Here is a 144179-nt window from a genome sequence, read left to right as displayed (position 1 = left end):
GTATTGTGCCCCGCACAAATGATAGGTCCAATGAAGTCAATGCCCCATTTTTCGAAGGGCTGTCACGCCATTACGGGGATCAACTCCATCTTATCTTTGCACATGGACACCTTAGTCCTCTGGCACTCATTGCAGTGTTTGACGGACTTAGCGGTGTCACGGAATAGGGTGGGCCAGCATAGTTGGGATTGTAGTACCTTACAGGCAGTCGTATCCCCACTAAAGTGCTTGCCAGCTATCCCGCCATGCGCCTCTCTCAATACATCGTGCATCTTGTGCTTACACACACATTTACACAACAACCCATCCTATCCCAACCTATAGAGTTGGCCAGCGATATGTTGGTTTGGCCGGATTTTTAAGATAAGTCTCTTTAGCTTGGCTTTCTCAATAGGCCTCTCAGGTAGACCGTTTTGTAGCACTTGGACAACATCATCGGCCCAATATGGTGTCAAATCAGCCCTAAAGAAGTCCCCTTCGCTAGATAGGCCAAAGAGATGCGCAATCGGTAAGTCGTCAGGTATGCCTTGTCCAACATCTTCCCCTGTGGGTATGCGAGATATGTGATCCGCCATGTAGTGCTGCTTTCCCTTACATACAACCACCGAGAAATCAAACTCCAACAAGAGAAGTAACCATCTCACTATGTGACCTGTAGCGTACGGCTTGTTCACAATATACAACAAGGCTTGATGGTCAATGAAAAAGATGAAGGGTATGGCCAACAGGTAATGCCTAAATTTCTTTACGGCAAACGCCATGGCTAGCCCTTCCCTTTCTGTAGTGGAATAGTTCATCTCCGTTTCACCCAGAACTGGCACTTCAAGGGGTTCAGCGAGAGTTTGTATAACTGACATCGTTCGAAGACAGCTCTCAACCTCTCTAAGTGTTCGGTCCAATTAGAGTGTATGCACAAGTCATCTACGAACACCTCTAGCTTGCGTCGTAGCATATCGTTGAAGATCGTGCACATTAATTATTGGAAGGTTGCAGGTGCATTCATTAGCCCAAAGGGCATAACAATGTAGGGGAATACACCCCACTCTGTGGCGAAGGCAGTATTGTGCCTGTCGTCAGAGTGCACTTACACTTGATTATAGCTAGAGAAACCATCCAGGAAGCTGTAAGCTTCTTTTCTTGCCACCCTCTCCAGCATGTGCTCGGTATATGGCAAGGGGTAGTTATCCCTCTTCGTAGCAGCATTCACCTTCTTGTAATTCACACACACCCGAATTTTACTGTTCTTTTTCATAACGATCACTATGGGCAATACCCAATCCGTGTGCTCGATCTCATATATAAATCATGCCTTCATGAGCTTATCGATTTCTTCCTTCACTACATGGGCATGTTTGGGATTCATAGGGTAAGGTCGCTGCTTCATTGGCACCGCTTTTGGAACCATTGGAATGTTATGGTTCCCAACCCTAGGATCGATTCCTCTCAGTTCCCCCAAGGACCAGGCAAACACATCGACATACTCTCACAGGAGAGCAACCAGTCTAGCCTCCTCCTCCTTGGTCACGTCGTTAGTAATGAACATAGGCCGAGGCTTCTTGCCTTCCCCTGCCAGGTCGACTTCCTTGACCCTGGTGGGTCCCTCAATTGGTTCACTAGCTTGCCCTTGTCTCTTTGCTCCTAGCAAAACCACCACTCTATCACCCTTTTTAAACTTCGTGAAGAATTTGGGGAGGTCCTGCTGTTATGGACCATCAGGACCATTACAGGGAATGCAGGAAATTAGCACTGCAGGGAACTTCCTTACACAATTTATAGCCATTACACATACCTAATCTTCAGGAATACCATGCAAACATGATCTACATATCGTAAACATCAATGTTGAACCACTGTCCTGGAAACTATCACACAGTTTATCATCATCATATTCACTCCTGAAAATAACTTGCGGTAGACAGTGCAAATAGTCAAGACACAGATACACATTATTAGAACCAGACATAAACGACTAGAATCTAGTGTTGTCCTGAAGAATATCTCATTTCTCATCACGCAGGAAGAACAAAGACACGAACTCCTGACTCTCACGAAGGCGCCTAAATGCTTCATATGACATCTTAGGTCACTTTCCATATGCTGGTTCTACATGTATGCTAGTACTAAGGTTTAAAAGTACTAATATAGTGCAATTCGAGCCTCAACACCTGGCATAGCCCTGGGACAGTCATGACTCGAACCCACAAGCATGCATCTAAATGATAGGTAGACTAACCCAAAGAACATAGTTATACCTTGCCAGAGGCCTTGCACCCCTTGACAAGCCACACCGAGCAACAGTGAGTAGAGCCCCTCTAGGATACTGAAAGCCCTCTGGTGTAGTTGCATAACTAGCCCTAAGTGCCAGTAAAATTTCAAGGCAACATGCCAGTTTTGGAAACCGATCAAGTACAATGACATCCATACTACATCATAGAGAACAAAGATATAGAACCATGAATGAATCAATAAATCACTACTCCAATGGCAAAGAGTAGAAAATTTGATCAAGAAATATGTCAATGACGCTTCAGCATCTGCATCATAAGAAATATATGACAAGATACCACACAGCCTGAATCTCAAACAAGAAACTGCAGCTCTAAAGAAATATGCAAGATAATCCAAGAAAACCTGTAAAAGAAAACGATAAAGAACTGCATCGGCATCTGGATCATACTCATCCATAGCTTCAATCTATACCATATCACCCCAAAAATATTGCTTTGCATCAATCCAAACTGATATAACATATATCTCCTGACATTCAGGTACATGAAAATCCTGATCTTCAGGTTGCTGCTCTACTTGTTGTTTTCCATGCTCTAGCTGCACTTTCTGGTCTAATTCCTGCATTTTAAGCTGTTGCCATACTTTTTCTTACATCAGGAACTCAAATTGTTGTTGTAGGAATTCGGGTTGTAGAAAGTCGGATTTCAAGAATTCAGGTATCTGCTGCTGTCCATGCTGTGATTCTGACATTACTAGCAGACCTAAACACTTCTGAATTATTGAAATCTGCTGAAAACTTGAAAATTCTAGCAAACCTAAAAAATCATCTTGCGGGTAAAGAACTTGAGCATTTCTTGATAGAGAAAACTGCAATATACTTCTGGAAATATCATCTAACTTATGCAATATCCTCATTGCCATGCTCAAAAATTGATTATCTTGAACAATATCAATCATTTCTGCCAAAACATCAACTACAGAGATATCCACTATGGCAGATACTTGCACAATACTATTGGCTTCAGCTTCATTTCCAAACTAATTAGAATACTTAAAAAATTCAGAAATATGAGGATGAACTAAAACATTAACAACTTGATCATTATCCTGATCATTCACATCTGCATTGTCCACTACAGGCTCAAATTCTTTAGTATCCTGATTTTGGGAATTTTCCTGCTACTCAGGATGAGGGTACATAGCTCCAGAATTCAGAAATAATTTATCCAATTTAGTTCCTAAACTTTCTTGAACTTTAGATTGCTCCTTCCTTGCCAAAAAGTCTTCAGGATGCTCTCTTGAACAATCATAAACTGCAATAAGACCAATTTGCTGATTTTCAGGAGTTTCTTGTTGCTGAAAAACTTCAGGATAAGTAGTGCCTTGGTCTTGAATTAATTTATACTTCTCATTCCATATGCTCTCCAAAAATTCAACCTGCTCCTGCTGTTCAAGAAAACTGCCTAAATGCTGTCGTGACAGATTTTGGACTGCAAATTGAACAGTTTGATGTTCTAAAACTGCATTTCCAGCCATGTTGAGCTGCTCCTGATACCCTTGAATGATACCATCAACATTTATCTCGAACACAGGTACCATTGAATCATTCTCTTGAAAAAATAATTCTTCCACATCACTGTCTACTTCATCTACCATATCAATTGTCTATGCATACAGATCCTCAAGAATAACATCATGATTTGGAATATAAGAACAAGCCAACTGAGTATGCAAATTAGCAATTACGTTATCTTTCTGAGAAACAACTACTTGAAGAGCATTAATGACCTCCGAATAATGAGAAACTTTCAAATCCATTACAGTCCTGACATGAAAAACCTCTTGTTGAAGCAATGCTTTCTCTTCTTGAAGTTGATTAATGACAGATAAAGCTTCAACTGCCGCAATTTCAGTTGCATTCCTCTCCTTTTCCAACTCAGAAGAAAGCCATTCAATCATCTCAGTTGAAGATTGAGTCATAGGACATAACTCATGCAAGTCTTCATAAAAACCACATGAATGGACTGATTTTTGCAATTCTTGACCTTCAGCCTACTGTGGTAGACATGTACCTTGCTGAAAATTGTTCATTTGATGTCCTAAAACTGGCTGAAAATTGATCTGCTGCTATCCCATAGCTTGCTGTCCTAAAAACTGCTCACACGGGCAATGAACTAGAGAGTTGACAGCAGTAAAAAATGGCTGAATTTCTTTAGGCTGAATATTGAAATAACCTGGAATAGTATTCAGCATGCTGGAAATATAGGTATCCTTGAAAAATACATCCTGAAATGATGGATTTTGCACTACAGGCAGTGGCATTTCAAGTACTTGTAAAGCCTCTTCAGTGAAATCTGACTCCCTTGATGCATAATCTTTCTCAAAAATAGTAAGAGAACAAAGAAAATCACCCATAATAGCATCTTCATTAAGAAAAACATCAGCCTCATGCTTGTCATACATGACAGCATCATCTGCTTGAATATGCAACTGATCTTCTTGATCACCAGACTGATCATCAAACTGATCAACTTCCTTGATGATAACTTCATCACTTCTTTCTTCTTCAGTAAAACAGATTCAAGATTGATTATAACAGTTTACAAGACTCCAAAGTATGGAAAATACCTTCAAGTTGTCAATACAAAGTGTGTGATGCTCCACTCTTCCATTAGTAAGCTCCTGTGTTGGGTTTGGGGTACTCGAGGATATTTGGCTGCTTTGGCTCTTGTCCTCTCTCACTCCCTCAGCCTCAATCTTTGGCAAAACCATAGGTAAAGGGTAACAATCATCATCATCACCTGAATCTGAATCCTGATCTGAATCCAAGACATCATAATACTTCTCCTTGAGCTTCTCAACTACTCTAAGCAATCTCTGAACCTGCTTCAAACTTGAGCAAGACTTAACCTTCCGGCCTTCATGATCATCATGCCATTCATAAGCATCATCAAGTATAGTCTCAAAAGAAGTAAGCTTTTCCCATGCTTTATCCAGCCTTGAATCTGAACTTTTCTTTGCTGTTGAAGAGAACTTCTTGTGGATACCATTGAACTGCTTACATAGATCAAACATGCAGAAATACTTACATGACTTTCCTCTTTCACAGGACTCATGAACACATGGACAACACTTTGAAGTATGGCCATGCTCAAAACAGATTTTGCATCGCTTGTCCTTCTTCTTGGATTTACCCATAATGAAGCATAGCTACTGTTTGAAAATAACTTGCTTTCCCTTCAACCGACCTCAAAACTCTGCAGTGATAGAGTAGAAGTCTTCAGCCTATGGTATTCAGGATATTCTTGCAAGTCTAACAATTTAGGATGCTTGAAGCACTCATTTGCAGATAGATCTTGAAAAATGCCAAAAAACTCCTTTGTTGACAAGACTTCTCAGTTTTATCAAGCTTCCTTCCATCTTTCATGCGATTCAGGTTATGCCTGTCATTTTCATGCTGCAATTCAGATAACCAACCTAAAATTCTTGCAATTCAGGGAATTGCCTGAAAATTCCTGCACTTCAGGAAACTGCCTGAAAATTCATGCACGTCAGGAAACTGCCTAAAAATTCTTGCACTTCAAGAAACTGCCTGAAAATTCCTACACTTCAGGTCAGTCCTTCAGGCCAGTCCTGAAAATTCCTTTCTTTTCACATCTTGCCTTTCTTAGCCAAGTGAGCATAAATCCTATCCTTCTTAATCATCTCTATTCTTGCACTAACAAATCTGAGTTTGAGGACCACTTGAAACATCCGTAAATAGCATACTGGTTTCTGAATTCAAGAACAACCATGGGCAACATATAATCTTCAAGAATACCGTATAGACTTGCTGTAGACATCATAATTGACTGCATAAACACACTGCCCTGAAGATTACAGCCCCTTTATTGCCTGAATTGATATTAGCCACAAATAGCACTTGATTTTCAAAAATGACATATAGACATATAGCACACAGCATGATTGTTCACAGTAGTATGCTATCTAGAAAATAGTAGATCTGATATTTCCTGTCTTTGAACTTCATGACCGCCTTTCTTTATGAACATGCCATCCTGAATAATCTACCTTGAATCCACAGCATGAGAACTTTTGAAGTGATTTAATTCTTAAGAAATAAGAACTTCAAGATGTCGTGCCTCAAATAACTTGACTGTAGGGTTTTTCTTATCTAGAGATGACCTGACACCTGCAACTTGTAAAAGTGCAAAAAAATGCCTGAAAATACAAAAACGCCTTGAATTTGTGAAAGATCTTGAAGCATTTTTCCTCAAAAATGAAACCATATCTCCTGTGTCTTCCTGGAAAAGATCGTCTTTCTCTTATCAGTCATTACATAACTGCCATCACTGTCTTCATTCACAGACTAATCCTAACAAATTATTGCTTCAGCATTCCTGTCGCCTGAATCTCTTAGGACCTGATTCTAGATTTGCACCTAAATCAAGAAGTTATTTTCCTGAACCTGGCAGGGATTGCCAAAGTGTTATGGACCATCAGGACCATAACAGAAAATGCAGGAAATTAGCACTGTAGGGAACTTCCTGACACAATTTACAACCATTACACATACCTAATCTTTAGGAATACCATGCAAACATGATCTACATATCGTAAACATCAATGATGAACCACTATCCTGAAAACTATCACACAGTTTATCATCATCATATTCACTCCTGATCAAATAACTTGCAGTAGACAGCGCAAATAGTCAGGACACAGATACACATTATTAGAACCAGACATAAACGACCAGAATCTGGCATTGTCCTGAAGAATATCTCATTTCTCATCACACAGGAAGACAAAAGACACAAACTCCTGACTGTCAAGAAGGCACTTGAATGTCAAGTAAAAACCTAAATGCTTCATATGACATCTTAGGTCACTTTCCATATGTTGGTTCTACATGTATGCTAGTACTAAGGTATAAAAGTACTAATATAGTGTAATTCGAGCCTCAACACCCGCGGCTTCTTTTGCCTCTTTACTTCTGAGTCTCTAGTTTGCTTCCTAGCCTCCTCCTTTATCTGTCTGTGCCTTAAGTGGACTGGCAAGTCCCCTTTGGTGCGTCTAACCTTAGAGGGTTGGGGTATTTCAGGTTCACTCTCTGTACTAACTTCAGACTCCGGGTTAAACTCACATCCCTCGCTTGAGGAAGGAGTTTTGCTAGGGGGTCATAGTTCAGTAGGTGAATCTGTCTTCAGTATTGGGGCTACCAATGATTGCACCACCCCTGCTTGCTCATTATTCATGGCTCCCATGTGTTCCAGCCAGGTCCTATCGCACTCCATCCACATGACTCCTTTTTCATTCCTGCCTGCCCTTTCCCTTTTAGGCCTAGATTCTACCTCGATCTGCTCGATTGCTCTCCCCTTAGTGTCATATTCTATCATGTTTAACTCCTCTTCGCTCTCGTCTGTCTCAGAGAAACAGTGCTCATACCCCTCATCATCGGAATCTTGCCCCTCCGACTGCTTATCATCCCCCAGGTTTTCCTCTCCAATCTCCTCTTCATCAGTGATTAAAGCCCAATTGTATAATAGGATAAGATCGTGAATTTCGGTCCATTTCCATTCAAGCTGAGCCAAGAGATCACTTATGGGTTTTAGATTAGCCACCTTGTTACCTTTCAGTTTATTGGTCAGGCACTCTATGATTTCCTGAAGCTCGAGCTTGTTGGTGGGGATGTGGAACGAGACCGGTCTCCCTGGGTCCCGTGAGCTTCCTGCCATCATGTAGAGTGGCACCGTGGGCTCATTTGCTTGCATGCTTGGTGATTTAGCAGCTTGCTAATACAGCTCTTCCTCATCTGGGAATGGTAGGTCAATGGTTGCCAAGACATGCATCCAATCCCTCTCGTCCTCAGGGCAGGGGATGTACTTGGTCAGTGTCCCATAGGGCTTGCTTTCTTGGGCATCACCTTTTAGCATGGTCGAGATAGCATCGAGCTCGGCTGCTAGGGTAGTCTTCCAGGTGTCCATCTCAACCCTTACCGCTTCCATCCTATTCCCCAAGAATATGAGGTTGTTTCCCCAATCTTCAACTACTCGCGCATTCCTCATCCAGGGCCGGCCTAGCAGTATGTTGAAGTCCACACCCTTCATGACAATGAAGTTCACGAAAAACTGCACTCTTGCGACGTTCACTGGCGAATTTTTTGAGACCCTGAATGGTCTGACCTTCATTCCGTTGGCCAATGTAACATTGAACCTAGCCGCTTCCATAGGTGGGCTTCCCCAGGCCTGTAGAATTGCGTGGCTCAAGACACTGACCCCGACGCCAGTGCCTACAATTCCTTTCCGTGTTGCATCCCCCAAGGCTAAGATAGGTAGGAATGCATGCATCTCCGTGCCTTCCCAGAAAGCGTTGATGTGCAGTGACCTTAGAGCTGAGTGCATAGGCTTGGAATTTGCGTAACTGCGTCCTGCTCTTGCAAGTCAGTGGCAGCATGCTCCCCCTTTCCCTCTATCTAGTGCCTTGATTCCTACCATAATGGAGGATGCTGCCTAAGCAAATCTCCCAGGCTCACGGTCATTGGGGTGGTTACTAAGGTGGTGAGGAGGTTGTTGGGTAGTTGGCTTCCTCCTTGGTCACTATTCTTTGGCCATATGTCGTGGTTAACTTGTTGACAAGCTTCTCCCTAGTCTTGCCTCTATGGCATCTCTCGTGGTGTGGGCGCATTTCCCGATTGAGGGTGCGGTGGCGAAGCGGGTGTGCTCACACTAGAAATGCCTTCCATCGAATCCTCCAGTATGGGTTCTACATCTTTAAGGTGTTCTTGGGCATCCTTAACCCACTCCTTAACTTTGGCTATAGCCTTGAATTGCCGTCTAGGATGAGGGTATTCCCCTACCTTGGCACTCCCTAGTTTTGCTGTCTTAGGAGTTGAGGTCTCTACCTCGGCATCAATGACCCCCTTTCCTACCACTAAGGTTGTAGCTTCCTCAGTCTTAAGGGTGATCCTTAAATCTATTCTCTTTCTCCTTCTCCTCTGCCTTTTCTTTCCCAACAAGGCTACATCTAGGTTACTTGGCATAGGCAATGAGATGCCTGTTCGTTTTGTTTGCGCTTGCATCATGACATGAAGTGGGATGGGCATGTCCTCCCCACCAAAGATCTCCACACCAAATAGTCCCAAGGGCACGGAGGGCACGTTGGCAAAACTGGCTAATGGTTTCCGTCTAGGACAATCTCAGGAAACAAGTGTGTGATCCCATACTCGGCGCATCGAAGGTCAACCTTGTCCTGGTTTGCCTGTTCCCTTTTCGCGCAGCGTGATGAGATATGGACTGGATGACTGCAAGTCCAACATGAGATTGGAATTTGCGTAACTGCGTCCTGCTCTTGCAAGTCAGTGGCAGCATGCTCCCCCTTTCCCTCTACCTAGTGCCTTAATTCCTACCATAATGGAGGATGCTACCTAAGCAAATCTCCCAGGCTCACGGTCATTGGGGTGGTTACTAAGGTGGTGAGGAGGTTGTTGGGTAGTTGGCTTCCTCCTTGGTCACCATTCTTTGGCCATATGTCGTGGTTAACTTGTTGACAAGCTTCTCCCTGGTCTTGCCTCTATGGCATCTCTCGTGGTGTGGGCGCATTTCCCGATTGAGGGTGCGGTGGCGAAGCGGGTGTGCTCACACTAGAAATGTCTTCCATCGAATCCTCCAGTATGGGTTCTACATCTTTAAGGTGTTCTTGGGCGTCCTTAACCCACTCCTTAACTTTGGCTATAGCCTTGAATTGCCGTCTAGGATGAGGGTATTCCCCTACCTTGGCACTCCCTAGTTTTGCTATCTTAGGAGCTGAGGTCTCTATCTCAGCATCAATGACCCCCTTTCCTACCACTAAGGTTGTAGCTTCCTCAGTCTTAAGGGTGATCCTTACATCTATTCTCTTTCTCCTTCTCCTCTGCCTTTTCTTTCCCAACAAGGCTGCATCTAGGTTACTTGGCACAGGCAATGAGATGCCTGTTCGTTTTATTTGCGCTTGCATCATGACATGAAGTGGGATGGGCATGTCCTCCCCACCAAAGATCTCCACACCAAATAGTCCCAAGGGCACGGAGGGCACGTTGGCAAAACTGGCTAATGGTTTCCGTCTAGGGCAATCTCAGGAAACAAGTGTGTGATCCCATACTCGGCGCATCGAAGGTCAACCTTGTCCTGGTTTGCCTGTTCCCTTTTCGCGCAGCGTGATGAGATATGGACTGGATGACTGCAAGTCCAACATGAGATTGGATCCTAGCTTGGTCCTTCAAACCCTCTACCTCTTCCTCTGCCCAGCGCCATCACCGGTACCGGTCGATAGTCCATCATGGCTGGATTGCCTTCCTCGTCATAGGAGATGTATGGGTTCACGTAGCTTTTTTCTTCACTAGGTTCTTCCACATAGTGAACAGGAGCGTCACCCGGTGGTTGGGTTACATAGGGTCATGGTGGTCTAGGTATGCCTGTTGGGTTCATCTCTAGCCTAGGGATGGCTGGTCTCAAGTCATTTGGTGCTGGAAGCACCAGCTAGGCTCCTCTGCCAAGGAAGTTAGATGGCCTGTTGCCTAGGTATGGAGGGTTGTATTGCTGCGCATATGGAAACCTCCTGGGCAATCTGCAGTGCAACGTGTCATGACCTAACCTACCACAGTTTGAACACGGCCTAGATCTAAGATCTTGACACTCAGTTGGGAGGTGGTTTCCACCACAGTGTATACACTGCATGTGAGTCCACGTAGGCTTCCCTATTTGTTCTTGCAATCGTGCAAGCTCCATTCTCACCTCAGCCAGGTCCTGGCCTTGGTCAACACCATTTCCTTTATCCCGTATGCTAGAGTTCTCTCTCTCTCCCGACGTCATTGCCCGCTCTGAAGCTCTCTAGCTTGTACCATCCCAGCTAGAGTTCCTCATGCTTCGCTCCCTAAGCTGATCATCCACCCTTATTGCTTCTTCAAAAACCCTAGCTAGCACATCTCTGTGTAGGGTGGAGTTACTAGCCAAGGCCTTGTAGAGTTCCTCGCTTCGGATTCCATTTATAAACACTATAGACACAACCTTCTCGCTAGGTCGCTCATTGACCGGGATCCTCTTGAAGAGGCTACATACATGAGTGACATAGTCTCTTACATCCTCCTTTTCCCTCCGACTGACATTCATCAACCAGATGATGAGGTTGTGAGAGTATCATGCCTCAGAGAACCTCTTGATAAAATGATCTTTAAGATGGGCAAAGTTCATGTGCTCGACTGCATCTAGACTAATGTACCAAACCCTCCCCTTATCACCTAAGCACAGCCCAAAAGCTTGGGAGCATTGTGCAAGGTCTGTGAGGCCGTTTGCTTCACAAACTTGTTTGAACTGCTCCACAAAGCTATATGGGTCATTGCTAGGTTCATACTTGTCTAGTTGTTTTTCCACTATAAGGATCATTTGCCCCTTGCATGACCCCTAATCCTGAGAGTAATGATGTGGCTAAGGCTACTGCGCTCTACTCAGCAGACGTGTTGTCCATGAGCCGCCTGGCTACAAGTTCACTTAATGATAAGTCAGTCTCCACTACCCGCTCTCTCTCTGCATTTGGTCCTACTTTGGCTGCTCTTCCAGCCAGGGCTAGCACGCGTCGGGCCTCGTACATATCCATGTCTTGTTGGAGTTTCCTAGCCTTTTGCTCGTGGTTATAGGCAATCATGCTTTCTAGCACCCTTCTGAGAGCCTTTCTTTCCTCTTTTAGGGTTGCCACCACTTCCTCTACTAGCCTATCCTGAACTACCGTCCTAGCCAACAAGTCATACTTGTTCACTAACTCCTGCACCATGAATGGGAATTCTCCCAAGTCCAGTCGGTCCTCTACTTGTCCGCCTTATGATCCTGACATTGCGCCCACTTCTAGCTCCACAAGGTCGTCGATCAACTTGAGTAACTCCGGCAGCATCCAATCCTTTATGTCGTTGGCTTCCGGACCTTCATGTCCTCTTAGGGCCCTACTGATGGGGTTGTCTAGTAGCTAGCTATGTTTTGGGATCTTCTCCTAGTAGTGGGTTCCTTGATGTTATTATGTTTCCTGATGAGCTCCTTGTTATTGGAAACCATTGTCAATCTTATCCACAACTTGTGCTTCGCGCTTTCATGCGAAAACAGGCTTTTCCTTTCCTTGTAGTGCAACCTAGGTGATGAAATCAAAAGGTGAGGTGTGGATGCACGAAATGCCCAATGCAGACTCCACCCTACCCCTTAGGTTCGTAGCCTGGTGTGGCTCTAAGCGCAGGTTCTGGCGGATCTAAAGTTTTACTGGAAGACCCTGCTGCATTCTCTATTCTACTTCAGGATTGATTGGTTGGTTGGTTGGTTGCCGAATGTCACGTCCAATTCCAAATTTGGTCTACCCAGCGTCTAGCTGTTTGGGGTGAATCTTCGGTCACCCTCTCTGGCCTCTAGCTTCCAAGGTTAAACTGGGTTCCGGGGGATCAGAGAAGTGACCAAGGTGCAATGCATGCTTACTCATAGTTGATTACCATCACTAAAGGAACATCAACCCTTGTATTCTTCACTAGACCCATCCTCCTCTAACTGCTCGTCATCTCCTAGGTCTTGATAGGGTCTTTCCTTCTCGTTGGTGACTAGGGCCCAATTGTATGTTAAGTTTAAATCATGCACTTTGGTCCATTGCCACTTAGGTTTATCCAAGAGATCTTGAAGATGTTTAAGGTTAGTGGCTAGATTTCCAGTCAGCTTGCTTGTCAAATATTCTAGGATCTCCAGGAGTTCTCACTTGTTATTTGGGACACAAAGTTTGATGGAGTTGGATTGTCCGCTCAAGCTTTTGGCCATCATGCAAATTGACACTGAGGGTGTGTTTCTAGGTTTATTAGTTGTCCTAGCGGCCTACTCATACTCCTCACTGTCTGAGAATGGCATATCAATTGTGGTGAGCACATGCATTCGATCTCACTCCTCCTCAGGGTAGGGAATATATTTGGTTAGTGGCCCATAAGATTTTCTCATTTGCACATCACCCTTTAGCATGGTGGAGATGGCGTCTAGGTCGACTAGTATGGTCTTCCATGTATCCATCTCTACTTTACTACCTTTGTTTGATTGCCTAAGAAGATCAGACCATTGCCCTAGCCTTCTATTATCCATGCATTGCGCATCCAAGGTTGGCCTAATAGGATGTCATAGTCCACTCCCTTCGTGACTATTAAGTCAACAGAGAATTGGATTCCTGCAATCTTCAAGGGTCAGTTCCTTAACACTCCAAATGGCCGCACTTTCATTCCATTGGATAGGGTGACATTGAACCTAGAATTCTCAATAGGCGGGTTACCCTAGTCCTGGAGTACTGTGTGGCTCAGCACATTAACTCCTACTCCTGTATCCATAATTCCCTTTCTTCTTGTGGTGTCTCCTAGAGCTAGGACCGGTGAAACTGCATAGATTTCGGTGCCTTCCCAAAAAGCATTAATGTGCAAGGACTTTGGCATTGAGTGCAACATCAGATTAGGGATCTAGGTTATTGCATCATGATTGTGTAGATCAGTTGCCCCTTGCTCCATTGGCCCTTCAACCCATTGCTTCAGTTCTTGCCATAGCATCAGATGTTGCCTAAGTATATCTCCTAGGCTTAGAGTCACCAAGGTGATCACTAGTGTGGCGAGGAGGTCATTGAGTGCTTGCCTCTCTCCTAACTCTATGTTTCTTGGCCAATGGCCCTGACTGGTTTACTGGTCCGTAGTGTGTAGGATCTTTTTAAGCGGCACAACTTATGGTATAGTCACGTCTCTTGACTTTGGTTGTGGATGCGAGATTGGTGTGTTTACACTTGATCTCATCTTCCAATATGGGCTTAGCATCCTTTAGGTGCTCCTAAGCTTCTTTCACCCACTCTTTGACCTTTTTGATGGCTTCGAGTTGGCGCTTTAGCTTGGGGTACTCCCTGACCTTTATACTCCCCTTCTCGGCTGTCTTTGGAGCCAATGTTTCTACTTTTGCATCTATCATCTTTTTTCCGGTAGGTAGCATCATGGCACTCTCGGTTTTTAGCGTGACCTTAGCATTAGCTTTCTTTCTCCTTCACCTATGGGTTTTTTTTTTCGATTGAGGTTGCACGTAAGTTGTTGGGCCCTGGTAATGATATGCCGACCTGGTTTGTCTACACGTGGGTCATGACATGCAATGGGATGGGCGTGTCCTCTCCGTTAAATGTCTCAACTCCAAATAACCCCAATGGTATAGATGGCTTGTTTGCCGCACTAGAAGGTGGCCTTCATCTAGGGCATTCAGTAAACATGTGAGTGATTCCACACTCTTTGCATCTAAGATTAGCCTGTTTCGAATTAGGCTACTCCCATTCTAGGCAGCATGAGGAGATGTGGCTAGGGTGACAGCAATTTCAACAAGAAATCGGTTCTTGGGTCTACCCTCCTAGGCCTCTACCTCTACCCCTTCCTAACGCCATCACCGGTATAGATCAGTAATCCATAAGGATTGCATTTCCCTCTTTGTCATACGAGATGTAAGTGTGTACATAAGGCTCTTCATTGTTTGGCTCCTCCACATAGTGGACTGGAGTGTCACTCAATGGATGGGTTATATAGGGTCCAAGTGGTGTAGGTATGCATGTAGGGTTTATCTCTATCCTAGGAATGGTTGGTTTGTCTACACGTGGGTCATGACATGCAATGGGATGGGTGTGTCCTCTCTGTTAAATGTCTCAACTCCAAATAACCCCAATGGTATAGATGGCTTGTTTGTTGCACTAGAAGGTGGCCTTCATCTAGGATATTCAGTAAACATGTGAGTGATTCCACACTCTTTGCATCTAAGATTAGCCTTTTTCGAATTAGGCTACTCCCATTCTAGGTAGCACGAGGAGATGTGGCTAGGGTGATAGCAATTTCAACAAGAAATCGGTTCTTGGGTCTACCCTCCTAGGCCTCTACCTCTACCCCTTCCTAACGCCATCACCGGTATAGATCAGTAATCCATAAGGATTGCATTTCCCTCTTTGTCATACGAGACGTAAGTGTGTACATAAGGCTCTTCATTGTTTGGCTCCTCCACATAGTGGACTGGAGTGTCACTCAGTGGATGGGTTATGTAGGGTCCAAGTGGTGTAGGTATGCATGTAGGGTTTATCTCTATCCTAGGAATGGTTCGTTTGGCATCATTAGGTGCTGAGGGGCTAATGGGGCTCCCCTCCCAAAAAAGTTTTACGGCCTATTCACTAGGTAAGGTTATCCATAGGATTGCGAGTATGGAAGTCTCCTCAGTAGTCTACAATGCATGACATCGTGACCAAACCTATCCTAATTGGTGCAAGGTCGAGACCTCAAGTCCTGACATTCGACTAGTAGGTGGTTTTCGCCACAGTACATGCATTGGATGTGAGGGTGTGTTGGTTGTTTCATTATTTCCTGTAATTTGGCTAGCTTCGTCTTCATCTTCACTAGCTCCTGACTTGCATCCGTGTTCTTTTATTTATCTTGAGTACTTGGGCCTAATCTTTCGCTTGACATTGAAACTCTCTCAGAGTTTCTAGCATTTGTCTCTTCTTGGGTCGAGATCTTGAAGCTTCTCTCTTGGAGCTGGTCATCCACTCTTATTGCCTCGTCAAAGACCCTAGTTAGTGTGTCTCATTGCAAGCTTGAATTGCATGCCAAGGCCTTGTAGAGTTCCTCACTTCTTATCCCATCAATGAAGACTGTTGAGACCACTCTTTCGGTGGGTCGTTCACTAGTTGGGATCCTCTTGAAGAGACTCCACACGTAGGTGATGTAGTCTCTTATGTCCTCCTTATCCTTTTGCTTGATGTTCATTAGCCTCACTAGAAGGTTATCGAAGTACCCATGCTCAGAGAATCTCTTAATGAAAAGACTCTTGAGGTTGTTGAAGTCATTCCGCTTAGTAGCATCTAGACTCGTGTACCAGGTCATCATACCCTTATCTCTTAGGCATAGACCAAAAGCTTGGGAGTGTAGAGTAAGATCGATGAGCCCATTGGCCTCGTAGACTTACTCAAACTGCTCTACAAAACTATATGGGTCATTGTTTGGCTGATACTTGTCTAGTTGCTTAGCCATGATAGGGATTCTTGATTGGCTCTTAGAGCCCTGGTTAACCCCTAATCTTGCAAGCAGTGAGGTTGCCATTGCAGCAGTGCTCTGCTTTGCAGATGAGTTGTCTAGCATTTGCTTCATAAGAATCTTGCTCAATGTCTTCCAGCGCCCTTTCCCTCTCTACATCAAGGCATGTCCTACTTCTGCTTACTAGGGCTAGCACTCGTTGAATCTTGCATATTTCTATATTCTATCGGCAACTTTTTGGTTTGATGTTCTTGATTGTAGGTCACTATGCCCTACAAGGCTTCTCGTGCTAATCTCCTCTTCTCTTCGAGGTCCATTATGATATCTTCGGACATCCTACCATGGTGGTCTGTCCAGGTTTGCAGGTTGTAATTAGCGACTCGCCACTGGATTTCTGTCATGGAAAATAGCCTAGATCAAGCTTTTTGCCATGTTTTTAGTTAGTGCTTGACTCTACCATATTTTTGGTCTCATGCTCCATTAGGTTTTCTATGAGATTGATTTAGTCGTGTAGATCCATTCCTCTAATGGTGTCAGTCCTTGCAGCGTTCTAACTCCTAGGTCGTGTCTGTGCTTGTCCTATACTTGGGGTTCCCGATCACCCAACTATGTTTTAGGGTCTTCTCCTACTAGTGGGTTTGTTCTAATTGTTAGGTTTGAATGAGTTCCTTATTATTTACAAACAGTCCTCAAGTGTATGTCTATGTGCACATGTTTTCCTGTGTGTATGTGTGCACATGTACATGTAGGCACGTGTGTACGCAACATGTTCATATGTGTGTGTAGGGGGGTTAGAAAATCTAGGATCACCTTCATATGGTTACTTCCAATTTTATTAATTTTGATTTGTGTTTATGAGCTAGATCAAAGCTTCAATTTCTTATAATCTCCTATCCATAGATTTTTGAGAGAAGGTAGGAAATTCTCTATGTACTTATAGTTTCCTACTATTACAATTAGGAAATGGCACTCTTTGCAAAGTCAGCAACTCTTCTTTACTGATGCCTTCCTCCCAAGGTAGAAGACTCCATGTGAGAATAGATTCTTCAATTGGCATAATTGGTTGTTGTCCATGCATAAGTTCAGCTAGCATATAGCCAGTCACTGAACAGTGAGTAGTCTGGTCAGCCCATAATGCAAAAGGTAGCATTTTAGGCCATTCTTTGATCTTTCCTCTAGAAGACTTTGCTAGAGATTTGAGAATAGGTTGATGACCTCTCTCACTCTTTCCATTGGCTTCAGGATTGTAGGCTGATGTCAAAGCCAACTTGATACCCAATTAAGCAAAGAAGTTGTGTGTCTCATCAACATCCAATTCTCCTTACTTTACCAACACAACCATATCTACAAAACACATCTTCAAGCAAAAAACGACAAATAGCTTGAGTGGATTTGGTTGTTAAGGCTTTGCCTTCAACTTGATTGGTTAGATCATCTCTTGCAAGCACTAAATGCTGCATATTCCATATTCCTGTAGGCATGGTTACAAGATCAATAGCCCATCTATAATGTATAAATAAGGGATAAGTCGGTTGTAATCCATCTCGATGCTTGACCATAGAATACATCTGACACACATAACAAATTTCAACAAAATGTGCTATGTCCCTGATACATGTTTTGCCACCAATATTTTTATTTGACTTTACTAAAGGTTTCACATATGCCTCTATGGCCAACCCATAGGCTTTCATGAAATTCGTTCATTACATGTTGTTGCAATCTTTTGTTATCTAAAACTCGGACAGGCGCTCCTTTCTTCTTCTTTGTGTGCTTCCATAGATGTCCTTCTTTAAGAAAAAAGCCATAAGCTTTCCTCTTGATATGCTTGAACTCCTCATCAGTCCAAGTCTCATTCTTCTTCATTGTGCTCAAATATTGGCCGATCTTCAGCCAATCTTCTTCATAATCTTCTTCAAGGAAATGAACTAGAACTTGAGCAATGCAATGAGCATGTTGGCTTCTAGTTGACCATGTTGTTGTTTTCAGCTTTAGACCAGTATATGCAGTAAGTGAAAAATGTATTTTCAGCATCCATGGAATGCAATTCAGCAAGTATAGATTCTTCAGCTTCATCTTCTTCCATCAGCTCTTCTTCATTGTCATATCTTGCACATGATGGCATGTCAGCAACTAGATTCGCCTTTCTTGCAATACGCTTTAATTCAGGGTTGAGAGACTTAATATATGCAATGCATCTTAACATAGCAATGTTAGGTGTAGAGCAGTTGGCAATCATGCCCAAGAGTGGAAGACAATCAGTTTCTACCACTAGGGAAGCACCTATAAGGTATTCACGATCACTCTGTTACAACTCCCCATAATTCCCTTTTTACTTGTGCATACCTTCTTTGACGTTCATTGAAAACTTTTGCTCCAAAACGAATTGCATACCTGTTTCCTTCAAGATTCTCTTGGCCAACAACCCAACCTATCCCAATGGGACTTGTATCCATAGTAAGGATGATGGGTTGACCATTTGAATAATCAGCCCTTTTGAGAGTGGGGGCTGAAATTAACGGCTTCTTTAATTTGCACATAGTGAGAGTATGCTCTTTATTCCAAGAGAATCTTTGGCCTTTTCTTAATAATTGATAAAGATTTTTAGCTATATGAGCAAAATGTGGTATCCATATGAGATAGAATACACATGCACTAAGAAATCTTCTCACCTCTGAGATATTTGTGCATTTTTCTTGCATTCTGCTAATGGTATCTATCTTGATTGGTGAAGATTTACATCTGTAGGGGCCACACAAATGTCCGACCACTAGGATTTCTTCTCCTCCAAAAATCAACTTAGCTCTAGAAAGAGTAAGATGTACCTCTTCTAGCCTTGTCAAAATCTTGTCACAATCATGAATATGGTTAACTACAAATATCCTACAGCCATCTTCATTCTTTTCATTGACTTCACATCCCTTGATAGTTACATCATCAAGAAATGGAATAGTAAGTTGTGGAATAAAGTCCTTTAAGACTTTATGCATGGCATTCATCATCTGGGCTATGGAGTTTGTTGCACCTTGTGGTAGAGTGCACATGCGAACCAATCCAAGAGGTGTCTTCATTGTGGTAATGTCTCAACTTTCTAATGAAAGATGAAATTGGTCATATCCTAAATATAGGTCGCCCATAGAATAAATTGCTCTACCTATAAAAGCTTCAGCAAACTCGTCAACAATTGGACCGATCGAACATTTCAGATTGTGACACGATTAACATGTTGTAGATCTTGGATGAATTGTAAAGATCCATTTTTCTTGGGTACGGTAAACCACTAATTTGAGTAAGGTGCTGAAGAAGGTCCTAAAATCTTCATTCTGATCTTCTCATTAGAAGTTCCAATAATTTGGGCAAATGCACCCTTGGAACGAGAATGGGCTTGAGGTTCCAAGGCACACGTGGGATCGTAAAAATGGCCATAGGAGCCACAATATTTGGATCCACACAGCCTATTTCAGTTGGTTGAAATGCAAAAGCTTTTTCATGTTTCATTAGCATTTGCATAAAAGAGTGTTTTTCAGCCCACGGCGAAAGGAAAAAATTTTCACCTATTTTGAGCTCTTTTATGCTTTCAGATGTGAACTTGTGACCAATGTTGGAAGGATCACAAAGACTTGGCTGATTTGCTGCCCTATCAACGAGCCCTTCACTTTCAAGAGGCAATGGGACTGCCACCACAGGTTTGACTTTCTTATCCACCATCTTGTATTTTGTCTCCACTTGTGCTTCAAGATTGTTGAGTAAACCAATGTCTTCCTGCTCAACAAATTCTTGAATTGTTTGATAAAAATCCAATGTATATACTTCTATGGACTGATTTTCAGCCTGATTTTCTGCATGAGCGGCTGCATATATTTCAGCCAATGTGTCAGCAGTAATCAATTTTTAAAAAATGCTTGAAATATCTTCATTTTCAGTCATCATGTCATAAGTTTTCAGCTCCCTTTTTACATGACATAAGTATTTTCTTTCAGCTTTAGTCATGGCTGGAAGAGACTTATAACAACCCATACTATTGGTTGTACATACATACATATTTGCTAGAGACACAGCTTCTGTAGCATAAGGAGGTTCAATCTTTTTACATGATGCACTGCCAAAGCCTCCTTTTATAGCAATGTAGCCCGAAAACCCTCGAATTCTCAGGCATTAGGAGGCACAGGATAATCATGCAGTCGATCTCTGTTTCGGTTATGGTTAACACACACAGTAAGAAATTGGAGAGCTTGTTCATTATCCTTGCTTCGGATTCGAGCATAGGAAGAACCATCATCAAGAGCTTTTATTTCCAAGTGGGCTTCAGAAATGTAAGGTTGCCCAAGAATGATAGGGTAACTACAAGAGTCTTGAACAAAAAAGTGAAATTTGTCTTTTATGTCTCCAATAGTTACTTGCACATTAGAACATGCAGCATATAACTCTCCAAAAGAGTTGTTTGTAGCTCTCATTCCCCAACCTGGATCAACATCTATGGGCCATCCGCCACTTTTATAGAGACTCCTTGCCATGACATTTATCTTCGAGCCATGGTCTAAGAGTGCAATATATGGTGTTTTTTTTTCTCCAATTTTGATGACTGTCTCCGTTGTTGCTCTTGTCCAATGCGTACAAGAGTAGTGACTACTTGGAATGAACCGAGCCTCTTCCTCCTCATACATGTGTTGTAGATGACCTTCTTTTTGAGAGGTGGGTTGCCCAACTGGTTTGGACCAGCCGACCATTACATTTTCAATTTTCACTTCTTTAATTTTTGCATTCATGCTTTCTTTATCTTTAGCTTCAATTGCTGTAATTAATTCTTTAATTGCTTCAAGTTGAATTCCTTGTGAAGTCAGCTTCTCTTCATCTTGCACAAAAACTCGAAGAACTTGCAAAAGAGCATGCACTGTTTCTTCAACTCCATCACCAACATATTGTCTTTTCCTTTTGATTATATTAATAATTACATCATGGAATTCACGTTTGGCAATTCCAAGAATTTTGCCTAAGGTGAATTCAATTTTGCTTCCTAGAATTTGTTCTTCTAGGACTCATTTGATATCGGTTGTAGATTCTATGTCATATTGCAATTTGTAGCCTGGCTGCTTGCCTTTCTTCTTTCCTTCAATCTTCTTTGTTTGCAGCGCATCTTCCATCTCTTGATTTGGGGTTATATTTTTAGCAAGCTTTGGTTGTTTTGGCGTTCTTTTAGTTACCCATTTCGGAGGGCCAAAAGAGGAAGGCCCTAGTTCATATTCTTTTATTCTCTTTTGTTCAATAAAGACTTATTTATGATTGACGTCAGTCAAATGTGCAAAGGTAGAAAAAGAATCTTCCGGTTCTTTCCAACTAGTTATTTCTTGAATGCATTGATTAGCATTAGTCAAATCTTCTTTGGCTGCTTTATCACGTTCCATTTGATCTAGTGCATGCATCCATACTTTAGATTGCACATTAGCTTTACATGCTTTCAAGCTTGATTTAGTTGGCTCAATTTGTAGCCCATAGGTAGCTGCATCAATTGTTGCATAGGCATTCTTTACATCTAAATCTTCTAGTCTTTTCTTCATTCCACCATTGCCAAAATTTGGCTCCAATGGAAGACCAGTTTCAGCTGTATGAATTCCGTCTTTCCAAAATACAAGCTTCTACGCTTCAGCCTCACAGAAGGCAGAACACTCCCTCTTGTCATGTTGTTGGCTGTCGCACAAAATACAACGCCTCTCAAAGCCTTCTGTCATGGGTCTTTGAGTTAATGATCATCCTCGTTCTTCAACTTTGACATCCAGCTTCTCCACCTTGGAACTAATTTCTATAAGATTCAGATGAAGGTCACGCATGCTTTTAATAAGTTCATCCATTACATCATTTTTAAAAGGAATAGAAGAAGAAAGAGTTGGTTGAGTAGTCAAAGGAATAGGGGATTTTGAAGGTGGAACAAGCTCCATCAATGGAGTTGTTGAAGTTGAGAGCCCAATCTTAGTTGCATCCGCTCTCTTCGAGCAATCATGTTAACTACATCAGTATCTGTCTATCTAGTCTTGACTCCTGATTCGAAGGTAGCATCTTCTAGGTGAGCAGCAAGCTTTTCTTGCAGAATGGGATCTACAGCCTTAAGGAATAATTCAATCTTCTGACCTTCCATACTTTGTTGGTCTTCAGCATCAAGGTATCCAAATTTACATTCAAACTCATGGTATAGAGGTGTTACAGCTAAACCTTTGTTGGGTTTTTCAACCCATTCAGTGAAACTTTTCTTTGTCATAAGGCCGGAGTCTTCTAAGAATAATTCTTCGCGTAGGGCTTTTTTGAATGCCGCCAAATCCGCATCTTGCTGAAAAAGACCATGGATTCTCTCTTGAAGACCATGCTTGGCTAGTCTGGCAAAATAGCAACTCCTTGCATGTTGTGGTACACCAAAGAAGAGAATTTTTTTCAACATACAAGCAAATAAAAACAGAGACATTTTGACCATTAAATTGTTATAATTCTCACCCAACTTCCTCTAGGGCCTTGATATCTATGGAATCAATATTCTCTTCGTCTTGCCTTTGTTGTTGTTGTTGTAACATTTGGATTTGTTGTTGCTGAGTCTGTTGTAGTATGCGCACCAATTGTTGTAGAGTATCTCCTGAAGAATCCCCCATCTTGGAGTTCTCTTATACCGACCTTCACGTCGGGTTCATCAATGTTGTAGTGGGTAGGGTTGAAGGTCACCACAGGGGTTTGGTAAGAGAAGAATGTATGGGGGTTCAAGAGCTTTGACTCCAGAGATGGTAGAGATAAGAGAAGGGTTGAAGGTTTCAAGCCAAGTTCTTGAAGATAAGAGACAGCAGGGTGAAGGTAGATTTAGGGAGAGGAATAGATGGAAGAGAAAGGGTTTGATGAAATTGAAGACGTAGAATAATAATTTAAAAAAAAAGAATTAGAAAATATAGAAGAATACTAACAGAGATGAAGCCTATCAATTTCTTTCAGCATTATGAGAATATATAACTCTAATAGACAAAAACGTGTACAAAATAATACCTTCCTCTATGCTGCTCAGATCGCCAATATGATACTTCCATTGACTCCGAAAGGGGGGTTAAACACCTACCAAGAGATCTTGGCCAAAATCCTGCCAGATCGCTCCTTCTTCATCTCCCACTTTGGAGTGTTATTCATTGTTTGAAAACAGCGATCGCGCACCGCGCGATTTTGTTAATCTCTATTTTTACATAAAATCCTCTCAAATTGGCTGAAAGCTACATGCTTTCTTTTATGTTTCATCCTAATTTTGAAGTTGTCTATAGTTTTATGGATTTTTACAAGAGATAATATCTAGAATATCAAAAATTGGCTAAAAACTTGTCCAAAAACAATCTAATATTTTGAACCATGGACATTAACACTAATGCCTAAAGTGGCATTCACTCTCTAAATCTAAAAGGAAGCTACACTCTAGATTTTTTTACAGGGTGTGCACGTGGTGGCATGACAACGTTGAGCTTGTCAAGGTCCATATGAATGATAACTCTACAAATCTTCTCACACATAGTTTACCTTCTAAATGCATGCACACTGTAGAGTGTTAGTGGGCATTAGAAAGTATCTTCACTTTCTTTTTATATGCCCATAAAGGCACGCTAGCCTTTAAGTGTGAGGCTAAGTGGACACCCCTTGTATATATACACAATGTATAATCGTATATATGTGAAGATAACACATTAGAATAATGGTGCCATTTATTTTGTAAACTCTATCAACCCTCTTGCACTCCATAGCTCTACCTTTCATCCACCATTGCTTCCCTCTTAGTATGTATCATTGGATTGCCTTGCTTTTGTAGATACATTTAGAATGTTGTATCCAATTGCACAAAATGATCAATTCTTGTGGAAGGTCAATCTTCTTGACCAATGCCATGCCTATTTGATTAATCATTTGGTGGGTGCTATTTGGCTCCATTCCAATTGGTAGTTGGGGTCTTGTAGTACTTGTCTAAAGCATGTTTGCATTTAATGTATAGGTCCTCTCTCTTGGAACATTCTCCAACCTCTCTTGCTATCTTATCCTAAGAATAGATGGTAGATGTCTCCCTCCCATCTAGCCAAATAGTTATTCTTCTTATGCACTAGACGACCAAAGAGCATTCTTGCTTTTTTATGTGTATAAATTTCAAGTGAGACACCTTGATCTAATCTAGCATGTGTATCTTAGCACTCCTCATCATATTAGCTATTTTGAGGAACCATGGTATGTGGAGACTTGCCCTATGATACCTTGCTATGTGGGAATGCATATGCTACTAATGTATGCAATGTATTTGCTAAGATTTTTGTGAGCTCTTTTATGGAATTGTAGGGATGTATGTTCCATAATCTCTCATACACTACACTATTTCAAGTTCATAAGCCATACAATGAGTTGTCCCTATATCCGATTTGATAAAGTGTATGATGAATAGGTCCTTGAGAATAGAGAAATTATATTTCTCAACTACACCTAGCCCGATAAACCATGTCTTCCCTTTATTCACCTAAGCATAACCCGACGGCTTGCAACTTCTGGTGCGCAGATCGGTCGCAGTATGCTCACGTAGTGAATCCCGGAAGGTCCCCAAGAACAATGAACTCCACCTTTTTGCACAAAAAACAATGTAAAAAGCATGAACGACAAGAGCAAGAGACCAACTGGGTTCAATCTCCCCCCATGCCTTGTGTGAGCGCTTCACAAAGCATGTATTTTATGTATATTTCCATCTTCATGCTCAATAATAGCCCAATTTACAAAAATATGACAAGCTTTTAGCTTTTGAGTTTGCATTTTACAAAAATAGGAAATAAAGCTAATAGACGGTGCCCATAGAGTCTGGCACGCCCAATCTTAGTGTCCAAATAGAAATAACATATCCGTGCGCATAGGCGCATACAAAATAATAATAAATCGATGCCTCAATAGACATAACAAAATATAGGCGTGGCGCCTATCAAAATATAATCCATAGGTCGAATACTTGCTACACTCCAATGCTTTCCTCCGCCACTACTGCTATCTCTACACATCAACTGAAGCATTCATAATCGTTAGTAAAATAATACAATTAAACTGACAAAAGTGAATACCTAGCAGTCTTCAGCTACATAAATAAATCAGCTGGTTAGAAATAAATCCTAACCTTAATTTATTACGAGTGCGCACTCTAAACTCATAAACGTTTATTAATTTAATATGTATTTTGCGGAATCACCCGCTATGGAATCACCCATGTACACACTAAATTAATGAAACGCCCGAAAAGGACAGGCGTCCCCATCAACTTCTCACACAAAGAATCCACTTTGTGTATGAGCCCCGGTCATCTAAGTTTACGGAATCCACCGTAAAACCTCACGGAATCCACCGTGGCATGGAATCCACCGTGGAATATGCCTCCTAGCATCATACCCCCGGGGTGGGATAGCAATTGACCTCAATTGCTATTAGCTCAATGTGGAGCTAACAGAGTGGGGAAAGCATTCAAGTCTCTTGCGTACATCCATTGTGCTTCCTCTACAGGATGGTTCTTAAATTTTACTAGATATCTAGAATACCTTCGGCCAGTTCTAGTGGTCATAAAGTCAGTGTCTATGATAGCTTCTGGTTCAAGTATTTCAGTCTCTTCCTCTAATAAAGGTGGGTTTTCATAAACAGGATGGATAGGTAATTGGCCTCTAAACGGTCTCAATAAGCTAATGTGAAATGTATTGTGAATTTTCCAATGAGATGGTAATTCTAACTTGAATGCATTATCATTAATTTTATGAATGATTCTAAATGGTCCATAGAATCTAGGAGCTAATTTGACAACTGGATGTCTATCTACACTTTGCAGTCTACGTTTTTCTATTCTCAGCCAAACATAATCATCAACTTTGAAATTCATGGCTTGTCTTTTCTTGTTGGCTTGTTTGGTATATGATTGCTGGGCTTTAGCAATCATATCTTTAACCTCATCAAAAAATACTATTATGCATACTAGCAATATCATCAACACTCTGAATTCTATTAGACAAAGATGCAACAGGTGTAGATAATCTATATCCATAAATGACTTCAAACGGTGCTTTCTTTGTAGATGTGTACGGTGTATTGTTATATGCAAACTGTAATAAATGCAAATGAGTGTCCCATGTCTGAGGTTTAGAGATGCACGTAAAAGATCTAGAATGGTGCTATTTGTGGCTTTTGTTTGTCCATTAGTTTCTGGATGAAATGCAGAGGAGAAATCAATCTTTGTGCCTAGATTAGCAAACAGTGTAATCCAAAAATTGTTACAAAATCTAGAATCACGATCTGAAATTATAACTTTTGGCAATCCATGGTTAGTAAAAACAGTTTTAAAAAATAACTGTGCTGCTTGTGATGTTGTTAAAGTTTTCTTACATGGAATGAAATATGCTTGCTTACTAAATCTATCTACAACTGTCCAAATCATGTCATGGTTAGATTTAGTATTTGGTAAACTAGTAATGAAATCCATAGAAATTTGTTCCCAAGGTTTAGATGGAATAGACAAAGGCATTAGTAATCCATACTGTTTACCATGATGTCTCTTAACTCTTTGACAAATCAAACATTCAGAAACGAAATTAGATACATCTGCATCCATATGCGGCCAATAAAAATCTTCAGTTAACATACGTAAGGTAGATATGATACCTCTATGACCTTGATATGGGGGACAATGAATTTCATTTAAAACAAAAGATCGGAATGGAATAGTAACACACAGTCTCTTTTCATAAAACATAAATCCATCATTATATGATAATGAATTAACAGGAATGAAATTATTTTGTACTAATTTATTCCAATCAGAATGAAAAGTAATATCCTGGTGATATGTATCTTTCATAGCAATCAAAGAATCAAAAGATATGACAGAAATATTATGAATTGCAGGTCTTCTACTCAATGCATCAGCAAAACTACATTTTCTTTTCCAGGTTGGTATTGAATGATAGGATGAAAACTTTGAATAAAGGAAGCCCATTTGATATGACGGTCAGAAATTTGGGGTTGGCTAAGTAAATATCTAATGCTTTGCTGATTGGTCTTTATCATGAATTCTGAACCCATTAAGTAGTGTTTCCACTGTCTTAATGCTTGTACAACTGCTAATAGTTCTTTGTCATATGTGGAACATTTCAGCTCAGAGGGTTTCAGCTTACAACTAGAATATGCTATTGGATGATTGTCTTGCATTAGTACGGCTCCTATTCCTGATCCGCTAGCATCAGTCACAACTAGAAAGAATGGTCTATTAAAGTCAGGCAACTGTAGAACACGGGCATTGGTTAATGCATGTTTCAGTAAGTCAAAGGATTTCTGTTGATTTTCGGTCCATTGATAAACAATTCCTTTCTTGAGAAGTTTGGTTAATGGTAAAGCAAGTAATGAGAAATTACGTACAAACTTCCTATAGAAACTAGCAAGACCAAGGAATGAGCGTAACTCATGCACGTTTTTAGGAACAGGTCAATTCAATATTGCATCAATTTTCTTAGGATCAACTTGAATTCCTTTAGATTATACAATATGACCTAAGTACTCAATTTTTGTCTTAAAGAATTCACTCTTTTCAGGATTTGCAAACAATTGATTTTCGTTCAATAATTGAAAAATTAATGACAAATGCTCATAATGCTCTTTCTCATTTTGACTAAACACCAAAATATCATCAAAGAAAACAATCACACAGTACTGATATTTTAGAAAGATACGGTTCATCATTCTACTGAAAGTGGCAGGTGCATTAGTCAATCCGAATGGCATGACTAAGAATTCGTAATGGCCAAACAGTGTTCTGAATGCAGTCTTAAATATGTCAGATTTATCTAGCCTCACCTGATGATATCTAGACTTAAGGTCAATTTTACTAAATATAGAAGATCCTTGCAGTTTGTCCATAAGGTCATCAACTCTAGGTATAGGATACCTATTCTTTACAGTGATCTTATTTAAAGCTCGGTAGTCAATACACATACGATAGGTATTATTCTTTTTCTTGACTAAGAGTACAGGTGCACCGAATGGAGAACTGCTAGGTCAAATCAATCCTCTATTTAGTAATTCTTCAACTTGACTCTGGATTTCTTTTTGCTCTATCTGGTTGTGCCTATATGGTGCTTTGCAAGGTGGTTATGTGCCAGGGATCAAATCAATCTTATGGTCTTCTGGACGTGAAGGTGGTAAACTTGGTGGTAGGTCTTCTGCAAAACAGTCCTTAAAATATGCAAGAAATTCCTTATGCCTAGGGTGCATATGATTTTCCTTTGCTTGCAATTCATTCACCCAAATGAGATATGATTTAGTACTCTTGCGTAGTGCACGTTTTGCTTGAGTATGCGAAAGTAGTGGAAAAACATTAGATGCATGCATACCATATAATGTAATAGATTTTTCTTGAAAATTAATATTCATTGTGTATGTGGAATAATCTATATCTGGATTATGCTAGTGTCGCCAAGGCATTTCTAAAATAATGTCACTCGACTGTAATGGAACAACTAAGAAATTTCTTCTTTTAGTGTATGAACCAATTTGAATCTCTAAATCGTGTACTTCCTGTGTACCATTATACCTAGTACCTAAAAATGCAGCTTTTATGCGATAATGTGTAGGTACAGTCTGTATTTCAATTCCTTTACCAATTTTGCTGAAATAAAGTCATGAGTACTACCGTCATCATGCAAGATAGTCTTTTCCTTTCTATGCACCAAACATTTCATAGTCAATAATGAATGTGAAGTAGGCATACCTGGTAAAGTGTCAGAAATAGTAGTAGTGTCGTCCTCATCTTCAGTGAAATCAGGCATATCCTCATGTTCATCTTCGTCCATGGCTCCAAGATAGTTGATATGTGCTGGTGGCTTCTTTGAATGACAATTTGCTGCGAGATATCCAAGCTGGTGACATTTATAGCATACTATTGGCTTGGCTTTGGTTACATTATTTGAAATGGCTGGAAGTCTGGGTACATTTGGATTTGCTTGTGGAATAGGCTTAGGATTTGGATTGACATTGGATGGTAATGCAGGTGGTTTAGCCCAATTCTTGCGGAAAGATGGTGAAGAGAAACGACCTGGATTAAACCTTCTAAAATTGGAATTGAATTGTTTAGATCCATAATTACCATTGGCTTGGAATTGCTGTGGTCGTCTGTCTCTATCGCGTAGCTTATCTTCAGTGTCGTGAGCTAGTGAGATGGCGTCTTCAAGGGTAGCAGGCTTGAACATGTTCACTTCAGCGTAGTAATGTCCAAGAAGTCCAGACATATACTTCTGCTTATGTGTCGTCTCTGGTACGTCTTCAAGCATGCGTAGCTGTAGAAGTGCATTCCAAAAACGCTCTGTATACTGTGGTATAGGCTCATGATCCCGTTGTTGAAGTAAATCCCATTGCTTGATAGCCTTCTCATGAAATTACGGTGGAAGGAAATTCTGCATGAACTTCTTCTTGAAATCTTTCCAAGTAGCAGGACATTCTATGCTCTTGTGTACTACAGTCCACCAAAGTGATGCTTTGTCTACCAAATGATTAGTAACACACTTGATTTTATCTTTTTCTGGATAGGTTTTCTCATGGAAATAGTCATCAAACTGGCTAATGAATGATAAAACTGTCTTTCCTTCTCTTATGCCATTGAAAGTGCGAAATTTGAAACTTCGTTTACTTATCTTTGATTCCTTGCGAATGGTTTGAGCTTCAAGAGTGGCGTCGATGGTACGTCGAATCAAATCTTCAGCTTGAGGTTCTTCTTTGTCGGTAGATGCTCTTTGTAATTTTGTCAATTGCGCTTGCAATGCTTGCCTAGCCCTTCATTCTTCTTCCAATTGCATCATGATTAGATCCAGCTTTTGTTCCATGCTAGGCTCAGGTAGGTCGTCTTCAGCCATAGGATCATCCATATGTGGTTCTGTCATCCTGTAAAACTCAAAAGGCCTTTCTCACTCAAAATCAAGTTAGCTGGATGAGCGTAGCTCAAATTCGGGGTTACAAGGCTATGTGTTTTTGGGTATTTCTTTCTCAATTTTCAGAAAATCTGCAATATTTCCTTCTTCGTATGCTGAAAATACTTCAGCGAACCTATGTATGGGTAGAATACCTTGCCACGAACAACTTTGCAGTTCGGAGTTTCTGCGCAGGAACAACTCTTCTAGGAGTTTTGAGCACTAGTAAGTTCTGACTCCAGTTGACTAGTCTGACTTGCAGAGTTGCAGACTTAGCCGACTTAGTGAACTTGCAGGACTTGATCACAAGTGACTTGCAGAACTTGATTTCAGAAGTGCAGGACCCGGAGTTTGTTGACTTGATTGTCTTGTCTGACTTGACTTGAGTAGTTTAGCTTGGCTTAAGGGATTAAGCTTGAGAAGCTTAATCAATTGTCTGATTTCGTGGGGGGGGGGGGGGGGGGGGCGTTTTCTGCACGTCGCGAAATTTTCGGAAGGCTGCCGCTTGCCACGATTGTTGAAATTGAAGCTTTGTTAAGCTTCTAATAAGCTTATTGATTATTATTATTAAGCTTTGAAGCTTGTTAAGAAGAGGTTACTCTGTTTATCCACGACTTTGGTGAAGGAGATGAATGCGTGGTCCTCCGCCTATACAGCCTGGTCCTTCGCGATCTGAGAGTAGAAACAGGGGTTCTTGATTGCCAGAAGTCTGCCTGTATCGACGGTTCGCGACGAGATTGACCGTAGAGCCCGATCGTTCCAAGAGCTCCGCCTTCGCACGAGATGGGGAGCGATTGGAAGCTCTTGATCTCAGCTCCGCTCTGATACCACTGGTGCGCAGATCGATCGCAGTATGCTCATGTAGTGAATCCCGGAAGGTCCCCAAGAACAATGAACTCTACCTTTTTGCACAAAAAACAATGTAAAAAGCATGAACGACAAGAGCAAGAGACCAATTGGGTTCAATCTCCCCCCATGCCTTGTGTGAGCGCTTCACAAAGCATGTATTTTATGTATATTTCCATCTTCATGCTCAATAATAGCCCAATTTACAAAAATATGACAAGCTTTTAGCTTTTGAGTTTGCCTTTTACAAAAATAGGAAATAAAGCTAATAGACGGTGCCCATAGAGTCTGGCATGCCCAATCTCAGTGTCCAAATAGAAATAACATATCCGTGCGCATAAGCGCATACAAAATAATAATAAATAATTGATGCCTCAATAGACATAACAAAATATAGGCGTGGCACCTATCAAAATATAATCCATAGGTCGAATACTCGCTAGACTCCAATACTTTCCTCCGCCACTGCTGCTATCTCTACACATCAACTAAAGCATTCACAATCGTTAGTAAAATAATACAATTAAACTGACAAAAGTGAATACCTAGCAGTCTTCAGCTACATAAATAAATCAACTGGTTAGAAATAAATCCTAACCTTAATTTATTACGAGTGCGCACTCTAAACTCATAAACGTTTATTAATTTAATATGTATTTTGCGGAATCACCCGCTATGGAATCACCCATGTACACACTAAATTAATGAAACGCCCGAAAAGGACAGGCGTCCCCATCAACTTCTCGCACAAAGAATCCACTTTGTGTATGAGCCTCGGTCATCTAAGTTTACGGAATCCACGGTAAAACCTCACGGAATCCACCGTGGCACGGAATTCACCGTGGAATATGCCTCCTGGCATCAACTTCCTTGAGCATGAGCTAAGGCTATTAGCCTCACAAACTTACTCAAATTGCTCTATGAAACTATATGGTTCATCCCCAATTGTATACTTCATTATTTTCTTGGTTACGGAGGGGATATTTGCTTGATCATTGGTACCAAGTATGACACCTAGTCTCGTGAGTAGTAGCTAATCGTTCGCATGGGTCCCAATGCATGCGCACATGTGTGTGTGTGATATATGTATGTATGTATGTATGTATGAAATGAAACGATATATTAACTTCTATAAAAGGCTAAAATGACTTATGAGACCATGAGTTACAACCATTTGTGTGATGATACTACTATCTCAAAAGTAACAGACCATGAGAGAGAGAGAGAGAGAGAGTGTGTGTGTGTGTGTGTGTACGTGTAGAGGAAGAATAATAAAAGACAAATAAGGGGGTGGAGAGAGAGGGGGAGAGAAAAAAGAATAAATGCAAAAGAAAAAGAAGAGAGAGAATAGAAAAGAGTATGTAAAGATACTCATAATTCAATAATCACGTTTGACATTCAAACAAGTTTATAGAAATGAAAACTAGAAGTATCCAAAGATACTCATAATTCAATAATTAAGTTGACTCTCAGAAATAATGTATATCTAAATACATTAGAGTACATTATTGCATATTGACTAATGGCCATATAGAATACATCATATCACCATGTACCTGATAACATATACCAATAGATACACATCCATTCAAGTTCGAAGATCCAAACGAACAGAATGTCCATGTAGATGTATCTCCATTGTCCACTATATTATCTAGTGGCACCATCATCTAACACGCTTAGGTAGAAGGAAAGGTGTACTTAGGTACCTTCTTTAGAGAGGGAGGATCATTAAGGTATATCATATATCTTATAAATGAAATGATAAGGAAAGAGAGAGAGAGAGAGAGAGGAATCTTGAGCTCTTGCAAGACACACAATACACAAAGAATGCACAAAAGATGGGAACCTAAAAACCCTACTTTTTCTTCTTTTTTCTCTTTTTCTTCTTTTTCTCTACTATAACAGTCTACCCAAAATAAAGTGAAAATACAACATACATAAAATACAAGTGGTCCATAATGTGAACATGCTAACTAGCAAGATGACTAGATAGATATCATGTAACTTAGGTAGGTGAAGTAATTGATGTCCAATTGTAAAGTATCATTGGAAACATGTGTCGATGGAAGTACCAACCATACCTATGATATGAATCCAAAAATGATAATCAAGTATGTGAGTGTCGACTTGTGTTGAGTTTGACATCTCAATACTCCCCCTCAAGCTCAATGCCATGACATGTACTCCAAGTGAGCTTTGAAATTGTCGAAGCATTTCTACTTCTAAGGCCTTCATAAAAATATTTGCAACTTGCTCTTCTATGCTCAGATATGTAAGATCAATGTCACTTGCCAAGACCCTCTCTCTAATGAAATGGTAATGAACTTTAATGTGTATTGTGCATGCATGAAACATTGGGTTCCTCACCAAATATATGCTAATCATGTTGCCGCAATAAATGACACGTCAAGAGGCTGTAAGGAAGAGAATTAGCTCAATTCCCTCTATCTCGATCCTCGACTTAACCATCTTCTCTTATGCTCTCCCATCTTGAATCTATTCCACCTTCTTAATCTCTTGAGTCTACCTGCGGATGATGGCCTCCAAGCGAAGAATGTCGCGTGCGGATGACAATCCCGCAACCAACAACAAGGCTTCGGGCAAAGGCATCACTGTCAATCCAACTATAGTTCCGGTCGTAAGTAATATATTTTCAAATTGATAAATGCTTGCTTTGATTCTCGTATGAGATACGTTAGGCCCCATACTATGATGCACGAGTATAGGTCATGGGAAAGGATAAATTTCATCTCACCTACTCGAAAGAGGGAGTTTGTGAAGTGCATATATCAAGGGAAGATAATTGCACCTAGTTACATATGATCTATTTGCTAGTAGAGCAATTACAAGGAAGAATTAGTCAAGCATTATGAATGCCATAGTCGTCAAAAGAACGACATTAAAAGATTGTGCACACAAGTGCAAGATTAAAGTATAGTCAAGGATTACAAATAGCATAATTACTAAAAGAATATGACATTGAGAATCATGAATAGAAAGTACTAGTTTAAAGTTTAGATACTTCAAAAGTACTTAGCCTAAGAGCCCAAATATTAAGAAAAACTAGATTCTAGCTCAATGCACGGCCTATTGGAGTCTAATTACTTGAGATCATCTCGCACTTATCTCATCAAATATTTACACGATATGCCTATAACATGTTTGATATATGAGTATAATTTTCTAGTTGCCTCATGACTTGACTAAGGGCTAGTAGAAGAAATTAATCATAAGGGTTAAAACTAAGATGTCTTGAGATCCGTCCGATAATGATGACTTTTTCCAATCCAAATCCAGCGTTTAGTTATCAATCAAGGTAAGTGACCTATAGAACTTACATCATGAATAGTGTTTGAACCCTTAACATATGCCCTAGCCGAAGGAAGGAAGTGTTAAGAACATGTTTGCATAGTATTCCTCTTAGATCCCAAGGGGGAGAGCAAATATACGATGGAAATGTTATATCATCTATTCTTGCATTGGTTGGAAAGAATACAATTGGTTTTGTTGGTTGATCAAACAATATCCTAAATGCTTTTACATTCGAGTGGTTGTTAGTTGTTGTTTGGATGATTATTCCAAGTGCATGTGAGTTATGGTAAATGCATGGCAAGGGTCTGTGTGATGACAAGTCGCCATGGAAATAAAGGAATGTTTTCTTGAAAAATGATATTAGGGCTGAATGCCTTATTTGTGCTTGATTCTTAAAGGATTTAATTAAGGAAGGATATATTGTACGGGTGGATCACCTCCATGATCGCACCGCGTATTAACCCGAGAGGGCACTACTCGATTCATGGACCGAAGGTCGAGTGGTGAAAAGGCCAACCACGGGAATGATGTTTCACTCCTAGATAGCTTGCGGGTCAGTTGGAGCTCTGGACACCCCTTGCTAGGTCTAGAATGGAGTTGAAGACCTCCGTGGCCCCCAACATCTGGGCATGTTGGGAGATCCTATTCTAGATAAAGGATTGAGTTTGTGGTGCCATGTGAATTGGACCACTTACTTCTGTAGGGCAGAGGGGATACTTCTGTTGGACAGAAGCGATACATAATTTCTCCTATATGGGCGGGAGACAAAGATTAACTTGAAGATAAGTTAAGGAACTTATTTGTCAATAGACTGCTTTGCTATGTTTTTGTGTCTGTGCTATAAGTTATGGGAACGAACCTTGTTCCCTAAAAGGCTTAATTAATGAAGTTGATTTTAAGTGTTACACATAAATGTGCTAGGACCTAATTAGAAAACTAAAGCTATTAAGGGAAGCGGGTGGGCGGAACCCCCGACAGGTCCACCGTCCTATGGCAGGGTGGTCCCAGAGAACTGGGAGGCTTCTCATAAGTTTTTATCGTCATTCAACCTTTAGGTATTGTTAGGTTAGAACTCGATTCATGCCATTTTAGGGGACCGGAATGGGACTATGCCCTATGGGTAGAGAGATTGAGCAGCGCATCCCTCTCGTTTCCCATTCTCTTTGAACCAAGTGTGGCATGGGTTTGCTTCAGATTGGGTATCTCTGCGTAAAGTAGGATGTCCAAAACCCGATGCTAGAATGCTAATAGGAGACCTTGACAACTAAGAACGCGAATTTCAGGTCGATCCTATTGGGTTTAGGCGTGAATGTTTCGTTGCGAGGCGGATTCGGAAAACCCTAGGCGACAAAACTCGGAGTGCCGGGCAACGACGCTTAGATTTGTTTCTCAATAGACCGCTAAAAGAGTGCCTAGAAAGCTGATGGGCGTGGGCACCTGACATCCACATCCCCCCTGGGCCTCCATTTAAACGGCCTCCCGTCGCTGGGGCCAGACATTCGTTTTTTTTCCCCTGGATGCTTTTATCGTGGGGTAAAAGAGAAAAAGGAGTAGGTGAAAAGAAGGTGTAAGAGAGGAGAAGGGAGGAGAGAGAGAGAGAATAGCAAGAAGGTGAGAGAGAGAAGGGAAGAGGGGGAGAGGAAGGAGGAGGTGAAAGAAGGGGTAGGGTGGGAGAAGATAAAGAAGGTGAGAGAGGGAGAAGATAAGGAAGGTGAGAGAGAGAGAGAGAAGAGAAAGAAGGTGAGAGAGAGAGAGAGAGAGAGAGAGAGAGAGAGAGAGAGAGAGAGAGAGAAGAGGAGGATTGGGAGAGAGAAGGAAAGGGAGGAGGAGAGAGAGAGAAGGAGAAGGAGAGGATAAGAAGGAGGAGGGAGAGAAAGAAGAGAAAGAAGGTGAGAGAGAAAAGGGAAGAGGGAGAGAAGAAGTAGGAGGTGAAAAGGAGTAAGGGATAATAAGAGAAGGGAGAGAGGGAGAGAAGAAGAAGGAGGTAGAAGAAAGAAGAAGAAAAGAAGGAGTAAGAGAAGAGAAAGGAAGAGGGAGAGAAGAAGAAGGAGGGAGAGTGAGAAGAGAGGGAGGAGCGAAGGAGGAGTGAAGAAGAAGGAGGGAGGAAAAGAGGGTAGAGGAAGAGGGAAGTAGAGGGAGAGTAGTAGAAGAAGGGAAGGAGTATTAGAGAGGTAGAGGAAGAGTAATAAAAAAGGAGAGAAGGAGGAAAGGAGAAGAAGAAGGGAAAGGAGAGAGGTAGAGGAAGAGTAATAAAAAATGAGAGAAGGAGGAGAGGAGAAGAAGAAGGGAAAGGAGAGAGGTAGAGGAAGAGGAAGAAGAGGTAGAGGAAGAGAGGTGAGAAGTGATAGGGGAAGGATAAAGAGGAAGGAGTCACCCAAACCACTCTCCTAGCAACGAACCACAGCCGGCGGTCTTCCAAACCGATCGTGTCTAACCGAAGCCGTTAAGGTCCGGACTGCCCAATCTCCGCGAGGGAATGGCCCCCAAAAAGAAAGTCACGGGAAGCATAGGTGCTCAAGCCACCGGAAATACTGGAGGGACGAGCGGAATGACCAACGTAACACCCATGAATCAAGCCCAAGTTCCAAGCATTAAAAACAATTAATTTAGGACTTAGTTCTCGTGGATGGGATAATGTCGTGCATAAGGTTTCGTTTATACTAAGTTGCATGCAACAATAGGGTTGAACTCGCATAAGTTTTACTCATCTAAAATGATAAGGTTATCATCTTACCTCACATAAAATGATAACTCCTACACACATAAAATGATAGGGCTATCGCCTTATTTCACATAAAATGATAGCTTTTTAACCAGTTTAGTGCATGAATAGTTATTTAGAATCACGTTGTGCAATTATGGTTAAAAGAAACACATGAAATGTTAACTTCTGTTCATAAGTTACACTCGCTTCATTAGAAAATAAAACCCTAGACTTCCATAGACGCAAGTCACATGTGATCCGATGCATTGGAAATAAGTGCTCATTGCCAAGAATAAAGGAGATAAAAGCTGCTTAGGGGACAACTATACTAAACATACAACGCGCATGATGGTTGGGAAATCCTGCATAAAACCGCCCTAAGAAAATTGGGAGAATCACATGCATGTAAACCGCATCTTGAAAGTTTAAATGAGGAAGCATGTGTTGCCATGTGTGTTAACTAAGCTTGGCTGTAATTAGACATTATAAGATCCTCGGTTGGGTTGCGAATAAGGCATATCCATTGCCTTGACAGACTAGCTAGTGCTTGAGTTAGGGACTAGGATGCCCTAAGAAAGGATAAGACCATTTGCTCTTGTTGAAATTATTGGAATTTCGCCAAATCGCAGAAAGACCCAAGATCGGGTGCTGGGCATCCAAGAAAAAGGAGTTACACCTTAGTAGTCGGTCGCACAAACAACCTCCGAAATGTTCGTGCTTGTACTTAGATACAGTATTTGATTTCTTTGCTCAAGGAACTAATTCAAGGAATACACTTAAAATGCTTCAAATTGAAAGCCTGGAGGGAGAGGCAGGAACAATTACCTCCGACTGCTTGCCTAGTCCTATCCAAGGGGGTTGTTAGGCGCATCGGGTATATGGACCTAACCTGTCGCGAGAGGTCTCTCCGTGGGTATTGCTTGGAGTGGGAGGACGCTTGGGTGCCAGGGGAGGATTTGGCTGTAAATCCCTTGCCTCCGGATCTCATACAAGAGACCGACATGACTCGGGATGAGATCTCGAGGCCCGTGTACTAGTCTACATGCAAAACTTGGAACAGTGATCTTATAGATTGTTGGGATGGCCTTCGGCATGAGGTTGGATGTAATCTGGAATTATGATAAATAAAGAATAGATGCTTGAGAAAAGGAACTTGCTTGACATTGTTTTTGTGTTAGCACCTAAGTTACGTGAAGGAACCCGTGATTAATTGGTTTTAATTAAGGGAGTTGATTTTGCATGTCAAAACGTAATGTGTTAGGTAATTAGATAACTAAAGCAAACTGAGGAAAGTGTAGTGGACGTGACTTAGGTCCGTCCTACGGAAGGGTGGTCCCAATTAGCTGGGAACTTTTCTCAAACGTTGAGATAATAAAGACCTAAGGTGTGGATGTAGAATCTTCGGTGTATTATGTTTTAGGACAAAGGAATGGGTCTATGCTGTTCGACAGAAAGGTTGAGACTTTGCCAATAGGAAAAGAACCCTGACCTCAGTTAGATCCCAAGTGGAAACGGCTGGACTCTTCTGCTCGGGGCAGACTCGGGAAGACCTAGACTGCAAACCCTATGTCATTCCTTGCGAGTGCCAGGCAGAGCCTTCTAGACTCTCCTCTCGATGGGCTGCTAAGACGTGTCCCGCACTTAGACAAACAACCATGTTACACCCCCCCCACCCAACACTCCCCCCAAAAACATAATTTCCCTATTCAATGTTGTGTAATATGATATCTTGAAAATTTATTTGTAAATCACTAGGGATATATTGGAGTTTATGATGAATTTTAAGGGTCATGTTGGAAAGTTTGATTAAAATGGAGGTGTATTTGAATTTAACAAAATATGAGTGGTATTTTAATAATTTCCACAAAAGATAGGGGTGCTTGTCTAGTTTTAAGTTAATAATAAACTCTTGCATTTCCTCAAGCAAGTTTATCTCAATGGTTGTTTAGTAGGGAGTTTGACATGGGTCATTCACGGTGAAACATCTTGAGTTTTGGCACCTAAAATCATTTGTACTTAGTGCCCACACAATTGTACATTGTAGGTGGCAATCACCCATCACTATCATGTTTATTCTTTAATTTTTACTATGGAATAATAAAGAGAAGCCAGGACACGCATTATGATGGTTGGAGTTCCTACATACCACTCTTGCTCTATCTTGAGTTCAAACCTCCATAGCCATTGCTCTCTTGGTTCCACTCGTGCTTCTCTCTCACACTCATTTTTACTCAACCTTTTAGTTAGTATCAAAGTGTGCATTCAAGGATTGCAACCATTCTAGTTTAGCCTGAAAAAGAGAGCTTCAATTGAGCTTCCATGGTGGCTACACCTTTAACTAGTTGTGGTACACATTAGGTTCCCCACCTTTCCAACTTGTCTCCTTAATTCCAAGAGAACATTCACTCGATGTCAGAACACCCCAAGGCATCAACCCCATAGTAGGAGATTGTCCAGGAGTAGCCCCTGCAATTTATGGTGATTTGAAGGGTTGTTGTGCTACTCTTGCACCTAAACAATTGCTCCAGTATTTGCCTTTTGCTTCCTATGTTCATTCCAACTTCTTGAACTCCATTTTGGGTAGAGAAAATCACCCATTGATTCATTAATGTGGACAAGCCCATTGTTCACAAATTGGGGCAACAAACTCCTGAAGGTTTATGCTTTTTTGGTGCTTATGCACAGAAGGTTTCATGCTAGAATGATGTATTAATGCTTGTGAAGTCTTTACAGATTGATTAGAGCTTGTCTTGTTCAGCCAACACTAGAAGATTTATTACTATCATAAACAATGGACATCAAGCTTATGTTTTAAATTTTAGTGAAATACATGCTTTTATGCTACTTGGGAATGGTCTTGGATCATATGCATGCTTACCATGGCTAGTTTTGTTGGATATGCTATTGTTTGAGCTCTGAGCTTTGATTTCAAGCTACTCTAGTTAGTAGAGGTTGCATTGGTTCATGCTTTAACACTTGCAAGCTTGCATACATTTGTCATTTCTATGCTTTCGAATATATTACTTGGCATTATTGGGCTTTTCGGATGTTTTGATGTATATGCATTGAGCTTTAGTTATTTCGATTTGCTTCCAGCAGGAGTATTTTTAGTTTTGCATTATAGAGCTTGGCCTTTGGAGCCCATGGGATCTCTCTATATTCTCATTGGTTTATGTAGAGATTGTCATTGCAGTCATTGATCATTGTGGGCCAATCTCTATTTGGTATTTGGTTATCTGATACTTTCTCCTATTATTGTTAGTTGTGGATAAATGCTTCATTATGTACCGAACTTCACTATTCATGAACAATGAGTTAGTTGCGGGGTTCGGTAGATCTCACGGTTGTTTGGAGACCTCTTGTGCACAATTAGCTTGTGTGCATGGTTATCCTATGCTTGGGATGCATCTATATGTGACACTTTTAGATTATCTGATAGTATTTTGATACTCGGAGTTGCATGCTCTTTTTTGGACATTGCGAGTTGCATTGTAAGTCCTATTACTATCTAAACTTCCATGATAGTGGGAATGCTTTATTTTTGGACATTTGCCTACAATTGCCTAGTTATTTATTGCAATATATTATAGGTAGCATTGCTAAAATTCAATTTCGAGCTACTTTATTGAGAGTAGAGACCTGTATTACACTGTTGCTTTTACTTTGTGGATAGCAATATATTGGGTTGTTCTTCCCTAATTGCATTCATTTCTGGCTCAGTTTTGGGACTAATTTATTTTTCCTTGGATTATGCGGATTTTTTAAATTGGTCACATTATAACTAAAATGACCCTGTATTTTGAAATTAAATTACATTCGCTGTAAAGATTGCAACGTGCTTGTTCGAAATTTAACAACTTGCTTGACAGTAAGCCTCCAATGTTTGCAAATACTTGTGTGACAGGTTTTTGTGTGTGTTTGGACATCAATTTGGAAAGCCGGGGACGAAGCACTCTTAAGCACGGAAGTCGTGTGACCAACCGTTTACTGCAAATTGATGGTCAATATTTTATCTACGGCGAACGCTTCGAGCCTTGACTGAATAAATGAAGACGGCAGAGGCGTAGGCCGCGGCCCGCAGGCGATTGCCTCCGAAAGAATTGGAGCACACCCGTTTTAATTTTTCATCCTGTGCCAAAAAATAAAAAAAGGCTAAAAGGGGAGGAGCCTGGAGGTCCTTTAACCCCCCCCCGTTACCCTGTGTTTTTCAAATGTTTTCTTTTGCTCTCTTCAAGCTCGCGAGAGGTGCTCCTGTGAGCAGGCCCCCTGGGAAAACGCCATTGCCGGCACCTCGTGCTGGATTTCCTGCCTCCCTCACCTCCATGTCTTCCCCTGCTGCGTGACCATCCTTTGCCTCGCATGGCTTCACAATCGCTAACACTTGCCGGATGATCTCACAATGATAGTTTTCCCGCCGCTGAGCTTTCAGTCTATTTGATGCCGTCTTTGAACCACAATCAAGGAGTCCCTTTTCTGTCCGCTTAATTCCAAGGTTTTTGCAGTGGAAGCTGATAAACCTCGGGGCTTAAACAGATCTCACTCCATCTGCCATATCAATTGCAGAAGTTGGCCCTATGATGCCATGGAGGTTTTGCCTCTCGGCTGATGATTTCGGAAGTTCGCACCAGAGAAGAGCCAATTATGTTTGTGCTTTGCCTCTAGACTCGCTCTAGCATGTAAAGCAGTATTCCTTCTATCAGGCTCCGTATTTCCAGGTGCCTGAGATGTGGTTGGAAGGCTGAGTAAGAATTGTAGGTATGGGTGATATTGCAGAGATCGTTTTGGATTACTTGCATAAGCACCATTTTAAGAATGCAGAGGCAGCATTCAAGGCGGAGCTTCTTGCTCGTGGAAGACAAGATTGGCCTCATCCGTCAACAGATAATCTTCTCGATTGGGGTAAGGGACCAGGCATATCGTCATCTCACGCTTCAAATTGTCCAGGCATCAACGATCAGTCATTGACAACACTGCTCAAGGGCGATTGCCACGGGAGTTCTAGTTACCAAGGAAAGGAACACAGAGCAGCCTCATCAAAGAGGTCAAAATCTCCTCCAAAGAAACATTTATCTGTAGAGTATGAATCAGAGCAATACTGTGACGAGCTCTTGGAATCAAAAGAGTTTGACTATGTAAGGGCTTCCCTTGAAGACATTGCAGTATGTACTTCAGGCAGTGCTTATCATCCTGCTTCGAATAAAAGAGACCCAATGTTCCAGATTATAAGCTTGCCTATGGGGATTAATGCTTCTGGAAACCTTCGAGGTAGTAGCCAGAATGAAGGGCCAATAAATAACATGCAAGTGTCTCAGCCAAGAAGGACAGGTAATAGCTCACCGGATCATTTGTCAGGTGAAAGCACTTTTGAACCATCTGGGGACAAGGAAAGGAACTGGGGATTTGAATTGGCAACTAATTACAACACGGACAAATGCTTTCCTGGTTTGCAAAATCAGTTACTGATGCAGTCTGCCCAATGTGGACAGCATTCATCTACAGTACAGCCGGACAAAGAAGAGGCTGTTGCAGTCCTTCCTCATGATAATGGATCACATATTAATGAGATCAAAGAGGCTTTAGACGGATTTGGGTTGATCCGCAATAATATCAAATCTAGAGCAATGCCTGCCTGTAATGCAGGATTCAATGAAGAAAGAACTACTATGGGCTCGCAGACCATGGATTCCTCTTTTGATGTCACAATAAAGAGGGAACCTGCAAACAAATCATCACAAGGACAACCTTGTGAAGTCCCTGCTGTGATAAAAACTATTTTTCCTTTTTCTGGGTCAAGGTCTTTGATTGATGATGGAGTTACAAAAAGGCTTGGTTCAAGCAAAAGAAACATAGGTGGATCTGAAGCATCTTCTGAGATCCTGGAAGAAGCTGTTGTAGATGTAGCTGAAGCTTGCCTGCAAGCAGATTGTATGGAAATTCAAGCATCAGAGGATTTGTCAGGTCATCGTGGGTCTGAGGAACTTTCTAGGGTTTCTCATTTGAAGCCTCATTTTATGGACCATGCTGGGCCTGCTAGAATGTGCTATAAAAGTATGGAACCAGCTTCTGCCTTTGGAAGCACACCAAGAGATGAAAATCAAGGACGGGGCGCAGCAATGGCTGGGCCTTTGAACGAGGATGTGCAATCTGCAGGTATTTTGTACACTTCAGCAATACAGCCAAGTGGCTATTATTCTTTGGTAAATCTCAGACAAATTCAGACCAGAATCTGATTGATCAAATCAGTGGTTGTTGTACTGGCATGATTCTCTCATTTGACTTGAAGAGGATCTTAGATTTCAGAAGTATGGGTCTGGGTCCCTTTGTCTTTTGTTATTAACTTGTATCTTTTGGTTATCTTCTGTTTTTTGGTATTCTTGGAAATTGTAGGTTGTAAATGGCCTGTTTTCAGACCATCTCTGAGTCAAGGAACAGTAGAAGTTTCGTCAGGCCGATACTCTGCCTTGGGTGATGATTATAGTGGAAGGTCTTACCTGCATGAATATTTTGATTCAGATGCTTATGAAGATGATGATGATCCTGGTTATCACAGACAGCCTATTGAAGATGAAGAGTGGTTTTTGGCACACGAGATTGATTATCCCAGTGATGAAGAAAGAGCAGGACAACGTAGTGAGAAAAGTCATGATGTAACTTACAAAAAAACAAGGAAGCTTGATGAGGATGATTGTTCCATTGTTGAGGAGGACACTTATTTTTCTGGTGAAGAATACTACAGATCTCGGAAAACTGACCAGGAAGCTTGCAGGGCCCAGCAGACAAAGCAAGCAGGTGAAGGTCGGACTGCTTTCAACTCTCATGTTTCGAATAATGGCATGCTGACACCAACAAGGGCTGGTGATGACGATGACTATCAAGGGCAGGGATTTGATCTTCATATAACTAAGTTGAGCTCTGATATGGTCTGGGAGGGCTTTATAGGTCAGACTGATGAGCTAGCACTTGTTAGTTCAGGTGCTGATGAATTGTCAAGAAGCGGTGTAACTGTTGACGGGAATAATGGATTTGTAAGATCGGACGTTGGGCTTAGCAGTGATGCTCTATATGCAAGCAATGAAGTGAAAGTCAGCTTCTCAGGTGACAGCAGAGAAGGAGACACACAAAGTTTTAGAAATCATGAGTTCACTGCATACAGTGCAGGTCATGGGAACTTCCACTTAGATGAGATTTTTAATGAAAAGGCTTGTAGCCATGTTGAGGTAAAAAATGCCTCTGTTCAGCACTTAGATGAAGATGAGGATGATGATCATGGGACAATCATTCAATTCTATGATGGTATTTGGGGACAGACAAAGAGGACAAAGGAAAGTGACACAACCAGCAGAGATATCACTAGAGAGGCCTCAAAGGATGAGCTTTTTAATGCGCAATACCCATCTAATGGTGGTAGTATGAAGATGCTGGACCGTGGTGCCTTCGTTTTTGAAGGGTTTTCCTTCCCTTCCCCTGCTAGTACTAGAGATTTGGCTGTCTCAAGAGCAGGTTCTGGAAGGTCACTTCGGTCAAACCAGGATAGTGCAGGTCAGAGTGAAGAGAATGGTGGTTATGGTAGTTGTGTGGTTGGGCCTGATGGTACTCTGGCATCTTGGAAGCAGAAGAGCAATGACTCTTCTCCATTGATCTGTCCAAGTGAAGGGAATTTTCCAGATCTTGCATCATCAAATCAATCGACATCATCTATCCTCTCTATCGATAAGTTAAGAGAAGCCAGAGCTGGAACTTTTGGAACTTCAGATGCAGGTCATTTACCTTCTGAGTCTTGCCAGGCACATGCTCAGGATGAAGTTGATGCAGGGGCTGTGCAGGAGGAGTTGAGGTGGATGGCTGCTGAAGATGATCAGTATGAGATTTTCAACCTTCGAGTCATACACAAGAAAAATAGGTACATGCTTATATTGCTTTTAAGAATCCTTTTCACTTGCTCAATGTTAATTTATGTTTAGATGCAGGTGTCAAGCTGTCTGGGAGGTTAGGTTTAGGGAAGTGATATTTTGTGCATATTTAGGGTTCATGTGCTTAACCGTTTCTGCTAGTTACTATGAGGGAGAAAGGGAGGGAGGGAGAGAGAGTGGGTGAAAGAAAGTCATATTACTGTCTATTGAAGGCTAGAATGATCCATGAGACCAAAACTGTGTATGTGATTGATACACGATCTGTCTCACCATGGATAAAGAAAATGTTACACAAAAGAAAGTAGAGTCATCTATATAGAAGAGCTCCTGGCTCTCCTACTATTGTAAAACATCCAATGTAGGGTTATGATTGAGGGATCTCAATACATCTTTGATGGTGTCCCTTGATGTGTCTCCTTGAATGTACTAGAGAGAGCGAGAGAGCTGTTTTTGCAAAAAGAAGAGAGAGAGAATGCTCTGTGTATCGAATGGCAGTTACTTCTTTTGCATGACCATTGTGGAGTCCTTACATCATTGATTTATCTCTTGTCCTTTAGCCAAAAAATTTGGACGTTCTTGTCAGATATTAGAATTGTGGCTGGTCTGTTGCTGCGCCCCTCTGATTGGGGTTTTTGCCTACCCAAAATACCCCATCCCGCCATAGCAACATATGAAGCTTATGTTTCATTTTCTTAGATATTGGGGTGTTGGCATAATTGGGTCACCCGAAATGCATTTGTCTTCGACTCAGCTGTAGGTGTTCAAGGACATATTTGCAGAATCAAGGGTTTTGTCAAGTACCTTTGAGGTAGACATCATGATAGCTTGGAATAAGCTAGATGGTAAGGAATGTAAGAATTTGGAGCAATACAATAAGAAGTTTTGGGATGCATTGTTGCCTGTCACTTCTTATCGCCTTGTATCCCTTCATGAGCAAGTAGAAAAATATGTTTGTGGATGCCTAAAGAAATTAGGGATTTTTGCATAAAATGCATTGTGTTTAGCATGTCTCTACTTATAGAGATTGTTGCTATAGCTAATGCTTTGCTACATGGGAAGTTTTCAAGCTTCCTAGAGAGTGGGGAGAAGGTGAATAAAAAGTTGTTTTAAGGCTGAGAAAAGGGGTAGATTTGAAAATCAGCGTAAAAAGAGGCCAAAACAGGAAAGAAAGGGCTCGAAAACATTGGTGCAACATAGGGGATTGATGGCTGTAAATAAATGCTTTATTTGTGAATAAGAGGGTCACATTGCAAGATATTGTTCCAATAGGCAGCAAGCTGGAAAATCAGAAAATCAAGGGGATCTCAAGGGAAAGAAGACCAAAACATCAGTGGGATTGTTGCTCGGTGTTGTTAATGATCAGCCAATGATGATGCTACTGAGTTGTGCAGAGCATGGGGCAAAATTAGGAATCAACTTGCATTGATTTCTTTGATAATGGTACACAAGCCAACTCAGGGAGGATGAGATCAGATCCATGGGGGAAGTTGGAATGGCATGTAAAGGGCATGCAGAGCCCGTCACATTGCTCATTGGAAAGCTTCAGTTGCATATAGAGGGATATATGAATAGTGAATAGTTATTCATTGCTCCACTTGAGGGTTGTGATGTGTTGCTTGGTATGCCATGGTGTCACTGTATGCATTCAATGATTGATTCACGTGCAAAAGAGATCACTATTCAGCATAAGGGAAAGACTCTTGCACTTGATGTAAAGTTGAAAGGGGAGTTTGTCCTTGTTGTATCTGTAACTGCCATTTCTAAAGTAATGAAAAATCATCTTTCAACGTATTTGGTTTTTACTAAGGATAAGGATGATAGTGAGAATGTTGGAAATATGTCTAAGTTAGAGAAAGATTACATGTCATTTTTGAAAATGTATACTTATTATTTCTCTCAGTCACTTCCAAGGTAGCTACCACTTGAAGGCCTTTAAGATCATGGCATAGATCCTTGGAAGTAGCCCACCCAATCAGCTATCTTACAAAGTTAGTACAGCTAGCAAGAGGAGATTATGAGTTAGGTGAATTAGCTATTAGAAAAAGGGATGATTCAGCCCAGCTCATCTCCTTCTTGTTCTCTAGTGCTTTTGGTATAGAAAAAAGTTAATTTATGGTATATGTGCATTGACTATTGTTCTTTGAACAAAATCATGATAAAAAATTGGTTTCTGATACCTCGGATCGATGATGTTATGAATTTTTGTCATGCATTTTGGACTTATAAATGCTCTTGCCATTTTTAATCAAATGATGAATTGCATCTTCAAGTCACATAGAGCATTTGTGGTTACTTTGATGATATGATTGTCTATTCAAAGAATGAGGCAGAGCATAGAGAGCACTTGGATATTGTATACAATGAGTTGGATAAGCATAGGTTGGTGATCTGTCAATGCTGTGCTTTTGCTTGAAACCTTGCACTATAAAGGGGAGCCTTCTATTTGTCTAAAGTAAATCTTTAGCTTGGTTTTGAAAATCCACTTCGTCGCGATGATTGACTTGTGATGAGGATGATCCACCAAGGTCCAAGTCTCATTTTGATCAATACTATCTAGTTCCTTTTCCGTGGCCTCATGCCATAACGGGTCTTGGAGAGCCACTTACGAACTGTCTGACTCAAAATATGCAATGTAATCAATTGTAAACAATGATGCATAGGAAGCGTGAGGGGCGAGCTGAGCAGACCTTCTAGGGTCCTTTAGAGAGGAATCCTGTGGAAGGATCCTCAAATCCCACATGGTACTAGCAGGGTAATGGGTATTGCGCAGGAGGCTTGGGAGTTGACAGGAAGGTTAGGAGTGGAGAGTAGACTTGGCTCAGAAGGCATGATCTCAAATGATGTGAGTGAACTTGAGGACACAGAGTCCAGTGTAGAAGATTGCACTATGTCCCTCTCATAAAACACAATGTCCCTCCTAACAATCACCTTGTTTGTTTGAGGATCGAACAAATGATAGGCTTTCGCTTTGAAAGAATAGCCCATAAAGATCAAGAGATATGTTCAAGGGGTGAACTTTTCTATCTTGTTATCAGAAGTGTGCGTATAAGCATGACTACCGGAAACTTTGAAGTGAGAAATAATAGGCTGAGAGCTAGAAAAGTGAATTCTTCTCACATGAAATTCACTTTTAGGGGCACATTGTATTGGTTGATGGTATTCGTATGGACCCTACTAAGGTTAAAGCAATACATTGTCATGCCACTACGTGGATACTATGTGAAAAACCCTGGAGTGCATCAACATCCGGTTTTCTTATTACTCTAGAGAGTCAATGTCATATTAGTCATTAGTGTTAGTGTCCATAGTATGGATGGTTTAAAAATACAGGATTTTTTGATAATTTTAGCTTATTTTTGATATTTTGGTTATTATTTCTTGTGAATATCCTCAAAAGGTGTAGTAGGCTTCTAGAATAGGGTGATATGCAGAAAGAATTGGCTTTTCAGTCAATTTTGGGAAATCTCATGCAAAAAGAAAGCCTTTTGAATTTGCGTGGTGCGCGATTACAGCTTTCAGGCAATAAATAGCACTTTGGACGGAAAGAAGAAGAAAGAGCGGTCTGGGAGAATTCTAAAATGTGTCACGACGTTTTACCCCCCTTTCGGAGCTAATGGAACCATTAGATTTGCCGTCTGAGCAACAAAGAAGAAGCTAGTATTTAGTCCACGTTTTTGGTTTACTAGGGAGCTCGAGGAGATCTAATACTTGTTGGAGACCTAGACAAGGATTTTGTATATCTTCTCAGGTTTTATCAATACATAGTGCTTTGAATCGTTGAGCTTTGTCGTTATCTTGTGTACCTGCTATCTATTCTTTTTCTTCTCTACTATCTCCCATTCTCTACTTTCTTCTCTTTTTGATCCTCGGTGGATACTACCTTTCGACTAAAACCCCTTTGACATTGGTGAACCCGATATGAAAGGTCGAAAGGAAATGCAAGATGGGAGAAATCTTTAAGCACAGTTTCTAGTGATGTTTTGCAACAGTTAGTACAGAATATGAACCTGCCTATGCAGGTATAACAATAACAATAGGTAATGTAGTAGGCTTTTGCTCAAACAGAAACTATTATGATAAATGCTCTGCAGCTAGTAGAGTGTGAGATAAAGTTGTTGAATGACAGGAATGTATTTGCATATTTACATATCTATGCTCAAAAGATGGAGTTCTTTGGGGTAGTTCGACTTGTATGGAGCTAGTATTTTGTACGGATCATTGTACATGAAGTGAAAGCGTGAGTTACTGAGTTGTACATGCAAGATGCTAATTGGATAGCTTTCCAGAAGACACTCCGAGAATAATTTTACATTGAAGACACCAGTTTGATTACCTGCAAGGCTTTTGAGGAGTGGGTTTTAAAACCGAATAAGGGTCTGGTGGCTATAGAGTTATTAAGAGAACTTGAAAGTCAGTTTGAGCAGTTAGGTCGTATAGAACAAGAAGTTCTCGTAAGTCAGAAAATTGAATTGTTTCTACAAGTGGCAAATCTTGAGCTTTAAGAGAAGCTTGATGAATTGTTAGAGGATCGGATTACAAAGACGGGGCTTAAAATAGAGTGGAGGCATGTTAAGAATGCTGTTATTGCATTGTTGAAAAAGCATAGAAGAAGAGAAAGATTACATGTATCTAGCTTGGCCAGCGTTACAAGCAAAATAGTTGATGTATCCAGTAAGCCACTTGCTTCTGTGGCTAACTCTATGACTGTACTTGCTGTTCTTACTATTAGGGAAGATGTATTAGATGAAGTGGTTAAAGGCGTATGGGATCTTCAGTTGAAGGTTACAAAATTGGATGAGAAAGGATATATTTGTGGTGTGATGGTTTGCAACATGAGGAAGGATTGTGTTGCTTATTAGGAGGCCTTGGCACGACAACTCATCTTTTGGAAAGATGGTAACATCCATCCACAAGAAATGGGATTGCCTCTTGCTTTGAATTTTGGAAAGGGAGGTATGCAAAAGTTATTGGAAGACTTGGCTGTCTGCAATTCTTATGCGGTTGTACATGTTGCTACTTTTGGTCTACAGTTGGATGAATTGAGTGCAGCAATGTTTGCACATGGGACCGGTGTAGTTGCAGATATTGATATCTGGTATAAGTGATGGTTGATTCGAAGGTTGCAATATGGATATATGCTTTGCATGTATCTGAAAAGAGGAAAGTTACTGATAGTGAAATGTCTCATATAGGGCAAGACATTCGTGACATGATTGGTTGGGAATCACTGGTAGATGCATATTCAGTGTATGCATATCTAGCAAAAGTGTAAAACACAGATGTACTTATGGAAGAGAAACATAAGAGATAAAGATAATGCAGGGACATCTAAGAGAGTCACAAGAAGAAGTGTGGAGTAGCCTAAAGTTGCAAATGAACCACCTCTTGAGCATGTTATGGAAGAGGTTGGGCAGGACCAGAAATAAGATAGCAAGCAAGAGGGCAAAAAGAAGGGCAAACAGTCGGGATATAAGGTGCAGACTGATATTGAGACATCCATAGATACCTTGAAAGATCCTATAGTTGAAGATTCAGCCATTGCATATGTAGATTTTCTTAATGTATCTAAAGAGGCTTACATAGCTCATGATTTACTTGATGCAGGGACTCAGAGAGAGACTGGTGACTTGTTGGATATACATGATTTGTAGGACATAGTTGCTATCTTTGAGATAGTTCATGAGCTAGAGGCTATGAAGATAGAGGATGCTGTGTATGATACTCCATAGTTGGAAAATGTTTTGGATGCTTTGTCAGAGGCCTTGATAGGCAATTCAAAGATACTTCAAGCTATGGATTGTTTCACTATTTTCGGTGATGGTGAGTATGTGTTGGATTCAAGTGAGACTCAGTTTATGTTTGATGTGGTATACAATTGTTAGTATAAGCAGATTTCTATGTGGCAAATGGATGGAGTATAATTAAGATCCTTTGATCTCCTTTGCTAATCCAAGTGCCACTTACCATTAAAATTGATTGGCAAGTCTTCAAACCAATTTGCCCCTTGGTTTGCTTGGGGATTGGCCTTTACCTTTTTCCTTGAAAGACAAATTCAGCCCCAAATCTGATATGGGCTAGTTGGCAACTCAAATATCTTCACATTTCATGACTCAAATGGTTGGATTCTGCTGAGATAATTTGAGAGATGATTGATACATGAGAGAAATGTTAAAGAGAGAAATTTCAGAGTTTCATTGTGATAAATGCTGAAAAATTGCTTCTACCTTGTTCAAACAGCCATGGAAGTTGTTACCTATAGCCTAGGACTACCAGAAAGAGTGCTGCTCCCTCTTGTATGCTGTCACTTGCACTAGAAGGACCTTGGGCTGTTATCACCTACTTTTGGAGGGCTCCAAACAGCTGTCTATTGTGCTGTAGGAATGGTTCTGAGTGGCTACAAATCAAATCAACATCCCCTTGCTCTTGAATAGTCTCTTTCCCTCTCACAATGGTTGGAATAGACTTCCACTAGCTCCCAAAAACGTTTTTTAAACTCGCATAGGCAAGTTTTGCTAAGTGGTAGCCTTCTATTTCATTTTTCAGCATTATTTAGCTTACTAAATTAATTTTTAACATATTAATTTAAAAAAGTAATATAATAAATATTCTAGTGTCAAAAAATTATTTTCACTAGCTAATAATTAAATTGAATGGGCCAATATGTCTTCCAAGTATCCTTGAGCAGTATTGATCTTTAGATTGACATTAATTAATTAATTAATGCCTAGTCTCTAATGTTATCACCCCATTGATATTAGTGGCCAATAAATCGGTCTAGGCTCAAATTTAACACTAGGTACTACCTAATATCTATCAAGCATAAATTGATACAACTTTTGTTTTTGATACCAACTAATATCTTGGCACAATGTGAAATAATTAGCTTGCATCTCACATGTGCAAGTCACATTAGCACATTTGATTAACTTTTAATTAAATGCTAAGCAAAGCAATAAAATTTCATGTCCTTGTGACATGTATTGATGTCATAGTCAAGGCAATGGTTTCTTTTATTGGCCAGGTTTGAGGTATGATGTAGAGCAATTTGTCAGGACATGTATCGTATGTTAGAAGATTAAGCATGATAGGCAAAAGATGCCGGGCTTATTGTAGCCCTTGCCTATTCTAGATAGGCCTTGGCAGAGCATTGCAATAGATTTTATTTTTAAGCTTCCTAGGACACCTACAAGAAATGATGGGATATTGACTATTATTTATAAGTTTGGCAAATAGGCCCATTTCATTTCGGTGAGGAAGAAAATAAAGGTTGATCATATGGCACGATTATTTTTGCAGCACACCTTCAAGTATCATGGTATGTTAGAGCTGATTGTTAGTAATCTTGATCCTTGGATCCAATTTATTTTGGAAGTTGTTGTTTGGGAATATGGGTTCCATGTTGAAATTCTCATCATCCTTCCATCCGTAGACAGATGGTCAATTTGAGAAAGCAAACTCCATAACGTTGGATCTCTTGAGGTACTATGTTTTAGACCACAAGACATAGTGGGAGCAATATTTACTATTGGTTGAGTTTGCATGCAACAATACGATGTGTGGTTTCACTGGTGAAGCTCCTTTTGAGGTGGTTGATGATGGCAAGAAGGTAGCACCTGTCTTGCAGACTAATGATAAGATCTTTGAGGTTGATCATTATGTGGAAAACTTGGATGCAGCCTATGTAAAGATAAAATATGCACTTCAGAGGTCATAAGAAAAGCAAAAGAAGGCAGCTGATTGCCATAGACGTGCTTTGCAGTTTGCAAAGGGCGAATATGTATTGTTGCATTTTGAAAAGGCAAGGGCCAAGGCTGAAGGAAGAGAGAGATTGTATTCAAAGCTAAGTATGAGGTACTATGGGCCCTTTCAAGTGTTGAAGAAGATCAACGATGTGGCATATAAGCTGAAATTACCTCCACATTGAAGGATACATAATGCCTTTCATGTCAGTTTATTGAGGCCTTTTCGTGGTGATGTGCCAAATGATGTATTTGTTGAAATTCAGCCTGAGATTGAGGAGCTTGATGAGATATTGGTACTCGAGCAGATTTTGGCACATAAGGAAAGAAAGGTCAAGGGTAAGGATATATTTGGTGAAGTTTTATAAATATTCACCAATGGATGCAAAGTGAATGGAAGAGGATGACTTGACAAAATATCCTCAGTTGTTGCGGCTTTAAATAGATGCCTATTAGTTAGAGCTGACTTTAATTTGGGCTTAGTTAGGTTCAGCATAGCAGGGGTTTAGAGCAATGCCTGATGCTTGAGGGGGAGGTAACGCTTTACTCCACGAGTTATGGACAGCTCTCATATGTAGTGGTTCTCGGATGTATTCCGCATGCTTCCAAGGTACTGTGTTGATAGTATGTTTGCTGTGAGTTCACTACTTTGTTGGATATAAAAGCCCTTTGTTCACTTCTCGTATATTATTTATTTGTACATGTGAATGCACCCTTGCAGGTGAAACCCTATAAACCCTAAAGTATAAATACATTCTTTATCTTTGTGTACCAACATATTGTTAGTACACAAATTGTGTTTACTCTCTCTCTCTCTCTCTCTCTCTCTCTCTCTCTCTCTATTGTCAACTCTCTTGCACTTCACGCATGCACATCCTTCACGTTTGCTATTGCCATTTCTTTGCTTCCACCTTCAGTTCTCCTTTAGTTGGTATCAGAGTGCACGTTCAACTCTCGAGGCAGCTAGTCACGAGCACGCATTCCGAAGTAGCTGTTTGTGGACTACAGTAGCAGCAAACTGTTCGTGAGCAGCTGCACGCACATCAAGGCGACATTCTTCAGGTCAAGCCATCCATTTTTCTAGTCTGCATGTGTGCACAATAGTTGGCAACTGCATTTTTTGCAGTGACAACAATCTTTTTGACTGCGCAAGGTCAAGCGATTGTAGAAACATGTCTGCGCATGCAGACGACAGCCTGCAGGTGGCTGCATGGCAGCAGGTGGCAGCAGTAGGTGACTGCGCGGAAGTCAAGGCAGGTCGGGCACCTACAACAATTCTCATTTGTGCAGAAATTGTGCTTCTTGAGTTGTATACTATCTGAAATATAGCACTTTATTCAGTTTTGGATACTCTTACAAAGCATACTGATTGCATATATCTGAGTAATTGCTGGTTCAGCCTCTGTATTGGCTGGTTATGCATAAACAGCAGTGATTTATTGCTGATAAAGCAAGAACAACAAGTGCATTTGGTGGTTAAGCTTGGGTATTTGTACATTCTTTGGTTGATATTTGTGATTTTGGCAAAATAACTACAACTTCTTCCAATTTTGACACAAGAAGTTTGATGGTTAGGGTTTTGATCTTTGGAAAGATCGTATGCAGGGTATTCTTTTCTTGAAAGATTGTGAAGATGCTTTGCAACTAAACAAGCTTGCACAGATGTTTGACGAAGATTGGGCCAAGATGAACAAGAAAGTTATGGCCTATATCAAAATGGGTGTCATTGAGGATATCATTATTGATATCAAAGGCTTGGATACAAGTTATGCTATATGGCAGAAGTTGAAGACTAGTTATGAGATTACCACACTTGTCAATCAAGTGCATTTAATGTGGAAAGTTGGTGAATATGCGGCTGGATGATTCCAAGCCGGCTTCTAAGCACTTGAGTGCATTTACAAGTATTTTGAATCAGTTGAAGGATGTAAACCTTGACTTTGATGATAAGCTGAGAGCTATTTTCTTGATCATGACACTGCCTGACTCATGGGAAATACTTGTGGTTTCTTTGAGCAACAATCTTAGGCTCACATATGATGGTGTGAGAGGGTCTATTCTCAATGAAGACATTAGATGAAAATCCAATGGGGAAGATAGTAGTTCAGCATACAATGTTAGAGGTAGAGCTTGTTGGGGTAAAAGGCCCTTGGGCCTGCCCGTGTACACTGATCGCCCGTATTCTTAATTCATATATATGAGATAGTGTAATAAGGTTGTCATATCATTCTTGATATCACCTATATTGTGTGTGCTCTTCTCTCCCGCATCTTCCTCTTCTCCTCCACTGCCATTGCATCCCTTTCAACTAGTATCAGAGTTTTGGTTAGAGCTTGATGGTGGAGCTTGGCTCGGCATTACTTCAGCTTGGATTGAAGACCTAGAGCTTGGAGCTTCAATGCTAGCCATGGTTTCTTCCCTCCGAGATAAGATTTCATCTCTCACCTCTCCCCGGCCCTCATAGGCTCTTTGTAGGTGTCCCTTGGCTTCATTGGGTACCTTGTATGCCCCCATTTGCCCCTTATTCTCAAGATAACCAGCAAGCCCCACAGTAGCAGCTTACGTTTTTTTTTTTGTGCATGTTTCAAAATTTAGCTCAAAAATCTCATTTTTTCTCATATCTCGGGTATTTGGAACCCGATTTAGGCAAGATAAGAGTCTAACTTGGAGTTTTGGCATGCTCCGGATGCAATGGCGATGTCAGATCTGCCAAATTTTGATCACAGAATATTCTGCAACAGATCTGAGCTGATTTACAGCAAGAAAATGTCATGCTCTTAGCTTATATGATGCTCCCGAGGCTTGATAATTGATGCCCAGATGCTTTGGGGATGTTTGCCCAATGTTTTGAGATGCTTTTGGGGTTGAATTTACTCAGCCATTGACTGTTTTACACAGTCCACAGGCAGCCCAAAACAGGGCAGTCCCTTGTCATTACATTTTATGCTTATGCTACATGGTCATTTGATGCCCGATTATGCCCGCTTGGTGCCTATACATATGGGAATGTATGTCTATGGTTTGCTTATCAATTTGAGCTTGGTTTGAGCACTGATTTGCTCAGCTTACAGAGGTTATTTGTTGCTGGAATATTCAGGGTTGAAGCTATTTATGCTATAGTTGGGTTATGCCTATTGGTCACGGGGTGCTCTCGACTATTTGAGGTTATGTACTGATGTATTTGGATGATGCCACATGGTTCTTTTTACTCTGGAATGCTATTGAGCAAGAAGTAGAGCTCAATTATATGGTTCATTGTCAATTTTTATTTGCAGCTGGCATTCCACTTATGATTGCTTATACCTAGGCTACCCATGTGGGTTTATGTCTTGGTGGATGTTTTTGGGTTCGGCTGTAGTACGGTAGATGTTTGGGCTTGACAAGACTTTGCATTTGAGGACTTTTGTGGAGCAGTTGGACATTGATTTGGCTTTTTCCATTACGACCTTGAATGCTACTTGGCCTTACGCTCCGATGTTATGGATCCTTGGATATTTGGTTGATGCAGACATGTATTGAGCAAAGTTGCTTCATTGTCTTGGCAGAGTTTTATTGAGCTTTGTATGCTCATTGGTGCTTGGATTTATTGCGGGTTATTTTGGTTGATTAGTGGACTTTATAATGCTTGGGATTAGATGTAGCTATGGCTTTATTTCTCCTTTGTTGTCTAGCTTCTATGCTAGTTGGGCTACTGTTGTCCGTCCATGTTAGAGAGTAGATGCTATGTATGCTTATCCGTCTATGCACATGGTCTACTGTTGTATACCTTACAGAGCCACTTGTATGGATGATGTTGTACAGGTATTTGGGCTTTTCTTGGAGCTTGACTCTTGCAAGATTTTTTGCCTCTTGCCGGCTTGACTTGGCTTTTTCCAGATGGCACTATGTACTGCAGAGCTATGATTATGCGTATGGTTATGGGCTGATTTCATGACTGAATACCGTATGCTCTTTTGGCATATGTCTTATGCTTTACTGTATTGTGGTTGGTTATGTCATGCAGTTGGCTACGACTCTTGTTCATGTGCGAGCTTTTGCATCGTTGGTTGATGCCTTTATGTCCTCCCGTCCATTGAGATTTCATGAGCCTTTGCAACATGCTTCTAGCATTGATGTACTTGCAGATGATTGTCTTTATGAGCATGTTCCCTCCATTGGGAAAGCCTTGGATTCCTTGAGCTCTGTGGATGCTATGAATAGCCCTATTCATGATGACTTGGATTCCTTGTCGTCTTCTACAGGTTCTTGAGTTACAGATGTTGTATACTTCCATTGTGGAAAGCTTGGGCATGTTAAAAGAAAATGTTTTAGACGGATTAGAGAGTAGCAGAGACAGAGGCGGACTCAACATGAGCAGAGAGTCAGCGATGCAGCATGTGTTACCGCTCTTTCTAGTGGTGAGGTACATGTGGTTACCCATGATGATGCAGTAGAGCATGTACTCTTGCCATCTTGTTTCCCTACAACATACTTGCTCAATGATCAAGCCTATGCCTTTGATTGGCTTTTGGACTCTATGGCATCTTGTCATGTTACCTCTCATAGAGCATGGCTCTCTTCTTACAGGGAGGTTGACGGATGTATTGATTTGGGCTTTGAGCAGACTTATGCTATTGTTGGTATAGAGGACATACACTTAGCTTTGTATGATGAGACTTCTCTTGTGCGCCATGATGTATTACATGTTCCTATGCTTAGTAAGAGATTAATGTCTATCCGTCAATTGCATGACGTAGGTTGCTCTGTTTCTCTTCAAGATAGGTCATGGAAGATTTGTCGTGGTTGCTTGGTTTTGGCTAGAGGTTCTAGAGTTGGTTCTCATTACCTAGTGCATGTCTCTCATGTGGAAGATTCTATGGTTGCAATTATCCAGATACCACATACATTGTTATGGCATTATCGCCTAGGCCATATGCACCACAGAGAGACGGAGATCTTGTCTCGGATAAACTCCATGCTACCTCCTTTGTCACATGCAGATTTGATGCTTGCCTTGATTGTACTTATGGTCCTTGCAGAGCCCCTTTGGCTCATGGCGATCGTAAGAGGCATGATCCTCTAGATCTTGTCCATTGTGCAGTTTATGGACCTATGCCTACCCAGTCACTTGGTGGAGCTTTGCATTTTATGACCTTCGTGGATCATGCTACCCACCGTGTTTGGGCTTTTCCCTTGATATGGATTGAGGATGCCGCAATTATGCTTGACAGGTTTATGGATTTCCAAGATTTGAAGTTGTTTATGCTTGATAGTGATATTTGTGTCAGAAATTGCAGGCATTGTGCATGTTGACCTTAGTTAAATCGGGGATTTTTCCAAATTTGTTGGAATTTTACTCATCCGAGTAAGATTTCTTGACATTGAATCCGAAAAATTGGGGCCTTTCATTTATTGATGAAAATTTTCTCAGTTGGGTCAGAGTGGCTGACATTTACACACTGTTGGACCTGGAAATTTGGGATTTTGCGCAGATTTTGGTAAATTTCTGCAGTATTTGCTTGTGTGGTGACTGGTTTATGTAAAAACAACAAAATGTTTATTGTTGGTTGGGCAAGAACAACAATGTATTTGTTGGTTTAGCTTGTGCTCTTGTAGTTCAGTGCATTTATACTTGTGTTTGTGATATAAATGATTGCAACTTCTTCTAGTTCTGACACTAAGAGTTTGATGGAAATCAAATGGCTTGATGGTTAGGGTTTTGACCTTTGGAAAGACAGTATGCAAGGCATATTGTTCTTAAAGGATTGTGAGGATGCTTTGCAGGAAGATAAACTTGCACAAATGTTTGATGCAGATTGGGCCAGAGTCAATAAAAAGGCTGTGGCTTATGTAAAGATGGGTGTCACTGATAACATTTTGATAGACATTAAGGGCTTAGATACTAGTCATGCAATATGAGAGAAGTTGAAAACTACCTATGAGATCACCACACCTGTTAATCAGGTGCATTTAATGCGCAAGTTGGTGAATATGCAATTGGATGAGTCCTAGCTTGCAGCTAAGCACCTGAGTGCATTTACTGGTATTTTAAATCAGCTCAAGGATGCTAGTTTGGATTTTGATGATAAGTTGAGGGCGATCTTTCTGATCATGACACTGCCTAATTCTTGGGAGACCTTGGTAGTTTCTCTCAGTAATAACTCCAATCTCTCAAATGATGGTGTGAGGGGTTCAATCCTGAATGAAGAAATTAGACGTAAGTCTAGTGGAGAAGGCAACAACTTAGCTTACAATGTTAGAGGGAGGGCTGAAAAGAAAAATGCAAATGTTGGATAGAGAAGTAGAAGCAAGAGCAAAGGAAAGTAAAAGAGTGATGGTATTTGCTATTAGTGTGGTTAAAAGGGCCACAAGAAGCCTGATTGCATGTACTACAAGAAGGAACAAGAGAGAAAGAAGAATGCAAGAGACAAAAAAGAAGAAAGAGGATAAGACAGATGTATCTGAGGTAGCCAAAAGCAAGGAAAAGGCCAATGTGGTCTCCTATGTAGTCATAGAGGAGCTCTCGGATGCAAAGGCTGATGTATTGTGTGCAGTAGATTATGATGCCCTTGTATGTCACATGCAGGATATGCAAATTACCAAGGCTGATGTGATTGATGCACTTTTGTCAAATGATGATGGTGTCACTTAGGCTTGGATTGTAGACTCTGGTGCCTCTTTCATGTAACTCCTTGCTTGGAGTGTTTTGCTATGTTTAATGCAGGCAGTTATGGAAAAGTATATCTTGGAAATAACCATGCTTGCAACATTGCTGGGATAGGCAATATACACTTGTCTTTGGATAATGGGCAAGAGCTTGTGTTGAAAGATCTTAGATATGTGCTAGGTATCAAGAAGAGTTTGCTATTTGTAGGTCAGCTTAACTTGCATGGTTACACTACATTGTTTGGCGGTGGTTTGTGGAAATTGAAAAAGGGTTCTATGCTGATTGCAAAAGGAACCAAGAAGGACACTTTGTATTGTCTGCATTGTAAAGCTTTGAATGGCAAATTTCTTGCAATTGTTGAAATTGGCTGTCATTTGGAGTTGTGGCATAAGAGATTAGGCCATATGAGCGAGAAAGCACTTGATGTCCTTACCTCTTTGAAGAGGGTTGATGGAAAATGCTCTAAACTTGATTTTTGTAATGACTGTTAGTTTGGAAAGCAAATGAAACATTCCTTTTACTTTGGTGTCTCCCGTAAGTCCAATGTCTTGGACTTAGCGCATTCTGATGTATGTAGTATGCCCATAAAGTCGTTGGGTGGTGTTGCATATTTTCTCTTTTATTGATGATTCTTCCAGGAAGATTTGGGTTTATCTGTTGAAAAAGAAAAGTGAAGTGTTTGCTGTTTTTAAAACTTTTCATGCATTTGTGACTACTTAGACAGGTAGAAAGTTGAAATGCTTAAGAACTGATAATGGGGGTGAGTTCACATCTACCGAGTTTAAGTTTTTTTGTGACTTGCATGGAATCAAGAGGGAGCTTACAGCTCTTTACAGCCCTTCTTCACATGGGGTGGCTGAAAGATACAATAGGACTTTATGTGAAAGAGTGCGGTGCATGTTGTCCACTGCTTATCTCCCTCATGAATTTTAGGGAGAGGCACTTAAAACTGCGATTCACATTTGCAAACGCTCTCCAAACAAGTCCTTAAATAATGGCATCCTTGAGGAGGTTTGGTCTGGCAAATCAGTCTCTTATGACCATTTACGGATATTCGGTTGTGATGCTTTTGTACATGTTAGAAATGAGCTGAGGAGTAAACTTGCTCCGAAACCCACCAAAGGCATTTTTATGGGCTATGGTGATGAGAGTGAATTTGGCTATAGAGTGTGATTACCATAGTCCAAGAAAATTGTTCGCAGCCGTAATGTTGTGTTTAATGAGGCAAAGTTACTGAAAAGTACTTGAGCCTCTGATGAAGACATGAAAAAGGTCAAATTTTAGAATTTGCAACCACCTATTACTTCAAATGATGAGCCTCGTGATGTTGTACGACAGGCTGAAACTGATAATCGGTTGGTTATTTTTGAGCTAGATGATGATGGACAGCAAATAGAAGCACGAGGAGGTCATGGATAGTAAGATAGACTTGCTGATTATGAAAATGCAGGTGCTAGAAATGAAAATAAAGGTGTTGTACAGTATGAATAGCATGCAGAAAATGGCTTACAATAGCCAATAAATGCTGAAAATAACATACCTCCTAATGTAGACTCGATTCTTGAGAATGTAGATCATCGGGTACGTAGGTCTACACGCTTAAGAAGTCAGCCACATAGGTATGATCCCTCTTTGCACTATGTGATGCTTATAGATGAGGGTGATCCTCTTACATATAAAGAGGCCAAGTCATGCAAATTTAGCAGTAAGTGGAAGCTAGCTATGCAGGAAGAGATTAAATCTTTGTATGCTAATAATACTTGGGATCTTGTGTCGTTGTCCAAAGAAAGAAAGCCCCTTCCAAACAAATGGCTTTACAAAGTAAAGACAGTTGATGGGAAACCCAAGTACAAGGCAAAACTGGTTGTGTCATGAGGACATGTATTTTTGAAACCTCACTTAACATGTGGATTAATTTTTAATCACATGATTAAGTGTAATGAAAGAAGCTGAGGGGAGAGAGAAAGAGAACAAGAAGAAGAAGGAAGGAGACTAGAAGAGGAGAGAGAAAGAGAGAAAAGAGGAGAGAAAGAAGGAAGATATGGAAGTTGGAGATGAAGGTGAAGAGTGTGATCTTGATAATAACTGATTGCCCTAATCTGGGGCTCTTACACCTTAAATACCCCGGTCAGTGTGACGGGGTGTCTAAACCCTAGTCAGTGTGTATCCCGCTTGTTACAATCCATCCCTACTCGAAAGGTTTTTGCCCTAAAAAAAAGGAGAAACAGAGGGGAGTGATGGGTGGGCTAAGGAAGGGTTGCCGAGTACTACTTAGAGCCCTTTGACAATGAATAATAGGTGTGGAGAGACTAGGGACAGTATGCAGTCCTGGACTGGTTGGTTGAAGTAAACTGATCATAACTTTTGATAGGTAGCTCCAAATGGGGCGTACTATATGTCGAAACGAAGCTTATGACGTGTACTTTCAGCCTATGTAGAATGCACATGCATTGGATTTGAGTAAGTACAAAACTGTTCTAAAACAGTGTGCAGTCTGCGGGCGGGAAGTGGGCAATTTGGGTCATGACCGGCTAGTCTTCCAATCGTTGGGGTTCACGGAGGTAGGGAAATTCATGGAGGATGGTTGCTGGGCGCCAAGAGGCTTCTTCCAAGGGTAGGCCTTGCCATTTGATGAGGTATTCTTTGATGGATGGGGATCGTAAGTGCTTATCTCACTGCCCAATGATTGCTTCAGGAACATATTGAGTGATGCCCTTTTCATCGATGGGGGGAAGTTCTTCCACATAGTCCACTGAGGAGCCTACAAAGGGTTTCAACTGGTTGACATGAAACACATTGTGGATTTTGGTGGTAGAGGGAAATTCTAAGCGGTAGGCCAAGTTGCCAACTCTCTTCAGGATGCGGTATGGGCCAAAGAAGCGGTGGGCTAGCTTGTTACTGCTGTCCTCTTTGAGAGTGGAGTAGCGGGACTTAGGCACTTTCAAAAGGACCAATTCTCCTTCTTGGAATTCCAAATGCTTGCGTCTTTCATCAGCATAGAGTTTCATGTGTGTTTGGGTCTTCTGAAGATTCATTTTGCATTGCTGAAGTAAAGCTTGCATGCGATCCAATTTAGCTTGACTCCGAGGATTGATCTTATCAGTAAACAAGACTGTAGGAAGGGGAACCTTATACCCATATAAGGCCTCAAAAGGGGGAACTCCAATGCTAGACTGTGTGGAGTTATTATATGCAAACTCAGCCAAGTGAAGCCACGTATCCCAATTGTGTTGTACATCATGGCAAAAGTGCCTGAAGTATGTCTCAAGCCATTTGTTCACTCTCTCAATTTGGCCATCAGTCTGATGGTGGTATGCAGTAGATGGAGCAAGCTTGGTCCCCATGGAGGTGAAAACTGTTTGCTAGAAGTTGCTTATAAACTTTGTATCCCGATCATGTACTATGACTTGTGGTAAGCCATGTAACTTGAAGACATTTTCCATGAACTGAGTGGCCACCTGAGAGGCAGTATATTGGACCTTAGTGGGGATAAAGTGGGCAGCTTTGGTGAGGCGATCAACTACCACATAGATACTGTTCCACCCTTTCTTAGTCACGGGAAGGCCGGTGATAAAGACCATTGTGATGTGAGTTCATTTCCCGTCAGGGATGGGGAGAGGCTGCAAGAGGCCAGCGGGCCTGAGCGTACTATTCTTGTTCTATTGGCATGGAATACATTTGGTCACAAAGTCCTTGACGTCCCTCCATAAGCCTTTCCAATGAAAGCTCTTGGCAATCCTGTCATATGTTTTGAAAACACCCAAGTGACCAGCAGTGGGGCAATAATGCATTTCTTCCATGATCATCTTCATGAAGGGGGAAGTATGTGGGATGACAATCTTGCCATGGGATCAAATAAGGCCATGCTTGAGCTGATATTGGGAGTTTTTAGCCATAATCCCATGCTGTAATTTTTGAAATATGTGGCTGAAATGGTCATCTAACAAGTAAGCCTCCTGGAGCTCTTCAACCCAATCACTGTGCAATTCTGAGATAGATGAGACTTTGCATGTCCACATTCGAGAGAGAGAATCAGCCACAATATTATCCTTGCCCTGCGTGTGTGAAATGTCAAAGTCATAGTTCTGTAAGGTTGCCACCCATCACCTTTGCTTAGGAGCAAAGTAGACTGAGTCAAGAAGTATTGGAGGACTCGGTGATCGCTTTTCACTTGGAAGTGGCTGCCATACAAATAGTGGTGCCATTTCTTGATGGCATGGAGAATGGCCAATGTCTCTTGGTTGTATACATTCATTTGTATCTCCTTCTCATCAAGCTTGCGGCTTTCAAATGCAATCACACCATGCTCTTGGAACAATACTGCATCAATAGCCCGGCCACTGGCCCCGGCTACTAGCATCGCAATGAATGGTAAAGAGCTTAGAGAAGTCAGGGCAAACAAGGATGGCGGTTGAAGTAAGCGCGCCCTTTAACTGTTTGAAGCTATGATCTGCAGTGGCATCCCAAAAGAATGACTCTTTTTTTAAGCGATCAGTCAAAGGTGCTGCAATGGTGGCATAGCGCTTAATGAAGCGCCTGTAGAATGAAGAGAGACCAAGAAAGCCATGCAAGGAGGTGGTGCTGGAGGGAGTGGGCCAATCCTTAACATATCGCACCCTTTTGGGGTCAGTCTGTATACCATTTTTGCTTACAATGTGTCCCAAGTACTCTACAGATGTCTGCATGAATATACATTTGCTCTCCTTAGCAAAGAGTCGATGCTCTCTTAATATGTCAAACACCTTCCGAACGTGTGTCAAGTGCTCCATAGATGACTTGCTGTAAATGAGGATGTCATCAAAGAAAACAAGCACGAACTTGAACAAAAAGGGCTGTAGGATTTTGTTCATGAGGCTTTGAAAGGTGGCAGGGGCGTTAGTCAACCCAAAAGGCATCACAAGAAAATAGTAAAGTCCACGATCAGTGCGGAAGGCCGTTTTGACCTCATCTCTTGCTCGCATACGAATCTGATGGTAGCCAGAGCGCAAGTCAATCTTAGTGAAAAAGCATGCCCCTTTTAACTCGTCCAACAAATCATCAATCCGTGGAATGGGGTAGCGGTTCTTCACTGTAATCTTGTTTAAATCTCTGTAGTCAATACACATGCAGAAGGAGCCATGTTTCGATGAAATCCATCTCCAGCAACTCCTTGATTTGCTTTATAACCTCTTCACGCTCACACTTGGAGAGTCTATAGGGGGGTTTGTTCACTGGCTTGGAATGGGGCTCTAGGTCAAGTGGGTGGTCCACTTGTCGCTTGGGAGGGAGGGATGTAGGCATCTGAAATAAGTCATTGTATTCCTCAAGTAAGGCCTGCAAGGCAGAGTCATATGATATTGTGGAGGGCTGATCAGAATTGTCCTTATTTAATTGCAAAACAAAGATCAGTGAGCATTTCTTAAACTCCAGTTTGAGTTGCTTTGCTGTAATGAGCTGAAAATCAGCATGGTCTCGAACTCCCTCTAGGTGGATAGGTTATCCATGCATCATAAACTCCATGTAAAGCTGAGAGAAGTCCATAGCAATTTTCCCCAATTGTTTCAGCCAATCATAGCCCAAGACAACATCAATGGGGCCCATATCTAGGGCGATCAGATCAACCTGTACCACATAATCTTCAGCCAAGCATAAGGGAAGTGCGGGACTTACATGTGTGCTGATTTCTTCTTCTCCGTTTGCTACTTGGACCTTCAAGGGGTGGTGTAATGCCATAGGAATACATTTCAACCGATCAATGGCTGATTTATTGACAAAACTGTGCGCGCTTCCGCTATCCACAAGGATAAAAACATGCTTTCCATTGATACTAGCTTGAATGCGAAGGGTACTGGGGCTACGCGAACCTGTCTAAGCATCCAAGGAGATCGAGCAAAGGGAAGTGGGAGGTGGGTGGGATGTTAAATCAAGTATCTGTGAGGGCGCACCGCCCGGGTCAAAGGGAAACCCATCCTCCAGGTCATAGAACTGCTCATGATTAACATCCTCCGTGGGCTCAATCTGGTCAATGGCCAGGTCATCCTCCTCATTGTGCCAATCTTCCATGACATACATGCTATGAACTTTGACCTTAGCTGACTTGTACGTGCATTTGGAGGCATGATTAGCAGTGTACTTATCTCCACATTTAAAGCATAGGCCCTTTTCTTTCCGTTCCTTGACAACATCTGGGGAGATGAACCGTTGATTACTGGATCCATGGGAAGGTGATGCAGTGGACTGTTTATTTTCAGCAAACCGATTTTCAGCCATAGAACCCGATGCTGTCCCAAAACTGCCCATTTTTCTTTTAGCATGGAAGGTGGGGTAAGTGGGTACTTTGGGGTTGTTATTAGGCATAGAAGAGCCTCGAAAACCACCTCCATATGGGGCTGATCGTGAAAGAATGCGAGGAGGTCCAACACCTTGCTGAAAATGCTTATTCTTATGGTACTTTCTTGCATATCTCTCAACCAATTCGATTGCATCAAAGAGTGTAGTGGGTTTTTGGGCCATGACATCAGCTGATAGACTCGGTTCCAACCCATAGATGTACTTGTGCAATTTAGCATCGTCACTGATGCTTTCCACATACATGGTCAAGTTCATGAATTGATTGGTGTAGTCATGTACAGTGAGGTTACGTTGGTCAAGAGTGTACCATCTTCTTGCCAACCGTTCTTTTTCCACAGGGGACACAAAAACTTGGACCATATGCATTTTGAAATCTTCCCAATCAATGAACTGTTGGTTCTCCTGATTGATATAACGCCACCAAGTGTGGGCAAAACCTTCCAAGTGGAGAGAAGCAAAGAGTATTTTCTGCTCATCAGTGCGGGGGTAGATGTTGAAGTAGGACTCCAACTTGGATGTCCATTCTTCCAGGTTAGATGGTGAGGGGGATTGCCCATTGTACTTTGTGAGAATGACCTTGTCACGCAAATCATAGGGGCCATGTTGCCCATGAAATCCTTGTTGTCCATGCATCCCGTGGTGGCCATACATGCCCTGCTGTCCATACATTGCTTGTGCATTTAGCCCATGTTGTCCATTATAGCCATGCTGTCCATGCTTGCCAGGCCGGCCATTTGTACCATATTGTCCTTGATGGGGCTGATTCATATGTGGTGCATGGGGGCTCTTAGGTAGAGCGGGTGAAATTCAACCCAAGGTAGGGGAAGGCCTTAAGTGAATGTTGCCGGCATGTTGGACACGGGAATTCAATAGGGGCTCATCATGCATGTGAGAGGGTTACCCAATCTCATAAGTAGAAGGGGAAATTCCCTTAGCGCCAAGTATACCCTGTGGTCCATGTGACGGTTCCTGATGTGGAGGGCGTCTAGACTCATGTCTAGAGTCATTGGTTTTCTCTTGGGATGAAGCGGTCACTAACTGAGCAACAAGAGCAGTGAGCTGTTCCAAGGTCCGTTGGGTCTTTGAGTTTGAGATGGCCATGTGCTCAATTGCTTCATCAAACTTAGACATCATCTGGCAGTGGTTGGTGACCATATCATTGTGGCGTTCCATATGACGGAGCTCATGTTGACAGAGGGTGTGATTAAGAAGGGTATACAGGTTCGTTTTAGGCATGTCCTCTTGTATATCACCGTGGTAATCTTGCGCTGAGCTTGGTTGCTCATTCATGGAGGTCCGGGAGTCTCTAATCTCCCTCTGGAGTTCCTCTTGGCCCTTGCTTTTGCCTTTCTAGCCAGCCATTTGGATGCAGTCCGCAGGACCTGTTATTAGTAAAAAGGGCGTAACCCTTAACAGGAAACTCCGAGTGCTGAGGTTTTGGGCTCAAGTCGGAGGGGACGACAGCCTCTTCGAGATGAGCTATTAACCTTTATGACAGAAAATGATCAGAATTTTCTGTAGGGGTTTTACTGTGGCTGTCCTGGAGCGGTCTGCAACCTGTCCACAGTGACCCTAGTGCACAAAAATGGGCATAAATTTCACACTGTAACTCCGATTGGGGAGATTTTTGATTCAAACCGGAGGGGACAAAGCCCTCTTCAAGATAAGCTATAGGGTTTACCCCCAGATTTTGGACAGAATTTTCTGCAATTGGATCTTTGTGACAGTCCTGTAGGACTGTGACCAAAAACACTGTCTATTCCTTAGTGCCAATGTCTGACATGGATAGAGCATAGATCAAGGGGCCTGATCTGACACCTCAATAGCATCTTAAGCATACTGAGCATAATCCTGAGCATCATTGCATACCCATCAACTTTGCCATTCATGCATAAATATATTCATTGCTATACATCTCCATTGATTGCGTGTACCTTAAGTGGCATACATGGGTGCCATTATCATTGCGGGGTATTCAAGAGGGATCATTGGGGTAGGGAAGTGGGGCTTATGGAAGTACCTGCACCTGTAAACAAGTATTGGGCTCTGGATAACCGGGAGGTGGGCAAAGTCCGCCCCGGTCCGGGTTGTGCACCCCTTTAGGGTCTTAAATGGTAAGGGAGGGTCACCTCTCTGTTGTCTTATCACCTCGCTTGGCATCGGCCTTTTTCCTCAGCCGGAGTATACATGGCAGACATTTTTAATTAGCAATTAGTATGAGATGCATTTGAAAGAAGACATTGGGCCTTTCATGAGATGCAAGGAATGATGAGGGTTGGGGTAAGGGTTACCTTGGCAGTCCATTGACTCACTGGCTGCTACTTACCCAATTTACAATGGCTAATATTCTTCCAAGATCATAAGACAAAGTAGGGGTTAATGTCAGCCATTACAATGAAATCCGGGAAGAGGTATGATGCTTGTATGCAATCTTGAATCTCTCCAACAATGGATTAAGCTCAGCAAGTGGCTAAATTGAGAGATTAAGATCAGAGTGGCATACCTCTTTAATGCTTGTGATGACCGTTGAAGCCCGAATCGTCATGATGCCGCTTGCTCCATTGATCAAGTCCGGTTGTTGGTTGGGCATCCGTGGAAGAGTGCTTTAGCCTTCGAGTGCTCTTGCTGATGAAGAAGGCTCCCAAGGTTATCCCCGAGCTTGAGCTTTAAGGACGGGAAGCTTCAAGTGAAGCTTTCATGGCTGTCTGCAAAGCTCCCATGCATGCTGAGCTCAATGGTTTCATCCGGGCAAGAGGAATCCTTCACGGGCTGAAGGGGTTGTGGGGTTGAGCTCTCCAGGTCAGAGGAAGCTTCAGTTAGGAGAATCCATGGCTGCTCCAAACTATTTAAAACAGTCCCCAGCTGCTGTCCACCATGGAAGATGGTTCCCGGGTCAAAATGCCAAGGGGAAGAGGAAGGGGTATGATGGATCAGTGCCTAGGAGTGTTGGGGAGGTGGAGAAGCAGGAGGAGAAGGTGGGCAGGGGTGCTAGGGGAGGCAGGCAGCTTAGTGCAAAATGCGCCGCATTTTGCGGGCTGCTGCCCGCTATCCGTGATGGGCTGAAGGTGGGCACTAGGGTGCTTGCCAGGTAGGGAATGGTCCTGGGGAGCTTGTGGGAGGGCTGAATGCTGAGGTTGAGGCCTGGGTGCAGCAGGAAGAAGGGATTTAGGGGCAGTCCACCATGGGAGCTTGAGGGAACAGCTTGATGGGGAAGAGAGAGAAGTTTGGAATAAAAAGTAATTGTGGTTTTTCCCTTCTCTAAACTGTTGAACCCCCAACTTGCCCTGGGACTCCTAAAATTTGCATGAAAAGAAGTGACGATCTGCTACTTTAACTGTTTTACCTCCAGATATGTCTGAGTCTCCAGCCACAGCTCCTGCTTGCTCCAAAAAGCTGAGGTTAACTGCAGTTCTTCTTGCTGTACCTGTACTTGTAAGTTGAGTAACTAGGGTTTTCGGGATTTGAAAAGGAAGAAAGGGGAAAGAGGAAAATGATCAAAGCTTGAAGCTTTGATACCACTTGTAATGAAAGAAGTTGAGGGGAGAGAGAAAGAGAGCTGAGGAGAGAAAAAGAGAACAAGAAGGAAGGAGACTAAAAGAGGAGAGAGAAAGAGAGAAAAGGGGAGAGAAAGAAGAAGGAAGCCATGGAAGCTGGAGATGAAGGTGAAGAGTGTGATCTTGATAATAACTGGTTGCCCTAATCTGGGGCTCTTACACCTTAAATACCCCGGTTAGTGTGACGGGTGTCTAAACCCTAGTCGGTGTGTATCCCGCTTGTTTACGAGCCCAAGACTCGAAGAAATCACGGGATGTCAAAGGCAAAAGTTGCTATAAGTTATGCCACACAGGTACTTGGTGGTATCCAGTGCCAGTTGTTGGCTTAGGTCATCCATTTGCCCATAAGTGTCAGTTGGTGACACTAGAGAAGTGGCGTTTAATGGTATCTAACGCCAATCTGATGGTCAAAGATGGTGTAGAGACACTCGTGAATGGAAGTTGTCTAGCCAATTTAATTATTGGCTAGTTAGATTATTTTTCAAGGCACCAAAATAATTATTAGATTAATTTTCAGTATTTAGAGATTGAAAATTAATATTTAATGATAGAAAATGTTGAAAAAACCATTTGGGAAGGTTATCACTTGTCAAAAATGCCCATGCAAGACTAGAAAACGTCTTTAGGGGTTGGAGAGAGGCATTTTTATAAATTCAGCCTGCAAGAGAGAGGGAGGAGAGGCTGCCGGTCTGATTTTGCAGCCATTGGGGGACCTTTTGAGGTTGCCAAGGGCAGGAGAAGACCAATCAACAGCAAGAGACATCATCTACAAGTTGTTGAGGCAGGGCAACAGCAATAAATGATTGATTTTCTTCAATTCTTTGCATCTACAAGCTGTTGTGGCAGGGCGGCAGTTGCATTTGACTAATTTTTAGTCATTCTTCGCGATAGATTTCTGAATTTTCTCTCTACAGCTTTCCCTCTTATCTCCCAGACATTTCACAACCTTGCTCCGAAGATCTCAGCATTTGGACCCTTGGAGGTTGAGAAATTTCAGATTTCTCCGTTGTAAACCTTAATTTACAGCAGAAATTTAGCAGCAGCCTTGGGAAGTGTGCCAAAAATTGGAAGCTCCAAGACTCGGATTCAACAAGGCTGAAGGTGTTGGGAATAAAGGCCTTGTGCCTTTTAGATGTTGTCGGGTGTGAACTCACCCTTAGCACTTGTACTTATACATATATATCTATCTAAAACCTAAAGATACACTCTCGTCATTGTACCTAAAAACGGGCTTACTCTCAACTCTACTCTATCTCACTCTCTGTTTCTCACTGTGCGTAACGATTATCTGTCTCGATCTCCATGCCCAACCCGTCACTACAAACTGGTATCAGAGCGAGCAAGAGATAGCTTAACAGTTGCAGGATTCTTAGGTGGACTCGACAAGCAGGAGTTGTCACAGTCGAGCAGTCGGCTGCGGTAGGCAGGCTTGTGAGTAAAAGAGACAGTCGATTGGTTCAGAATACGAAGGGTAGTAGGCAATCGATTGGAGCAGGTGACTGCAGTTGACAAGGACCAGCGGGCAGCGGACAGTGCATAATGGGGCAGCAGTTGGAGACTAGTCCAGCGGTCCAGCGTGAACTAGTGGGTGTGACAGACAGCAGCTGACGTGCGACCAACGGGCAGCACAAGCGACTTCTGCAGGCGACGTTGCAGACCTAGTGACGACCAGCAGTCGTGACTAGGTCAGGCGGCGTGTAACAGGGGGTGTGACGGTCGAGCTGCACGAGTGACAAGCCGTGACACGACGTGACTGCACGGACGACGTGCAGGTCAACAGTTCATTATTTTTTTTAAAATCAGAAATTTTCAGTCTGATTTACCTCCTCTCCTCCGGGTGTTCGTGTGTGCAAGCACAGGGTGCAAATCTGTGCAATTTTAGGCCTAGGAATTTGGGGCTTTTCCCAGATTTGGGGAATTTGATGCAAAACAAGCAAATCTGTCTTAGAAATTGCAGGAATTTGTGACATTTTGTCCCCGACATTTGGGGCTTTTCATGTACATGCACAAATTGGGCTAAAATTTACCCAATTTCTCGACATTGATGCGCATTGGATCCCGTGCAGTTTGGGCAAAGTCTGTGCAACATTTGATCATTTTATGTACATGCAGGTTGAATTCCATGCAATTTGGACATCAACACTTGGTAAAATTTGGGGGTTTTGCTGAAATTGCTCTATTTTTGCAAAATTGGCATGTCCTATGCATGACAGAGAAAATGCAGATGCGTGTTTGATGCTTTGAGCACAAAATTTTTTGGGGCTTTTGGCCGTTCGTGTCAAATTTCATGCTCGTGGCAGGTACATGTACAACAGAAATTGCAGCTAAAATCTGGGATTTCTCATGTAATGTGATGCATATGCCCTTGGAACAGTTTTAATCAGTTGTGGAATGTCGTAGCACATGGTTTGGTGCTTCTTAAAATTTATTTACAGATCTGAAATCTGTGCTTCTACGTGGTCATTTATTGCTGGTTGGTACTTGTTTGTACCTTGGTCACTTGGGTGACAGTTTTGGGCCTGCATTTGCTGTTTTTGGTCACATTTGGGCTGAAAATCATGGCTGGTAGCAATGACAGCAGTAATCTGATGTACATAAAGAAGCTTGAAGGTGCACATAACTTTGTAGTTTGGCAAAAGCAGAGCTACAATATCCTGTTGCAAAAGAAGTAGGCAAAGCCGATCAAAACCAAAGGGGCAAAGCCCGCGGACATGGAGTAGGACGATTGGGATGAATTAAATGAGCTTGCACGCTCAACCATAGAGCTATTGATTTCTAATGCCTTGCTGTTCAACATTGAAGGTTTGGATTTTCCATATGCTATATGGACTAGATTGGGAGAATTGTATGCACAGAAGAGTGCTGTAAGCAAAGTGTATTGGCTGAAAAAGCTTATGGATTTGTGTATGAAAGAGGGTACAACAATGTTTACACACTTGAGTGAGTTTAACTCCATTGTCAGCTAGCTTGTTGCCTTGAAGCTCATGATTGATGAGGAATTCAAGGCTACTTTCTTGCTTTGCACTCTACCAAAGAGTTGGGATATATTCAAGACTGCTATGAGCAATTCTAATGTGATCCTTTTGTATGCTGATGTAGAGAGTGCTTTACTTATGGAAGAGATGAATCGGTAGAACAATGCATCTAGTAAGTCTTCCAGTGCTTTGCATACTAGGGAAAGATCACAGCAAAAGGGCAAATATGATAGCAAGGGACGTAGTAGATCACGTGGCAAAGATGTTGAATGTCCATCATTGTGGCAAGAAGGATCACTTTAAATGTGATTGCTACAAATGGAAGAAAGAGAAGGAAAAGTTAAGAAGACAGATGATAGCAAGGAAGAGAAGAAGGACAGTCAGCCTAAGAAGAGCAGTGTAAAAATTGAAGAGGTGAATGTAGTCACTCATGACAATGATAGTGGGAGTGATGTACTCTTTGTCTCTTCACATTTTGGTGCACATGCTTTACTTGCAGATACGGATGATGACATGCATATTTGGATTCTCGATTTAGGTGCTTTCTTTGATGTCACCCCTCATCGTGAGTGGTTCTCCACCTATACAGGGGGTTGACATGGTGTTGTCCATCTTGGGGACAACTATGCATGTGACATTTTAGGTATTGACAGTGTGCAGTTACAGTTTCAGCATGGCTCTATCTTTACACTTCAGCATGTACGGCTAAGGTTGTCCACGTCCGACAGACGGGTCAACCCGTCCAACCCATCTTGTCCCGTCCGTTGCGTCTGGTCTTGTCCGGACCGGACGAGTGCGCCCCGCCGTGACTTGCCGTCCACTGACTGCGCCCCGCCGTGACTGTTACTCGTATGCTTGGTCCTTGCGGCCAATAAAGTTGTTAACGGTAACTTTTTTGACCATTTTTTTAATCTTTCTTACCTTTTTTTTCTTCTTTTTTTCTTAGCTTTCTTTCTTACGTTTCTTTTTTTATTTTCTTTCTTGAATCTTCTCTATTTTTTTTTCTCTCTCTATTCTTTTCTTTCTTTCTTTTCTTTCTCTCTATCTTTTCTTTCTTTCTCGCAAAGACTCAAGAGAAAATATTAAAGATTAAAGTTTTAAACTAATAAGTTAAAAAACTCTCCCTCCTTTCCTCTCCCTCTCTCTCCAAACATTAAGTTTATGTTTTAATTTGTAAGTCCAAACATTAAGCATAGACTTAATATTACATGTATTTTTTTTTTTCATTGGACGTAACATCGGATGTAGATCCAAGATTTATTAGTTTGATTAGTACCATACTGTTAGCGATTATCAGTCCTTGGCAGAGCAGGCAGCCACGTGGTAGTCTGGTCGGACTGTACCAGTCCGCTGCATTTAATGCAGCCGACCTGCCATATTTGATCGCATTATTTTTGGCTATTTATAGCCGACATTCTGCACATTGTTTCACACTTCTGTTTGCAGATTTCACGCCGGAGATTCGTGCAGACTGCAGCATACTTCGAGGTGGACAACAGGTTGCATCGTCGAGGTGGAGACACACAGTCCCGCGCACTGCGCCCATGTATATATCTGCATATCTTTGTATACAACACACCTTATACAGCAGATCTTCATCTTCCACTGTCTCTCTCTCTCTCTTCTCTCTGTGTTCACTCTCTCTCAGTCTTGGTCCCATCTTCCACATCGCTGCACTCTGACATGGTATCAAAGCAGTGAAGAAGCGTTGATTGAGTGAAGAACCTGCCTGAAGAGGAGATTTCATCGCGGCACAAGGCTGCGTTTCTAGTGTTCGAGGGCGAGCGGGAGGGCTGCGCATCGGAACAAGGCTGAAGCGAGCGTGGGCGTGTAGGAAAGGAGTCCAGTTGGTGGATTTGCTGCTGTTTACTACTATTTGAAGAGGAGGAAGGCTGTGTTTTCAGCTTTCAAGTGCAGGTTTTATGTTTACATCGCCTCTGGCAGGTGAAAAAGGTTCTCGACGCGGAAGAAAGCCCTAGCAGGCTGCGTTTTCATAGTCACAGGGGGTTGCTTTTGCGTTTGTGCAGGCATTACATGTGAAGATGTCTACAGAGATTGACTTGGAGTTCCAGATGATCATGGATTACCGGCTCTTCCCTCAGATCAAAAGCTCAATGGCGACAATTATCGCATCTGGCGCGTGATGATGTTGGCCATCCTTGAGTCTTACGATTTGGTGGAGCTTGTACAGGAGGAGATTGACCGGCCCTCGGTGAGAGATGAGTCCAAACTCTCTTCTGATGCTCGTGTGGAGTTGGCTAAGGCCCAGTCTTACTGGGACAAACTGAATGTCCGGATTCGTTCTTTTTTTTTTTTGGTCTTGTACTACAGCCGGGATAGTCCACATCGAGCACTTGACGGTGGCTCGAGAGATATGGCTGGAGCTTGACCAAATGTATAATCGGATGACCCTTATGAAGAGGGTTTCTTTGGAGGTGCAGATGCGGACCTTGTCCGTGAACAAGTCTTCTTCGTTGTGGGAGCACATCAACAAGCTTAGACAACTTCAGATGCAGGTTCAGAATGCGGGGAATCCGATTTCCTCCGAAGACATGGCGATCACACTCTTGTCCCAGTTGTCGCCACGATTCGGTGCTTTCTACTCCACCTTTATTGCTTCGAGGCGTGAGTCAACTCTTCGGTGGGAAGAGCTGGTTCCTATGGTCTTGGACCAAGAGGAACAACTGAAGGGACAGCATGCTTCCAAGTCGGAAGCTTTGACAGGTCAAGCCTCTCAGAAGAAGGGGAATGACCAAAAGAAGAAGAAGAAGGACAACAAGTCAAAGAAGGACAAGGACAAAGAATCCACATGCCATATTTGTGGTAAGACCGGCCATTGGAAGAAGGATTGCCCCGACAAAGATAAGAAGGACACCAACAAGGACTCGAAGGATTTTGGAGCGGTGGCTGCACCCTCATCAGCTGCGTTTCTTCATCTAGTAGTCATTGAGGACTCTACACCGAAGGCTTCTGATGCTGCGATGACAGCTCCCCAGGCTCGAGAGTGGATCATAGACAATGGTGCCTCCCGGCACACGACTCCTTCATCAGTTTTGGTGTTGCCCAGTTGCGACCCTCGCATGGGCAAATTCTCATCGGAGATAGCTCTTCGGTGTCTATTGCAGGCCGGGGTGAGATGTAGCTTATTCCAGATGGACGTGGTGGTACCCATACCTCAGAGGTGTTGCATGTGTCAGGTTTAGGGTATCATCTACTTTCGGTTCATAAGATTTGTTTCCTTGGACTTTTGGTGGAGTTTGACAGTGATTTGGTACGAGTCCTTGATCGTGGATCACGGAAAGTTCTCTCATCAGGGTATGAGGAGAACGACATCTACAAATTGACGTCTTCTACCGCTCTCCCTACTCTTCTTCTTACCTCTCAGACACAGTCCGAGCTATGGCATGCTCGGTTTAGTTACCTCAACTATGATTATCTTCGGAGGGCGTCACGTGGACAACTTGTTGGATGGTTGCCGGACATAGTGGTGAGCCAATAGCCATGCGTCTCCTGCGTTCATGGAAAGCAGCATAGGGATGCAATTTCCACCAAAGCTTCGCGGCGGTCTACTTCACCGATGGAGCTTGTATCTACGGATCTTTGTAGCCCTATGCGGAACGAGTCCTTGAAAGGGAGCTTGTACTTCATGTTGATCGTAGATGACTACAGCAGGATGACTTGGGCCTACTTCTTGGCGTTGAAGTCGGAGGCTTTCTCCCACTTCAAGGATTGGCTTCTCTTTGAAGAGAACGGATCGGGCCGGCGATTGAAGACCTTGCGCTCCGACAAGGGTGGTGAATTTGTGTCTAATGAGTTTGCTCATTTTTGTGCAGATAAAGGTATTCACTAGGAGTTTGCTAACACCAACACTCCTTAAGAAAATGACATTCTTGAACGGAAGAACCGAAGTGTGATCGAGATGGCGTGCACCATGATGGAGCACCGACATGAGCATTAACCTAGGAATGGATAGATGTGCTATGGCTAGGCTCATGATGAGGGCAACCCTACTTCCCTCTTTTTGTAGATCCTTGAGAACATGAGCGATAGCCACTTTACGAGGTGCAATCGTCCTTTCTTGTCAACCACGCCTCTTAATGCAAAGGCTAGTATCAAGGAATACCTGCAGAGCTGGGCCTTTTTAACTAACTCCCTAAGACCACCTCGTGAATCATCTGAGGAAGATCAGGGTAGAGCCTAAGAGCATCCCTTGCATCAAAATGCCGGATATAATCATCTACTCAAAAAAATGGGGAGAAAAAGAATAAGAACAAGAAAAAAAAAACAAAGAAAGAAAAAGTGAAACCATTGAACCCCCCAAAAGCACCTTGAGCGCCACAATCACTGCACCTAGGGTTTCCATACCTAGCCTCATCCCCTCGAAGAATGGAGAGCAACATTGGATTGAGAGCTACAGAGGCTCCATTTGCTGATTATGCAATCATTCAAGGCAGGAGCATCCGGTTCTTGGAGATCCAGGGCAGAGTTGGGCTCCCGAGACAGTCCTTTGGAGCTAGTGTCTTTTGATTCCGATTTTGTTTCCGATACAGAGTCTACTGTTCCACCGATCACCCCCGAGGAGTTACCACCGGTGGATATCCCAGAGTCTTCAGCTGATGGAGAGCGACAAGGAGAGGTCCGCGGCCTCCTTCTCATTGGGTTTGTGACACACTTCGAGATTCAGGGATCGAGGGGGTCCCTGAGGAGTGGGGACCGCAGGATGGTCCGCTGCGATCACGGAGGCACCAGGCACATTCTACGGAGCTTGTTTGCTCTAACTATTGTTTGATGATCCGTGTTATGCAGGATCGAGAGCCCATCTCCGTGAAGGAGGCTTTACAGTCTGCACCATGGAAGAAAGCTATGGAAGCCGAGTTGGAGGCTATTGAGAGGAATGGCACTTGGTATCTCGTGCCTCGCCCCTTGCATAAGAAGGTGATTGGCGTCAAATGGGTCTTCAAGACCAAGTACCTTAGTGATGGTTCTTTGGATAAGCACAAGGCTCGCCTTGTTGCTAAAGGTTTTGCACAGCGCCCAGGGATTGACTGTCATGATACTTTTGTCCCCACTGCTCGTATGGCGACTATTCGAGCTGTTCTTGCCCTGGCTGGCCATAGGAGATGGCCTGTCTACCAGTTGGATGTGAAGTCGGCCTTCCTCAATGGTGATTTGAAGGAGGAGATCTATGTAGAGCAGCCTCCTGGCTTTGGATCTTTAGATGGGCAACTCTACAGGTTAAAGAAGGCCTTGTATGGCCTCAAGCAGGCTCCGCGTGCATGGAACGAGAAGATCGACTCGTTCCTTCAGTCACAGTTGGGATATTGGCGCTCCAAGGCCGATCCGCAGCTTTATATACATACTTCCGAGGCTGGTTGTGTGCTTTTTGTGTTGTATGTTGACGATTTGATTGTCACAGGTGATCATGCACAGAAGGTCAAAGAGACGAAGGCAGCTTTACATCAGGCGTTTAAGATGACGGACTTGGGTCTACTCCACTTCTTCTTGGGCCATGAGATTTATCAGTCTCAGAGGGGGATTTTCATCTCTTAGCAGAGATATGTACAGGAGCTCTTGGTTTCTTTTGCGATGGAGGATTGTCGGACCATTTCTACTCCTATGGATCCGAACTGGAAGTCCACTTCATATTCAGACTCTCCCTTGGCGGATGCTTCCCGCTACTGTCAGTTGATTGGATCATTGATTTGGCTCCTCAACACTCGTGTTGATCTTTGTTTTACTGTTGGTCTCTTGGCGAGGTTTATGAGTGAACTTCAGACGGTGCATTGACAGGTTGCTTAGAGGATACTTCGGTATTTGAGGGGGACCTCTGACTTAGGGATTCATTATCCAGCAGGCACAGGTGGTTCAGATCTTGTACTTGCAGGTTGGAGCGACTCGGATTGGGCTGGCGATGTGGACCATAGGCGGTCTACTACAAGCTACTGTTTTACCTTGGGTGCAGGTCTTATCTCATGGAGTAGCAAGAAGCAGCCCATGGTAGCCCTTTCGTCTACTGAGGCGGAGTATTGGCCCGCATCTTCCACCACATGTGAGGCTGTGTGGCTTCGGAGATTGTTGGAGGAGCTTTGATGCCCCTAGACTCGTCCTACTTTTCTGTGATGCGACAATGAGAGTTGCATTGCCTTGGCACGGAATCCTGTTTTCCATGCCCGGACGAAGCACATAGAAATCCAGTACCACTTCATTAGGGAGAAGCTTCTGGATGAGACCATAGTTGTGGAGTACTGCAAGACAGAGGACAATCTTGCAAATTTGTTTACGAAGGCGCTTCCTTAAGCTCGACTTCGGAGACATACCCTATCCCTCAGGCTGTTGCCCTGTCCAGACTCTGAGAGGGGGTGGTAGCGATTATCAGTCCCTGGCAGAGCAGGCAGCCACGTGGCAGTTTGGTCGGACTGTACCAATCGGCTGCATTTAATGCAGCCGACCTGCCATATTTGATCTCATTATTTTTGGTTATTTATAGCCGACATTCTGCACATTGTTCCACACTTCTGTTTGTAGATTTCAGGCTGGAGATTCGTACAGACTGCAGCATACTTCGAGGTGGACAGCAGGTTGCATCATCGAGGTGGAGACACGCAGTTCCACGCACTGCACCCGTGTATATATCTGCATATCTTTGTATACAGCACACCTTATATAGCAGATCTTCATCTTCCACAGTCTCTTTCTCTCTCTCTACTCTTTGTGTTTACTCTCTCTCTCAGTCTTGGTCCCACGCTTTCGCATCGCTGCACTTTGACACATACTAGCATTAGACGGTTCTAATCGGACGTCATCGGACGTGACAACCATGTGTACGTCATGTACCTCAGCCTAAGAAGAGCTTGATTAGCACAGGGCAGCTAGATGATGATAGTTTTCATACCACCTTTGATGATGGAAAATGGAAGATCTGTAAGGGATCTAGGGTTATTGCGAGAGGTTGCAAGAGTGATACTTTGTATCCACTTTATGTATCTAGTATGCGTGACCATGTTGTTGCCGTGATCGAGCAGCCAAGCGTTTCTTTGTGGCATGGCCGGTTGGAACACATGAGTCAAACAAGAATGAAAGTGCTTTTTCGTTTGGGTTACTTGCCTTGTCTTCGTTATGTTGATTTTGAGCATTGTGATCATTGTATTTATGGCAAACATGCACAGACGTCTCATAAAAAGTCTCTTTCTTTAAAATTTTCTCCTCTAGAGTTAGTACATTCGGATGTATGTCAAATGCCAAGATTATCTTTAGGGGAAAATAAATATTTTGTCACCTTTGTCGATGATGCTACACGGAAAGTATGGGGTTACCTTATTGGTAGCAAGGATGAAGTGCTTAACCAATTTAAAAAATTCTTGGCATTGACTGAAAATCAGACAGATAAGACACTCAAGTGTCTTTGCTTTGCTAATGGTGGGGAATATGTGTCCAAGGCCTTTCAGGCATTTTGTGACAGCGAAGGGATAAAGAGGGAGCTCATTGCCTCTCATAATCCGCCCCAAAATGGAGTTGTAGAGCGTATGAATCGGACCATATAGGATAAGGTCCGTACGATGCTGTCTCATGCTACATTACCCTATGGTTTTTGGGCAAAGGTTGTTATGACAGCCATTCACTTAATTAATCGGTCACCAAACAGGTCTTTGGGGGGCAAGAGTTCCCTAAGAAGTGTGGTTGGGCAAGCCACCTTTATATGCTCATTTGAAAGTGTTTGGTTGCGAGACTTTTGTGCACATTCATAAAGAAAAAAGTAGCAAACTTGAGCCAAAGTCCTGTAAATGCATTTTCCTAGGATATGGTGATGAGGGTGAAATGGAGTATAGATTATGGGATCCTGAGAAAAGGAAAGTAGTACGTAGCAATGGCGTTATCTTTCGGGAAGATCGCATGCACCAACAGCCTGAAAAGATTGACGAGGTCCATAGGGTTGTATTCCGGGAAGAAATGCCTTTGGACAGTAAAATGTGCCGGCTGTATAGCAGCAAAAACATGCTATAAATGATCCTGTAAATGTAGAAAATAATGTTGAAAATGATCAGCCAGCTATTGCCCATGAAAATGAGCCACTACATGTGCAAGAACAGCCAAGACAACAAGCTGTTAATGTTGATTTGCAGGTTGAAATGCCAGGACAGCATGCTGAAAATGGAAATTTGCAGGAACAGCCAGCAAACAATGACCATTGGGTTAGGAGATCGTCTAGAGCTACTAGACAACCTGACAGATTTGTTCTTGGTACAAACAATGTGGTTGATTATGTCATGTTGACAGACTGTGGTGAACCGTCTTGCTTTAAGGAAGCAATGGACAGACAAGACAACAAGAAATTGTATAAAGCCATGTTGTCAGAGATGGAATCTCTTGAGAAAAATGACACTTGGGACTTGGTGCAGTTTCCTAAGGGATAGAAAACACTTTCATGCAAATGGGTTTACAAGATGGTTACTTCTGGTTCCTCACCAAAGTACAAAGCAAGATTGGTTGCAAAGGGGTATAAGCAAGAGTATGGAGTTGACTTTGATGAGATTTTCTCTCCTGTAGTCAAGATGACTACATTGAGAACTATTTTGGGCTTGGTCGCAGTTGAGGATATGGAGCTTATACAGATGGATGCAAAGACTGCATTTTTACATGGTGATCTGCATGAGGACATATATATGCAGCAGCCTAAAGGGTTTGTTGAACAAGGGAAAGAAAAGATGGTACGTAAACTCAAAAGGAGTTTGTATGGGCTGAAACAAGCACCAAGAGAATGGTATGAGAAGTTTGATATATTGATGTAGTCCCAAGGGATACTCATGCCTTGAACTCACTGAAGAGAAGCCTTCATGGCAGCTTTGACATGAAGGATCTTGGTGATACAAATCACATTCTTGGCATGCGAATACTCAGTGATAGGTCGAAAGGCTTACTCTAGCTATCGCAGCAGGAGTATATCTCCAAGGTTTTGCAGCGTTTCAATATGGAGGGGAGGAAAACAATTGGGGTTCCATTGCCTCCATATGTGAAACTCAGTGCAGAGGACAACTCTATATCTGATGATGAGAAGGCTGAATTGACCAAGATACCATATGCTTCAGCTGCAATTGGGGTTCCATTGCCTCCATATGTGAAACTCAGTGCAAAGGACAACCCTACATCTGATGATGAGAAGGCTGAAATGACCAAGATACCATATGCTTCAGCTGTTGGTAGTTTGATGTATGCTATGGTTGCTACATGTTCTTACATTGCCTTTGCAATGGGAGTGGTTAGCAGATACATGGCAACCCGTGGCAAGAAGCATTGGGATGCAGTGAAAGGTATTATGAGATATCTTTAAGGCACAAAGGAGTTGTGTATCTGCTTTGGAAAGCAAAGGGCATCTGTTGTTGGCTTTACGGATGTAGACTATGTTGGTCATGCGGAGTGCAAAAAGTCCACTTTTGGATATGTGTTTACTTTCACAGGAGGAGCAGTATATGGCTGCCTTTGAGGCATGTAAGGAGGCTTTATGGCTTTCTCGTTTGGTGGGAGAGCTTGGCATCTGAGAGTTACTTGTTCTCCATTGTGATAGTCAGAGTGCTATCATGCTAGCACGGAATCCTGTCTTTCATGCAAAGACAAAGCACATACATGTAAAGTACCACTTCATTAGAGATATATAGCAAGAGCATTGAGCTTGTCAAAGTGCATACAGATGATAACCTTGCAGACCTTCTCACGAAGGGTCTTTTAACAGAGCGGTTTGCTCATTGTTGACAGATGATGGGAGTTGGATAGATATATGTATTTCAGCTTTGTACATACCTAGACTTAGCTGATTCTTTTCTCCTCTTAAGGCACATTGCCTTTAGGTGGGAGGTTGTTGGGAATAAAGGCCTCGTGCTTTTTAAATGTGCTCGGGTGTGAATACACCCTTAGCACTTGTACTAAAACAATATATATCTATCTAAAAACCTAAAAGTACACTCTCATCATTGTACCTAGAAATGGACTCACTCTCAACTCTGCTCTATCTTACTCTCTTTGTTTCTCACTGTGCTGCGTAACGACTGTTTGTCTTGATCTCCGTGCCCAACCCGTCACTACAAAAGGTGAATTTAAGCTAAATTCAGGTGGAGGACTAGCCAGCCATTGAATTTGGGGCATTTCCATTGTCTATGAAGTGGGTGAAGGCAAAATGATTGCCCAAATCAAGGGGCAAATCAAATTAAAGACTTGTTGGTGATTTTGAATAGCAAGGGGAGTTGGAATATTGAAGGGATTGGGAGAATCCCATTGTAAATCAACCTCTTTTTCAATAAAGCTAAAGAAATACCAAAAGGGGTGCCAATTTTGGGGACAATCGGGTGTGCATTGTCCAAGATTAGTAGGTAAATTTGTATTTTTAGATTTGCATTAACTGTTTGTTGCTTTAATTAAGTTCTAATCAGGGATTTACCACCCATCCACGGAAGGAAGCCTGATTCAATGGTTTCATTGTCGGGATACCATCAAATCCTTTGAATTGGTGGGCTTGTGGTACTTGATTGCAAATTGGGACTATTGCATTATTGTTGAAATTGTTCTCAGCAGTGAATTATAGCAAGCATGTCTTCACATGGTGATATGGGATCGAGTGGAGAGGATGCATCACTCCTTGGTCAATCACATGGTGAAGGGGGTAATGCAATGACTGATGTTGGGCATGGTTCTCAGCATGGACAGCATACTGAAATTGTGGGAAATGACCCAAATGTTGGCACTTCAATGCATAAAGACGCTGATGACCAGCAAGGGCTGAAGAATTTGATGATAGCTTCAAGGGTCGAATGTGTACATTAACAAATCTTTTAGCTGAATTGGCAAAGGATACCTAGTTTACTCGATTCTTGAATGCCCCAAAGAAGGACGGCAAAGGCAAAGAGAAGAAGACACCTTCTATAGCTTTGGGACAGCCACAAGAACCGAAGGAAATGCCTAAGCCTTCTTTAGGAGAGTCCAAAATGCTTGATGAGCACAAACAATTGGTATCCATGGGGCAGCAAGTGCAAATGCATGGCTAACTTGGTAGTGCCAATCCATGGAAACATGGGCAGCAAGGCAATTATGCACATGCAAGCATGGGACATCAAAGATACTTTGGTGGTGGTACCATATTTGATGCTATGGTTGGATAGGCACTGCATATGGGAATGTATGACATAAATCCCTATGGTGTGCAGCAACCAATGCATGGCTCACAACACCCAATGTATCCGGGTAATGCAAGTGGAATGCCTAATCCCATGTATGGCAGCATAGGCATAAAGCCTGGGGCACAAAGCTGCATCCTTTTTGCAGCAGCCCATTTATGATAACTTGACTCCCATAGGTCTGCAGAAGGACTATGATGAAGGTGGCAAAAGCGTGAAGTTTGAGCCTTTCAGTGGTGCACAAGGTAGGCTGAAAGCACTTGTTTTTATTCAGCAGTTTGATGTAGTCTATTTTGGTGGCAACTTCATAGAGGTATCTAAGATACGTAAGGCAGCCACATTTTTGAAGGGAAATGCATTGCAGTGGTGGTCTACACTTCTTATTCAAGGGAAGTCACCTACCACTTGGGTCTAGTTCAAGCAAATGTTTGCTTCAAATTGGTTGAGAAGTACCTTTAAAGTAGACATTATGACAGCTTGGAATTAGTTGAATTCCAAAGATTGCAAGAACTTGGATCAATATAATAAGAAGTTTTGGTATGCATTGCTGCCGGTTACTTCTTATCTCACAATACCTCTCCATGAGCAGGTGGAGAAGTATATTTTTGGTTTGCCAAAGGGTATTCGGGATTTTTGCATTAAGTCCACTGTGTCCAGCATGTCTCAACTTATAGAAATTGCTACTATAACCGACACATTGTTGCGTGGAAAGGATGCACGATTCCTTGATGATGATGTCAAGTCACATGTCAAAGAGTTAAAGGCTGAGAAAAATGGTAAATCTGAAAATAAAGATCTCATTTCAGTCAGTTTCATGCTATTATAAAGAGTCTATTGTCATAGGGTATTGAGTTCAAAGACAACTTGCACCCGTTGTTTCTGCTTGGCACCTTGCTTGAATCATGGGATGTCTTCCATACTGCCATATGCACGAACATGCTTGATGGGTTGAAAATCAAAGATGTTGAGAGTGCTTTATTGAATGAGGAAATCAACAGGAGAAACAATGATGCTTCCCGCTCTTCACATGCATTGACCGTTAGAGGTGGCAGACATGGCAGGCATGATAATGATCATAAGGGCAAGGACTCTCAGAAGTCCAGGTCCAAGTCACGTGGATGGAAGTCTGATCTTACCTGTCATTATTGTGGGAAAGTAGGACATATTAGGCCATAATGCCATAAAATGCGCGATGAAAAATCAAGGCAGACATGAAAAATAGGGTTGGAAAGAGGAACAAATCGCAGAGAAAGAGTGGGAAAAGTAATGTATTGTCACGTAAGCCACAAATTTCAACTGTTAGCATGGTTTATCACATTGAGTTGGGTGCCATGAAAGATCAATATGTTGTTGATCTGGACTTTGCTAATGTTTATGATCAGCTTTGCAATGGCCAAAGGCATGGACACTTTGTGCGAAGAGATGGATTTCTAATGATGCATGGACGACTGTGTGTCACAAAGCAGTTAAGGCCTAGAGTTATCACTGAAATGCAGGACATAGAGGTATTGATGCCAAGGTCAAGGCAGTGGAGCATTTTTTTTATTGGCCAGCTTTGAGACATGTTGTAGAAGAGTTTGTTAAAACATGCATCGTATGCCAGAAGGTTATGCATGATAGACAAAAGATGCCGGGTTTGTTGCAGCCCTTTTTTATTCCAAATAGGCCTTGGCAGAGCATTGTAATGGACTTTATTTTTGAGCTTCCTAAGACACCTACAGGGAATGATGGGATATGAACTATCATTTGTAGGTTCAGCAAACAAGCCCATTTCATTCTGGTGAGGAAGAAAATAAAGGCTGATCATATGGCACAATTGTTTTTGCAGCACATATTTAAGTATCATGGTATGCCAGAGTCGATCATTAGTGATCGAGACCCCGAGATGACTAGTTTATTTTGGAAGGGCTTGTTTGAGAATATGGGTACCACGCTGAAATTCTCATAATCCTTCCATCCGTAGACAAATGGCCGGTCTGAGGAAGCAAATTCCACAGTGTTAGATCTTTTGAGGTGCTATGTTTCAGACCATAAGACACAGTGGGAGCAGTATCTGCCCTTGGTTGAGTTTGCTTACAACAACACAATGCATAGTTCTACCGGCAAAGGTCCATTTGAGGTGGTTGAGGGTGGCAAGAAGGTACCATCTATTCTGCAAACTAAGGATAAGATCTTTGAGATTGATCGTTATGTGGAAAACTTGGATATAGCCTATGCAAAGATAAAATATACACTTCAAAGATCGCAAGAAAAGCAAAAGAGGACAGTTGATCACCATAGACGTGCTTTGCAATGTGCAGAGGGTGATTATGTATTGTTACGTTTTGAAAAGGCAAGGCTGAAAAAGATGAAAGGAAGAGAAAGATTATATCCGAAGTTGAGTATGAGATACTATGGGTCCTTCCAGGTGTTGGAGAAGATCAGGATGTGGCATATTGGTTGAAATTACCTCCACATTGGTGGATATACAATGCCTTTCATATCAGTTTATTGAGGCCTTTTCATGATAATGTGCTAGAGGATATGTCTGTTGAAATTCAACCTGAGGTTGAGGAGCTAGATGAGATTTTGGTACTTGAGTAGATTTTGGCACATAAGGAAAGAAATATCAAAGGTAAAGTTTCTAGGAGATACTTGGTGAAATTTCAGAATTATTCACCAATGGATGCCAAATGGTGACTTGGGAGACCATCCTCATTCTCATTTGTTGCAGCTTTATCTAGATGCCTTTCAGTTAGAGCCGACTTTAGTTCGGGCTCCATCAGATTCAGTGAACAAGGGTTCGGAGTATTGCTTGATGCTCAAGGGGGAGGTAGCACTTCCCCTCCTCCAGTTATGGGCAACTCTTGTATGTAGTGGATCTTGGATGTATTCAGTATGCATCCAAGGTACTGCACTGACAGTATGCTTGCCATGAGATCACTACTTAGTGTACTAGTCACTGTGAGATGTATGCAGATGAGTGTGAGTTTTACCTGGGCATTGGAACTATACTTTTGCATCAGCTCATGATCAATTTAGCATGAATTTTACCTCAATTTTGAGACAAAAATTTTGATCAGTTTCAACTCAGTTTTTGATGAGCTTGAGAACCGTTTATGGTTATTTTTTGGGTCGGTTATGCATCAGTTTTTGCACTGATTGCTGGTCAGTTTTTGCAATGAGTTTGTGATGAGTTTGGGGTCACATTTGCAACACTTTGTGATCAGTTCTCAGATCAGCAGGTGATCAGTTTATGATCAAATTATGCTCGGTTTTCAATGGTTTACATCTAGTTCCATGAACAACAGCATATGTTATGATGCCATTGATGTTTGAGCCATGGTTTATGCTTGGTTTTCGCTATACCATGGTTTGGTTTTGCTAGATGAGTTGAGCTCATGGGAAATGGAGATGCCACATGATAATTTGGCAATGTTTTTGAGATTCTTTGTGAGTCTTATGCTATGTTATGTTGGCTGGTAATTTTCAGCATATATTGGGCATAGGAACGGTTGAATAGCAGTGCGCAATGTTGTGTTGACTATGATGCCTATGGAAATTCCAGTGTAGTACTTTGCTTTTGATGCATTTGGCAGTGCAATTGAGGACGATTGTAAGGATTTCAAGAGAGAGGGCTATCACGATGACATGTATTTTTGAAACTTCACTTAACATGTGGATTAATTTTTAATCACATGATTAAGTAAATATTGCACATGTGAGGTGTAACTGGGGTTAAAGTAAATTTATGAGCTCAAGACCCAAAGAAATCACAGGATTTCAAAGGCAAAAGTTGCTATAAGTTATGCCGCACAGGTACTTGGTGGTATCTGGTTCCAGGTGTTGGTTTAGGTCATCCATTTGCCCATAAGTGTTAGTTGGTGACACTAGAGAAGTGACGTTTAATGATACCTAACACCAATCTGATGGCCAAAGATGGCGTAGAGACACTTGGGAATGGAAGTTGCCTAGCCAATTTAATTATTGGCTAGTTAGATCATTTTTCAAGGCACCAAAATAATTATTAGATTAATTTTCAGTATTTAGAGATTGAAAATTAATATTTAATGATGAAAAATGTTAAAAAAACCATTTGGGAAGGTTACCACTTGTCAAAAATGCCCATGCAAGACTGAAAAACGTCTTAAGAGGTTGGAGAGAGGCAATTTTATAAATTCAGCCTGCAAGAGAGAGGGAGGAGAGACTGCTGATCTGATTTTGTAGCCATTGGGGGACCTTTTGAGGTTGCCAAGGGCAGGAGAAGACCAATCAACAGTAGGAGACGTCATCTACAAGCTGTTGAGGTAGGGCAACAGCAGTAAATGACTGATTTTCTTCAGTTCTTTGCATTTACAAGTTGTCGTGGCAGGGCAACAATTGCATTTGACTAATTTTTGGTCATTCTATGCGATAAAACTTTGAATTTTCTCTCTACAGCTTTCTCTCTCATCTCCCAAACATTTCACAGCCTTGCTCCAAAGATCTCAGCATTTGGACCCTTGGAGGTTGAGAAATTTCATATTTCTTTGCTATAAACCCTAATTTACAGCAGAAATTAGGGTTTAGCTGCAGCATTGGGAACCGTGCCAAAAAATTAGAAACTCCAAGACTTGGATTCAATAAGTCCGAAGGTGAATTTAAGCTAAATTCAGGTGGAGGATTAGCCAACCATTGAATTTGGGGCATTTCCATCGTCTATGAAGCGGGTGAAGGCCAATTGATGTCCCGAATCAAGGGGTAAATTAGATTAAAGACTTGTTGGTGATTTTGAACAGCAAGGGGAGTTGAATACTGAAAGGGATTGGGATTCCCATTGTAAATCAACTTCTGCTTCAATAAAGCTAAAGAAATACCGAAAGGGGAGACAATTTTGGGGCCAATTGGGTGTGCATAGATCAATAGGTAAATTTGTATTTTTAGATTTGCATTAACTGTTTACTGCTGTAATTAAGTTGTAATCAGGGATTTATCACCCATCCACGGAAGGAAGGTTGGTTTCAGGTTGCCAAAGGATATGCATAGAAGGAAGGGATTGACTTTCAAGAGGTCTTCTCACCTGTTGTGAAGATGATCACTCTACGTGTGCTTTTTGCACTTACTGCTGTATTGGATTTAGAGATGTATCAAATGGATGTGAAAACAACTTTTTTGCATGGTGACATTGTTGAGGAAATCTACATGGAACAACCCGAGGGCTTTGTAGTTCTTGGAAAAGAGCAGTTGGTATGTAAACTAAAACACAACTTCTTGTATGGGCTGAAGCAAGCACCACGGCAATGGTATAAAAAGTTTGAGACTTTTATGCACTCTCATGGGTTTACACGCAGCTATGTAGATCATTGTTTGTACATGAAAAATGATACAAATGACAACCCCATTATATTTGTTTTATATGTGGATGATATGTTGCTAGCTGGAAAAAGAAAGACTAGCTTGGATGCTCTAAAAAATCAGCCGAAATCAGCTTTCTCCATGAAAGATTTGGGGAATGCAGAGCATATATTGGGCATGAGGATTCGTAGGGATAGAATGCAGAAATTGCTGTTCTTATCTCAAGAGAAGTACATTGAAAAGGTACTGGATAGATTCTACATTGCTGAAGCTATGCCTCTCGGGGTGCCCTTGTCTCCGTATCTTAAGCTTAGTAAAGCCAATAGCCCAAAATATGACATGGAAGCCAATACTATGAAGGGAGTTCCTTATGCATCAGCTTGTGGCTCTCTTATGTATGCTATGTTCGCTACTCGTCCGAACATTGCTCATGCAATGGGAGTTGTCAACAGGTTTATGTCAAATCTTGGCAAACCACATTGGGAGGCTGTCAAGTGTATTCTTCGATATCTAAAGGGTACACAAAGAAAGTGTATTTGCTATGGGTAGGGTGCACTTAATCTAGAGGGTTATTGTGATGCAGACATGGCGGGTGACTTGGACACTCGGAGGTCCACTAGCGGGTATATCTTTACAATTGCTGGTGGGGCTGTTTCTGGTTCTCCAGGTTATAGAACATCATAGCATTAAGTACTACTGAAGCTGAATACATATTAGCCACTGAAGCTTCTAAGGAAGTTATATGGTTGAGCAGACTTACAGAGGATCTTGGCATGTCTATGAGTACTCTAGTGTTGGGATGTGATGGCAAAAGTGCCGTGTATCTGGCTAAGAATGCCATACATAATTCACGCACGAAGCATATAGATGTGCAATATCTTTTTATTAAATATATTCTGGAAGATGGTCTAATCACATTGATCAAGATCAAAACACAGGACAACCCCGTAGATGTTCTCACTAAAAGTCTAAGCAAGGCTCAGCATAAGCGTTGCATACAACTAGTGGGAGTTGGTTAAAGGTTCACTTCAGAACAGTGGGAGGTTGTTGGGATATAAAGGTCCTTTTATTCACCTCTGTGTACATGAGTACGCATATTGTACATGTGAATGCACCCTTATGTGCCCAAAGTATAAATGCATTTTATTCTGTGTACCAACACATTGTGGGTACACCCAGATTAGATCTTACTCTCTCTCTGTCACTCTCACTCACGCGCATACTTCTCTTGCTGCAACACACACTCAACAAATAGTTAGAATAATTGGGAAACATGAGTTATGGATGCATCCAATGGGTTTCGAGCAATAGTTCTAGAATGTTTTCAGTTTTATCTAATGTTTATGCTAGTTGGAAAATTTCACCAAGTTTTGGGTATATGGCATGGTTGGAAAAATAGTGGCCAATGTTGTGACTATGATGCCTTTTGGAAGTTCTTGTGCAACATGATTTTCCTTTGGCATAGCGTAGTGCAATTGAAGACAATTGTAAGGATTTCAAGGGGGAGATTTGTCATGGGGATGTAAAATTTGGAGATGCTTTAATCTTGTTGATAACATTTGATTAAGTTACTAATCAAATGTGCAAGGTTGTTTAGCACATGTGATACACATGGCAATTATTTTATGATAACAGACCAAGGATCTTGAGGATGTAGTGGGTGTTAAAGGCAAAAGTTGTGATAAGTTATACCAACTGGGCTTTAGTGGTTAGTTGGTACCAGTTTGAACTCCATGGCAATTTTTGGGCCATTAAGTGTTAGTGATGGCACTGGGGGCTAGGCATTTAATCAATTAATGCTAGTCTAAGGGTCATCAGAGGTTGGGGACCACTCCAGGTTGCAAATGGCCTAGCCAGGTTAATTATGGATGGACACATTTAATTTTGGGTAGGGTTAGAAGGGTTGAAATTAATAATATCATTTAATTTTAAAAATGAATTTAATGACTGTATAATCTTGAAAATTGGGTTTAGAGGGCTGTCATCTAGCAAAAATACCCATGCGAATTGAGAAAACGTCTTTTGGGCTTGGTTTCAGCCATTCAGTTAGTTTTCAATTTGAGGGAGAGAGAGAGAGGAGTTGTTGGTACATTTTCTAAGTAGGAAATAGCAAATTGCTATAAGCAAGAGCCATTGAAGGGCCATAGTAGGCACGCGCCTGTAGGAGGATCACCATTTGGGATGGGCGGCAGCAATTTTTGACTTCCTTGGCAATAGACGATAGCTCTTGGGGCAGTTTTAACAAGCAACAGTCAGAATCGAGCCATTTACCGTGTGGAAATTAAAATTTCTCTCTCTTGTGGCATTCTCTCGCCTTTTCCAGGCCATTCTTAGAAGATCTTAGCTTATCTCAACCATTTGGAGCAAATCTCATTTCGATTTGGTGGTTAGTAGAGGGAATTCTACTATAAATCCTAAATTTATGCAGAAATTAAGATTTAGCAGCTATCTTGGGACCTGTACCATTAGTAGAAGGTATCATAGATTGAAATCAGCACTTGCAATTTGTGGTATTGTCAGGGATTTAAGGTACTAGCCCATCCATTGTGAATATGGGGTAGCATTTGGCCATTTGGGGTCTAACTAGAGCAAATCTTGGGTGAAATTTAAGGGGCAATTTGCCTAATTTGTTTGCTGATTGTTGGAGCAGCAAAGGGCTTTTGGATCAACCAAGGAGATTGTGGAATCTTGGCTTGTAATCAATCCATTAGCAATTGAAGTTAAAGAAATACCGAAAGGGGTGCCAGTTTTGGGGCCAACAACGTGTTCACTATCCAAGCTTATTAAAGTGAAGTGTGTATTTTAGTTAATGTCTATTTACTGATTGATTAGGGAATTACCACCCCTCCACAGAAGAAAGGCTAGTTTTAGGCTGCTTCCCCTTGCTCCTAAGCGCTTGCAAAACTGCAAACTTGTGGCTGTAGACTTGTGTAGGTAGGGTCACAACTGGACCAATGCCTAGAGAAGAATATCATTGAATTGTTGAGATGTGTAGCAGACCTGAGGGTGGTGTTCTATGTACAATGAAACTTTGATGTTTAACAATGGCAATGGCAATGACAAAGAGAGAGTGAGATGCACGATGTGTGGGTACAAAGAGTGTATCTCTTTTTAGGTTTTTTGTGATAGTTATATGTAAAGTACTAAAGTACAAGTGCTAAGGGTTGTTCACACTGAGCACGTATAAAAGGCACGGTGGTCCTTTATTTGCAACAACCTCTCACCTTAAGGCAACGTGCTTAAAGGTTGAGGAAAGAATCAACTAAGTCTAAGTATGTACAAAGTTGAAATATATATACTATTCAACTCCCATTATTTGTTGGCAATGAGCAAACAACTCTGTTGGAAGTCTCTTTGTGAGAAGATCTGCAGGATTATCATTTGTATATACCTTGACAAGCTCAATGCTTTTGTTGTCAAGTACATTCCTGATAAAGTGATACTTAGAGCTCATACATATCTTCCATTTTCTATCCCCGCAAGTAGTATGATAGCCTTCATCGTCTAGCTGCCATGTGCTTACGAAGCTCTTGAAATGCCAATTGCACATTGCCAATCCTTGCAATGTATTATGTCACATGCATAATTGTCCCCCAAGCGGACAACACCATGTCTACCACCATTGTAGTCAGAGAGCCATTCGCGATGTGGTGTTATATGGAATGAGGCACTTGAATCCAGAATCTAGGTGTGTATGTAATCATCCGAATCTGCAATCAATGATTGTGTACTAAAAGAAGAAGCAAAGAGTACATCATTGCCACTGTCACTCTCGTGGCTTACTACATTGACTTTCTTTATCTTTACTCTACACTTCTTTGCACGTTGACTGTCCTTTCTCTTGTCTTTGTTATCATCGATGTTTTTGCCTTTGCCCTTTTCTTTCTTCGACTTAAAGCAATCCTGCTTAAAGTGCATTTTCTTGCCACAATGATGGTACTCCACATTTTTACCATGAGACTTGCTACATGCTTTGTTGTCAGAGTTGCCCTTCTGTTGGGATATGCCTCTAGTATGCAATGCATTGGAAGACTTGTTTGCGGAAATATTTTGCCTATTGAGCTTCTCCATGAGTAAAGAGCCCTTCACATCTGAATATAACAGCATAGCATTAGAATTACTCATTCCTGTCCTAAAAGTATCCCAACTTTTAGGCAAAGTGCATAGCAAAAAGATTGCCTTCAACTCCTCATCAATGTGAAACTCCAAAGCAAATCAACTGACTGAAAATAGAGTTAAACCATTCAAATGTACAAACATGGTTATACCTTCCTTCATATGAAGGTCCATCAAAATTTTCAACCAATAAACCTTGTTGGTTGTTCACCTTGTTTTAGTTGTGTTTGTACACACGGAGTGTTATATTCATGCAAACACTAACATATCTTAAGAGTTAACACTTTGTGCATTGTTTTAGCTCTATCATTCTCACATAGGGCACATAAAATTTCCCATACCTTGGGGATTTTTGATTAGGGCCACTCATCTTTTGGGTCCCCTAATCATGTGTCCCATGTGTGTCTAGTCATAGAAGCCCTCGTAGTCTCACAAAGTAATTTTTAGGAGAGCATTGTTCTTGGGTGCTTAGTCTATTACAATTACCTACTTCCTTACTCCCGCTCTTTATATTTCTTGGTGACCATTAAGTGGTGTGTGCATTGCCTTTCGTTATCCCACATGTGTACATGCTACATTTTGGTCCAACCATAAGTATTGTGAGATTTTTTGCTAAAACCTAACCTCAATTGTGGAGATGTTTCAGTTCTAGAATTTGTCAGAGGATTGCTTGGTAAATTCCAAGCCTACCTACTGGATAAGCAAGGGTGTGATTGTACACATTGTATGCTACTTCTCCCGTATAAGCAATGCGCTTCTATGAAAACGAGGGTTACCAGAAAACTTTAAACCATACAACATTTCACCTCTAAAGCACTTTGATTTAGTTTGAAATGTTTCACTTGTGGATAGTGTCAGAAATGGGTCTAGCAATGGAAGTGTAGAAGACTGCACGACACAAGACAAAGTAAGAAACATAAGAAAATAAAGGAGCATTGTAAAGGGAGAACTCAGAGATATGCTTGGGAAATGGAATCCATATACCAAACATGAGATAGTTGCTTACAACAGTGAGTCACTATTGTGTGGGCATTGTCCCTCTCTTCAACATGACTTGAACTAAGAATTTGCAAGTGGATGATGATATAGATTGAGGAGGAACGAGTAAAATATATTGGCATAAAATAACACTAAATAATAAATAGGTCGGCCAATATCATTGTGTAGTCGATCAGCTAACACCCTCTCTCAGATTATGGGTGATCTGGTATAATACAATGATACAATGGTAATGACTCATCTTAGTCCATACAACAAAGACCACCAAAATAGGACCATGGATACCCAAGTTGTGGGTGATCAGGCCACCACCAAGGTGCTTTGTGAAAGGTAGAGCTCAAGTGGAAGCACACGAGCGGAAGCAAGAGCAAAGCAAGACCTATGGCGGATGGAGCAAGAGAGAGAGACACCGTATGTGGGAACACTAATGGTCATAATGTGTGATTGGCCTCTCCTTATTCAATAGTCATTAAAAGAATAAAGAATAAAGTGGCAGTGATGGGCATTCATCACTTGTAGTGTAAAGGTGTGTGGTCATGATATGTGTAGTACATACAACGTAGTATAGGCACATGCACCTTGATTCCAAACAACCTTCCACGGTGAATGTGTCTCTAGTGAGGAGAGAACAAGAAAAAGTGTCAAAGTACAAATGTACGTTAAGTATAATAGGATGAGTAAGAGATGTCATCTCATCCTTTGCCCATCATCTTCCTAAGGAAGGCAGAACGTTCCGTTGAGAGACTTTGAGTGAGCAGATCTATGGGATTCTTGTTAGTCTACAAGCTCAACGGACTTGTTCTCTACCACCTCCCTGATGCAATGATAGTGCACCTCAATGTGCTTGGTCTTTACATGGATGATTGGATTCTTGGTCAATTGAATAGAGGATACTATAGTCGTAGGTTAAATTGACTCCGACTATGTAGGACATGTAGATCGTAGGAAGTCTACCTTTGGGTATGTCTTCACCTTTGTTGGATGTGGTGTTTCTTGGATGTCCAAGGTGCAAAAATGCACGGCTTTATCTTCTATTGAGATAGAATATATTGCAGCCATTGAGGCTTGCAAGGAGGCCCAATGTTTAGGTTGTCTGGTGGAAGACCTTGGTATTATTGTTACTCCTACATTACATTCAGATTGTATGAGTGTGCATAAGAGCCAGAGGCTCATCCATGAGCGTAATGTCAAACTTCTTATGAGAACTATGTGTTTGCCCGCTATAAAGACAATGGTAACAAGAATCAAAATATTTGCAATCAAGAGGCCGAAGATACTACAAACGAGCAAGCATTTTTATCCCCTTTAAGGATATGTGCCTAGGGTGATGATGCCATAAAGATACATGTGGGATGTCAATTACAACCAAAACATGGTCAAGGGATCAAAATATAAATAAATGATAGAGGTTGCCAGCCTTGGCACCTTAAGCAAAACCAAGATTTCCACGGGCAATCTTCCATGTGGAATCACCAAAATATATATAATAGCCAACATCATCTAATTGTCTAGTAGATAAAGGCTTTGGGTCAAAGTTGGTATATGATGTATATTATGTGGATTAAAAGAGTTGCTTGAAGGGAACTATAGCTATACATTCCCAATGTCAATAATATCCAATGTAAAGTCATTTTTCAATCTTATGGAACTTGTCATGTTGCGATAGAACTGAAACTAATCCTATGCGGGAAAATATGAAAGGAGCCCCCAAATCAAGCAACCAACAATGAGAATAGGTAGATATTGAGAATCATCAAGAGAGGAAGCTACTAAGATGTACTCATCAGCTAATACTAGTTGCACTGCACTTATCTCTACAATCTTTACAGAGGATTTACTATGGACAATGTTGCAATCATCAGACTTTTCTTGCACTTTATCCTTGCCTTTCTCTTTGCATTTATTATCATGTATCTCATGACATTGCGGTCGAATATGACCTTGCTTCTCACAATAGTTACCTATTAGAGAGGACTTACGACCACAGGACTTACTGTGAGACTGCCTGTGAGATTGATACCTCTGTGAGTTTCCACCATGGCGATCATTACCGCTCTTACCATTATGGTTGTGCCTAATAGTCAATGGATGAGAAGTACAGGCTGCATCCTTGTTTTTTATATTTACCTCCTTTGTGAGTAAAGTACCCTCATTATCTTGGAGTTTCAAGCCATCCTTAGGCATATTAGCACACATGACTGTACGGAATGTGTCCCATGACTCGAGAAGTTTCACAAGCAAGAACAAGGGAGGTAGGTTATCCTTGAACTCAATGTCTTGCAAAGTCAACTAACTAAAAATCGAGTGGAATTCATTCAAATGTGAAGACATACTCGTCCCTTCCTTCATGAAGGTCCATAAGTTGTTTCAACCAATATATTTGTAATGCAGGACTTTGCTTGTCATAAAGATTGCATATCCTTTTTCATAACTACCATGCATTATTCTCAAGTGCCACAACATTGAAATAAACCTATTTAGACAATGATAGTATATGTGTAGATTTGCATAGCTTATCCAACTCATCCTAATCATCTTGATCCATGCCTTTGGGCTTTACACTCTTGGTTTTCAATGGTCTAACATGCTTCTTTTGAGCTAGCACTTGCCAAATTTGGTGAAATTTGTGTAATCAAGCTTTTCAATATCGAAAAGAGCATTATCATTCAAAGAATCATCCATAATGATAGTATGTCAATGCAAAATCCAAGAGAATAGATTGCTGCAAATGAACACAAATCAGCCCTTGAAATTCAGCCAAAACAAGGGTAAAACAAGAGGGAGTACCAAAATATAGAGCTGTCCATTAACTGCAAGCAATACATTGCTAAAGTACAATGCTTACTCTCCAAGACAATGCTGAAAATTGTAATTATAGCAATGTTGAAATAAAGATAGCAATATAAGTCACTCCAATTGTGGACAGGAGCATCAATGCATCATCCAAGCATTGCAAACATTCCCCATAAGCGTTGGTAGAGCGTAAACCAATCAATTATTTGTTATCCAAACCAAAATTGTTCTGTTCTATATAAAACAAAGAACTAATACCTACACAGAATCAACTCTATGAGTGCTCAGATCTGCAACTCTCGTTGCACTCTTCGTTTCTAGCTATAGAACACATGAATCCGATATCGTATGCACAAGTTATGGCCCAAATAGGAAAGTGCTATCAAGCTGCTATAGCTGTTGATGACTTCTACATCATGCTTTGTATGTTAGCGAGTCATTCCATGGCCATGTCAGCAGTACGGACAGCATAGGTGCCACATCAACACAACAGGTCACAGCAGGAGCCACGTCAGCTGCCACGTGGCAACAGACTATGCAATCGGTCAGTAGCTTGTGCAGTCGGACAATTTTTATTATTCTTTTCCGGCTATTTTTAGTCAGTTGGTGGCATACTCTCATATATTCTGATCTGACATCTGGCAGAGTTGGTCTGTTGAGATTGACAATGCGCGGGCTGATGGAGGTCGAGGTTCTCAAGGCGGAGACACACGCATATATTTTCTTTGCACCTGTGTATATTTTTGCACTCTTATACATCATACTACATTGCAGATTTTTTGTGTTACATAGTCTCCTTTTCTGTCGCTCTCTTCTCTCTGTGTTCTTTCTCTCGCAGCCTTTATCCTATGCTTCTGCATTGTTGCACTCTGACATGGTATTAGAGCGGTGAAATTGGACGGACTGATTGAAGAACCTACTTGAAGAGGAGATTTTAGCGCGACACAAGGATGCGTTTTCAGCATTCGAGGGCGAGCGAGAGGACTGCGCATTGGAACAAGGCTGAAGCGAGTGTGAGCGTGTGGGAAAGGAGTCCAGCTTGTGAATTTGTTGCAGGTTATTGCTGTTCGAAGGGGAGGAAGGCTATGTTTTAGGCCTTCCATTGCAGATTTCATCTTTTCATCGCCTCCGGCGGTTGAAGAAGGTTTAGGAAGTGGAGGAAACAGCCCTAATAGGTTGCATTTACACAGTCAGAGGGGGCTGCTTCTGCGTTTGTTCAGGCATTGCATGTAACCATGTCTATAGAGAATGATTTGGAGTTCTAGGTGATCATGGACAGGAAGGTACCTGTCCTACTGGCTCTTCCATTGGATCAGAAGCTTGATGGTGACAATTATTGTATTTGGCGGGTGATGATGTTGGTCATTCTGGAGTCTTATGATTTGGTGGAGCTTGTGATGGAGGAGATTAACAGGCCCTCGGTACGAGATGAGTCCAAACTCTCTTCCATTGCTGGTGCGGAGTTGACCAAGGCCCAATCTCATTGGGACAAACTGAATGCTAGGATTCATTCTTTTCTTTTTCTGTCTTGTACTATAGGCGTGATAGCTCACATCGACCACTTGTTGATGGCTTGAGAGATATGGCTGCTCGACCAGATGTATAATTGGATGACCTTGATAAAGAGGGTTTCTTTGGAGGTGAAGATGCGGACCTTATCCGTGAATAAGTCTTCTTCGCTTTGGGAACACATCAACAAGCTTCGGCAGCTTTTGATGCAGGTTCAAAATGCGTGGAAGCCTATTTCCTTTGAAGACATGCAAACACTTTGTCGTCCCAGTTACCGCCACGATTCAGTACCTTTTATTCCGCTCTTAATGCATCAGGGCAAGAGCTGACTATTCGGTGGGAAGAGTTGGTTCCTACGGTCTTAGACCAAGAGGAATAGTTGAAGGTACATAATGCTTCCAAATCGGAGGCTTTGGTTGGTCAAGCCTCTCAGAAGAAGGGGAAGGACCAAAAGAAAAAGAAGGAGGACAACAAATCCAAGGACAAGGAGAAGAAATCGACTTGCCATATTTGTGGTAAGACTGGTCATTGGAAGAAGGATTGCCCCGACAAAGACAAGAAGGACACTAAGAAGGACAGGAAGGATTCTGGAGCGGTTACTGCATCCTCGTTAGCTGCTTTTCTACACTTAGTAGTCATTGAGGACTCTACAACGAAGACTTCTGATGCCGCAATGACAGCTCCCCAGGCTCGAGAGTGGATCATGGACAGTGGTGTCTCACGGCACATGACTCCTCTCGTTGGTGTCTATTGCTGTGTGGGGTGAGATGCAGTTGATTCCAAATGGACATGGTGGTACCCACACTTCCGAAGTGTTGCATGTGCCAGGCTTAGGGTATCATTTGCTTTCGGTCCATAAGATTTGTTCTCTTGGTCTCTTGGTGCAGTTTGATAGTGATGCTGTTCGAGTCCTTGATCGTGGATCGAGAAAGGTTCTCTCTGCAGGTTATGAGGAGAATGGCATCTACAAATTGAATTCTTCTACAGCTCTTATCTCACTTCTTCTTACTTCTCAGACACAGTCCAAGCTATGGCATGCTTGGTTTGGCCACGTGAACTATGAGTACCTTTAGAAGGTGTCGCGAGGATTGTTTGTCCAAGGTTTGCTGGACATAGTGGTGAGTCATCAGCCATGGGTCTCCTACATTCATGGGAAACTACATTGGGATGCGATTCCCACCAAAGCTTCAAGGCGGTCTACTTCACCTTTGGAGCTTGTATCTACGGATCTGTGTGGTGCGATGAGGACCGAGTCCCTGAAGGGGAGCTTGTACTTCATGTTGATCGTAGATGACTATAGCAGGATGACATGGGCCTATTTCTTGACATTGAAGTCGGAGGCTTTTTCCCACTTCAAGGATTGGCTTTTCTTTGAGGAGAACCGATCTGGCCGGGGAGTGAAGACCTTGCGCTCAGACAAGGGAGGTGAATTTGTGTCTAATGAGTTTGCTTGTTTTTGTGCAAATAGGGGCATTCACTAGGAGTTTGCTAACACTAACACTTCTCAAGTGAATGCCATTTTGGAGCAGAAGAATTGAAGTGTGATCGAGATGGCGCGCACCATGATGGAGCACCAATAGACACCTCAATTTTTGTGGGCCAAGGCCGTGGCTACTGCAGCATACATCCTCAATTGATCTCCCACTTTGGTTGTTGACAAGACCACACCTTTTGAGGCTTACTTTGGGACTAAGCCTGATGTCTCTTATTTCAGGATCTGTAGGTGTAACGCCTATGTGTACATCCCGAAGACGCAACGTGACAAGTTCGTGGCGCCTTCTTGATGACAGGTTTTTGTTGGCTACAGCTCCCAATCCCAAGGTTATTGTTTGCTTGATCTTGTCAAGCGGGATATCTACACGAGCCGAGATGTATGGTTTGTGGAAGTTCCGGCCACAGAGGGGGGTGAGGAGCACCCCGTCCTTGGAAATCTTGGGGAGAGTTGGGCTCCTGAGACAGTTCCTTTGGAGCAAGAGCCTCTTGATGGAGATTCTTTTTCTGATTCAGAGTCTTCCCTTCCACCGGCCACCCCAGTGGAGCTTCCACCGGTGGATATTCGAGAGTCTTCAGCAGATGGAGAGTGACAGGGAGAGGTCCGGGGAGAGGTCCAGCCTCCTCCTCGTTGGGCCCATGACACACTCCGAGATTCAGGGATCGAGGGGGTCCTAGAGGAGTGGGAACCGCAGGATGGACCATGGAGGTCACGGAGAAACCAAGCACATTCTATGGAGCTTGTTTGCTCTAACTATTGTTTAATGACCTGTGTTATGCAGGATCGAGAGCCCACTTCAGTGAAGGAGGCTTTGCAGTCTGACCATTGACGGAAGGCTATGGACGCCGAGTTGGAGGCTATTGAGAGGAATGGCACTTGGTCCCTTGTGCCTCATCCCTCTCACAAGAAGGTGATTGGTATTAAGTGGGTCTTCAAGACCGAGTACCTTAGTGATGGTTCTTTGGACAAGCACAAGGCTCGCCTTGTTGCTAAAGATTTTGCTTAGTGCCTAGGCATTGATTTCCATGATACTTTTGCTCCCATTGCTCATATGGCGACTATTCGAGCTGTTCTTGCCTTGGTTGGCCATAGGAGATGGCCTGTTGGATGTGAAGTCGGCCTTTCTCAATGGTGACTTGTAGAAGGAGATCTATGTTGAGCAACTTCTTGGCTTTGGATCCTCGGTTGGGAAGGTTTGCAGGTTGAAGGCAAGGCCTGTATGGCCTCAAGTAGGTCTTGTGTACATGGAACGAGAAGATTAACTCGTTTCTTTAGTCAAAGTTAGGATATCGGCTCTCCACGGCTGATCCGTAGCTTTATGTGCACACTTCCGAGGTTGGTTGTGTGTTGTTTGTGTTGTATGTTGATGATTTGATTTTGACAGGGGATCATGCAGAGAAGGTCCAAGAGACCAAGACAACTTTACATTAGATGTTCAAGATGACGGATTTGGGGCTTCTTCATTTCTTCTTGGGTCATGAGATTTATCAGTCTCAAAGGGGGGTTTTTATCTTTTAGCAGAGATACACTTAGGAGCTCTTGGTGACTTTTGAGATGGAGACTTGTCGGCCCATTTCTACTCCTATGGATCCGAATTGGATGGCCACTTCACACTCTGATTCATCCTTGACGGATGCTTCATGCTACCGTCAATTGGTTGGATCCTTGATTTGGCTCCTCAACACTCGTGTTGATCTTTGTTTCGTTGTGGGTTTTTTGGCAGGGTTCATGAGTGAACCCAAACAGGTGCATTGCCAGGTTGCCTTGAGGATACTTCGGTATTTGAGAGGAATCTCTGACTTAGGGATTTCTTATCTAACAAGTACAAATGCTTCCGATCTTGTTTTTGTAGGTTGGAGCGACTCAGATTGGGTTGGCGATGTGGACCACCGGTGGTTTACTATAGGTTATTGTTTTACCTTGGGTACAGGTGATATCTCTTGGAGTAGCAAGAAGCAGTCCACGATAGCCCTTTCTTCTACTGGGGCGGAGTATCGGGCTGTGTCTTCCACCACATGTGAGGTTGTGTGGCTTTGGAGATTGTTGGAGGAGCTTGGCTGCCCTCAGCCTCGTCTTACTCTTCTGCAGTGTGACAATGAGAGTTGCATTGCCTTGGCATGGAATCCTATATTCCATGCGTGGATGAAGCTCATTGAGATCCAATATCACTTCATTTGGGAGAAGCTTCTAGATGGGACCATTCATGTGGAGTACTGCAAGTCGGAGGATAATATTGCGGATTTGTTTACGAAGGCACTTCCCCAGGCTCTTCTTTGGGGACATGCCAGATCCCTCAGTCTTTTGACTTGTCCAAGATTTGAGAGGGGGTGTCAGTGAGTCATTCCTTGGCTACGTCAGCAGTATGGATAGCAGAGGTGCCACGTCAGCAGAGTAGGTCACAACAAGAGCCACTTCAGCTGCCACGTGGCAGCAGACTGTGCAGTCGGTCAGCAGTTTGTGCAATCAGACAGTTTTATTATTATTTTATGCAGTCGGCTGCATTTACTGCAACTGACCTGGTGCTGGGCATTATTCTTTTCCGGCTATTTATAGTCAGTTGGTGGCACACTCTCATATATTCTAATCTGACATATGACAGAGTTGGTCTGTTGAGACTGACAGTGCGCGGGCTAACGGAGGTCGAGGTTATCAAGGCGGAGACACATGCAGATATTATCTCTGCACACATGTATATTTCTGCACTCCTATACATCATACTACACTGCAGATTTTCTGCATTGTACTATCTCCTTTTCTCTCTCTCCTCTATCCGTGTTCACTCTCTCTCAGTCTTTGTCCTAGGCTTTCGCATCGTTGCACTCTGACACTGTATCCATTCAAAATGGATAGAATGGCTGCTTCTCAACTTGATAAGCACTCAACAAGGCTCAACTAAACCTTGGGAAGTCCTTGACAAGTCGGGAACAAGTTGGAAAAAGTTGGATGAAGGGAAGACTTAATGTATACCTTGGGAGGAAGAAACAATGGTTGCCATGAAACCTTGAGTTGAAGCTTTGAATCCGAGGTGAAGCAAAGGATGAAGAAGCTCCTTGAATACCTACTTTGATACTAGTTGAAAAGTAAGAGCTTGAGTGTAAGTATATGAGTGGAAGGAAGAGCAAAGCAAGAGCTATGGCGACGGAGCAACAGAACAAGAGAAAGAGACACCATACGTGGTAGATCGAATCTTCACAATGTGTGACCGGCCTTTCCTTATTCAATAGTCACTAAAAGAATAAATAATAAAGTAACAGTGATGGGCGTCCACCATGTGTAGTGTACCGGTGTGCGGTTACAGCGTGTGTAGTAAATATAGGGTGGCATGGACACAAGTGCCTTTAAGCTGAGGATGATTCGGTGGAGGAGTTTGTATTGTGCTTCTTCTTCTTCTTTTGGGAAGGTACTTACTCTTTACAATCCTTGCGAAAATGTCCCTTCTTAGCTGAGATAAAACGCAATCATCAGGGGCTGTAAATCAGGCCAATTTGCAGTAGGGACAGGTTGCCTAGGCTGCAGCAGACAGTCGGAGGCTGATCAACAACATATAGGTGTGAGGGCAGACTGTCCCAAACAGGAAACAACACCTAGAGCCTGAACATGGATGTCTGAAACCATGTTGGAGGTGGGTGCAGCGATGGAAGCGTAGAAGATGGCTGTAATAGACTGCACAACATGAGAGAAAAGAGAAAGAGACAAAATAACGCTGCAAAGGTAGAACTGAGATAATAGATATGCTCAGGAAATGGAATCCATATACCAAACATGAGATGCTTGCATACAATAGTGAGTGGTTGTGTGGGCATTGCCATTGGCTCCGTCTCTCCAATAGGACGTGCATTGAGAATCTGCAAGATGATGATATAGACTGAGGAGGAAAGAGCGTAATATATAGGCATAAAATAATGCCACGGCCAGCATTAGCATGCAGTTGGCGAGCAATAAGTGGCCCAAATCAATGATGACAATAGAAAATACCTAAAACAGTCTACAATGCTGAGCCCACAACTGCACATGCCAAACTCACTCATGAGCTGACTAAACTGCTAACAAGTAGGTCCTAAGTGAAATGGTTGAACAATTAAGTCTCAATTTATAGTCAAGCGAGGCTTACACAGGCCAATGAAATAGCCAGATGTTTCTTGCAGATTGAAACATATCAGCATCAAACTTATCATGTTAAGCCCTTGTGGAACACATTTCATAGTGTACATGATTGGAACAAACATGTTTTAGTAGTCATGTGGTGCATTGCAACTGGTTTCTCCAATCCAGGATAGTAGTTGGTTAGATCTGCTAACAGAGTGCGAACAAGCGATGATGATTAGCCTGCCCCCTGGATGCAACTGCTTATACTTGGTAGTTGTATGTAGGGGGCAGGCTGTTAGCAGTTGCATGCGGGAGGCAGGCTAATCATTGTTTCTCGTTTGTGCACTGTTAGGATATCTAACCAACTATTCTTTAGGATTAGGGCAACCGTTACAAGCTTGAACACCCAAGACCTTGAACATTTCTAGTGGTCTTTGGAGATTATGATTGCTTGAGCATGCCAGCAATATTTTACTCTTGTTTTTCTATCAATGCCCACTTTTCTTGAATCTACAATGGTTTCTTCTCTTTGATTGTGCTTGATGCCATTGTCAAATATGGACTTTTATTGAGAATTAGGTCTCTCTTTTTGATTTAGCCTCATCAAAATAAGACATTGGCCACCTTCATTTTGGGCTTTTGTTATATAACGAGGTTAATTATGATTTTTGTTCTTGTTAAATTTGTTTGCTTGTGTGCATACATTTATTCTTGCTGTATTATATCAGAAGAACAGTTAAGGTTGTACAAAGGCAACTTTTATTGAGCAGTTTTTCTGCATGCTTAATGAGAAAGCTTTTCTGCTGCAAAGGACGGTGGGGAGCAGCAAATCCTGTCTGATTGTGCTTATAATTCATGAGCATTATGCATTCCAAATTAAGACATAGTACATACCACTTCTTGCAGTTCTTTCTTCTCCTTTTTTCTGTCTTCCTCTAGCTTCTGGATGAGTTGGGTCCTTGCAAGTTTGTACACACTTTTTCATTCAAATTCACAAGTTTCTAATTTTAAGGAGAGAACTCAGGAGTGTACTCACTTTTAGACGGTCAGACTTTGCTTCAGCATGTTGAACCGGGTTTTGTCAAGAACAACAAAGCATCCGTATCTTGTTTTTCACTTTGATTTTGATGATGGAACATAGAGATTGCTGTTGGAGGTCTATATCAAGCATTTTTGTTTTGCCTTTCAAGTTCCATAATTGTTTTTGTCTATATTATCTTGGCGATTGCTTCTTTGTCACAGAACAGGTTAATGTTTAGGTACTTGTTTGTAACATAGCTCAAACGGAGTGAAACCTAAAGCTCTGTTATTTTCTCCACCTCTGGTCTTTTGACATAATACTTTGCTGATCTTTCATTTTGGTTCTGGCGAAGACTTATGTTAAAACTAAGGCTTATCTCGATTCATGTTGGAATGCAGAACTGGGTTTGAGGAGGAGAAAGACTTAGCTGTGGTGATTAACTCTGTTATAGCTGGGCGTTATCATGTGACTGAGTATTTGGGATCTGCTGCCTTTAGCAAAGCGGTACAAGCACATGATCTACGTACTGGAATGGATGTGTGCATGAAGATCATAAAAAACAACAAAGATTTCTTTGATCAAAGCCTTGATGAGATCAAGTTGCTGAAGTTTGTCAATAAACATGATCCTGCAGACAAATATCACATCCTGAGGCTTTATGATTATTTCTACCATCGGGTATTGTACTTTAAGTTGGATGGATGCTTTGCTTTGCTAGCCATCAGATTTTACATGATAATCATGTATTTGAATGATGCTTACATTTTCTTTTATCTAAGCTGTGCTGCATATTCTTTGTCTGACATTCACTAGTGTTCTGGTTTGCAAAGGCCAGAAGCACAAATTTGCATGTCATGAAACAGTCCTAACAAGAAAGAGACATTTTTTTTTCTGTAGGAACATCTATTTATTGTGTGCGAGCTGTTACGTGCCAACTTGTATGAGTTTCAAAAGTTTAACAGAGAATCTGGGGGAGAGGTTTATTTTACCATGCCACGTTTGCAGGTATGAGAAAGTGTAAGCTTGAATCATGTAATCTCTAAGCCTCTCTGCTGGGATATCAGTGTTATTAAGATGCTATAAATGTGGGCATTTGCAGTCAATTACTCGTCAGTGCCTCGAAGCCTTGGAATTTTTACACAAGCTTGGGATCATTCATTGCGATTTGAAGCCTGAGAATATTCTGGTGAAGAGCTACAGCCGTTGTGAAATCAAGATTATTGACCTCGGTAGTAGCTGCTTTCAAACAGATCATTTATGCTCATATGTGCAGTCACGCTCCTATCGAGCACCTGAAGTTATCCTTGGGCTTCCTTATGACCAGAAGATTGACATATGGTCGCTTGGGTGTATTTTAGCAGAGCTCTGCTCAGGAAATGTAACTTCTTGAGCCCTTCTGCTCCCTTCATCACTTGCCAACATGTCAAAAATGGGTTAAAGTTTTAACTGAAGTGCGACTAAAACATGGTGTGAAAGTGAAGCATGAGTCTTCATCTTTCTGGTTTACAGACTGCTAGTTGGTTAACATCCGTGAAATTGAAAATTTAAGTGGAGTAGACAGTACTCTCTCAATATTTTGAAGGAACAATGTCTCAAGTCAAGTATAACCACGCGACAATCCGGAATGTACAAATGAAATTCATAGACAAATGAAGGAATACCAGAGCCAATCTAGGATGAACCTGTGGAATATGTTATTAGAGTAGATTGGGCCAGGTGCCCTTGTTGATGTAAGCAGCCCCTACACGGGGACAGGACAAGTATGAAATGGACAAAATGAAGAATAAAGTCTCATTGGATATGAAGCCAAAAAAATCCACAAAAAGTGCAAAGTAAATCAACATGTGCAAAAACAAGAATGCTGTGTCAATGGTAATGATGATGACCAATGACAGCTTTAGTTAGTAGGTCATGCATGCTGATTGGGTGAAGTACTAGGACATTCTCACTGTAAACTTTTAAGACATACCCTAAGGGTGTGTTGTCCTGATCAAGCTAAACCTAGACAGATTTTAGAAGATATCAGTGTGTATGGTTGTGGAAAGAAATATTGTTCTTTGTCAAAGGCAGTGTAGGTGATATGATGCCATTACTACAAAGCATAATAGATGTCAATGTGCTTGGTCTGAGAGGCCTTGGCTTCTAGATAGTGGTGCTTTGAGTCATATGACTCCTTGAGGAGATTTGTCGCAGGATCTAATAGTCATTTTTGGTGATATGGTGATATTTGTTTTGTTCCTATTAGTGGTGTTGGCACTTCGTTGGTATCGTTTGACAGTCCATTGAGCCCCATTTTGGAAGCCCTACATGTTCTAGGCTTGGGCTTCTCACTCCTCTCCATTCATGGCCTTACTAGACTCGGTATGCGGGTTGTCTTTAATGAGCATGCCGTCTTTATTGAGGATTCTTCTTCATGAGCCATTTTAGTGATAGGTTGGTAGGAGAGAGGGTTTTACAAGCTCGAGTCCCCTTTCATTGTATAGGGTTCTTTGAGGTAATCTTCCATAGCTGCAACCACTCTTGATTGTGCACCACTTATACCACACATTTCGTTCCATCCTCCACCATCTTCTTTGGTGGTTTCCTTGTACCTCCTATCCCTTCGGAGAGGGACGATATTGACAATGCAACTGATGATTTCTAGTCCTCTTCTATTTCAGAGGAGAATTCCTATGGTTATGAGGGTTTTCTGTGAGAGTGCGCAACGGAAGAAAAACACGAACACAGAGGAGAGGAGAGAGAAAGCAGAGAATGAAGGAAGAAAATCTGCACTGACTGAAATGAATGCTGAATACACTGAAATGGACTGATCAGTCCCTGCACGCAGCCCACAGCGTCAGTGAGGGCACCAGATCAGGCTGATGACGATGGCAGTACCACCACGGAGGAAAAGGATGTCGGAGTGTGCACCTGCTGAAGAGGAAGAAGACTGAGAGATTATCTGCCAAGTGTGGGGGGCTGGCTATATATAGCCAAAAGAGCCCAAAACTGGCCGACCTGCCCCAGGGGCCCTAAATACTGGGCCTACTGCATTTAATGCAGTCCGACTGCATTAAATGCAGTCGCAAAATGCTGACGTGGCACATCTGGGGCCAAAAAACCCCGAAACAGGGGGACAATACCTGGCAGGTGTGGACAGCCTGGGAAATGCAGAAACTGCCCTAAAAATGCACACTGGACCCCGACAAATAAAGGGAATGCATAGAAATGCAAACTGACAGCCAGTCGAGAGTGACTAGCCTCCTCCATCAAAACACATGACAGACATGTCAGAGCTCCTAATGTCCTCGTCTGACTCAGCCTGAGGCTCACAGGCAGGAGATGACAAGGCATGACAAACATGATTGCTAACACCCCCTCTCAGATCCTGGATGTGGCTGAAGGCCAAGGGAGAAATGGATCCTGGGGTGGCAAGAGGAATGCCAAGGTCGATGAAGTCCGTCGATGTAGACTGCCGCTGAAGGAGCTCCTCATGATCCTGGGAATCCCCCTCTAAAACACTAGGGGCCAGGGAAACCACAGCCGCATCACCGAGATCATCCTCCTTTGAAAGGGTGGGAGGTACGAGGGAACCACCGGAGGAGAAGGTGGGGGATGGGAAGGAACCTGTGGAATAGAAGGTGCACAAGTGGGAACGGGTGTAGCAATAGACTGCCTCGGAGGACCCTGCATCAAAGAAGGGGAATGGAGCCTATAAAGCCCGCTCTCCTGCCAACCTGTAGATAAGACAACTCCTGTAAAAGAATCCTCAATAACAACGGCATGCTCGGTGAAGATCACTCGTGTGCCAAGCCTCGTAAGGCCATAAACTGAGAGGAGGGGAAGGCCCAAATCTGGAACATGTAGGGTTTGTGAAAAGGAGCTCAAAAGTCGGTCGGTAAACAAAGGCAATGTGCCAACACCACTAATAGGCACCGATAAAATGTCACCAACAGTGACTGAACCCTCTGATAGACGGAGATCCTGTAACAAATCACCTCGGGGAGTCATATGACTCGAAGCACCACTGTCCACTAACCAAGGCTGCGCAGAAGACACTGCAACCACGGAAGAAGGATCCTCCTCCAAAGCATGGATATGAAGGAACACTGACTCATGGGTAACAGCTGGTGTAGAGGTAGAAGAAGGCTTCGATGTGGATCCACCCTTCGCTCCCGGACGAAGATGAGGGTACTTCTTCCAGCATTTCTCCTCGGGATGTGTCCCTTTTCCACAGTGTGGACACTTCGGTCGCTCTGAATCTGAGTCAGAGCCGGAAGAACTGTCCTTCTTCTTAGCCTTTGACTTCGTCTTCTTCTTCTTCTGTCCTCCCGAACCTGCAACAAAGGCTCTAGTGGAGTCAGATCCACTAGCACTGACCTCTCTGAGTCGCTCGTCATGCTCCAAGACAAGCGGGGATAGCTCCTCCCATAGAAGCTTCTCACGGGTCCTCGATGTAAGAAGGCTGGTGTAGAAGACATCAAACCAAGGCGATGGCAGCTGAGTCAAAAGAATCATAGCCATGTCTTCAGAAGATATCGTCCGACCGAGGGATGCAAGCTCATCCCTCATATCCTGTAATCTGTTGATGTGGTCCTTCATGGAAGGACTATCATCAATAGCGAGCATCCGCAACTTCTTTTCGAGAGATATCCGGTGGGCAAACGTCTTCTGTTGATAGAGAGACGCGAGCTTTCTCCACACATCTGCTGTAGTCTTCAACCTGTGAACATGAACAAGGACAGAATCTTGCAAACTCAGAAAGAGGAAAGATCGGGCTCGAGAATTGAGCCGATCCCATAAGGCTGCACGATCCATAGATGTCTCATCTGCGGGATCCACCTGAGGCCGGGGAATAGGAACAGAAACAAGCTCCCAAAGATCGAAGGAGTCCAAGATACACTCCACGTTGCAGGACCACAGAGAAAAGTTGGAGCCATCCAACCGGTCCTCTTTGGGCAGCTGAGGAAGTACGGGTACCTGTACAGGGGGTACCAAAGGCTGCATCTTCGGCCCACTGGAAGGGGATCGCCGAGATACATGAATAGAAGGGGGACGAGAACGAGGAATAGACTCCGTATGACGATCCTCGCGATAGAAATCACTCCTCCGTTCAGATGAATGGCGAGACAAAAGCTCATCATCTGAGTCATCAAAACCTATAAACTGATGATAAGACATCTTCTAAATCTGCAAAACACCAAACACCAAAGAAAACTGTGCCGATGTCGAATAATGACCACCAGAAGGGTCACCAACCACCAGAAGAACCACCAAACTCCAGGAAATCAGGTTGCCTATCACCAGGAGGTGAAAACGCAGCTGTGTAGGGCACAAAATCCGGAGGGAAAGTGGCCAGGCACCAAAACGCAGCCAAGAAGAGAAGCGCCAGTTGGAGAGGAGCCGCCAGGAGGGAAAACGACCACCTTGGATGCAAAACGCAGCCTGTAGTGGAGTCGCCGAGCTGAAGAGAGGGCCGCCCAGCTGAAAACGCAAGTAAACAGGGGCTGGTTGATGACGTGGCAGCCTCTGGAAGGAGCTGAGGCAGCAAACGCAAATGAATAGACCACCTGGAGGGGCCGCCTGGCTGTTGGAGAGAAGGGGGGCAGCAACAGATGATAGGTGTGGTGTCTCTCCAGTCGATGAAGACCTCCGTGCTCTCAGTTTGGCGATGATACCATGTGAGAGTGCACAACGGAAGAAGAACACGAACACAGAGGAGAGGAGAGAGAAAGCAGAGAATGAAGGAAGAAAATCTGCACTGACTGAAATGAATGCTGAATACACTGAAATGGACTGATCAGTCCCTGCACGCAGCCCACAGCGTCAGTGAGGGCACCAGATCAGGCTGATGACGATGGCAGCACCACCACGGAGGAAAAGGATGTCGGAGTGTGCACCTGTTGAAGAGGAAGAAGACTGAGAGATTATCTGCCAAGTGTGGGGGGCTGGCTATATATAGCCAAAAGAGCCCAAAACTGGCCGACCTGCCCCAGGGGCCCTAAATACTGGGCCGACTGCATTTAATGCAGTCCGACTGCATTAAATGCAGTCGCAAAATGCTGACGTGGCACATCTGGGTCCAGAAAATCCCGAAACAGGGGGACAATACCTGGCAGGTGTGGACAGCTTGGGAAATGCAGAAACTGCCCTAAAAATGCACACTGGACCCCGACAAATAAAGGGAATGCATAGAAATGGAAACTGACAGCCAGTCGAGAGTGACTAGCCTCCTCCATCAAAACACATGATAAACATGTCAGAGCTCATAATGTCCTCGTCTGACTCAGACTGAGGCTCACAGGCAGGAGATGACAAGGCATGACAAACATGACTGCTAACATTTTCTTCATCGGCGAACTTCATTGACGAACTTCTTTAGCATTGGCACTTCTTTTGCTACCCTAGGCTCCACTACATCTTCTTTGGCCTTTTGCCACATCCATGATTTGAGAGGGGGTGTTAGCAATCATATGTATTGTCATCTCTTGCCTGTCAGTTGCAATTTGAGTCAGGTGGGGACATTAGGAGCTCTGACATTTAGTCTGTCATGTGCTTTGACGGAGGAGGCAGCTCTTTCTAGAGCATGCATTTCTTTTATAGTTGAGTGAAACTATCTCATTAAGGAGATGATACCCTAGACTCAACACATAAGAGTACCTTTGATGTGCGGGCATCACCTTGCCCATCCGGAATCAGTTGCATATCACCCTTGCCTTTGATGGGAACTGAAGAATTGTCACCTATAAGGATTTGTCCATGCATCAGACGTATACGGGCAATCCCTTCTAAAGAAGGAGTCATGTGGTGGGAAGCACCATTGCCCACAATCCACTCATGAGATTGTTTGCCCATCATCACTGCGTTAGTGGCCGTCAGAGGAACATTCTCTACCACCTTCAAATGGAGGAAGGCAACCGATGAAGAAGCAACCACCGCTCTTGAATCCTTTGTAGTCTTCTTCTTGGTGTCCTTCTCCTTGTTAGGGCAATCTTTTTGCCAATGACTTGTCTTGCCACATATTTGTCAAGTAAACTTCTTGGCTTTGTCTTGTTTGGACTTCTTATCCTTTTTTTTCTTAGTGTTGTTCTTGCCCTCCTATTGGGAAGATTGATTGATCAAAGCCTCTAACTTGGGAGTGCTTTGACCTTTGAGTTGTTCCTCTCGGTCCAAGAGCATAGAAACCAACTCCTCCCACTTAAGGGTCTTTGTTTGCCTTGAAGCAATCAAGGCGGAATGGAATGCACCGAATCGGGGTGGTAATTGAGAAAGAAGAGTTATCACCATGTCCTTCGAGGTAGTCGCCTTGCCTATGTTCTGGACTCGCATTTGCAATTGCCGAGCTTATTGATATACTTCCATATAGAAGAAGACTTGTTAGGACTCAAAGTCCTCATTTGAACCTCCAGAGACATCTGCTTCATCTTGGTTATTCGAGTATACATTTGATCAAGCTCCAGCTATATCTCTCAAGCCATGGTCAAGTGCTTGATGTGAACAATGACGGCTGGAGTGCAAGAGAGAAAGAGGAAAGAACGGATATAGACATTTAATTTGTCCCAATGTGCTTGTACCTTTATCAACTCGGGTTTCTCACATGTAGAAAGCTTGGAGGCATAATGGGCTGTAGGACGGTCTATAGCCTTGGTCATGAGCTCCACCAAATCATAAGACTCCAAGAGGACACGCATCTTTACGCACCAAATGGGGTAATTCTCCTCATCTAGCTTTTGATCTAAAGTAAGGTCTAGCAACACGGGGACCTTACAGTCCATAATAACTTGAAACTCCACGTCAATTTCGGTCGATATTGTAAATGGAATGACCTGCACAAAAACAAGGGCAGCTCGCTTTGACTCCGCGCATAGTGTTGGTGCTTGCTAGGGCTTCTTCCGCTCATCCTCAAAGAGTTTCACCCACCGGAGGTAATGAAAACTTAAAATCTGCAGCAAAAGACTGAAAACACAGCCTTTTCTCCTTCAAGAACAGCAAGGACTTGCAAAAACCAGCATCTTTGCTCTTCTCTGTGTACAATCTCTTAACCGCAGCCTCCAAAGGCTGAAAACTTAAACTTTTGTCACGAAGAATCCTTGTGATCAGGTCTACTCATGATCAACTGGCCCTTCTATGTTGCTCTGATACCATGTCAGATTGCAACGAATGCGGAAGCATATGGACAAGACTGAAAGACAATAAACATAAGAGAAAGGGAGACGGAAAAGAGATAGAAGAATGCAGAAATCTGCAGTAAATGAATGCTGAAATGAAGAGGGCAGATGTACAAGGGCTGACATTGGCGACTGCTGAAAAGAAATGCCCAAATAACTGATAGGAACTGCTAAGTCCCTCTGAGAGAACTGACTGCACCAACTGTACATTGAGAAATGCTACTTTGGGGGACAACTAATCTTTAATAATCGGCACCTTCATAGAATGGCACATTCACAAGGCCCACAATGAGATGTTTTTCACCAACAAGAGCCTCCAAGTATGCCACATTGGCTGATCTCTGTTCATCAGTTACTCACTCCCTCTGGCAGCTCCAAGTATGCCACATTGGCTGATCTCTGTTCATCAGTTACTCACTCCCTCTGGCAGCTCCACCATGGCTTCTTCCCCCATTCCCCTAGACCACCTTGAGAGGCCTTGTATATATGATTTGATTTTATTTGATTTCTAGATAGCTTTAATTAAAATGTCGAGCGTTTGTACATCATTGTATTTTCTTTCGAGTAATATAAGTAGTCACCCTTGTTTATTTGCAAGAAAAAGGTCAGCATCCACTGTGTTCTGGGGGGAAGGAAAGCTGATGGAGAAGAGGAGTGATCTTTGGGAATGATTTGAGAGTGGGGGATGTTTGGATGTTTTCCCTATTGTGCACAAATAAATCCTTTTAACATGAATAAAGCCTTTTGGGTCTGTTTTTAAGGAGTAAAATTAGGCTTTAATGCATGACAATTTAATGCTAATGCAAGCGTTAATTTTGATGGCTCAATAGAAGGTAGGCCAATAGCAGGGGAGATGGAGGTATTGTATGGTGGAGAGGTGGGGAGGGAGGGAGGAAGGTGAGGGGGTTGAAAGAACAGTTGCAAATAAATTGAGATGCAGTCACATTCACACGTAATATTCTGCGAAACTTGAAAGATTAAAGTAGAACAGGTCATGGATCAAGTTCATCTTACTTCATCATGTCAGAAAAATGAGAATCAACGTTTACAGCTCTAATACTAAGCATGTTGAAGCATACAAAGGGGTATTTAATTGATGCAACATATCATGTGAAGAGGTAAGGGATTGAAAAGCAAGAAATACATATTTGTGAAGCTACACATTTGAAAAGCTAGAAGCACCCACTAATTTCTAAAAATGTAGCAGTTAGCAATTACTGCATTGCTTTCTTAACGAAATTTCTGATTCTGTTTCTTTTTGCAGACACCTGCTCTACTTTAGTTTTCACATTCCGAATATGCCTGTATTAATTAATTTCAGATATCCACAGAAGTAGTCTTAATGGTTTTAATCAACATTTCAACATACGAGACCTCATGTCCCATTGCTGTCTATGACAATAATTTACATATCCATGAAAATGGGCTGCAGTACTTCTGACTGCTAATTTAAGCAAGTCTTGATACTTTGAAGCAGTTCTTGATAGTTTTTGATAAGTCTTGTGTGTAAATGTTGCAGGTGTTATTTCAGAACGACTCTCTTGCAACACTCCTTGCAAGAGTTATCGGAATCCTTGGCCCTATTGATCCTGAAGTACTTGCCAAAGGACGAGATACTCATAAGTTTTTCACAAAAAATCATATTTTGTACGAAAGAAACCAGGTAGGGATTGGTATTGAACTAAGTTTTCCAGGCTACAGCATAGAATGGTAACTATGGAAGGCCTAATTGTTGCAAGAGTTTCTTATTGGTATTTAAGCTTTCAATTCATACTTTTTCGCAGATTAATGTATGGTTGGCTTTAACTTTCTGATGACCAACGTTTGTTGTGTTTTAAGTGCATTTATTTTTCCACATGGGAATTGTCCTTAACTGCTCAAAATGCATATATATGATCTTTATTGTACTTCCTGTTGTAGTTCTGCATTGTGGGGAGTGTTAGTCAGAGTCTATAGGATCATGACCCTTGACATGTGGGCGATGGATTACAATTTTGATCCCCTTTTCAACTTTTGTGTGGAGATTGGATTGGTAACTTCCGTTATCCTTGAACTTACTGAGCGGTGCTACATGAATGAGTGAGGAGAAGAGATCCCTCATCCTATGAGCCCCTATGCTACAAATTAGGTAATCTTGAGACTGCCTGCAAAAGAAATCAGAGATGGAATTCAATTCCATGGTAGCCACCCAATAATCAGGAGCTGTTCTCTGGTTTTCAACTGCTTGGAAGATGGAGGCCTATTGATCTGATCACTATAAAGATTGGGTGGATGTGGTTATGGAACACAGGGCAACCTAAAGTTTGGGATATAACCACTATAGTTGGGGATAGGGCATGCTACAAAATAATATAGCTGAACATTGGCCTGCTCTGTGTACACTGCCCCAAGGTCAAACTTTGGATTGGATACCGAATGCAAGATCCAGTTGATGACTTCATCACAAGAACACTAGTGCGCAAGTGACTACAAGTTAGTTCTTCAGATTACTGTATACACGGGGAAGCACAAAATAGCGGAATCACACTGTTGCGAGAAGGAATGGTTGTGATAGGCAGAGGATGAGTGCAGGAAGAGAGGAAAAGCAAGAATGTTCTGAAGGAGCTCCCTGTTTATAGTGTAAGAGGCTGCTGAGTGGGTCTGGTCTGACCAGCTGTATCACCTGGCCTGCCATTTCACTTACAGCCTGTTCCTCTGCTCCATCTAGTTCCCTGTGGCTTGGCTCCAGTAGCCTGCCATTTTGTACGAATTGGTTCCCCTTTATCTAAGAGGATCTGGTTTTGTATACGTGCTATCAACATGCTATGAGGTAGAGTGGAACTTATTGGGGAGGTGCACTTTCACACTTAGTACTATCTCATTTGTTAGACTAACATAACTTATCTATAAATGTTGTAGCTGAACTTAAAGGAAACGAACAAAATAGACTCTCATCAAGGTACCATATTTGTCACTAGAATGTGAAATGAACTTCACATAATGTTTTTAGTTACAATACTTCAATTCCGGTACCCCTGGCTCTATGCATGGTGACCATTGCATTGTGATGAAGGACATGGGCATTGGACATGCAATGAGCATAGTCTGGCCTTACGGCAGGAAGGATCAAATAAATTGGTTCAAAACCTTTGAAATAGTGAGCAGGAAGGATCAAATAAATTGGTTCAAAACCTTTGAAATAGTGAGTTTCTAAGGTTAAAATGATGAAATTTCATTAAATGGAAGTTTAGCCAAAGTTTGGGCAGCTGCTTATTAAATTAAGTTTGGGGCAGGTTAATTATGAAAGCTTGGGCATGTTGGCCCCCGGGGTGCTGCTGCCTTTAAAAAAAAAACCCAACAGCGCGGTGCACGCGTGTGCGCGCACACACACACACACACACACACACAAAAACAAAAAGTCGCACCTGGTTTGGCTGTTTTTTCTCAGTTTTGCTGCTGTTCTTGAGAGTTTCAGCTATGGGGATTAATGGTGCAGTGAGGTAAGGCCACAGCTAGACCAGTCACGTATGCATGGGGATCTTCTCCTCAGCCCTGGAGCTTCATTTGTAGTATGATTACTGCTATTTTTCTTCTCTTTCTTTGCTGGTCTGAATTTTCTCAGATCTAGAGCTGAGATCTCATCCATTCAGCATTGGAGCATTTTCTTGATAGTTTTGTCAGGAAGAAAGTGGATTTTGTCAGCAGGTGTGGAGGATGCAGCTCCTTATATGTGTGTATGTGTGTGTATATGTATATATATGTCTTCTGAGGCCAAAATCGGCCTATTAGACAAAATCATGTACAATGTTGATCATCACTGGACATCAAAATGTGACATGCTAAAACTGATATATTGTAAAAGAAGCCAAGGTGGTGTACACAAACAGTGCTTGTATAGGGATACAATGGGAGGATGAGATAGTACGTGTCTAGATGTGTGGCTAAATGATACTCATATATATAGCTCCACCTAGTCAGGATCGGTGGGTAGAGTATGTCGTACCTCCCGGATGAAATAGTATGAGGGTAGCATTTGGGTTGGGAACTTTGTCAACTGCTGCTCATGTTGCTGGCGGATCTCCCTCATTGCTGTTTGATGAAGTATTTGTGTTTGCTACCCCTGTATCTGTGGGCAGCGTCCTACTATGATCTCCTCAGCTCTTTGGACTGTCACCCCTCTCAGTGTAGGTGCCGTGTGGGCGGTCATTGTTTGGAAGAAATCGGTAAGCTATGACTGATGCCCCCATGTCTATATAGTGCCAGCCTATAGAAGTGATGTGCGGAGCCTCCAAATCTCAACTAGGAACTAGTCCAAGTGGTGCTGGTGTGGAGACTTTATAACTAGTTTGAGTGAGGTGTCTCCTCCAAATAGTGTGGGGTATCTAGCTCGGACTATGCTATAGACTCTGCATTTGCAGATGTAGTGCTTCTCTCTCTCTACCTCCTTGTGACATAATCTGCAGATTCGCTTAACTCTAGGGATGTGGATAGCTCTCCCGGTCTCGATCTCGAGTTGTTGAGAGGATGCCCTAAGCTAGCCAATGGCTACCCACCTCTAATGTGGCATGTATACATCAAGTATCCAAGTCTCCCAATGAAGCCATTCAGGGTAGTCTTAATGAAGTGGTCTCTGTAATAAGACCAAGTTCCTCTCTATATGGGAGAGATCTATGAAGGGGGGGTCAGGATCATATTGAAAGGGGGGGGGGGGGAGATGGTTCACGTCAACCGCATATCTTGTAAGCCATTGCTTGACTTGTGCATATCATGAAGTCTCCTGTCTTGCTTGAGCTAGCTACCTAGAGGCCTCGAAGGCCCTTTTACATAGTCTATCTGGATGCATGTCACGCACTTTGTGTATGAAGTTGATGGTTTGAAAAAGGGCCTCCATCATCATGTAGTGCAAAGCAAATGAGAAAGAAACTAACTAAAGCTATGTGTAACACATAGAACTCTATCTAGTAACAATGAGCTCACGATGGTACAATCTCATATGGATATGGAGAACCTAGCTCTAGCTCATGTGATAATCTCCTATAGTTGCCTATGAAGGTGTCGTCGGCGTCTGTGTTGAGGGTTAGGATATTTGGATCAGCTCAGTTCAATGGCTCAATCAATCAATACTCCTTGTTTATGCGTGGGCAGTGAGAGAGACTATATTGAGGTATTTTGAGTCTCCCTTGCAAAAAACCATGTGAGCTGTCTCTGTGAAGGGCCTTGAAGTCTTGGAGCAGCTATACCCTTGAGGATCATGTCATGAAGTCGTCGTATCTCAAGGAGAAAGAGGCCAAGGCATTAGTGGTTGGCAAAATCCATGACTTTGGATAGCGGTCCAAATGCATCTCTAAACACATAGTGGAAATGGCCACAGACCTCATAATAAGCTGGGCAATAGCAAATATAATGCTTATGTGTCTTTCGCTCTAACTGGCATATTTGGCATATGCACTCCTCTAGTGGGATGGATCTTTATCTATGAGTCTCAATCTCTAACTGATGTAAGGAGGTGCACAATTGAGCTGGAGAGAGAGAGAGAGAGAGAGAGAGAGAGAGAGAGAGAGAGAGAGAGAGAGAGAGAGAGAGAGGTCTCTTCCAGGCAATGTGTTGCAAGCTTGAAAGATATCCTAGGGCACATGCATCTTTTGCACTACTTGTGATGAGACACCGTTCATTGTTTTATTTCTTCTTCGCTTACTAGACAGGTCTGGGACTTCATTTCCAAAGTGTGGACCTCACTCATAGGTCAAAGAACGCCGATGTCTTCTTGGGTCCTTTGCAAGTTGCCTTCCTTAGCTAGGTTGCGGTCTCATCATCCTTGTCTCTTTCCCTTTATTCTATGGACTATTTTTTGGCTCATCTGGTAGACTAGAAATGCCTTTATAATTGATTTGGCCTCGAGTATCCGTGGCCATGTGGGTTGAGTGTAAGGCTTGCTGTTGTGGGAGATTTCTTCTATGATTTCAGCTTGCCTCATTATTGGAGAGGTGGTTGCTCCATGCATGGACACTATTCGCTCCACCCTTGTTGTACCATCTGCTTGATCCCCTTTCTTTGTTCCTAGGGATTGCTGCTGGATATCTTGTTAGAGAGTTTTTGTTCATGTGTTGTGTTCTTTTATTAGGCTTTTGGCTTCATGACAACTATTTACTTTTTGTATGGTTGGCCTGAAGGCTTGATTGGGATACAATTAGAAAGAGACCTAAGTAGTTGTGCCTCAATTGTAGTGATATGAGGCCTCTTTGGTTTTAGCTCAAGTAGGGTACTTTTGCTGACCACTGTTTCTCTTGTGGTCAATTGGGTCACTTCTTTGCAGAATGCCCAAACTGAAAGGGTACCTTGGTGGACCACCCCATGGATAAGGATCAAAGCACATCCCCCATTTTGACGAGCAATAGATTATTCAGCCAACCAGGCAGCCAGCTCCTCCTTCAAGCTTGGAGACATAGGGATGGAATGAAGCTTGGTCGGAGACCAACTGACGGAACAAAGGAAAAGAAAAGGGTACTTCCGTGCCTACAGTATTTGCTGATCCTTCTTCATCATAGGACCCCCTTTGTACTTATTCGTGTCGCTGAGACAAATATTCTGATATGCCTACTGGTTGAGTTCCTACTACTACCAAAGATCCACAACCCCCCAAAAGAGCAATGGCCACAACAACGTGCTCATGACCCTCTAGCCCAACTGGCTTTTGATGTTGCTGGTTGTCATCACTTGATGGGATCGCAAGTTTCCAAGTTCTACCTCCCAACCTGTAGATGAGCATTCCTCCTTACGGGCCGAACATCAGAGGCCCAATCCCTATGCGGTGCTAGGAGACTTCTTTGAAGATGGTGTATCGGAGACATTGGCCTCAATGGCCTAGGCCTAGGTCCAGGTCCGTGCGGCAAAATCTCGTCAAAACTCTTGATTCTTTGTGTTTGTCTAGTCCTGGGGCGCCTCTTGCACTCTCGTCCTTATGTGTTTGCTGAATCCATTATATTTGGTTCATATATGATGGTCTAGAGCCACCCTCGGGCTTGCACTTTGTAATCTTGTTCTCCTATATTGTTTTTCATAATTAGTATAAATACCTATTATGAAAAGAAAGAGAGAGATCAATGTCTATAGAGATCAAGAATGTCCTATGAGACAGAACCATGTACAATGGGCAGTACCATGTAGAGCGTAATATGTGATATATAGTGCACAACAAAGTGGAAAATGATATAGGATACAATGTCAATGTATGGGATAAAAGGGGCAAGTGGATGGAACACTACATGACTAGCTATCTAAGTGAATGATGGGCTGCTATGTGTGTTAAGGATGCAACCATGTGGAGCAATCTTGTCTAACTCCATCTAGTCAAGATCAGTGAGTATAATAAATGATAGATCCTTCGTGAAATGGTGTATGGATAGCATCTAGAGTGGTTCCCTAGTGCTACTAGGTGCTGCTTGTGCTGTCTCTATAATCTCTCTCTAGTGTAACTTGTGTGTTTGACATCACTATACCCTTGATTGGCATGCGACTTTGATTTTTTCAACTCTCCGGTACATGATGCTTGATTGGAGTAATGATGTGCGGAGCCTTTGAATCTCAAGGCAAGTGTTGCTGACTTGGGGCCTCCATGGCTAGTAGCGTGGTGTCCCCTTTGAATAGTCTAAGGGAAATGTTTCCCTTGAATAGTATAGGGTATCTTGATCGGATTGTGCTGTAGGTTGTAAAGAAATACTCGTCTACAAAATACAAACACAATTGTACGACAAATTCATAGACTGATAAAGAAACACAATTAAGGTTAGGGTCAACATAGAGACAAGGAACATAGTCGATAATGGAATCTGAATAATGAGCAGCAAACACACTATGCAAGGTGAAAACTAACCCTGAACTCCCATCTCTCAAGGAGCGGAGTAGAGAGTATTTGTGGAAGAGTGTGTCATACTCTGATAGATCCGGAGATGTAGGCTGTGGTAGGCCTTTAAGCTTGTAATCAGTATTGCAACATGGATCCATTTAGATGAGATAGAGAGAAGATATTGAGTGGTTTGAGAGAGAATAGGCACTTGTGATTACCAATCCCATACCAAGAGGTCACCGATTCACAAAAGAGAACAATGTAGTGACAAGAGATAGAATATAATGTGACATGAGTGTAGTGAATAGAGGCCCAACAACCGATGTATGATCCTTCCCCCAAGTGTGTCAATCAAGCTTAAAATGTGGGCAGGAAGAAGCCAATGCCTGCAAAATAAAATGAAAATTAGCTGGACAGAAGATCAAAATGTTAGCAGCTGAAGCAAAAATGATGGCTGAGCAGATGAAAATGCAGGTTGGAGCAGAAAAAAATGCAGGTACAGCTCTGAAAACACAGAGGAATTAGGCTGCCTAGTGGCTGAAAACTGCTACCTAGCTGTCAAATCAATTGCCCAAGCCAGCTGGAGGAGGACAACAACAAAATGCAGACTACTTTGGAGTAATCATGAAGAGGGATCAGACCTGTAAAAAGCAGTCAAAAATAGCAACCAGCGCTAGAACCAAGACACTTGGGCTTTGATGCCATGTTAGAATAGTGTAGAGCAATGAAAGCAAAGAGATAGAGCTGATAGAACTGCTGTAAACACAAAGAAGTTGATAGAAGAGCAAGAACGCAGGAACTCAAAGATAATGAACTGGGGAAATGGAATCCATACACCAAGGCTTAAGAGTGTGTACAAAGATAGGGGCTATGGGCCACTGGCAAAGTGCTCCAGTCTTCCTCTCTCCAACAAGATGTAGTGTGCTCGTATGAATTGATAATGAGGTGGAGGAGAGGCAGCCAATAAATAGGCCGAAACAATACATCAAAAATAGCAGGTCAGCCAGCATTAAATGTGGCCAGAAATTAAGGTCATCTAGCATTAAATGCACTAGCTCAGAAATGCGGCGCACTTTGGCTATGAGCTTTTTACCTGAGATATGCACAATTCTAACAGCTGTAGTTAGGTTAGGGGTTGAGGTGATGCTGGAACTGAGTTAGCACTGCATTGTTACTGGACAGACTAAATGCAGCTGAGGCAGGTGGTAGAGCTTGACATTGATGGTATGAGTAGGGACATGGCGTAGCTGGTGTCAGAAGCCAGGCAGTGGTGTAGGAGGGCTAGGCAGCACTGAGCAGTGCAGGAGGGCCTGACAACGGTGCTGCTAAGGACAAAGTACTGGTGCTGGTGGGGTAGTTGGTGGTGACGGGAACACCAGCAATTGGCAAGCAAGGTGGAGCTACCAGGGCAGCACGTGGAGCAGCAAGTTGGTGTTCCTAGATGGCAACTGTTTGGATGGCGGAAACAGGCTGGCTGGATCTGCTGGTGACAGCTCAGCTGGGGATGGAGGTGGCTATTGGATGTTGAGCCCAAGAGTGATAACGGGCAGCTATGGAGGATCCACAGAGAGAGAGAGAGAGAGAGAGAGAGAGAGAGAGAGAGAGAGAGAGAGAGAGAGAGAGAGAGAGAGAGAGAGAGAATATAGGCATAGGTATTCACCTAAACCTTTGAACCTTATCAAATGTTGGATGGTGTAGCTCTTCACATCTAAACACATACTGCAATACACACTAAAGTGTATTCACTCATAGGGGTCACACATGGAGGCGTAAAATAACTAACTGATTTGGGACAGTTTTATTGCAAGAAGCTTCCTTGTTTATGAGAGAAATAGTGAGGCAGTTCACGGATACAAAGCTGGATGCCCATGGATGTATTGCTTCGTGAAATTATGTTCAAATTAGGGCGACGAGCATTGATAGGTTAGTTTTGTCACAAGAAACCACTGAAATTTTAGCAGTGTACTTCCATTTGGAGAATCTCTTTGTATTCTAAAGTTTTATCAAAAGAGGCACCAAGCTTGGAGCCAATAGGTGTCATTTCTTCAGTAGGAGCATTCTAGCTCCCTTTGCAAGTATTTTATTGTTTCTGAATTTACTGCTTTGCTTTAAATTGCATGCACAAATAGAGTACACTGCCCTTTGGGTTACTGAAGGCCGGCTACAATATTGAACCCAGATTGGGCTTCCATTTTCCATCTAGAAAATAAGACATGCTAATGAGCTTGGACATAGCAGAATCCAGACTGATTTAAAGTCTTCTTAGCCAGAAATATGCTAGATTCTTGCTAGAAAGGCCCTCAAGATCCTGTTTCAAGCCAGAATTAGACTGGACACGTGCCAGAATTGTAGGCATATAGTTACTGGTTAAGGTTTTGGACCTTAGCCATAGATGCTTGTTTTGATGGCCATAAGGTGAATGACAATGACCTTGACAAGAGTTTGGCTATTTGTAGCATCATCATTTGTGTTGACAAAGTGCACATACTGATGGTACCACACTGGTGGCAAAAGTGTGCATAGCAGTGAAAAGGAATAGCAAGGTGCTATCCTCTACTGTATTGCCTACTCTTTCTTACTATCATCTATCCCACTTACAGTTACAAGGCTCAAAAACCTACTATGACATGAAGATCCTGATATTTGCTCTGCCTGTTGCACCATGTACACCTGTACATCCTATGGTCAACAGCCTCTGTTAGCTCAAAACATATTAATAACCTTTGTTGAGCTTTATGTAAAGCCAACCAGAGTTTATACAATCGTGCCCTCAATCCCATCTTAAAACACATACTGATGTAAACTGTATTTTTTAGCAGTGTAAGAGCAACTCTTAAGCTGCCAGTTATTATATTCTTTCGGTTATGTGAATCATTTCGGGTGTCATCAAAATAGTCGTAAGTCTGTTATAACATGCTTGAAGAAATGTACATATGCATTGTCATGCTTAATGGCAACGTCCCTGCTTTCCTGAAGTGCCAGTTCCAGTGTTTCTTATTTTGCATACTTAGATACAATTTAATGGCTTTTGGGATTAGTCAAGTGTGTAAACCTCTAAACTGCTAATATTGAGTGCAGGAAAATGACCAGCTGGAATACTTGCTTCCCAAGAAGACATCTCTTAGACATCGGTTATCTACGGGTGACCAAGGTTTTATTGAGTTTGTAGGATACCTTTTACAGAACAATCCAGCAAAACGCCCTACTGCCTCAGAGGCTCTCAGACACCCCTGGTTGTCATATCCTTATGAGCCTGCCTCACCTTGAACATGCACTATAGCGAGGGCCAGACAAACTTTGGTACAGAATATATATGCTCACAATTAGAAGCTTGGAGCCTTTATATTGAGAGATCAAACGCTTAATGATGAGCTGTTCCTTCCTAGCAATGCAGTCTGTAATATCACACTCTAAAGTTCAGGTGCATTTACTGGTTGGAAGTCACTTGGAACCACAAGGGGCTGAGACGAAGTCTCATTCTTTTACTACTGCTGTTGCAAGGGTTGTCTGATGAATGCCAAAATCCTACAGCAGCAGCTGCTTTCAAACCAAGAAGAGTGTTTTTTAAGGCTTCCACCACTTATAGATTGGTATGAAGCTTTACACAATGACCAGTTACCACGAGTCTTTGGCAGATATAGCAGATGGCAAAGGCTGATGTTTTGATGCTCAATTTCCTGTAGTTGATACCTCTTCCCAGGTCACGTCTTCTGTATTTGTTTTGAAAGTGATGTGCAACTGGTAGCAACTGCCCATTCCAGTGATGTAGTATCTATCAGAGTTCTGTGCTTCAAGACCTCCAACAATACATCACAAATGCCTCTTCAGGTCATAGAACTTTTAGAAGCAAGTGGATCCTCACCCACTGTTAATATTATTACCCTTCCATTTATGTGTGCAATGCTTTACTGCCCATGAAACGAAGGACTGCAGTGAGGAGCAAATACTATCAACTTTCCAGCCAGCCAACTTACACATGAGCGGCCTCAAAAGTGTCCATTGAAATTCATATCACATGTAAAATCGCCAGTTTCTTTCCATTTGTAAATTTTGTGACAAGTATGAACTTTTGTGGAAGTAAAGTATATTTTCTATGTTTTTATAGAAGGTTAGGTATGGTATTCCAGACTAAGGGTATTGCTTGTAAGTCTATGTGGTGCAACAACAGGAGGGAGACCAAATTAAAAAGGAAAATTAAATAAGTGTTAGAAGAAAGAAATAAGGAAATAAGAGAACTAAGATGAGTGGATGGCTGTTTCAAAAAAAGATGGACATTGTCTATTCATCATAGTATTAAAATATATATTCTTACTCTAAAGCTAACAGACCTTTTTGGTTACGTTCGTAATCTCTCTCAGGTTAGGATTTAGATCTATTTTCTCAATTTCCAATTTTTTAAAGTGTACTCAATTAATTAACGTGGCTACATTTTCTAAATAAAAGAGAGCTAGAGTCTTGGACTGATCTTTGTGTGTGTGTGTTTGGACTATAGAGATTGGATCTCTCACACACACACACACACACACACACACACACACACACACACACACACACACACACACACACACACACACACACACACAGAGCACATCACATTTTGATGTCTTAGTGACGATCAACATTGTACATGATTGTCTTATAGGTTGATTTTGGTCTCAAAAGATGTTAATATATCTTTCTTTGTCTCTCTCTCTCTCTCTCTCTCCCCAAAGGGACTACAAAGATATTAATTTTTCCACAGATAGAGACCTGGGGGGAACATTGAGAATACCAAGGTTATGGTTTTCAATATCTTTGTAGCGTGGGTAATGAGATCCGAGTATTGGTTTACTTTTGATGGAGAGCCAGTGAAGTTTATTAGACGATATGTGTACTTGGGAGTCACTTCCAAAGGGCCACAGTTTTCATGGAGTGACATCGGAGGATTGACTAGCATGAGCATGGGTGCATTGAAGAGATGGTACAGGTATATACAATTCCATGAATCATGTGTGAAACTATAGCCTTTGATACATTGGTTACATCCACATTTCTCTATGGGGTAGCCATTTGGGACCCGAGCATCTTTCATATGAGGAGACAATCATTGACATATGATGATGGGCAAGAGGGAGTTTTATGATGGATGGGAGTGACCCTTGGTGATTATATCATGTATGATACAAGCAAAGAGCTCAACCCCACGTGAGATTGTTAGAGCCGAGGTGGAGATAGCACCTATATCTCCTTATGCTTTTGCTATGGAACGGAACAAATATCATGTTTGGTTGCAAGGCATCACGATTTTTATGTTCCCATTTTGCATGCTAGAGTAGATAGGAGCTATTACATAGCCTAGTCTAAGCAAGTTGCACCTAAACTCCAAGTATGGGAGTTTGCACATAGCCTATTAGGGATTTGCAATACCTCCATGTCCATGTAGGCCCACTTAGATAACTTACATCTCTTGAATTACATTGATGTACATGGTGATGACACATGCCTAATGCCTAGAGGCAACAATGAGGGTGTCGAGGGAGCTCCATGCCTTGTGAAGGGGGCAAGGTGGAGATAATTGAAAGGCATGCCTTGTTGAAACTAGACACTGCAGTCTAGGGTAGACCTAACTTCTTCCACAACAAGTGTCGGTTGGGAGTGCCCAAGGGCATATACTCCTAGACAAGAAATCTCTTGTTGTCCTCAATGTGATAGCCTAACATGGTTTCAAGGTGTCTTTACCTCACCTTAATGACCACAACAATCTCTACTTTGAAACTCATCTAGTCCTTTGTAGCTCTCTTGGTCATATTTTACAAGAGCTCCATGGAGATGATTAGGTTTCTTGCCTCTAGCACTTGAACATTGTCATTGTTGACTTTGGAATATTCCTTCATTTGCAAACACCACTGCATTGTTGCTCTAGCATCATGACCACCATATTTGTGTTTCTTTGGTTATCAACATGGTGCATGCCCACCACATTAGGGCTTTGCATCCTTTGGAATATGTTGTTCTTCTTCTTGAAGATGGCAAACACTACAATGGCACTAGCACTGACCACCACACCATTAATGGCACCCATAGAAATGGATTTTTTCTCGCCACTACCATTGTTGATATTGTAGCCTTGTGTCAAGATAGGGTTCAAGCCAATGGGGGAGTTGGGAGACGAACTCTCAAGAGGGGGTGAAGGCCCATTGGCATTGTTGATGTTGGCATTCCTAGTAGTGATGACTATAAACACTTGGGAGTTGAAGCGAGGCAGTGGGCTATATATGCTACTGCTATTGACATCAATGAGCACTAGGGAGGTAAGTTGGGCGATAGACTTCGACATGGTACTTGTGAGATTGTTGATACTAAGAATGGTCCAAATGTCCCAATTCAATTCCTTGTGGAATGACACTTTTAACCTCATCAAAGCCAATCCGTCCTCTAGCAACTATATGGAAAAGAGAGAGACAACTGTCTTAAATGTTGCTATAGTGATGAATTAAGTGTTGTCTCAAATTTGATGTTCCCCTCCCTATTGAAGTCTTACGGGAGACATCTATTGTCAAGAAACAAAGCCAATCAAGGCCATAAAGGATGTGATTATCAAATTAATCATGCTTATAATTCATCAAATTTAGATAGTGGCTTTTGCATTATTTTTTCTTGTTTGCATTTGTAGGTTGAAATTCATGAATGTTGCAATTTTTGCCTTCACTTTCATTGTTGTCATTTTTCAATAAAGGTCTTGAATGCCTCAAGTGGTTAGTTTGCCTTGCAACTTTGTTTTGCCTCTTTATCACAAGTCAAAAACTTAATTTTCTTTATTGGTCCATAAGAATCTTAAATGTGTTCATGAGCCTTCTCTTTGCCTAAATGGGGATGGATCCCTTGGCAACACACATGCCATGTCTATGTTGCCATCACCTTCAGCAATGAGCTAGACATGTTGGAGATTAGATGGGCATACCCCTCCAATGGCCCAATATCAATTGACCTGATATAAGTTGTAGAAGTACTCTGTTAATGACTAAAGGATGCACTTTTGAGAGTTACTACCCCCTTTATGTGAGCTATTGAAATGAGGCAAAGAGTTTGTTCCATGTTTGTTGACAAATCTTGAACCCCATAATGAGTTTTGTTACTGCTTCTAGCACAGTGAATATTATTGCTCAAGGAGAAAGAATGTGAGATAATATGCTGAAGGGGGGGAGATGACCTTTGAAGACGCAATCAACTATATTTATCAAAGTATTCTTTTTTGAACTTATGTGGATAGTGTGAGTAATGCGTTGTGCTGTCTAAAAATGGATCTTCAATAGAGTGATGACTACTTTTTGAATGCAAGTGCAACCGCAAAGAAAGGAGGACTAAGGTATACAAAATTTCTTAAATGTTTTATGTATGTACTATCTTTGGTGAGTAGCTTCAAGAAATGCCCTTTCAAAGAATTTTGAGAGAGATATTTTATATTTCTTTTAAATGTTTTATGAATGTACTATCTTTTGAGTAGCTTCAAGAATGCCCTTTCAAAGAATTTTGAGAGATATCTTCTATATTTCTTTTAATATTTTTGTTACACCTTTGTCCCTTGTACCAATGCAAAGATAAATATTATGGTAGACTGTATAAGCACTTTTGTTTGAATTTGATTACCATTGAGGTTATCATAGTGTTTCCTTTAAAATTGACAAAGAATATATCATATGCTGGTTGTGTTCCCAAAATGGTTTGTTATAACATAATAAGTAGTGGCCTAAGTAAGGGCCAATGCTTTTTGGAAGCACTTGGCCACCTAGATAAAGTCGCAGAATGGACATTGCATGCTACATGGCTTTATTTGCATCTTTATAATAGCAAGTTTGAGAGTGTGAGAAATGGCTTTAGTTTCAATTGTATAATTCATAGCCTTAGCAAGTTTGAGAATGTTATAAATTCCCATATAGTCCTTGCAATTTTAATAAACATTTTACACCAAAATATCACTTTTATTGATTCTTTAAATATGATGTGACCTTTATTTTATAGTAGTGGTAAAAAAAATTATTAAGATGCTGCTTAGAAATCAAGAAGTTGAATGCACATTGAGAGAGAGAGAGAGAGAGAGAGAGAGAGAGAGAGAGAGAGAGAGAGAGAGAGAGAGAGAGAGAGAGAGAGAGAGAGAGAGAGAGAGAGAGAGAGAGAGAGAGAGAGAGAGAGAGAGAGAGAGAGAGAGAGAGAGAGAGAGAGAGAGAGAGAGAGAGAGAGAGAGAGAGAGAGAGAGAGAGACGTCTAATTCACCTCCATCTAGCCTTTGTTGTTCTAATAATATGTTAGAGACATAATGATTTGAAAGATTTACAAGCCCTTCATTCTTTTACAAAATATGTTAACGATATTTTCATTGGAAATATTTACAAGTCCTTGAAAGGGGATCATAGAATAATGTAGCATTCTAGGCCCAACCTTCCTAAAGACAACATCTAAGGTTTGAGTCTTTCGCCTCTTTCCCTACTTCTAGATAATGATTTGAGCCATCCCTATGGTGGCATTGATGGTGATGAAATGCTTGAAGTGGAACTTTCTCTTTTCTTCTCCTTGATGTGCCGATCATGAAAGGTGAGAAGAATCGAAGCTTGCTTGGAAGTGAGCTATGGCGGAAAGCAAGAGCAAGAAGAGAGAGAGATACAAATGGGAACTCCAACAATCACAATGTGTGACTGGGCCTTCCTTTATTCAAATTGTTACTAAAAGAATAAAGAATAAAGTTACAGTGACGGGCGCTTGCCACCTGCAATGTGCAGTGGCAAGTATTGTAAGTGTAGTAATACACGGGCGGCTAGGCAGAGGCACCTTTACCCCCAACAACCTCCCCACTTAAAGGTGAATCTTCCTCAGTGAGGAGGGAAAAGAAAAGAAAAGACAGTACAATGTACACATGTACAATAGGACGAGGAAAAACGTCATCTCATCCAACGCCCATCAATCTCCTGAGGAAGGCAAAGCGCTTAGTAGTGAGGCTTTTCGGGAGCAGATCTGCATGATTTTCATCAGTGGAGATCATGACAAGGTCAACAAACTTGTCTCCCACGACCCCACATATGAAGTGATACCTCACCTCAATGTGTTTCGTCTTCGCATGGAAGACCAAATTCTTGGCTAGCTAAATAGCACTCATAGAATCCGAATGCAGTGTAGGTATAGTATCAATCCCAAGGTCATGAACCAAACGGCCCAACCATATGGCCTCCTTACAAGCCTCAATGGCCGCAACATACTCGACCTCAGTGGTAGAGAGAGCCGTACACTTCTGAACCCTAGACATCCAAGAAACAACACCTCCAGCATAGGTAAAGACATAGCCGGAAGTGGACTTCCTACTATTTGCATGTCCTGCATAATCAGAGTCTGTGTAGCCCACAACTCTTGTATCCTGGCTGCCATAGCAAATACACATATTTGATATGCCCTTCAGGTATCTCATGATACCCTTTATGGCATCCCAATGCTTTTTGCTAGGTGTAGCCATATAGCGTGCTACAACACCAATGACAAAGGCATCAAACTGCCCACAACTGATGCATAAGGGATCTTGACCATCTTGGTCCTCTACTCATCCGTTTGTGGACAATCGGCCTGTGAAACCTTCACATAAGAAGGTAATGGACATCCAATAGGCTTTACATCCTGCATGCGGAAACGCTCAAGGACTTTTATGAATGTACTCCCTTTGTGAGAGGTAGAGTAGTCCCTGATGCTTGTCGCACTTAATGCGCATACCAAGAATGTGAGAGGCCTGTCCCAAATCCTTCATTGCCAGGTTCTGCAAAGCCCCTAGACTGCTCCATGTATATCTCATCATGCAAATTCCCATGCAAGAATGCAGTCTTGACATCCATGTAGTACAAGTCCAAGTCAAGCTACGCGACTAAGGCTAAAACCAAGTGTAGGGTGGTCATCTTGACCACATGAGAAAAGACTTCATCAAAGTCAACTCCATGCTCCTGTTTAAAACCCTTAGCGACAAGACTTGCCTTATAAGCCAGCTTGTGGTTTCCAAGGGTACTTTTTAGCTTGTACACCCATTTGCATGGCAAAGCCTTCTTGGCCTAAGGCAGTGCAACCAAATCCCAAGTCATATTCTTGTGTAGGGAGTCTATCTCAGATTGCATAGCCCTCTCCGAGGAGCAACTATCACCCCTGCGCATAGCCTCATCATAGGTGAGAGGCTCTCTTGGATTTGTAACCAAGACATAATGCATCAAGGGCTCAAATCTATCAAGTGGACGTCTATCTCTAGTAGACCGTCTCACGGCAGGCTCTGCGGCTGGTCCAACACCCTGGCCATGTGTACCAACTACTACTGCAGGCTGTCCAACTGGCTGTGCAGGAGCACGTGGCTCCTCTTGGAATATAACCCTGCGTATCTCTACCACCTTCTCAGGCTGCCTATGCATCTTGTCTTCATGGAAGACTACATCATGGCTGCGGATGATTTTCCGCGCTTGCGGATCCCAGAGGCGGTAACCCATCTCGCCTACATCCCCATAGCCAAGGAAAATGCATTTGACACTCTTAGGATCCAACTTAGTACGTTTGTCTTTGGGCACATGGCATAATGCCTCACATCCAAAGACACGTAGATGCGGATAAGATGGAGGTTCCCCAGTCCATACCTCCTCTACAACCTCGAAATCCAAACCACTAGAAGGCGATCTATTTATGACATGCACAATTGTACTGACTGCCTCAGCCCGAAAGCTTTGTGGTAAGCATGCATGGCTAAGCATACTGCGTATACGCTTCTGGATGGTTCTATTCATCCGCTCAGCCAAACCATTCTGGGGTGGGGTATAGGGGGCGGTCAATTGATGCTTAATACCCCTTTCGTCACGTAGTTGCTTAAAAGCACGTGACACATATTCTCCCCCATTGTGAGTCCTAAGGCATTTCAGCCTATGCCCAGTCTGGTTCTTAACAAATGCAAGCCATCTTTGAAACACAGCCAAGACTTTGGACTTAAGCTTAATGGGGTAAGCCCAGACTTTACGCGAAAAATCGTCAATGAACGTCACAAATTACTTTGCACCACCCATAGACTGACAGGGCATGGGCCCACAGACATCCAAATGTACCAATGCTAGGGGCTCACTCATGCGTGTCCTACTAGACTTCTTATGTGTATTCCTAGTCTATTTGCCATAAAGACAATGCTCACATGAATCAAATCATGCGTAGTCAAGGGGCAGTAAGAACTGCAAACTAGAAAGCATTTTCATTCCCTTCAAGGACATATGGCCCAAATGGGCATGCCAAAGAGATACATGTGGGATGGAACCCACTGACAAAACATGGTCAACAGAGGACCCATTAACTACAAGAGGATAGAGGCTGCCAGCTTTAGCACCTCTAGCAAGCACAAGTCTACCACGGGTGATCTTCCAGGCAGAATCCCAAAAAGAAACATGAAACCCAACATCATCAAGCTGCCTTGCAGACATAAGGCTGTGTGTAAGCATAGGTACATGACGTACATCCTGTAACAGAAAAGTACTCCCGGTAGAGAACTACAACCGTACATCCCCAATGCCAACAATAGTAAGTGATCTGTCATCACCCAAGTGAACTGAACCAGAGACAATGCGGTAGGAGTGGAACCACTCACGACATGTGTAATATGAAATGAAGCACCAGAATTGGAAAGACAGCACTACACATACATAGAGTGAACATTGGTCAACGATATAGCATCACAAGAACTAGCTGCAAGTATGTACTCCTCATCGGAGTCATCAATCTGCTGGTGGGGGTAAAGGCGCCTCCGCCTAACCGCCTGTGTATTACTATACTGATAATACCCGCCACTGCACACTACAGGTGGCGGGCGCCCATCATAGTCACTTATTCTTTATTCTTTTAGTGACAGTTTGAATAAAGGAAGGCCGGGCCACACATTGTGGTTGTTGGAGTTTCCACTTTGAGTTTCACTCTCTCTCTTACTCTTGCTCTCTATCTGCCATAGCTCTCACCGCCAAGCTTCTTTCTCCTGGGTTCCACTTCCCTTTCAACTGGTATTAGAGCAAAGGCATTGGAGCTTGCCCGACATTCTCTTCAGCTCGGATTTGAAGAGCTTCAAGTCGAGCTTCAATGGCAGCCATGGCACCTTCATTTGTAGGTATGTTTTGATCTCCCGCCTCCTCCCTGAGCTTCCGGACTTCCATTTGCACTTTCCAGGGTTGCATTGGAGCCCCCTCGACATTTCCAAGTGCTCCCGAGCACTGTTGAAGACCCCCCAGCCGCCACGAATAACCAGTGCAAACTGTGGCGCATTTTTAGGGGGCTGGGCTGACTTGCTCCTAGCATTTTCTGCTTCTTCCCCGTCTTCCCGGCACTCTTGGAAACCTTTCCGATCATTGTTGGACTCCCCGGCATTAGTTCTTGGTTCTCAATGATTGATTTGAGTGCTTCCCCCTTCAGCCATTGCTATATACACAATCCCAGGATTGTCAAAACAGGGCCTGTTTGATGCTTCTTGGCATTGCCTGTTTGATGTCTATTGATGCCCGATGATGCCCGGATGTTATGGGATGCTATGTCTATGCTTTGGGATTGATTTGGAGAAAATTGGGCACCCATTGAGCTTCATTTAACAGTAAATATGTTGTTGTAATACAGTGGGCTAAAGCTCATTTATTTGGTGTATGCATTGGTTCTTGGATACGGGGTGCTTTTTACTAGATGTTTGAATGATCATATCGATGTATTTGGAGATTGTCAAATGCTTCTTTTTGGTTCCAAAAATCTTTTGAGCTTGGATTAGGGTCGTCAGTAACTAGCATTTGGCTTCATTTGACATGCTTTGGACCGATCTATGCCTATTGTCACTGCTTGACATTTAGGCCTCTTGCATTTATGCTTTTGTTAGATATGGATGCCACTTGGTTTTCCCATGCTTGGAGCTTCATCGTCAGATGTATTTGAGCATTTTGGACCTACTGGGCATTACATTTGGTTGTCAATTACATGCTGTTTGAATGTTTTCAAGCTTATGCTTTATAGGTCTGAGATAGCTTGGGATTTATGCTCCGGATGTACCCTCATGGGATTTGGCATGTTTGATGCTATGTACTCCATGTATTATAGCTTTGCTTGCTCTATTTGGTTTTGACTTTACTTCCAGTAGGAGTCTCTTGATATATTCGGATGTACACAGAGTTTTACTTACACTTGAGCTTGAGCTTGTGGAACAGTTACATGCATTTGCTCTCTTGAGAGCTTTATGTCTGCAATTAGTTGTAGTGGGATGATTTGATACGCCTATTGGGGCAGTCACCTATCTTTGTCACAGGTTTGTCAATTTTGTATGGATCTTGGATGGTTATGCATTGAGCTTCTTGCTCTATCAGTTGTGCTTGTGCTTGGACTCTTCTCCTACCCCGAGACCCATTACATGCATGACTTCTAGACCTATGAGATGTCTCTTGCCTGACAGGTTATTAGTTTGACAGTTCTTGGCACCTTCTTGCTCCTTGACATTCACTGTTGGATGTATCTTGCTACTTGGCAATTGCAGTGACATATGTATCAATGATTGCTTCACTTTGGGACAGTTTTACATACTGCTGTCATTTATTACAGCAAGCTGAAATCTACAGATTTTGAGCACTTCTATGAGGGTAATGCTTACTATTGATGTTATCTTGGTCATATTTGGTGGACAGGTGCTTCTCTTGGTGATATCCACTCTTTTAGCTAGTTTTAGAAGTGGTTTTAGTGCATTTTTTGCTAATTACAACAACCTACAATTTTACTTTTTTGCTTTGATTTGGGATAGTATGGTTGGTCATCTGAAAGACATAGATCTCTCTAACATTGCCAAGTTGGATGGTACCAACTATGGGTATTGGAAGTCCCAAATATGACAGGTTTTGGTGCAGAAGTTACAAATTAAACCCTTGCGTTTCAAGGGTGTTAAACCTGAGGATATGGATGATGATGTTTGGATGGAAGTTGATGAGCTATGCAAGTCTACCATTATTTTGTCACTCTCAGAAGAGGTCCATCGTAATGTTGTTGAAGATGAGAATCAGAGTGCACAGGATTTATGGGAGAAGATTTAAGAGCTCTATACGCAACATACTCCTGCATCACAGATGTATTGGCTGAAGTAGTTAATGGACCTTTGTATGAAGGAGGGGACCTCCCTATCATCTCATTTTAGTCAGTTTCATGCTATCATAAAGAGTCTGTTGTCACAGGGTATTGAGTTCAAATACAACTTGCACCCGTTGTTTCTGCTTGGCTCCTTGCCTGAATCATGGGATGTCTTCCGTACTGCATATGCACGAACAAGCTTGATGGACTGAAAATCAAAGATGTTGAGAGTGCTTTATTGATGAGGAAATCAACATGAGAAAAAACGATGCTTTCTGCTCTTCACATTCATCGACCGTTAGAGGTGGCAGACATGTCAGGCATGATAATGATCGTAAGGGCAGGGACTCTCAGAAGTCAAGGTCAAGTCACATGGTCGCAGTAAGTCCCATGGATGGAAGTCTGATCTTACCTATCATTATTGTGGAAAAGCGGGACATATTAGGCCACAGTGCCATAAGATGCGCAATGATAAGCGCAAGGAAAAGGGAAAAGAGAAAGTGCAAGAAAAGTCTTTTGAGCGCAGTATTGTACCTGCAAAGTTCAGTGTGAAGATAAAAGAAGTTAATGTCACGCAAGCCATTGATTCAGATGACGATTACATATTTGCAGCTTCTTCATGTGATGCCTTATAGGCTTCTAAGATACATTCTATGTATGCGCAGTGCTGGCTCTTGGATTCGGGTGCGTCATTTCATGTGACACCTTGTAGAGATTGATTTCATACCTATCGTACCATCTCTGGTTATGTGCGTCTTGGTGATGACCGGCTCTTGACATTGTGGGCATTGGAGATGTTAAACTTCAGTTTCCTTTTGGAAGTTCTTTTGTTTTGCATGATGTACGCCATGTACCTGCATTGACTCACAGCCTTATGTCAGTTGGACAGCTTGATGATGCAGGGTATTTTGTGTCTTTTGGAGACTCTACATGGAAGATTACACGTGGCAGGCTTGTGCTTGCAAGAGGTGCCAACTCTAGCAGCCTCTATCCCCTACTTGTATTTGGAGCTATCTTGGATCATATTTTGTCTGTGGGTTCTATTCCCCATGTATCTCTTTGGCATGCTCGTTTGGGGCATATGTCCCTTAAAGGAATGAAAATGCCCCGTGCTTTGCAATATCTTTCCCCTTTTGACTCTTCACATTTTGTTTCTTGTGATCATTGTTTGTATGGCAGGCAGACTAGAAATATGCATAAAAATTCTGGTAAGAAACGCATGGGTGAGCCCTTGGCTCTTGTGCACTTAGATGTATGTGGGCCCATGCCCTGTCAGTCACTCGGTGGGGCAAAGTACTTTGTTACTTTCATAGATGATTACTCACGTAAGGTTTGGGCTTATCCCATAAAGAGAAAATCCGATGTCTTAGACAAATTTCAGCGTTGGCTTGCATTGGCAGAGAACCAGTCTAGGAAAAGACTAAAATACCTAGGGTCAGATAATGGGGGTGAATATGTATCACGTGCTTTTAAGCAATTTTGTGATGAGCGGGGTATGAAGTGTCAGTTGACCGCCCCTTACACTCCTCCCTAGAATGGTATGGCTGAACACATGAATATGACCATTCAGGAAAGGGTCCGTAGCATGCTTAGACATGCTAGATTATTGCAGCACTTTTGGACTGATGCAATTACTACTGCAGTGCATCTCATTAACAGGTCGCCTAGCAGTGGCATTGACTTTCAGGTTGCAGAGGAGGTATGGACAGGCAAGCCCCCCTCTTATGATCATTTGCATGTCTTTGGATGTGAGGCATTCTGCCATGTGCCTAAAAAACAAACTCAATAAGCTGGATCCTAAAAGTGTCAAATGGATTTTCATTGGCTATGGAGATGCAGGAGAGATGGGTTACAATCTATGGGATCCGCAGGCGTGGAAAGTGATCCGCAGTCATGATGTCATCTTTCATGAGGAATAAATGCATATGCAGCCTAATAAAGTGGTTGAGCTATGTAGAGTTATCTTTCAGGAGGAGCCACCTGCTCCCATTCAACCTGCTCCACGGCCAGCTAGATAGCGTGCAACATCACTTGATGCTCATGGCCACGATGTTAGACATGCTGATGTTGGACAGGATGTCGGTCAGGCAGGAGAGCTTGGGTTGAGGCATTCTACTAGAGATAGACAATCTCGTGACCGATTTGCACCCTCTATGGATTATGTATTGGTTACAGAGGTAGGAGAGCCTCTCACTTATGATGAGGCTATGCACAGGGTTGATTGTCACTATTGGGATTTGGTTTCCTTGCTTCAGGGTAAGAAGGCTTTGCCATGCAAGTGGGTGTACAAGCTGAAAAGTACGCTTGGACACCCCAAGCCGGCATACAAGGCTCGATTTGGTTGCTAAGGGTTTTAAGCAGGAGCATGGTGTTGACTTTGATGAAGTCTTTTCTCCTGTTGTCAAGATGACCACCCTACGCTTAGTCTTGGTCTTGGTTGCACAGCTTGACCTGGACTTGTACCAGATGGATGTCAAGACGGCTTTTTTACATGGGGACTTGCATAATGAGATTTACATGGAGCAGCCTAAGAGCTTTGCAGACCCTGGCAGGGAACACCTAGTGTGCAAGCTAAAGAAGAGTCTATATGGCTTGAAGTAGAAATCTAGGAAATGATACCATAAGTTTGATGCATTCATGCAGTCACAGGGCTACAGCCACAGTGCTATGGATCCATGCTTGTACACGAAGAAAGCCCGTGACGGTTCTTTACTGATTTTGGTACTCTATGTGGATGACATGCTTTTAGCAGGGACAGCTCATGAGGAGCTAGATGCTCTTAAGGCTCACTCAAGAAGAGCTTTGAGATGAAGGATCTAGGACATGCCTCGCATATACTTGGTATGTGCATTATGTGCGATAGATCTCAGGGACTACTCTATCTATCACAGAGGGAGTACATTCATAAAGTCCTTGAGTGCTTCCGCATGCAGGATGTTAAGCCTACTGGCTATCCATTACCTTCTTATGTGAAGGTTTCACAGGCCGATTTTCTATAGACAGATGAGTAGAGAGCTGAGATGGCCAAGATTCCCTATGCATTAGCCGTCAGGGGCTTTCTTCGTGTACAAGCATGGATCCATAGCACTACGGCTGTAGCCCTGTGACTGCATAAAAGCATCAAACTTATGGTACCATTCCCTAGGTGCTTGCTTCAAGCCACAAATACTTTTCTTAAACCTGCACACTAGGTGCTCCCTGCTAGGCTATGCAAAGCCCTTAGGCTGCTCCATGTAAATCTCATCATGCAAATTCCCATGTAAAAATGTCGTCTTGACATCCATTTGATACAAGTCCAAGTCAATTTGTGTGACTAAGGAAAAAACCAATTGAAGGGTGGTCATCTTAACCACAGGAAAAAAAACTTCATCAAAGTCAACTCCATATTCCTATTTAAAACCCTTAGCAACAAGTCTTGCATTATAACCTGGCTTGGGATGTCCAGGGGAACTCTTCAACTTGTATACCCATTTGTATGGTAGAGCTTCCTTGCCACTAGAGGCAAGGAAACCAAATCCCAAGTCTCATTCTTATGCAAGGAGTCTATCTCAGACTGCATAGCCCTCTCCTAGGAGTGTCTGTCACCCCTATACATAGCCTCATCATAAGTGAAAGGCTCTCCTGCATCTGTAACCACGATATAATGTATCGAGGGCTGAAATCTGTCAAGAGGGCGTCTATCTCTAGTAGAACGCCGCGCTGTAGGCTTTGTTGCCTGCTCAACATTCTGTCCAACACCCTAGTCATGAGTACCTGCTACTGCAACAAGTTGTACGGGAGCTCATGGCTCCTCTTGAAATATAACCCTACATATCTCCATTGCCTTCTCTGACTGCTTATGCATATTGTCTTCATGGAAGACTACATCGTGGATGCGGATGATTTTCTATGCCTAGGATCCCATAGACAGTAACTCATCTCTGTTGCATCTCCATAGCCAAGGAATATGCATTTAACACGCTTAGGATCCAGCTTGTTATGCTTGTCCTTGGGCACATGGAAAAATGCCTCACATCCAAAGACACATAGATGCACATAAGAGGGAGTCTTTCCTGTCCATACCTCCTCTCTGTAATCTGGAAATCAATGGCACTACAAGGTGATCTATTAATGATATGCATGGCAGTCGTAACTGCCTCAGCCCAAAAGTGTTGGGGTAAGCCTGCATGGCTAAGCATACTGCGAGCCCTCTCCTGGATGGTTCTATTCATCCGCTTAGACCTACCATTTTGGGGAGGGGTGTAGGGGTTGGTTAACTGATGCTTAATACCCCTCTCATCACATAACTGCTCAAAAGCTCGTAAGACATAGTCATCCCCATTATCTGTCCTTAGGCATTTCAGTCTATGCCCAGATTGGTTTTCTGCCAAAGCAAGCTATCTTTGAAAAAATTGCTTCTGCTTTATGGGATAACCCCATACTTTACATGAAAAATCATCTATAAAAGTGACAAAATACTTCTCACCACCCAAAGACTGACAGGGCACGGGCCCATAGACATCAGAATGTACCAAAGCCAAGGGCTCACTCATGCATGGCATACCAAACTTCTTATGTGTAGACCTAGTCTGCCTTCCATAAAGACAATGATCACAAGAATCAAAATGAGAATAATCAAGGGGCAGTAAGCACTGCAAACCAGAAAGCATTTTCATTCCTTTAACAGACATATGCTCCAAGCAATCATGCCAAAGAGATACGTGAGGTAAAGACCCCACAGACAAAACATGATCAATTGTAGATCTAGAAACAACTAAGGGGTAGAGGCTACCAGTCTTGGCACCTCTCGCAAGCACAAGTCTGCCATGAGTAATCTTCCATGCAGAGTCTCTAAAAGATACATGATATCCTGCATCATCAAGATGTCCAGTGAACATGAGATTGTGTGTCAATGTAGGTATATGATGTATATCGTGCATAACAAAACTGCTGCCGAAAGAAAACTGTAGCCTAGCAACACCAATGCCGACAATTTCAAGAGACATGTAATCACCCAAGCACACAGAACTTGAAACAGAATGGTATGAATGGAACCACTCTCGACAAGGTGTCACATGAATGGACGCACATGAGTCCAAGGGCCAACACTGTGCATACATAAAGTGTATCTTTGTCATCTGTGAAGCACTAGATGAAGCTGTTGCAAGGATATAATCCTCATTACTATCCTCAAGCTGCATAACATTGATCTCTTTAATTTTAACACTTGACTTAGTAAGTACTATGTTGCAATCAGAAGACTTTTCTTGCACTTTCTCTTTCCCCTTGTCTTTGCGCCTTTCATTGCGCAATTCACGAGACTATGGCCTTTCTTCCCATAATGATGACAAGTCAGATTTGCATTTCTCGCACAAGACTTACTCCGCGACGACTTGCCATGCGACTTGGATTGAGATTTCTGCGAATCTCGTCCACAGCCATTACCATGGTCATTCTTTGCATTACCATCATGTCAGCCTCTAACTGTCAAAGCATGAGACACAGGAGAGACATCCAAATTCTTACAGTTTATCTCTTCCTGCAAAAGAGAGCTCTCGACATCAGATAGCTTCAGAGTAGTGGTAGAAGCACATAAGGCAGTGCAGAATACATTCCAAGACTCATTAAGAGTTCCAATCAAGAACAATGGAGTGACATCCTTTTTGAAATCAATGCTTTGTGAAACCAAGTTTTTAAGAATAACATGAAACTAGCTCAGATGAGCTGACATGGTCACATTCTCTTTCATGCAGAGATCCATAAGTTGTTTCAGACAATACATTTGACTTGCAGGACTTTGCTTGTCATAAAGGTTCTTGATCTTATCCCAAAGCTGCCAAGCACTCTGTGCTTCCTCAACCACATTGTAATGCACATGTTTAGTGAGAGACAAGATGAGGGTAGACTTTCATAACTCATCAAGCTCCATCCATTCGTCATTAGTCATAGTTTCAGGTTGCTCTCCACTCAACCTTCGTGGCTTTATTTACTATTTCTGCACCAATACTTGCCAAACTTGGCTCTTTCGATAGGCATAATTCATACTGTCAAGCTTAGTGATGTTGAAGATAGCAGTGTCAGTGGAAGAAGATGCCATACTACAAGCTGAAACAATGCAGACCTCAAAACTGCTTGCTGTAAATTGCAGAAAATGACCAAAAAACCACAAAAACCAAGGCAAAATGGCAAGAAATGAGTATTTAATGATGCTACACACCAAGTACCATCAAAAGTACATCAACCCAGGATGATTTAGCATGAAAAATACATCACAGCCTAGAGATATATGCTTGCTGTAATAATTTACAACAGTGTACAATGAGAGTTGACAGTAGTCAAAAAACAATGTTCCAAGTCAACCATTGACTGTCAATGCAAAACCAGCATCAAGCGGGCATCAACAAGCATGTAACAGTCAAACTGACATGAGCTAACACCCAAGCATGTCAGACAAAGTCCGTCAATAAAGTCAATACACCCCTTGATCAACATGGAAAAATGTATATACCACTGCCAAGACATGACAGAAGTCGGCGTCTGCTCAATGAATACAAAGCCGAATCAGCCCAAGTACATCTACACGGACCAAGGCATATCAACCATACATCATCCACAAGGAGATGTCATTCTCAAGTATCCAAAAGCTCAATATGCATAACCCACACTGCTCAATGTCTGATAAGCATACAAAGATGCTCCCACTGGCATAAAAGCCACAAGTGTCAAGCAAATAATCTCAAACAAAGCATGTAAGAGCATTTGATAGAGTATCCAAGATCATACATCAATAAGACATCCATAGAATATAAGAGGTCAAGTATGTAATGATAGCATCCAATGTCATGAAAACAATCCTAATCAATCTCTGACGAGCCAAAGCAAGACCAAAATAAAGCTCCAAAATATCAAAAGTCAAGCCGCCTAAACAAAGCTCTAGTAGCATTCAAGTCCAAGCAATGTAACTAGCATGTGTAGGTAACATAAGCATCAAGCATGTACCAATGGGTCATAGATAGACCATAGGTATAACCTTTGTCATAAAGCATGCCAGTGTAGACCAATGTCAAGTAAATTCCAACCAATACGGAGCTCAAATAAGGCTCAAAATACATTTTGGAACCATCCAAAGCATTTGCTAACCTTCATTTGTATCCCAATAGGCATATGAAACACCCGAGAAGCACTCGTGTGACCAATAGGCAAAGCATGAAGTGACTAAATAAGCTTCAGCCCTGGAGTGTACAACAGTGATTTATTGTGTAAAATTGAGTATTTCAGGCCACTAAATCAGCTCCAAATGATGACCAATCAATAGGCATACATTCCCCTAACATTCGAGGACCGTTCGGGACCAACTAAGCATCGAATGTCAATGCTATCCAAGTATAAACATAAAGTCCTGATGTAACACTATTTGTGGTTGCTTGTAGATTGTGGAAAAAAGTCTTGGACTGAGGTAAATCAGTCCAAAAATCAATGCCAATGATAGACCACCAATGCCAAGCATCAAGGGGGTGTTCCAAGTGCCAAATGAAGTGTTTTCAAGCTACCAATGAGTGCCAAGGGGAGGCTAAAGTAAAAAGTGAAATTTTTCAAGTCTTCAAGTTGGCCCAAATAGGGCTAACGTTGCTAGCTATGTTTCTGGTCCAATGGCGTTAATGGGGTGGAAGGGGTGCTCAAGTAGGGCCTAAAGAAGGCCTACACAAAGCCTTGTCAAGCCTAATAAGGTAGGAGCCCAAATGGATACTTCAAAAGAATACTTCAATACCTTTGAAAGAATTCCCTAAGAGTGCCCAAATGGATTGGGTAGGTGCTCGAGAAGCTGTAGAGTGATTAGAGCTCGAAGGAGTTGGATATGGCTGCCAAGAGTGAGAACCAATGGTGTAGGGATTTGAATGAATGTTGAAGGAGTCACGGACCAAGCTCGAATGCTCTCTTCACAATGTGGGAACTCCAACAGTCACAATGTGTGACCGGCCTTCCCTTTATTCATATGTCACTAAAAGAATAAAGAATAAAGTGACAATGACGGGTGCCCTCCACCTGCAATGTGTAGGTGCGGGTACAACCAGTGTAGTAATACATGGGTGGCAAGGCAAAGGCGCCTTTACCCCCAACATAGAGTTGTTTGAGTTGGTGATAGGGTTGTTCTTTGTTGGGAGTTGCACTTATGGCTGGCAGAGGTGTTGGTGTTCTGGGGATTCTGCTCCTAACAATTATTTGGTGGGCTTACATAATGATAAAGGATAAGAGTTTAAAGTTCACTGTTGATGAAGAGCTAACGGTACTTTCATTGGAGTCTTCAATACCTGCAATTGAAAACCTCTCATATGGTCTCTCCCTACTAGGGGTTAGTGCTAGTCTTCTTATGGTGCACAAGACATAGTTTGATTAGTTTGGGAGACAGGTCGAACTCTAAGCAATACGAGAGTATTGTCATGCACTTGAGGACCCAAACCGTGTCTAGATTGTGGTGCAGATATTATGCGAGTACACGTGCGCACTTGAATATTACATAGTTAGAAGACTATTAGTCTGGTTCCTTGTAGCAATGTGTGGATGAAGTGAGGGTTCAATGGGGTGGAAAGAATTGTCTGTGTTGAGGAGAAGTACACTTGAAGGCTTCTTGAGACATCATTTGTGATTTTGACAACACGATGTAGCGTAATTGAGCTCATTGACGCCTTAGGTTTTGGTAGCTGGTGGCTACTTGTAGTGTTTGAAGAGTACGATATACTTTCCATGGTCTTTCATGCCTTGCTTACCACTATTGATTGTGATGGCATTGAGATGGAGTGTGAAAAAGAATTGTATAAATGGTTTAGGGTGATAGGTTAGGCAAGACGAGCTCCTTAGGTATGTCCTGCCCTTGATGTGCCCTGAATAATTATGGGAGATGTATAAAGGGCTAGGGGACTAGGGACGGAGCCAATCAACCAAGGTCACTGGACGTACCTAATTTGAGGACCCCTAGGTGCTGTGCTATGATTGTGGGTGCCTTTTTTTCCTTTTTTTCCTTTTCTTTTTGTTTTGTCTTTTTTTTTGGATAAAATGAATTCAATAAATGTAATACGTTGAGGCTATCAGCCTTTCATTTGGATTGAGAAATGTTGAGATCCAAAGGCTGTGAAAAATGGATATTACAAAGATGATTGTGTTACTAGCCTCGATGCTAGAGGAACAATTGTTGAGATGAAGAGATACACTTAAGATTTTGCAAACCTCTTTGTAATATGTGAAACATCAAAATAATTGAGGTAGCAACTAGATTGAACTATGCATGGACAAGGGACAGAGCATCTGGCGAATTGAGTCCTAGTTGATGAATAAGCATTTATCATTGCTGAGAGCGTGGCT

At 42.3% G+C, this 144179-nt stretch overlaps 1 protein-coding gene across 1 annotated transcript; it reads left to right on the top strand.

Moving 5' to 3' along the window:
• The first annotated feature begins 41337 nt into the window (after nucleotides 1–41337).
• Nucleotides 41338–124858, top strand: LOC148032814 (uncharacterized). The gene is made up of 7 exons (XM_087683489.1): nucleotides 41338–43279; nucleotides 43517–45029; nucleotides 105170–105449; nucleotides 105669–105776; nucleotides 105871–106149; nucleotides 114438–114581; nucleotides 123819–124858. Exons 1-7 carry the CDS (start codon nucleotides 41887–41889, stop codon nucleotides 124005–124007), a joined length of 3906 nt encoding a protein of 1301 aa, XP_087539615.1. The 5' UTR covers nucleotides 41338–41886; the 3' UTR covers nucleotides 124008–124858.
• Nucleotides 124859–144179: the final 19321 nt, after the last annotated feature.

The sequence above is a fragment of the Lygodium microphyllum genome, chromosome 8 (assembly GCF_053477565.2).
Source record: "Lygodium microphyllum isolate KBCC chromosome 8, Lygodium_microphyllum_v1.1.10, whole genome shotgun sequence".
Taxonomy (NCBI): domain Eukaryota; kingdom Viridiplantae; phylum Streptophyta; class Polypodiopsida; order Schizaeales; family Lygodiaceae; genus Lygodium; species Lygodium microphyllum.
Note: the sequence above shows the minus strand (reverse complement) of the source record. Positions and strands in the feature narration are given on the sequence as shown.

Bases quoted from the DNA above. Each gene is read 5' to 3' on its own strand.
- LOC148032814 (XM_087683489.1), top strand. From the start codon at position 41,887: ATGGGTGATATTGCAGAGATCGTTTTGGATTACTTGCATAAGCACCAT. The intron at 43,280-43,516 runs GTATTTTGTACA...TGGAAATTGTAG, and splicing joins CGAGGATGTGCAATCTGCAG to GTTGTAAATGGCCTGTTTTC. The intron at 106,150-114,437 runs GTAACTTCTTGA...TAAATGTTGCAG, and splicing joins CAGAGCTCTGCTCAGGAAAT to GTGTTATTTCAGAACGACTC.